This window comes from Prinia subflava, chromosome 1 (assembly GCF_021018805.1).
Source record: "Prinia subflava isolate CZ2003 ecotype Zambia chromosome 1, Cam_Psub_1.2, whole genome shotgun sequence".
Taxonomy (NCBI): Eukaryota; Metazoa; Chordata; class Aves; order Passeriformes; family Cisticolidae; genus Prinia; species Prinia subflava.
The window spans coordinates 71,223,869-71,368,047 of NC_086247.1; the positions used below are offsets into that span (position 1 = coordinate 71,223,869).

Genomic DNA, 144,179 nt, shown 5'->3' on the forward strand with positions numbered 1-144,179 from the left:
ATTAAGAGACGACTCCCATTTGAAGAACTGACAGAGGAACAGATGACTGTAGCAGGTTTGAGTGGTGGTCAGACTCCTCCCAGGCACATTTCAAAACAGGAGTCTGAGGCACACTCAGCACACCTGAAAATCTAGCTGGGTCTGTCAGCCAGTTAACCACTGAAGAAAAACCTCAGACATCAGTCTCTGGTCAAGTGCATTCTGCTCTTTTCTCCCAGGATGCTGAGCATGGTTTTCTTTTGAATAACCATTCACCAGGTTGTCAGTCAGAGATCCTGTATGTGCACTTGTATGGACACTCACACTGACCCTCTTACCCTTTTAAAGAACCTGCAGCTATCAACAGTAACCAATAGTGGTAGGTGAGGTAAACAATCATAGGAGAAAAAATGTTTTTGGAATCCATATGCTTTGAATGGAACCCCAGGTTTTTCTTCTGAAGAATTTTTGACCAGTTACACACATGCACTGCATTTGTGCACACCATTGTTCCATTAAAAATCAAGCTTTAGATTTTACTGGTCCCTGGTCTGTTGCCAGCAACAGACTCACAAACCCACCAATAAAAAGGAGTTGAAAATGGTGAAAAGAAGACACACTTGAAGAGAAATCTCTTTATAGCTTTCATTTAAAATATAAAATAGGTGAAACTTTAAAAGAGGAACATCCCATTCCAACCAAATTTTAAAATACAGTTTCATGCTAAAAGCAGGAGTCTGGATGTCAGCCTCATGGAAGCTGCCAAGCAATACAGAAAGAAACCTAATCTTTCACATTACTTGCATCCATGTCTTTGCCTTCCTGGCTTATGTGAGTGTTGACATTTTTACTAGATTGATCTAAATCTTCAATTTTATTTTCTATTTCCATAGCACTGCTTTCCACAGGACTCTGGGAAGGCTCTTCACCTATTTCTGCTTCCATTTTTGTGACTAAATCATGTCCTTTATCTTCCACATCCATTTGCTCCTCTGTTGGCACCAGTCTGTGTTGAACTTCTTCCTCAGTTTTGTTTTCCAATTCCTCCTCTTTCCTCTTTGCTTTAAACACTTCAACTCCCATCATCCTCAGGTAATGAAGTCTCTCATTCTTGGGCACAAAGGCACGGAGCGACGTCTTCCCTTGCCAACCACACAGCACTATTGGACACTGAAGATCGTGAGGTTTTCTACAAACAAGCAGTGAAGTTCAGTCAATTACGAGAAAGTTCATCTTCAAAACTTCCTTTTATAGCCATACACCAATTCCGTTCTAACACTGAATGCATTTTGTAACTATTCACAGAAGATCAAAGTACGTTGTTTTTAACTTCAACACTTACACAGGCGCTTCCTTGTCTACAAACAAGCAGGCAAGGCAAAAAACCCAAAAACTCAATGCTATCAAGTTTCTGCAACTAGCAAAATAATTTGTTTTCAAAATTAATACAACGAATAGCAAAATGAAAGTTTACATTTAGAAAACTCTCAAGAATTTTGTCGACAAAAGTTACTTTGTCCACAAAAAGAACAATAAAAAGTAACTTTTTCCACTCCAAATGCTGGACTTTACAGGGAAACAAACAAATAAATTACATGCAGTGATCTGTTGATATCTAGCACAACTACCAGCTCCTCTTTATGAAGCTAAATTCTATGCTTGTTTTGAGAATTCACAGACAAGACAGCTTCTTTCCCTGTCTTATTCTCTGTATCTTATATGGCTTTACTGTTTCCCTCTCTGCATTTCTATGCCTCTAGTTCTGTTTTTGCTGAGTGAAAATTAATTTTTGTCCTGATTTTAGAAGTGCATAAATGGGAAGCAACACATCTACTTACTCAGGGTCTGGGTCATACTTCAGAACTATACTTCCCATGGCTACAGGGAAGGGGGAACAAAAACAAAACACATGTGTTACTTGGTACAATGACACAGTGATTGTAATCTGAAAATGTTCAAGAAAACAAGTTTTTAAACAAACACAGAGCATGACATGGTCAGCACTTATCTGCATCAGTACACTGAACTATAGACAACACCATTTTATTCCCTTTTTTCAAATCCAAGTATTCATATAGTTACAGATGCAATTGCCAACATTGCCTCCTTCAAAATCCCAAACAAACAAATTAAAATACAAAATCCACACAGTGGATTAACTAACTCAGTGAATCTAGCAAGGAACTTTTACTTAATTAAAATGAATGTAAGAGTATGCCAGACCAAACTTCAGTACATTTTTTCTTCCCACTTTGTCTCATCAAACATGGAAGTACACGGATCAGCAATGGATTGGAAATAAAACAATAACAAAAGGCTGAAAACCAATTTTCGTATCTTGAAGCATCCGGTGTAGAAGAAATAACAACTTAATACGAGTAGACAACGCTCCCCATATTTAAGAAAATCAAATCTAAGTAACTATACTTGATACATAAGGTCATGACAAGCAGTTGCAGATGACAAACAGTTTCAGCTGCAGCACTAACAGGTAGATAAACCAGAAGCGTATATAAAATCTTTGTTCATCAGATATTTTAAATGCTGCCTCACAGCACTAGTTTGCAGAAGTCAAGTTTGGCAACTCTTCCATTCTCTAAAGCCCAAAAACCTTAGAGACTACAATAAGAAAGGACTACAATTTCTAGCAGCACACTGGCTTTCAGTAATGCTTACTTACCTAACAAGTATATTTAAGATAAATTTAGTCAAAATTTTTAGCAGACACAGTTTATCAGGATTTACACAACCTTCTTTGCAAAGTATAAAAATAATTCTGTGACAGCAAAATTAGCAGGCTTACCCATATCTTTGACTTTCTTCTGTGTTTCACTGCTAAATTTGCTTAAGAATGGATTTTCCTGGGTTAGCAGAATTTTGACATCTTCTATGCAGACATTTATAATCCTTGCATGAATGAATGGGTACAGAGTATAAATTCCCTGTTTAATAAATAAAGACTATTATTAAAATGTTAAAAAGAGTATATGCTTTACCTAATACCAGAAAACAATTCTCCCATTTTAAACCATATGAAAATGTAAATTACCATTGATCTGAAAAAGTTAATGCCAGCTGTCTTATAGGCTCTCAAGGAAACCACAGTACCTCCTCTGAAAACACAGTGCTATGCAATTACCTCTTGTGCTAATCTGAATGCACATCCAAACTGTTCACCATCACTGTTGCGAGACCAGACTTTGATCCCTGTGTTGATAACCTGCAAACAGCAAAGCCAATAAGCATCAGTAGGGAGTATCAGTTCTAAATTACCACTCTGAACTTGCTTTTTCCTCAATTCTTCAACTTAAAATTCACTTGCACTGGACACTGAATTAATGTGAAAATTCATTCAACGGAAAAAGGAACTCTTGCTATAAAAATCTGGTGCTGCCTCAACAGAAAAGGCCTTTTACTCCTTTCCATATTGAAAACTAAACAGTGTGAGGAAGTGACAGTTTTAAAAAGAGGGCAACAAACTACTTATATCTAATTTTAATTTGAGTAGTAAGAATTTTCTATGTGATTCTAGGAAAGTCAGTCAAGTACAGGATTTCAAAAATGTACAACTAATTACTATTTGGACACTCTATCATATTTTGTGGAACTTGAAGCCTCACAACCTAATATAATGCACAAGTTTCTTAAAATTTTGTCAATTATGTAGCCATTTCCTGCGTAGGAGATAAAAGAATAATTGTTTATCCATCTCAAAGATCTGTTGCAAAGATGTACTGAATATACTAAAAAATTTTCAAGATTTGACTGGATGAGGCCCCAGAATGTATCTGATCTAGCTTTGAAGTCAGCTCTGTTTGATGTAGGAAGAAAGCTGGACTAGATGACCTTAATCCAACCTCAATCACACAGTGACTTTTGAGACAAATCTCTAGCATTTGCAAGACATTTTCCAGAGGGAATCATTAAACAAAAATCCTTCTAATTCACAAAAAAACACTTATTATCCCATTATCACTCAGCTTACTGAACTTTCAAAATGTTTAACTGTCACAATTTGAAACAATGTCCCCATGTAACACACCCAGTAAATAATTCAGCTGAACGTATCTTTTTGGTTGGCTTTCAAAGCTCTTAATACTTTTATAATTAAGGAGGTGATAAATACAACATCGTCAATGTAAACTTGTAAAGTTACCTGAAGAGTACATAAAAATGCTGGCACACACACAGCAGTTATACACTCCCTCTCTCTACTTTTAAGTTCTCTTTCATCCACCAAAAATGTACTGATTTTAATCTCAGAGACTGTTATTTACCTCTCAGAGTCAATTTTTCATCTCTAACACAGGAGGGACAGAGAGGAAAACATTAATCCAGACTTACAAAAATAAAAGCCTGTCAGAGAGCTAATCCTCTATGTAAACAGTACACTTGGCAAGTTCAAGGAGATACACACTGATGCTTATGAACCATACCTTCATCTTCTCACTGTTATTCAGAAGCACATTCCTTATCTCCTTAGAAACCATGTACAGCTGCCTCTTTTTTCCTTCTTGAGTTCGAGTCAGTAAATTCATCTTGGGAAATGATGGGTCCAACGCGTAAAACTTCCTGTGGCCATAACACTTGTTTTGATTAACCAAGCAATAAAATCACATACTCAAAATGCATGGTTTAGCCCATTTCCTCCAGCTATCTCTACAAACACTTAGCACTTTGGCTTCAGAACACAAAGATTAGACTTTGTAAGCTGCATGACATCAGAAAAGACAAGCTGTTATAGACCCTGAGACACACTGGAAAATTTCCAGTGCAAACTCTAGTTGGCTATTTTCATTTAGTGTTGAGGAGAGGGGGCCCCGGTACAAAGTCAGGCAAAAGCCATTATGCAAGACCAATGAGACCCATCTTTTGTAATGAACTGAACTTGAACCACTAACATCCCTGAACTAATAGGAATCTAAGTGCCAAAACAGAAACATCTTTTTCCTTACTGGATAGGGAGGAACAACGGATCATCTTCAGGGAGAAACACAAAAGGGTCTTCTTTAAATCCAAACAGCTTCATTTTTTTAGATGGTGGTGGTCTAAAAAGGAAATAACATGGCATTGTCAATTGCACTGAAAGTACTTGCTTGGTTTATTGTAACAATATGCCGAACAGAATACTGGCATTTTTTTGTGCTTCACTAACACTACACACAATTTAACTTGTTAAAATAAGGAAGTGAAGCAGTGCTTTGAAACAGAGTTCACAAAAACAAGTAAACAGAGATTTCTGATGGAATGATTGTGAAGACAATACAGACCTTCCAACTTCTGAAAGTATTTTTTTCCTAAACACAGAAGAAATTATTAAAAGGCTTGACAAATGCTAATAAGAAAACTGGTTATTTTCCAAACTTGCTGAATGAAGCACAGACAAGACAGAAAACATGGAAATGAAAGACAACTGAATGAATTCATTAATTTTTCTTGATAGACTTCTAAATTACAAAAGAACTACAGAATATTCAGCAATTGTAGAGCTGTCACAGTACAAATACTTAGACGTGGTCCTTACCCACATACTCCTTCCTTTTTACTCTGCTCAGTGGCCAAATTCTGTAATTCTTGCATTTTCTTAGACTCTTCATTTTCAGCAAGTGTTGGTTCATCAAAAGTACAGTCAGAACCATTTCCTGAATTAGCTGCTGTCACTTCAGTGTCTCCTGTTCTTTGTGGTAATTTCTGATGAACCTATTTCAAATTACAGTACTTTCAAAAAAACAATAGTAGCACCCAACTTGCAACAGAAGGCACCTATGTTCTCTCCTTGTATGTGCTTAATTCTTGTCAATTTGTATGCAAGTGCTTAAACAGATCCATTCAGGGAGTTAATCTGATTACTAGATCAAGATACCACTATAAATTGCATTTACCTTTAGTACTGATCTGGACAATTTCATACCAACTGTCCAAGAAAGCTATTTTTGTACCATCTACAAAACCATGTTCAAGCACTCAGAGAAGACTAATTTAAAACAGGGTCTGCTGTTTTCCTCCTAACACTCAAAGTGACACATGCATCCTGCTGCTGCACACCTTCTGTAAGAGTGCAGAAGTGTTTAACTTCTGTAAGAGTGCAGAAGTGTTTAACTCACAACAGCAGAAGATATTAGGAAAGTGCTTGCTTTTGAATACGTCTCTTCCCTATTGCCACATTTTTATTCAAAAGTTGTTCTAATGAAGCAGATCAAACACCTAACAAGGATTTACAAAAGAAGTTCTTCTCACAGACATGACTATCTAAGAGATTGAATAAATCACATCAACTTAAAATCCTGTTGACAGGATTTTAGAGACAATTGACAACAAATGGATTAAAGTCAGATGGCTGAAGCTGCTGCTCCAAACAGTTTTACAACCACTCCCTGTGCTGCTGATCTGCTTATCTGCTAGGGAATCACTCCTGAGCAACCAGCCACACAGTAAGATAAACTAACACCACAATTAGCTTACAACACAGCAGAAAAAAGCCTTTTAGCAGGGGACCACACAGCTGAAGAAGTGACAGCTTTAGCTATCCAATATAATATGCTTCTGTAATTCTTTCAAAGCCTTAATTCAAAGCCACTTCAAAATCCCCCTTTTTTTTTTCCTATTTTAAAAGTTGGCATGGTTTTTTTAAGTACTTCATGGATTTAGGAATTTATTTTTAATTGACACACTGCACTATAACTGAAGGGCAGATATAGAACAATTATAGTATGTCTTCTACTATGTGCAAACTTTTAAAAAAATCCTGAAAGTTTATTAGGAATTAACACTTTAGATAATTTAAAAGAAGTTACCTTAGGCTGACGTTTATTCCATGGCATTTGAGACTTTTTAATTAAGACAGCCACAAAGAAGCCACCTGTGTTCTGGTGATGTGGCAATATCCTAAGACTAGAGAGAAAAAAAAAATGTTGCAGCATAGTCATAGCTGCATTCAGAATCACAAACTACTAGAAGGCCCACATTTATCTTCACTTTCAGGACAAGATAAGTATTCCCAGTAGGACTGTGCAAATTTAATTTATCAGACTAGAAACAGGATCTAAATAGAGCATTCTGGCAAAATTACTTGCATCAATGCAACATGTTCATTCACTGTTCACATTTGAGCTTTAATGACTCATTTCTAAACAATATTTTTAGAATAGCTATGGAAAGCCTTTAAAAGCAAGCAAGTCACACTGTTAATATGTTGAAGTTTTACATACTTTCTCAGTAATTTTGACTGTTTATTGGATACAAAGAATTTGACCTTTTTGTAAGAGTACTCATTCCTCTCACGCAACTTGCAATAATTTCTCCTGATTCACTGGAATTTAAATACTGTGCACTGCCATTACATATGAAACAATCAAAATAGTCTCAAACCTACACATTCCTAATCTGACCTAACGATAATTTGCCCACAACCATACGTGTTACATCAAATCCTCATAAAATCCACTCAGGCAAAACTTACCAGCGCTCCAGATGCATTGCCTTTAGCTTCTCTTCATCTTTCACTGGAAACATGGTAGGACGTATTTGTGTTTGTCTGTTTGAAGGCACATCTTTCCACTCCTCAAACCACTGCCCATCTTTCAGCATCACCTTCAAAGGGTAAATATAAATTCAGTGAAGAATATAAGTCACCATTTCACAAGTTGTAATTAAAATACTTCCAATACTTGCGAAAAATGTTCAGACACCAAATAGAGAAGTTATTTTCTGTATAGAAAATTAAGTTCTTTAAAGTGTATTGCATTGTACATGTGCACTTCAGAGTAGGAGATTCTTGCCAGCTGCAGCTCTTTGCTCCACTTCATATGCTTAAAAAAAAAAAAAAAAAAAAAAAAAAAGAAGAAAAAAAAAAGCATACAGCCAAAGTATAGATTGGAAACATGTGAACCACCAAAATCCAGTGGAAGGACAGTGGTGAAATATGGAAGATCAGTGAGCCATCAGATTCAAGATACACTACTCCATTTTTTCCATGAGACTGGCTGTGAAGCATTGTGTTATAGGGAGCTTCCAAGCAGTATACAAAGGAAAAGAGCTACTGCAGTCTAGTTAAGATCAGAACTTAGAAGAATCCCAATTTCAACACATAAGAAAAATGCAAGAGTGCAACACAGCGTCTTGGTAGGCAAAAAGTAACATGACACAGGCATATACAAGTCACTGACAGAAATGCTTTTGTGGAGAGTTGCTGAAGAACCATGTCCCCATGAATTTTGTAGCATCTGTACCTTTACTTAGAACTCAGAACACATCTACAGATCCGCTTTAAGACACTGTGTACACATAACATCACCTCAGTCTGGCTAAGGGTCCAAGCTTTTGATGGACTCTCAAGATACAAACAGAAGGTAAGAGCCACAACTCTTACAGGAAGGCATTCTGAATGCTCTTCAAGCAAGGATACCAAGGTGAGAAAAATAAGCCAGGGAAAATTTGACTTCAGAGTTCTAGATGTCTGGTTTTGTACTGGAAGCTACTGTAAGAAGGGTCCCAAATGGGGATGCACAGGGCAAATGCATAAAATTAATCACTGAAATGAAGGCCCATTTTGTTGGTAAGGAAACAAAGTAAAACAGCTGCAGTGATGGCGACTTCAGGACTGGCAAGTTTGATGAAGTGATTTCATGCATCCCACTGTGATTGTCTTCAAAGTTTAATCAAGTGCTCTAGTGGAAACAGAAATGTAACATTCATCTGGACTACAATTTCACTGAGAACTTTGGAATATGGATTACAGCACCATGAAAGTCTGGCACTTCTCAGCCACTGATCAGATCACACCTTGTGCCTTTCCATATTTCCTGAAATAGAAATTCCTGTACTTACAGAATTAGTATTTCAAGTCAAAATATGCTACATTTCATAGTGCTAGATGGAGACAAGACAGACTGTACTTCTGAACTGCTCTTCTGTGGAAATCACGACTCAAGCTTGAGAAAAACCAACAGCAGGAGTGAAAAATAACCAAAATCTAAAAAATCTAGAACTATTTTGGCTTTACCAGAAAAACTGCCTAGCAGTCCTGTGCTGTTTTAGTTTTGGTTTACCAGCCTAATTGGTAAGTTGATGTGACTGGTAGCATGGCAAAGCACCAAGGAACTCTTCTCTAGTGCACATTTTACTGACCACCTGTTAGAGCAGAAGGAAGAGTAGAAGTAGAACAGATGACCAAGAAGAGTAGAAGAAGGAACAGATGACCAAATCTGGAGTTAAAAAGGTGTCTTCCTTCAAGCCCAAAGTAATTCACTGGAGTTCACTCATCGTCTGGCTTAAGGAGGGAGTACTGAATGCTATTTCCAAGCACCCAAGTATCCCCTGAACAAAACCTTATTTCTGTTTTTGCCGTTTCCAGAGATTTACAGTTAACTGATGTTCAAAAATATTCAGTGTAGTCAGTTACAGATCTCCCAGAAAACAAATGGTGCACCAGGGAACAAAAGACTACAGCAAGTAAAAACAGCAGCAAAGTAAGCAAATATATCAGGTCTAAAGAAAGTCTGGCAAACTTTCAACACATTTTATCAGAGTAGTTTTTAAAACCTGTTAGGGAGAGTTATATTCCAACTGCAGAGAAATAAGACGCTACAGGGAATAGAATATACCCTTAGTGATCATTATATAAATACATATACAGTGGCTTTATGGAGTACCAAAATGAGGTAAAATTAAGTTCACAGAGCCACAGTTATGCATTTTACATTTATTCTTCAGGTAAAAGCATACAGTGTAAACTTTAGGAACTATAAGAAGAAAGCAATCAGCTAGTTTCTAAGCTGGATTTCCAGTGGCAGAACATAAATCTTTATTCCCTGCATCTTGTTCATTAGCCTGTACACAGGCATAAACCTGTCTGCCACTGCGAGAGACTAGTGAGATGGTAAGACAGAAAACTTAATGGCATTGCAAAGGCACACTTTCATAACTCAAATTTAATCAGTTTCTTTCCCCTCTTCCACAATGGCCTTCTACTTTTCCTGACTACACTCTTGACAAGAAGCTGAAGCAGCTTTGGTGGTTTTGCCCTTCCCTATTAGTTTGCTCCCAGAACTGAAATCATTTAAGGCCTGGAACAAAATACAGGATTCTATTAATATTCTAGGATTAGTCACATCACTGCAAGCTTAATAGCTTATCTGCAGAAACAGTTTCACAGTTTTTACTTCCAAATGAAGTAAAATGGACCAGCTGAAGAACTGTGGAATCTAACATTCACAGACCCTGAAGACAGAGATGGATGGCTAACATTAAACGTGGCTGAAATTATGTTGCCACCTACAGGCCACATACTCACAACAGAATAGGGAATTATAGCAAGACAGTATAGGAGGAAAGAAAACTAGAGGTAAGAGGAGAGCAGATGAGGAAAAAAGAACTTACCTTCAGAAAGAGCAAAGACTTTCAGCTTAGCTCTCTCCCCTAAACATCAAATCACTGCCATTAATGCAGCTCAAGCCAATGTTGTGAAATGTTACACTTTAGAATTTCCCTAATTTAACACTCTACCACAGAGCAAGAACTTTACAAAAATATCAGCTTAAGTACCTTCCATTTTGTAATTCCTGGCATCCTCTTCAAACCCGGTAACTCGGAAGAGACATCAGCAAGTTCTAAGGCACCTGAAATCCCAAGAAGATAAACATTTTGAAAACAGAATTTAAGAGTTACGTTGCCAATGAACTTCTACAAACATAGTTTTCTTTAAAGTTTTAAGCCATTTTAGGAATAGCACTTTTTAAAACTTTTAAGAAATAAAATGCTATACAACTTCTACCACTTACATTAACAAAGAGCTGTTAAATACGTAAGAGTTAAGAGCAACTCATAAATTACCCAAAACATAACGGTCAGATATTTCTGTAGCAGCTGCAGAGTAATACTTTACAACCTGTATCATTAAAACTCAGTGTTCTAAGCAAAGGAATCATTGAAGTTCTTAATCTTGTTTACTCAGTATTTGGATTTACTACACTGACTAAGTATTTTTCGGGGAATAACTTTTGGTATAACTAAGCCTTCTGAAATGCCTATGATATTCCAATTTCAAGGACTTACAATCTCAATATATTCCAATGAGAGAGGAAAGGAATTTTCCTTTCCTTTCCTTTTAAAATGGAAAGGAAAATTCCAAACTTTTTAACACTAGCATGACAAAATATTATGTGCCTAAAATAGTTCAAACTACTATAAGAAACACCAACAGGGTATAGCTTCTACTGAATAAAAGCTTCAAGCAGCCCAAAGTCCAGAAGGAATGATATAAAAATTTACTGTTTAAATAGGTGATCTCCCTAAAAAAGATTAACTTTTAACATTGCCTTTCCGTGATTCTGAATACTTTAGTTATTGAACTAAAGTATTTAACTATTTTAGTTTAGTTATTTAGTCAGGTAGGCTTTTCCTCATGTGGTACACAATTCATCAATCTGTTTTACATGACTATAACCATTTACTCTTACAGTGACAGCTTAAGTGAGTCTTTAAATAAATGAAAAGGAGATACATGAATTCATAGAAAAATTCAAAAATGACATCTCAGATGTGATTACACTTGATGTTTTGCATCCATCCTTTAAATACTCCTGCCTCCCTACAGCATGACTTCAGCTGATGTCTTGAAGACTACATCAGACTGATCAAGCACTAAAGAGTCTGTCAGAAGTGCTACAATTTCCAATAGTTCCTACATGGTACAAAAAGGCCTTCTCCCTGCTCCTTCATCCCTAAGGGAAAGTAATCTCTCATCTGCTTCACAAGCAGCAAGGTAACACTGTGCTACAGACTACCAGTAAACCTTCTGGACTGACCTGATCTGATTCTTGAGATACAATGACCCTTGCAGACCACTGCACCACCTCTTTACTATTACCTTCTTAAGCTACACCTGTGTTCAAGTTCCAAGGATAACATTCACTTGCTGGGACACATCACAGCCTCCAAGTAAGCCTCAAAATACCTCCACTGGGCAGGGACTAGATCCAAAAATCATAGCCAGTCCTTCCTTCAAAGCACTGAATTTCCCCCAGGTGCTGCAATTGCTGACCTCCACATCCTACTGCTTTTGTGTTCCTATCCCAACTAGTTCTTAATGCTTTCCAGTCTTGTCACTGTTAAAATTAATACTGGCTTACTACGACCTTCAATAAGCCAAGCATACTATAATCTACTGGAAACGTGCCTATGATTACCAAAGAAACCTTCTACATAAAAATGTCCTTTCACAGAATCACAGAATAAGCTGAGTTGGAAGGGATCCATCAAGATCACTGGGTCCAACCCTGGCCCTGTGCAGGACACCCCAAGAGTCACACCATGTGCCTGACAGCATTGTCCAAACGCTTCCTGAACTCTGTCATGCCTGGTGCTGTCACCACTTCCCTTGGAGCCTGTTCCAGTGCCCAACCACCCTCTGGACGAAAAACTTCTGCCTGATATCCAACCCAAACTACCCCTGACACAACTTCAGGCCATTCCCATGGCTCCTGTCACTGGTCACCTGCCCTTCCTTTTCCCTTCATGAGGAAGTCCCAGGCTGCAATGAGGTCTCCCCTCGATCTCCTCCAGGCTGAACAGAACAAGTTACCTCAGCCACTCGTCATCAGGCTTTTCCTCCAGACCCTTTATCATCTTTGTTGCCCTCCTTTGCATACTCTCTAATAGTTTAAAGACTTTTTTTATATTGCAGTGATCAAAACTGCACACAGGACATAAGATGAGGCTGCCCCAGTGCACAGAAGAGTGAGAGTAGAAATTACATAGTCAATTCCTAATTAACCTGTGAGCACTTTAGCTAAAGTGCTGTTTCTAAGACAATGAAATTTCATTCATAATTTGGGCCCAGAATAGTTAAAAGTCAACATTACACAAAACAGGCTACCAACTTCCTGAGTAAGTGCAGTTCCAGGAGCAACAGAGCTACTTCTGCTCTGTAAAAGGCCCAACTTGAAAAAGTCTGTAGAACTTTTCATCCCAAATCCAATTAGAGGTTTCCAAATTTCTGGTTATTGATTCAGAAAAAACAGTACACAACAGCTAATAAAAGGGAACTGAACTCTAGTATCACAAAGTGATGCAGTGCAGCTTCCCAGCTCATCTCAATTTTTCCACATTGTGTAACCTCAGCCTTCACATGCAAGTCAAAAATGCAAAAAAACCCCATGAGTTTAAACACATTAAAATTCCAAGCATGTCAAAATGTGGGGCAAAGGATGCTAAGGGTATCAGTGACTCCCACCTACTGGTGTACAATTACTTTGCTCCAATTGCTTAACTACATTCCAGGCTTTTTACTCCTGTAGTGCACAGCAGCAATGTTCCACACTGAGTTTTCCAAAGGAATTACAGATGTCAGACATGGACCCCAACCAGTGGAAGCAGTTAGTGAGAGCCAGATAACAGAGACTGAATGTCACTGATCTGTAGACGTATCTTCTGTACCACTCACACAACTCTTCAGGTTTTGTATTTGCAGCTGATTCACACTGATTTAAGAAGACTACTCATAGCAACATTAATGAAATCCTGCAGTACCAAAAAATTCCACAGTTTTGCAAAGTAGCAGCGTATTACCCACACTAAGCTCATCACTAGTACCATCACACACATATCCCTTTTTGGCCTGAGGGAAAAAAAGAATTCCCCACTCTGTTCAAGCTCACATTCTCACCTTGACTCTTTTCCAGCAGAGATGCGATCACAGCTTCATTTTCGATGGGATTCAAGGAACATGTGGAATACACCATTCTCCCGCCTTCCGCCAGCTGTTCAACACCACGGGTTGCGATTCTCAACTGCAATCTGACAGAACACTCTTGGTGTAGCCAGCTGTCATTCAGGAGCCCCAAGAAAGCCTTACTGCACACACACAGCTCCCATGGGCTAAGGCAGCACTAGGGGAGTTCCACAGCTGTCAGCAGTACACAAATTACAGCCAGTGCTAAACTGAGTGCAGTCTATACTGCAGACACACTCACACTGACACCTTTCCAATTACAGCAGCAAACATTAGGTCAAACATTAACACTGACACAGTGTAACTTTGAAAATAACTTTCTGTATTTTGATCTTTCTAGTGCCCCATCAATTTTATTATGAAGTACTCAACACTAGAAAAATAACACCCGAAAACATGACTTTCCTCTGAAATCTAGTTAAAATGAGGAGCAATCTGACTATTACAAATATTATGGACAACACAGCTTAACTAGCAGTGGCCTTCTGAGAAAGGTATCACTGAGTTTCACCATGAGTTTAGACCCTACCTCCATATTTCCACCTAAACTGAAACCTGCAATAATGAACGAGTTGCCAAAAAGTCATAGCCCAGCTGAGTCACAGTAACCAATGCATCCCCAGCTTGTTAAAAACACACGGTAAAATGTTCTGAGTTTTTTCATCTGTTTCAGTCACGATATTTTATCAAATGCCTGCACTAGGCTAAGTACTCATTCACCATCAGTTTATATAAATCCATCTTGGGTAACTGAAACCATTTGTGTATGATCTCTAGAATCCTACAGACTTTAAAATATCACTATTAAATGATACAACTTACTGTATTTTCCAACAGTATTTTACCTGCCTAAATGCTAAGAATCCCAGCCAAGTAATTTGTTCCATTTTATTAGCTATCCTGTCAAAATCAATTCAATGAATATTTCCACATCAGATATTTGTGACAATACAAGCAATTCAGATTCACATGCCTCCCTCCTCATATCTGAAACCCTACACTTCCTCTCAATAGCACTAAGCTCTTGATTTGAGAGAAAAATGACTCTTCTTAGCCTTCACTTCGTCATATATTAACATATGAATCCATGCAGATGTAAAGATATAGAAAAAGGAGAGAAAAATGAAAGAAGTGGAGATGTGCAAAAAGCGTTTTTACCCATGGAGCTGCAAACTGTTCTGTGTTGTCCACTTCTTCCACACATCAATGTTTTTCCTCATGGTTCCATCTCCACTACAACAGAGGTTGAACAGATTTGTACTTTTTGTGTGTAAAACTCATTCCATATCCAAGTCATTTATAGCAGCACAAAAATACCAGTTCCTGTCCCTTATAACTAGTTCTCCAACACTGTTCTGTTTTGTTTCCTCAGTGTCTTTGTATTTCAGTGTCCTCAACATAAGGTCAAAATTTGAAGCTCTTCAACTGATCAAATTTAAGGACCACTTGGAATGAAAAAATTCACCTTGATTCTCTATCCCCACACTTAAAAGGCATTCAGAATTTACTATAAATCCTAACTCACTAACCTGCTCAAAAGGCACAATTCAGTAACATTAAAAATTTAGCACTGCACTTAAAGCAGTAAAATCCACTTGTATTCAAGTTTACATGCAAGGTACCTGCAGGGGACATCACACAAAATCCTGTCATAGAAGAGGATCTCTTTTCTTCCATCAACATCTATTTGTAGGTTAGGAATGCTGGAGGCATCATGATTTACCACCATGATGCATGGGCTGTTTAATCTCTTAGCCTGGTGAACCAGCAAATAGCAGCGCTTGTTGTCAACATCATTGGCAATTATAAAACCGCCTGGGAACATAAAATAGAGGGAAAATACTTTACTGTTCAACAGACAAATAATTTTACAGAGTTTATTACCTTATCTTCAAAAGTTCTGTAGACCTTTCATTGGAGATTTTTACTTAATAGACTGCTCCTGAATAGGGGAGTCCTTACTGAGCAGAACATAAGTTAAAGGAATTTTAAGGTTAACTGACATGTCATAGTCTCAAGAGTTTTAGCTGCGATCCTGTGGCAGTAAGACACAGCCAAGGGTCCTTCAAGTTTTCAAAGGAAAACCTCTAAAACAGAAAAAACCCCCACTGTCACCAAAGACAATCTCCACATCAGCAAATTTTCAGTACAATGCAGAAAGAATCCACACTCTCTCTAACTTTACAGTGTCAGTAGGCAGTATTTTCTTTAAGAATCTAACCAAAAATAAAGATTCTGAAGCTTACAAAACCCATAAATATCACAATTGCTTCAAGTCTAAAGCAGCTGAATCCAATGTTTGTAGGATACCACGAAAGCCCAGAGGCTCATAGGCCACCATCTACTAAGTAAACTTGATTTATATACAGAAATTGAGCTCCAATCGCAGGTACTGTAATCTGAGCTGTAATGATACGTATAATTCATGTCTGTTTTTCATGCAAAGGAAGCCCATAAAATTTCAAATCAAATGTGGGTACCTTTACTCGCATAACAACCCCTTGGGCAATTCAATATGTAATTAAATGCAGCTACTCATCTGTGACATTAAAAACAAGAAAAAGCAGAAATTCCAAGTCACAAGTTTTTATTTTCCAAACTTACTGGGAAAAGGAACATTCATGTCTGCATGCAACATTTCAATGAGCTGTCCAGTCTTAGATCCAGGAGCAGCACACATATCTAGAATCTGCAAACATAAGAAAGTTTTAAGAAGTCCTGCCTTGTACTTTTTCAGTACTTGAGAAATTTACTACATTCTTGTTTAAATTAAGTATTTTTGAATATGCAAAATTATGATTGTTCTGAACATCAGTTTGAAAGAAACAAAGTACAATCCTGTTCTTTGCATGCTTTACCTTTGAAGGTTGAAAATATAAAAAGAAATTTAGTTTGTAGGGAATAAAAACATCAGCTGAAATAAAATTTGAAACAGGAACCTGAATACAGATTTGGGAGTATGATCCTTTTAGCAGTTCACAAACAATTCCAACTGAAGTTACCTGCAACTTTACATATATTAAGGACAAAGTTACATTCAAGAGCAGCTAGTACTCTTCTTTAAACTATTAGTAAATTAATCAGGGGCAGTAGTTTATATAGGTTTTATAAAAACTAATTGTTCTCCCTCCCCACATTTACATTTCAATGCACACAATCAGGGCAGTATGTCTCCTGCTTCTTTGTCTTGGAAGAAGCACTTGGGAAGTGTTTGAACTGCCCTAAGGCAGCTGAACACAACAGCAGAGGCACCAACACCTAAATTCTGGTGTGTTCCTCCCTCCTAATTAATCACTGACTTGGCCTGTGATGGAGTCACTGGTAGAGTCACTTTCACAGCAAAAGAACTGACACCTCACACTGTTCACTTAAGCAAGGAAGCTTAGAGTCTCCTCTTGCCTAGTTGCAGATTTTCAGAAACATATGTCTATCTCCTGGACCTTTGGCTGCAGTAAAGAACAGCTGAGATCGTGCAACAGGATAAAGCAAGGGAACGATCTGCTCAGATCCTCATGCAAGCCCCCGGCACACACCAGACTGAACCACAAGACAGCCCCCAGAGAAACACGAAGGGAGCTCCAGAGAATATGTGCTAAGGGCTGTCATGCAGCATCATGAAATATACCCTGCAAGACAGTATCAGACCTGCTGTTTAAATGAAGAGATGTCACGCTACTGTTCTCTACTTTTGCAGATAATGCAAAAGGCAATGAAAAATATATTCACTAAACACACTCTAAAACTGTCCAGCAAACTGATGGTGGGGGAAAACTAAATGGGGAAAAAAGATTAAAAATGAACACAGCTACAGGGAGGTTTGACAGCCATTCATTTCATCCTTGTGGAAGATGGAATCAGCATGTTAGACATGACATACAGAACATGCCGGTTAAGCAAAAGTAACCTGCAATTCTGGTCCTAACAAGCAGCTCCTAAGCTAAGGCACTAAGGACCATAAAAGGTCCTAAATGGCAAGTCAGGGCTTCATTGCATCATTAAACATTTGCTGTTTTGGCACAAGAGAGGATAAAGAACCTATTCTTAGTCTGATCTGTGAAATCTTGCACGCATTTCTGGAAAATGCTGCAATACTCCCCCAAATTAAACATTCAATGTAAAGCCTATATACTGCTGGTTTAGCATATACAATGTAAGGTGTGTGCAAAAATATTCCCACAATTGATGTTTTACATTAAGATGAATGTGTTCACCATCTGTTCAATTCCAGACAAAAATCAAAATACACCTGTGACACATCAGGACTGAGACTTTCAATTTACTATTCACTTGAAAGAGAAGATCTTGCCTCACATAAAACAGTCACAGCTGCCATACACTGGGTTGGGGTGAAAGTAGGAGAAAAAAGGGTGAAAAGTTCTGTTTGTTAAGTAAGGTTAATATAAAAACAACTGTGTACAAACTAGTCTTTAAAACACGTGTTAGAAGTTTGATAAACATAAAATTTTAAGATACAGCATGAAAATAGAAGAAGACGACATGGCTGCTTGAGATAGCAAGGCAACTAGCTCATTAATTTAACAGATCAAGACAGTAAGGCCACCCGACAGATTTGGTCTGCTAACACACACGGAGTATGAAAACATCACAAAGTTAGAACGGAAAGTTTGCTGCCAGATATCCTCATTCCTAGGGTGTGCCATAGGAAAATACCATGGGCATTCCTTGCACACTTCAGTTAAAGTTAGCACCCTATAGTGTTTAGACACCACCAACAGCATGTTTGAGCTCACCCAAAATATTTCATCTAACAGATTATTTAGAGAGTAGAACTTTTCAGCTTCTTCAAAAGGCATAGAGGAGTGAAATCTATGAGGCAGGGAATATCATCACTTGGATCTTGAAAACTACATCTGTTCACAGTGTGATGGAGAGAGAAAGTTAAAAACAGTCACCTTACTTTAAAAGCAGGTTATAACAAGAATACATAACTCAGATGCAGCCAAACACATTTACACTTTGAAAATAAGACAATGCAACTGCCTAAAATCAAAGTGTTATTTGCAGGGGATTACACACAGCTGAAAAAGCAGATGTTCCTCTGATAGTGCACTTGTAATCCCAACATTAGCTGAGGTTGCTGTTGATGTGCAGAAAGCATGAAATGTACCAACACGAAACAGAACCGTGCATCAGCCTTGATGCTCTCGTGACTGTCGTGCAACTGAGGTAATTTCAGGGAACAAACCTTGTACACATTATACTCTAGACTTACCTTATGATGAGGGCTAACATCAAGCAGCAGAGGTGGGATCATACTAACAGCCTCCTGACGGCTGATATTTCCCTTGAAAGGAAAAAAGAAATGGGATCTGTTTCTATTCCATGAAAGAATACATTTCTTTTGCAATAAAACTTTTAAATTGCTATGTAGTAAAATAACAAAGCAGTCAGAAAAACATTACTATAAACTTAGGATTAAATTCTGTTAGAATTTAACAAAAAGTTCACAGTATTTCACCCAACTGTCATTTCTCACAATTGTGCAATTACTCAAATTGTATTAATTCTGTAGTTTCTGCTCAAAAGGGAGGAGAAATTGGCTCAAATCAAGTGACAAACATCCATCACTTAAGTGTTGCCAGGCACATGCATGCACTTTATACCAGATTTAAACATTTGGTTTCTAACAGCAACTGATTATTTTACAGGGACTCATTTTAACACCCCCAAACAACAACAGAAAAATGCGATTAGTTTAGGCAAATATTTGTAGCTGCAGTTATGCACCAGAGTCACTGGATGCATCATTGCCAACTGCAAACCAAAATCCAGATTCTTCAGAGAGAAAAGGTCCCTACTTTTTCTCCACCTTTGATAATGCATTTCAATAAAGCATTGCTCAGGATATGCCAGAAAAAAAATCAAGATCTATCCAAAACTTACACATTCTGTCTCGCTAACCAGAAACTGATGAAACTTTTCCAGTAGTGGGGACTTGCGTAAGATTTTTCTACTCAAGTTAGTGTGCCAGGCTAACTCTTCAGGATACCTGGTGGAAAAGAGATGGGAAAAGAACAGAGGCAGAAGAAAGAGACCGATGAGCCAGGCTGGTTGCCAGGAACATGCAGAATGCCTTACCTGGCCTCCAGATCACTTACCAGCTCAGCGACTGTGGCATCTCGACTTTTTGGCCATCCACCTCCAGGTCCTGCAGCTCTCGGAAGAACTTTTCCTTCAAGCAGTGGAGAATCTCTTTGGCGTGGCTGCATGTGAGAGACACCCGGAGGGACACCGGATGAAGAATCACAGAATCATCGGATGTTTCGGGTTGGAAGGAGCCTTAAAGATCGCGTAGTTCCACCCCCCTGCCCTGGGCGGGACCGCCCCTGTGCCGGGTGGCCCCGGCGGCCGCTGTGGGGGCGCGGCCCGCGGCGGCCCAGCCCGTACCTGCGGTAGCCGGTGATGCGCAGCGTGGCGGGCAGCGGCTCCCGCAGCGCCGCCATGAACGCGTCCCACTCTCCGGCGGGCACGATGCCCAGCTCCTGGTAGTACCGCTCGAACAGCTCGTTCTCCTTCACGATCTCGGGGTAGCCGCCGGCCCAGCCCTGGAGAAAAGAGCCGCCGCCGTCAGCCCGGAGGCCCCGGCGCTCCCTGACCCCCTTCACCTCCCCCTGGCCCGGCTCTCACCGCCTGGTCCCCGCCGCCGCCGCCCCGCTCCTGCCGCTGCTGCTGCTGCTGCCACCGGCGGTCCCGGCCCCTGCGGCCCATGGCAGCCAGGCGGCGGCCGAGCCGCGCCCCCAGCCCCGCCGTGAGGGACAGCGGCCGCTCCCGCCGCGCCTCCGCTCCCGGCCGGAGGCACCGCGCGGCTGCCGCGTGCTCCCGGCGCGCACGCGCAGTCCCGCCCTCTCCCGGCGCCGCTTCCCGGCGGAACTTCCCGAGCGCCCGGCCCGGCCCGGCCCGGCCCGGCCCACAGCGGGCGGGGCGGTGGCGGGCCCGCCCCCGGCGGCCACTGGCGGTGCCAGATGAACCGAGGCGGCGGAGCGCGATGGGGTTTGCTGGCGATGGGGGCGTGTGCGCGCTGTGGCGCCGGGCCGAGGGCCCCGAGGAGCGGCGGCTGCTGGAGCTCTTCTCCTACGGGCTGATAGCGATGGGCGCCGGCTCCGCGCTGCTGCTCTGCTTCATCCCCATGCCCTACGGCCGGTACTCCTCGCGGCGCTTCGGCTGGCTGCTGCCCGCCCGCCCCGCCTGGGCGCTGCAGGAGCTGCCCTCCCTCCTCGTCCCGCTCGGGCTGGCCGCCTGCGGCGGGGCGGTCGCGGCCGCCCGGCCCAACCGCGTCCTGCTGGGCTGCTTCCTCCTGCACTACGCGCACAGGTGCGGGCTCGGGCGGGCGGCGCTGCCCGCGGGCACCGGCGGGGCTGGGGCGGAGGCGGGGGCTCCCTGCCGTGCTGGGGGCGGGAGGAGGGATCGGTCTTCACAGAGATACCTGGTTGCTGCTTCCCGACCGAAGGGGTTGGGGTTCTGCTAAGTAGCGTTTGTTACTTAATGTGATAGTCACTGGCGTCGCTTGTGCTTCGCTCCGTGAAGATGCGCTCTGTGCTGTTAGGGTGCCTGGGTGAGCAGCGGCGGCGATGCGGTGCTGGCCGCCCTGAGCGCGCCGTGCTGTGCGCTGCGATGCTCCGGGTGCGAACCGAGCGCTCGGCGCTCCTCTGCCGCCGCTCCATCCCGGTGCTGCTGTGCCTCGTGGTGACTCCCGCCTCAGCAATGGATCGAGCAGACTGTCGTAAGGTCACAGTGTTACAGAAAGGACAGTTCAGCACCGTGTGCTGATACAATCTTGATGCTATGAAACAACAGCTATTTTCCAATTATATTGTTCAACGTTGTCTTTCAACATAGCGTTCATTGCAGCAGTTGGACTGGTTGAGCTTTGTGTGTTTCCTCCAGCTCAGCATGTTCAACGATTTTTTAAAAAAAATACTGGCAAAGCTGAGGCTGAGTGCCCTGTGTTGCCAGGCAGTCAAGAGAATTCAGGCATTTTCTAAAAATACTTGGAGAAGGCAGCTTAGCTGGAGCCCAGGTGCGATCTTGCTGTTTCCCTTAGGTTACGGATAGTAGCTTGTATGTATGGATAGTAGCTTGACTTGTGGTCATACTCCACAAGTAATTGTGCCACCAAGACAGGAGGGATAGATTTGTTAGGTTCATTTTAAGCCACTCGTTGGCTGATATCTTCCTTTCTGGTGCTTATTGCATAAAGCTCTTGTTTTTGACCAAGTGTATTCCACATCCACAGCCTTGTGGTGGGGAGGTATATGACATGAAGCTGCCTTTGAATATCTGGAATTGTGTATTTGCTCCCCCTTTTTCTATTCTTAAGCGTAAAGATAGCAGCTTTTACATGGGGTCTTAACTCATCCTTGGTGTCTGAGAATAGCTAGGACTGTGAGGCAATGGTTTGTACAAGAAGCTGAGCTGTGCTACGGTTTCATTTTTTTGTAGTTGCTCATTGCTATTGCCAAACTTGAGAGACTCTTCTGTGGATGGACGTAGACTGGAAGAGACCTCTCTTATCTAGTTCTGTTGGTTGTTTCATTGCATGCTTTAAATAATCCTGTAATTTATTTATTACTCTTCTTGAAAGCTGTTAGGGTTGGACTTCCTGTGGAAAGGTTATTTTGAAGCAGTCACCCTTGGATAGATGGAAAACACGTGGAGAATGCTCAGGCTTCAGTGATCCTGCTTCTGTGCCATTATAGATCATAATTAAATCAATAGACAATTGGGAGTTGGCTAGTTTCACAAGAAAGAACACAAAATATTCACCTGCCCTTCTTGTTTGGAGCTAGTTTGTTTACTTGCATAATCCCTCAGGAAAAGCAATCAAGATTCCTTTCCCAAATGAGATGGTGATTGTGGGTTTGTCACGTCTTTGGAGGTGTCATAGAGTCGACCAAAATTGTCAAGGTGAAGCAATTAATGTTTGGCTTGCAGGCTAGGGGGGGAACTGAGGTTAATTAAGTTAATTTCAAGGGGATTGACTTTCCCCCTGGAAGTGCTGGGGGAATTTGGTGGAGGGATCTTGAGTCCTAACTCATCTCAGAAAGTTTGATGATACAACTGAGGATTTATGAACAAAAATGGACTGTGCTTAATATCAGTTGTCTTTATTCCTCTCACCAAAGTAATTGCTTTGGCTACAAAGTTCAAAATTTCTAAAAAGAAGATTTTAAAGCAAGTACAGCTGTCCTTTCAAACAGACACCAAGGGCTGGTGCTAAGAATTTGAGAGAATTTGAATAGTAGGGTAGTGTGGACAGTGTTTGGACTTCAAAACTATCTTTTTTTACAGTTAATACAATAAATTTCCTTTTCTTTGTTTGCTGTAGGGCACTCATCTTTCCACTTCTGATCCGTGAAGGAAAACCAACACCGTTTTTCACTTTTGTGCTGGCGCTTCTGTTCTGTGTTTTCAACGGATACTTGCAGGGCCGGAGCTTAACCACCTATGCAACTTACCCTCCAGGCTGGCTGGGTGATCCACGCCTCATTACAGGTGAGTTAAATCATGTTATGAGAACAGCAGGTGTCATTTTCCTCTGTCTTTGTAGCTATTAATTTTTTATTGTGATTTTATAGTATCTTCAACGCTATTTTATAAGACTTCTCATAATTTTCTCATTGGTGTAGCTGGTCTCTTAACCTTGTTTACTTTAGAACTGTGAACTGTCACTTCTTTCTGCAGTGCTAGATGATCTGATTGTCATTTTTACTCTTTAACAGACAAGTAAACCCAGGTCATGTAGTTTTGTTGGGTTTTTTTTCCACATAGAACCATGAAGCCCTACATAGAACCAGCAGCATGCATGTTTAGAAGAAGCAAAGATTTTCTGTGTAACATGTAGATTAAACTAAAGTAAATGAATTCATAGAGTAAAAAATCTAGCAAGGATAACTGCTAACTAGCGACATACCATGGCAAATGCTGCAAGTCTTTGGTGTCAGGTTATCCACACTGTGCACACACAGAGGCACCAATCCAGCTACCCTTGTAATTGGGGAGTGGCTTTGTCAAATGACAAAACTGGCCCCACAAGGAAGGGGTGGAGGGGTTGATCATTCACTCCCAATTGGGAAGTGAGGTTACATTTATACTTGAAGCCATGGGTATGATAAAAAGACTAAGGTGTTTAGTGAAAAAGTGTTTTATATACTCTACTTTTTGTTTCCTAGGCATCTACTTTTGCCTACAGTAAAAATGATAATATCATTTCCTAATGAAATCTTTACAGAAAGATCGTTTTCATCTGAGGATAAACCAGAATATTTTGCCTCTTCAGTCAAAGGCAGAGTACTGAACTGTGTAGATCCTTGATCAGTACCCTCCTTTTTGTTATGCTGTAGCCAGAGCAAGTTAGTGTTTCTCCTATATTTCTCAAGCCTTTTACAACAACAGCAACAAATTTTTGTCTTTATTCCAGCGTTATTGTGGATGACAATAGAGGACAACTGTTCTAAATGCTGTCATGAATATAAGGTTGAAGAAATTCCAACCTAAGTAGATTCTCTTGCCAAGATTAGGAGGCAGTTCTGTTTGTGCGCTAAAAATAGAGAAATTGAAGTACAAGGGAATGACTTCAGAGGGCACTAGAATACATTTGAAATGTTCTTGATTGTTTCAAATGTCCACTCTTCTTAAATCAGAATCTAGAAAAAAAGAATTAAAAGATTTGTTGATCAAAACTGTTGAAGACTGAAGCCAGGCAGGCTTTGTTTTCAGTACCTTAGTTGAAAAATATCTCATTACAGTGCTGTGAATAAATCATGATTAAGGAACCATAATTCAGTTCCTCCTTACTCAAATATCTTTTTAAAAAATCATCTTAATAAGACATGTTGCTCAAGTTTTCTGGGGTTGTTTAGGGTGGGTTTTTTTTTAAGTTTCAAGGCTTTCTGAAAGATGCAAATGTATAAATGACAATAGGTTAATCTGCCTTCAACTATGAATACTTCCGTATATGTATTCGTTTGGTTTGTATTTGTGGGTTTGTTTGCTTTTTTCCCCCAAATAATACCACTTTGAAATATATGCTTATAGATATTTCTAGTACTACTAAACATAAATGAAGTGCTGCTCTGTTGACTATTGTTAGTCAATACAGTGCTTTAAAAAGTTATCCAGAAGACTAAAATGTGAAGATTCCTGGCATATGCATCAACTACTTCAATAGCGTGACCCTTGCCGATTTTTTGAGACTGTAATTTTAACAAATCTCAAGATAAAATTTGGCATGCCCATTAAACAACTAAACTGAAGACTTTCCTTTTTTTTTCTTTCTTTTTTATTCTTGTAATTAGAATATCTTTTGGAATATTTTTGTTTTGTAGCACATATCAACATAATTGTATCTTAGGAACTTATAATTGCTATTTGGTATGCATCCCAGCTGGGTGCCTCCTAATTTATGCTTATGGCTTTGGTCAAAGCAAATGCCAAGATGAAGTATTGTATACTGGATACTCCCTGAACAACTGGACTATTATGTTCTAAATATAAAAATATTTAATTTTTAATGTAAAAATATCTAATATTAAAATACTAACATATTTATATCAAAAAATCTGACAGTGTCTTTAAGCTTCTGTTTAAAATTACTAAAAAATTACTAGGATATTGGAAAATAATGACAGCAAGAAAGTGCATTTCCTGGTAGCTAATACGGTATTTTTTTAAGATGTATGAAGTTACATGTGGAAGATAAATGAGAGGGTGTCTACAAGTAGAAGCCAACCAAAATTCAATATCTGAATTGAGAAGCTGAAGCTGAAATGAGATAAATTTCCAGTGAAGACAGAAATTTGGAGAAGTCAGGCTGATTAACTATTGTGAGAAGTTGCAAACAACTGATGTGTTCTCTGACTGTGGAAGCTTATTATATAGTTTGTCTGTTTTGGGGAACACAAAAATAACTTATATCTACACCAGCAATGGATTTGGAGTAGGAATATGGGTTTTGATGTGATTTCCTCGTGGTTTCTCTGGACTGCATGTTGGTTTAGTTCAGAGCAGTGAGCCTGTCTGTTTTCAGAGGAAATGGGAATGTTCTGCTTCAAATGCAGAACCATGAGCTTGCAAACCAAGAGCAAAGTCATAATCTTTCAGCATGAACCTTACACCTGTATGCCAATAAGGAGCTTGGGAATTTACCAAGAGAGCTGGTGATACCCTGAAGTGATGACTGCTACAAACAGGACACCAACACCTCTGTGCCTCCCCCTTGTGTCCTTTCCTAATCTGTCTGCACTTTTAGTTGGAAACTCTTTTATTCCTTTGCTTGCTTTAGCTTCTTCAAACCCTTTGTAGTATGTCATGTCTTTTCTTACTCCTTTAAGTCGCTATTCAACTACTCCCTTTGAATGTTGATGGCTAACTCTTTTGTGCATCAAAACACTTTTTTAGTAGCAGCTCTGCAAAGCAAAACAGCACCTGTAACTCACAAGGTGCAGGTTACAGAACATCAGCACCTCAACTGTTGCATGAAGCTTTTTATCTGGCAATCAGTTAAACACGAGTCACCTCTGCTCTCTTCACACATCAGACCTGCAGAGCGCATATGCATTGCCCATACCTGGATATAACCTTGTAGGCAAGGGATGTGAATTACCGGTGTCTCTCCTAATATCAATAGGTGTCTGGATGCTCCAGATGATTGTTTCTTGTTGGAAAAACTAATCAAAGAATCTGAGATGAGGCTCTGATTAAACTCAAAACACAGACCTTATCAGTTCCTTATTGGCAGGGAATGTGGCCTTCAAGGGAAGATAACATAGGTAACATGTTGTCAATAGATAAAAATAATGAATTTCAATCCTAAACTCCTTCTGATTTATCCCATCCTCATGGCACCATAAGGATGCAGAATGTGACAACGATCTCAGTTTCTGTGAAAGGCTGTAATAAATGGCTAAACCAATTTGCTGAATGGCATGAGTAAATGGTACGTTAATTCCATCACAGTTGTATTCCTTTTATTGTACAAAAATCTGTTGGGGAAATTTTGATATGCTACCAGTAAAATAGTAAAAGGAGAGTGGGGCTAAGATGTGTCCCTCTGGGAAGATTAATAAGGGCTGTTTCTTTCAGTGTGTAAAATTTTAGCATATTTGGTTTTCTGTGTGGAAGTTAGGGAAACATACACATTGCATCTGCATATATGGACATACATACATTTATATAAGTCTAGCAACATAAGAATAAACTTCATTTTTACAGTGCTATTCCCATCTAGGGAGCTGTTGATACTGTGAGCTCTGCTGACTGAAGAGCACAGTGTGGGACTGGGACTGTGCAGGATGTCACCAGAACTGTTTATGCTGCTGACATTACTACTGCTTTGAGACTATATGCCTAATGTGATCTCTGACTGTAATTTGTTTTCTGAACAAACACAGTGCATTAAATATAGTATTTTCAACATTTCTCCTCAGGTTTTTTAGGGTGGTTGATTGGCATGGCCATTAATATTCATTCTGATCATATCCTCAGAAATCTGAGAAAACCAGGAGAAACTGGTTACAAGATACCGAGAGGTAAGTAAAATGGTACAGAAATTAAGACAACAAAAAGAAGTATCTCTCATATAAGAAGAGGTGGAGAGAGCTTGGACTGGTCAGGCTGGAGAAGAGAAGGCTCAGGGAGATCTTACCAAAGTTTATATATATGTGATGGGAGAGAACGAAGAAGATGCCTTCCAACCTAAAGTGACTCTGTGTGAAAATGACCTTCTAAAGCTTGGTGTATTTTAGAGGAGATAGCAATTTATGATATAGTAGGCAACTGGAAATAGCATTTTGTTTTCTACCACAGGAAGTGATTTTATAGTTTGGGAAACATCTCATTTTTTTTCCCTCTTAAGCCAAGTGTTGTAAGGAACCTGTTTCATGATATCACTTGGCTTGTGCAAATCTTTGGGTTTCTTGACCAATGTTGGCTATATTTTTAAAAAGGTGTAAAAATGTAACAGCATTGCCCAACTTTTCAGAGAACCAACAGATAGACAGAGAAGAAAGACCTAAATTATCAGCTCAGTGTGGTGGCAGGAGGGGAATGAAGAATGTACTCAGCATGTGACTCATCTCATGTTCCATATATGAGGAGGGAGGTACCTAAAGTAATTGGAGAGCAGCAACAATTTTGGAAAGGGAGACACAGGGAAAGAGGACAGAAATCCAAATTAATTTGACATCATAAATTATGGCCTTCATGGGAAAACAGAGAATATGAAAGGCTTTCTTATGGAGCCTATGCTGAAGTGTTAAGGTTTATTGACACTTTTGGAAACAGGCACTCTTCTGGGTACATTCACTGAGAGCAGAAAGATAGTACTACCTCTGAATTCTGTTGTCTCACTACATTTTTTTTCTCTTAGTTGTTGCTTTTTCTTGGTTGTTAATTTCTTTTAATAAAACTGTAAGAACTAAGTTAGATAAGGTAGAGTGTTATTTTTCACCAAGAAGGTGAAAATAATTCTAATGTTAATAGATATAAATTGAAGTGCTCCTGTAAAAAATGAATATGAACATACTGTATGTGTTCAGTGTACAGGAAGGTTCTGAAGGAAATATGTTATGTGCTGTAAGATCAGGAGGAGCTGGTCTTTTTGATGCTGGTTATCCAGTTTATCTGCTAGAATTTCACTTTTGTCACAAAAGTAGTGTAATTAGAGCAAGGTCAAAACATGTCCTTTTTTACATTTGCCAAATAGTTGTTTGTTTAGTCCCACTGGTAAAGCACATACTGAGATGTTATCAATTTGTACACCACCTTTGGAATTAGGGTGAAATTCTTAATTTATAAAATTCCCAGCAGCTGAGTACCAATTGCTTATAAACAATTGCCTGTACAATAGATTTAACACAGACTGCCAAACCTTCACTGAGTGTAAGGGTTGAAACAGCAGATCTGATGAGGAATGGGAACAAAAGTGCAACAACTTCGTAAGCTAGAGAATAAATTTGCAACTTTACTTCATAATAATAGTATTGTTCATAATTAATTTCTAAAATACTTAAAGAAATGAAAAACTGTAGGCTAACTAACCCTATGAGTTTTTTTCTGGGACTCAAGAGGAGTAGGTCTTCTATTTCTACATATTTTAAAAAAGGTTTAGTGTATGATCAAAGAAGGTGTCATTAAGTAATTATTTGCAAAGGCACTTGCTTCTTGCGAATAATTTGTACTTGCTTCTGATGCTAATAAATCTGCTTTTCTTTCTTTATTTAAAGAGGAAAAGTGGAGCTACAGAAGGTCTGTCTTAGAGTGAGGTCTGAAGTGATCCTTCATAGTACAGCTTGAACTGAAAAACGCTGTCTCCACTGCCCTTAAAGATCAAATAGAGACATTGGTGATATAGGTCCTATTTGGTGTACAGGAAAGATAACATTGGACATCTTGATTAAGGCATTTTGAAGTCACTCTGTCCTGCTTTCAGGAGGAATGTTTGAGTATGTCAGTGGAGCCAACTTTTTTGGAGAGATCCTGGAGTGGTTTGGGTTTGCCCTTGCCTGCTGCACCATTGAAAGCCTTGCATTTGCGTTGTGTACTCTTTTCATCCTGGGTTCAAGGGCAAGACAACATCACAAGTAAGTGTTCCTGCCTTGTCATTTCTGTTGTCTCTATGCCACACTGCATTTCCATTTCACAAATAATGCCTCATCCTATAGGGATGTTGCAGAGCAAGTCTTGTGAAAGAGACTGTTGCTGTAGGGCAGAATATGATAGAGAATACTCTGAGAAGATTTAAGTACTGCAGAATTTCAGCAGAATAATACAGAGCATAAACACAGTACAACAAGGTGGTAAAACAATGTTTAAATGAAGATAGCTCATCCTGTATGTCTAAAGAGTAGAGTCAAGTTTAGCAATATTGTCTTAATCAAATACTATACTTTCACTTCTCAAACTTGTTTCTGTAATATTAAAATTCTTAAGATCACCCCAGCTGTCTTTAACAGGCACACTTTATAGTCATGTCTGTATCATACTGTCTATAAACAATTGTATGGACATTATGAAAACACTTCTGGTAGATGATATTTAATGAAGTCTCTGCTCTTAACATTCTGTCTGCTTATGTACTGTATTTATAATGTGGCTTTCCTGCTAACAAGGAGGACCATAGCTTGGGGAGACTTGTTTCCTGAAAGGATTCTCATTGAGGAATAGCATGTTAAAAAGATTTTGAACTTGTTAATTTTATTTTGGTTATTTTCAGCTTCCTGCTTTGGTTCTCATGTTGAAACTTAGTGGCATAAGAGGAAATAAACAAGAATTTAAGGAGAAAATGGGTTGGGGAAAAAATATTGACCATCTCTGAGGGCAGCCATGCCTATGTCTAATGGAGGCCTGAAAACCTCCAGAAATAGAGGTGTTCCTGTCCCTTGTTTGTAGGATGTTCTGGGTCTGTAGTACCCTCTCAGCAAACAAGTTTCTTCCACTATCCAACCTGAGCCTTCCAAACCTGTTGCCTATGACCATCTCTTCCTGTTTTATCACCTGCTGTTAGTGAGCAGAGTTGCAGGGTATCTTGGGTTGGGAGGAGCATTTGAAGGTTGTCCAGTCAACTGGTGGGGTTGCTCCAGCCAGGGCAAGCCACAAGGCTCTGCCCGCTTGCCCAGGGCTCCTCCAATTGAGTTCTGAGTGTCTCCTCCTTGCCAGATGAAGCAAGGTAGGTTCTCCTGCCTCTCCCTGTATATTCCGTTCCTCAGGCTCAAATTCCGTCGTTGGTTTCCATCAATCTTAAGCCTTGATGGCACTCTTTCAGTGTAAATAGGGTAATAATAGTAAATAGTAAATAGTAAATAGGGTAATAATTGTATTCCCTAGATGCAGGTTACTGTGCATTGCATATTTTGTTCTGTTTATTCCAGCTTTGATCGTGCAGTTAGCTGTTGATATTATGAATATCTGCACCTTTAAGGAGCCCAGGTGAACTTAGTTCTTTCATTTCAGAGAAGCAGAAGAATAAATATTCAAAAATGAGAGTAAACGTGCTTGTTATGGAAGATGAAAACACAAATATCTGATAATACTCTGCATTTTTTTTATCATCTGGATTTGAAAATAGTGATGGTCTTTGAGGGGTGTTAGCAATAAGACCAGTGCAATGTTTGTCATGTTCAGTTTGATTACCCACATTCTAACTGCAGCCAATGATGTTTCTGTGCAGAATGGGACTCTCATTCCAGTGTGTGAAGTCTCTCTTGCTTCCATGTGAAGTCATTATACAATGACATGGTTTTGATTTAATTTTTTCTCCCTCTAACTCTAAAATTAGTAAATACTCAGGATGTGTAATATGCATTTTGAAAGAATGTGTTATTCCTTCCCTGACATATCTCACATCTGTTGGCTTGATTTCCCATTGCTAGCAGCTGTAACTTAGTTTTGTTATATTTGGTAATTAGATGTCATTAGGGTGAGTGCACTAAATGCCATTTTTCAATTCAGGTATGTTCTAAAGGCATTTTTTTTGTTTGTAGACAAAAACATATGTGGATTAAATTAAACATATTGTACAGTTATTTAATTTCCTCAGTAGTGCTTTGAAGACTCAATACTCATCAGATTTCTTTCTTTGTTTTTCAGATGGTACCTTGAGAAATTTGAAGACTATCCAAAGGACAGAAAAATTGTCATCCCATTTTTGTACTGAGTTGTGCTTTTAGCACTTTGAAATGGATGGCTTTTAGTAACAGCCAACATTTTACAGATGCTGGCAGGTTAGCAACACCCTCGGATCACCACTGTGACAAAGCCTTTCCATCAGTGCTGCTATTACTTACTGCTTTTTCCTCTTAATGGTAACCCAGAAATCTGATGGACAGGGTGAATAGGAACAGAAATGCTTTTCCAGCAGTGAAGCACCTTCATAAATACATTAGGCAATGAGTCTGAATTGGCATCGTGGGAAGTACTGTGCACGACTTCTGATGCTTCCTTTTCTGCCTGTGAGGGCTTCTACTGTTTCCACTCAATGTAGCCAAGCTGTCCTGACAATTGTGCTGTGAGCTCAGCCACCCTCATTGCAGTCTGGATGGTGTGTTCTGCCTACATACACAAACAGGATTGATTTTATCTTCTTTCCCTGCCTTTCTAATCCTTTCATTTCCCCCTACCCGCATCTCCAGAAGAGCTGGTGATTTAGACCAAGGAATTAGATTAATACAGTTGCTTTTAGATGAGAGACAGTGTTTTTCCTTCTGTTTGCACTCTTAAAAATACAGGGACACTGTATAGACAATATTTAATGATATTTACATAAAAGTTGTAGATTAATATTGTCATCTACCTCTTGAAATTGATAGGTATCTCAGGATGCAATATGTGTCTTCTCACTCTAAACTGGTTTTGGAAGTCTACTTAGGCTACTTAGGCCAATCTAGCATTGTTAGCAATTGTGTAATGTTTTCTAGCTTACTTTATAAAGAAACTTTGAGTTTTAAAAAAAAACCTCTTTCTATGCTGTTTTTAAAAAATCAAGTGTCTTCCTTCTTCTGTTGCTAACATTCTAGATGATTTTATATTCCAAAATTCTGGATCCTTGTATCAGTTCTCACACCCCAACCTTTTACTCAGGAAGGATTCCAGAGTGGTTTCAAGAACATGATGGGATCCCAACCCTACAGATTTTCAAGTTAACTATCTTTTTGCATGATTGTAATAATAAAGAATCTTTTAGAATTCCTGACACCAAAAAAACCTCCAAAACAACTCAAAGGAAAATGGAAAAAAAAAATTCAACAAAGCCCTCAAGTAAACAACCAAATTCTAATAATTAAAAAAAAATTTTAAAACCTCAAACAAATGAACACTAACTAAAAACAACTTTCCACAAAACCCCAAAACTCTGCTGCTAATATAATTTGAAAATAAATAGAATTCAAACTTTTGCCAAGTCTTGTCTGCTCTGTTTGCACTTCTATGTTGGGTTACGTTCCTCAAAACAAATTAGTAACATAATTTTGCCAGATGCTAAGTTTTCCAGTAGAGTATTGCAGTAAGATTTGTTTTGATGAACAGTCATGATACTCACTGGAGAGAGAGGAGGGTGAAGAGTTTGATTTAGTCCTCAGTGCTAAAATTGAGTTATCGGACAATAAAAGTTCAATAGGATCACTTAAAGCATATTCTGAAGATTTTAGAATCTTAGTCTTAAATATTAGGATTTTTTCTAAATCCTGTCATCTCTCCAGCATTTTTTTAATTCTTCTTGTCTAAATCATACACCAATCAAAATCTCTTTTACTAGAAAAAAAAATAGGATTCAAAAACCTCTGTCTACCCAAGGTGTTTAAACACTTACATAGTTTATGGTGAGTTAATATCTTTACTGGGTTTGTGTGGCCAAATTTTGTTGGGGGAGGCTATAGGGGTGGCTTCTGTAAGAAGCTGCTAGAAGCTTCCCCCGTGTCTGGCAGAGCCAATGCCAGCTTGTCCCAGGGCAACCTGCTCGTGACCAAGGCCAAGCCCATTGGGAAGGACAGTAGTGTCTTTGTAATGACATATTTTAAAAAGAAAGATAAATAAACATTATTGGACAGAGCAACATCTATGCAGACAGCAAGTGGAGGAGGGGGGAGGAGGTGCTTCAGGTGCTGGAGCTGTGCCCATGGAGGACCATGGGGATGCAGAGCTGCCCCTGCAGCCTGTGGAGGATCCTCATGCTAGAGCAGGTGGCTGTCTGAGATGAGGCTGTGAACGCACAGGGAACCTGTGCTGGAGCAGGGTTGTGACAGGGACATTTGGAAAGAGGAGCCCCTGCTTGGGCAGGTTACATGGTGGGACTTGTGACCCTGTGGGGGACCCAAACTGGAGCAGGCTCTGCCTGAAGAGCTGCACCTTGTGGAAGAGAAATCCACCTTGGAGCAGTTCATGGAGATCTGCTGCCCACGGGATGGACTCAGATTGGAGTTCATGGAGAACTGTCACTCAGGGGAGGGACCATGTTGGAGCAGGGGAAGGCCTCCTCTCCTTGAGCAGCAGGAGAAACCACAGGTGATGAACTGACCATAGCCTTCATTCCCTGTCTCCCTGCGCCTCCCTGGGGGAGGAGGTAGAGCTTGGGAAGAAGAGAAAGGTGGAGGGAAGGTGTTTGAAGATGTATTTTATTTTCATTATCCTGCTCTGATTTTGTTAGTAATATATTCAGTTAATATCCCCAATTTGATTCTGTTTTGTCTGTGGTGATATTTGATGAGTGATCTCTCCTGGTCCTTATCTAAACCCATGAAGCTTAGGCTTTGTTTTTGTCCCCCTGTCCAGTCGTGGAGAGGAGTGACAGAGTGGCTTTGGTGGATATCTGGCATTTGGCCAGGATCAACCCACCAAAATATGTCTTCAGGCATATTTGTTTAAAAATCATGAATGGGACAACTTACCTGCTAAAAACATCTTTCTACAGCACTTTAAATGCTAATGTATTAAACAATTTTTCTTTTTTCTTTTTTTTTTCTTTGCCTTTTTTTGAAAAGGCAGATGTTCTTTTAATACTAACCAGTGAAAGAAAGGTCAGTGTTTATTACATCACTATATTCAAGAGTTGTTCTTGAAACGATCTCTAGTCAGTAGTCTTTTATCACAATTTCCAGAAAATTTGAATAGATGCCTTGATTTTGCTCTGCTACTATGCTATTAAATATTTATCTTGCCTAGAGGTTCAGTTGCTTTGCCCACATAGTGTTAATTTATGGTCTGCCTACAGTGGGATGAGATCTGAAGTGTGATGATCTGACAACTTATCCCTGTTCTCTCTTTTGTTACAGAAAAGGAAAAGCTAAGGTCTGTGGGCTGTGAATGTCAGCATGTTTAGAAATTTTAGTTAATTGGATTAATAAAAAAAACCCCAAACGCAAGCCAGAAGGTTGTGTTCTTTGTGTGATTATATTTTATATTCTCATTTATATTCTTTATATTCTTCTAGAGCCTTCCCTAAGTAAAAAATAGATTTTGTTTAAGGCAGTTCTTGGACTGCAGCTCTGATGAGGAGCAGCTGAAAGAGCTGAGACTCTTTAGCCTGGAGAAAAAGAGGCCCAGGGGGAATCTTACTGCTCTCTACAACTGCCTGACAGGAGGCTGTAGCCAGGTGGGAGTTCATCTCTTCTCCTAGGTAACACGTAATAGTATGAGAGCAAATGGCCTTATGTTGTGCCAGGGGAGTTTCAGATTGGCTATTGTGAAAAATTTCTTCACTGAAAGGGTTGTCAAGCCCTGGAATGGGCTGCCTGGGGAAGTGGTGTAGTCACCATCCTTGGAGGTATTAAAAGATATGTAGTTGTGGCACTGAGGGAGATGGTTTCGTGGTGGACTTGGTAGTGCTGGGTTAAAGGTTGGACTCAATGAACTTTGAGGTCTTTTCCAACCTAAACAACTGTATGATTCTAACATTTCAAGACCCAGGTACATTGGTAAAAGGGTATGATCAACTTGGTCAAATGCTAGAAATACCTTTTGTTTAAACAATATCCTACTTATTTGTCATAATTCACTTGTGATCCCTTCCCTTTTCAGCAGCTCTGGCAGATTTTTATGTGGGAAAATATCTAATACTGAGCCATTTTTCTCGAGAATATGTAATGTGAGCATGAACTCTTGGGAGAAAACATGCATACTTGCTATTTGGTATAATATCTGTAGCTATTTTTAGTAGAGACAGTTCTAGTCAGATTGATACATCTTTCCCTCAAATCCCTTACTAATAAAACATGATTTGTGGTGTCTTGCTTGAATAATTTTTTTCCCTGTTAGTAATTCCTGCTCTAACTTGTGGAGATGGTCCAAGGCTTTTGTACCAGCAATTTCATTATCCCAGCTGAGATCTCAGGGAGTGTGAAAACAAGATTGGATTAGACTGACCTAGATGCATGTGTGAACTTGATGAGATGCACTCAAAGCAGTTATTAAAAGTTACAAGGTAAATTTGTCTAGCGATACATTCTTAGTTACATAAAGTATGTAGCTGAGATATTCCACACTTGCAGTTAGTGCAAAGATTAACAGAAGTAGAGGCTGCTTGTTTGGGTTCCTCTCCTGCTGCTAGGGCACTTTTCACTTGAAAAAACTGTAGCACCTGCTGTTTCAATTATTTTTATTGAGCTTCCTCACAATACTATCTTTTGGGGGAACGAAGACAGTGTACAAATGACTTGAATTCTTCCAGCAGGCAGGAAATCCTGAATGCCCACCACAGTTTTTATATCCTGTTTGTGATTGAAATATATTAATAACTTTAGTATGAGATTGTCCTAGTCTGTTCTATGCTCCTCAGTTTTACCAATAACAGTTGCAGTTGTCAGGGCAGCCTTTCATACACACATCCATTTCGTAAGGAAAGCAGATCTCAGGGTAAAATTGCACCACTTTTTATACTGATGCAACATATCTATCACTGTCTATGTACTCATGTGCCCACACAAAAATATGTGTAAACAAGCAATTAAATTTCTGTTGCAGGACAACTGAAGGGCAAAGCCTTAACCAAGGTTTGCATTTGAAAGAATTGCACAACTGAAGCTTGCTCCTGGACTTCTTAGAACAACATGTTTTCTACATCCCTTGCTTGGTTTACCATGTCTGCTTAAAAATCAAAGCCAATACATGATGCATTGCTGGGTACAAGTGGCTGGGGGAAGCAATAGGTTATTCACTCACAGAGATGAAAGAAAACCTGACACTTGGTACAACCTTTGGTGCAATCCTTCCCTGGAGATGATGCCTAACCAATGTGCTAGCAGGAGTGCCTCACTGGTGTTGTTTGCCCCTGCTCCCTCTTGATTTGAAAAATATCTGTCCCGTTTCTAAAAGGACATGGGTGGCTGGATCCAAAGAGATAGCACTGGCAAACCACATGTTCCAGCTGCTCTGGAAGGGGGCACTCCATTTCTCTTGGGCTATTGGAAGGGAAAACCACCGCAAACTTAGCTATAAACTTCTGCCAGAAAAGAAAAAGCTGTGTGATCTGTGAATGGGGACTCAAACATTAAGCAGCGCTGTCCAGACTAAAGGCCATCCAATGTAAGCAGGCAAAATCTGCTTCAGGTACCTATCTTTGTGTCCTGCTGGCTGCTTCATGGGTTGGAATGTAATCTTTTTAATCCACATGAGACTGCTGGTGAACAAAGAGGCTTCCAGCTATGCCCTTGTTCCACATGTTGTTTTTGCTGCAGAAGACCAAGAGATACCTGCTGTGCAGAGCTAATGTGCAAGGAAGCACTGTGACAAAGCAGCCCAGTGCAATAGTGCAGATTTGTAAGATTTTAATGTTTTGCAAAGGCAAGTATGTTTCCTCTTTCATTCTCTGCCTGTCTCTTTGAAAAACGGTGATGGTATTGGAACAGGAGAATTGACTTGAAAATCCCAAATAGTACTGTGAAAGTATTCAAGTGTTAAAGAAGAGTCATCAGGATATACTAAAATCAGTAACCAAAGATGAAAACAGTCATTTTTACACTTCAAATAATCCTTGCAGATTTTACTAGCCCTCAGAAATAAAGAGTATTAGATTAAACATAATATTTAGTCTGAAATAGTGCAGTATATGAAAATTACTGATAGAATAAAGAAATACTAGGAAGAGTAGTTTAGAAAATATGAGTAGCTATGCAGACAGCATACAGCAGTATAGTCTTATGAACAGAAAGCCAAATGGCCAAGTAAAAATGAACTATTTTCATAAGCAAAAAGAGAACACTGCTCTACTGTGGAGTACTCCTTGGGCTGCAGGTGGATCTCTCTCCATTACGGACTTCCATGGGCTGCAGGGGCACAGCTACCTCACCATGGCCTTCATCACAGACTGCAAGGGAATCTCAGCTCTGGCACCTGGAGCACCTCCTCGCCCCTCCTTCCTCACACATCTTGGTGTCTCTGCATAGCTGCTCCTCTCACATATTCTCACTCCTCTCTCCACTTGCAGTTGCAGGGTTTTTTTGCCCTTTTTTAACTGTTATCCCAGCGATGTCACCATCATCACTGCTGGGTTTAGCCTTGACCAGTGATAGGTCAGTATTGGAGCTGGCTAGCATTGGTTCTGTTGGACATGGGAGAAGCCTGACAGCTTCTCACAAAAGCCACCTCTGTAGTCCCCCTATTAACAAAACCTTGCCCTGCAAGCCCAATAAAATGTTTGAATTTATAAAAGTTCAAAATAAAACACTAACATGGCACTTGTAGGAAAAGTCTTTTGTCAATTGCTTAAATGGTTCTCCTAAACTGAAATTGCCATGCAATGTAGACATTCCAGACTTCAATGAACAATATGCTATAATTACTACTCTTTAAATGGTTACTAATAAAAGTAAAAAACCCCAAAGTAATTGTACTTGGTTTCCTAATTCTTCATACTAGATGAATTGTCATTACAACAGCTTTTAATTTCAATTCAAAGCAGACAAAACAATCTCTTTTGCAGATGCAATCCCATCTGCTACTGTGGTTAAACCTCAGAGATCTTCTTGAATATTCTTGTTTCTGCATCAGATCAAAAAAAGATAAATTGCAAGTCACACTGCAGATGACAAACCATGCCTTATTTTTCATTGAGTAATACTGTCATCTTCTGCCACTTCGTGTCTTCATTAACACTAGGCTAATTAGAAACATGAAATGATTATCTAACATCTTCTTACATATGAAATCTAGTCTAGCACTGTTCTCAATTGTCTTATTGTGGCACTGCACAGATGTGGGCTTACTGGGTACCCATTGCATCATAGCTTCCAGTCCCCTCTAAGCACTGCCTAGAGCAGAAACTCTTACTCACAGCAGCAATTCAAAGACAGTCCTCTCTTCTAGCTCAGGGACCCTGGAAGCAGACAAGAATGCACCCCCAAACAGGCATGAATAAATTACCAGCAGAGGTCTGCACCAGCCATCTGTGTCTGTGTTGCACAACATGTAGAACAACAAGGAGTGCTAACCTTCCTGCTCATGATCCTCTTTCCCCTCCAGCCCCCAACATGGTAAGGAGCACCATCCTCTACAGAGTGACTGATAGCTGGACCAGTTCTTTGCTAGCACCTAGCGCATAGACCCTCAGCTGGTGTCACAGCATTCAGCCAAGCAGGCCAGGAAAGATGGAAACCCGCACAGAGAACTTTTAAATTCAGCCTTTCAGAGGCTTATAACTTTTGTTTGGGCTTGGAAGTTTTTTGTCTGTTTCTGGGAAACAGGTCAATACAAATGCACAAAGTGGATGCCTCCAGCAGCTGGGCTCAGGCACCCAGAGTGCCCAGCAGCTGTCCCTGGATCTGTGCCTCCCCAGTCACTGGCACTTGGATGCACCAGCCCATGCATGCATGGAGACACAGTTTGAATCCACCATTAACCATGCTCAGACATGGAGGGCATCCAGCAAGAGGCCCTGGGTCCTCAGCCTCCACAGCTGACACCACCTGGAAATGCAAAATTCTGAGAAGCCCGCAGATCCATCCCAGCTGCTGGTATATTTAATCTGTTCTTGCCTCAGATTTTCACTAAACACCTTCAGTTAAAACAAACAAACAAAAAACAACACCCAGGAAAAAAAAATCCATTCAATGATTTATTCATGTAATGTTTTACACACAGTGAATTTATGGACTATATCATGAACTGATAATAAGAGGAGTTCCTGAAGAGTTTCCTGTGGAGAAAAGATTGCTTACCCAGAGCAAAGTTTTACTTTGGGGTGGGGTTTTTTTGTGTTTTGGGTTTTTTAAAATTTAGTTTGGTTTGGATTTGTGGGGTTTTTTGTTTTTCTTTTAATAATATTGAAACCCTTTGTCATAGAATTGTTTGTGTTTGTGCTGGTGAATTTTTGCAAAGCACTGTTTACAGGAGAAGCAGAAAGAGAAATGCTGGTACTGACCCGAAAAGTTGGGTTCTGCATTTATTAGTTATTTGCAACTTAATTATGGTCTAAAGTAGATGACTGTAGCATAAGATGTAGGGGAAAATACAAAATACAAAACACAGGTCTATTGTTTATAGAGATTGCTTTCCATAACACCATATTTTTCAACCTAGGAACATATGTCTCAAAAGGCATTTTAGACAACAGCCTTTGAATGGGCTTTTAATTTAAGTAAATCAGTTTCCTGAAAGGCTCTCTAGTAAGGATTTGGAATGGATGGTTGTGAAGTCTACAGGTAATTTTTGTTTCCAGGGACAAGGCCCCTTATCTTTGTTAGCCTCTGTACAGATTCTTCCAGAGAAACATACTGCCTTTTCCTACTCTTTGTCCAACAGCAAGGCCAGCTGTTTGGCAGCAAGACTGGGCATTCAGCCAGAGCTCTACTTGATCTAGAAAAGGTTTTATCTTTCCAAATGTATGCTGTAAATATTTTGTTCTAGCAGATCCAATTCAAAACTTTCCAGGATGATAGATGAGATCCACACTGAGACATCACAGACCATTTCTTCTTCCTTGTGGGTAACTGCAGACGTAATTCCTGTGAGATCAAAACATTTTGTCTGTAATTCTTGCTGGCTTCCATGTGGCCCAAATGAGTGAGTTCAAACTGAATGAGAGAGTTTAAAGCAGACCCAGCAAAGAATTATGCCATGCAGTAAAAATGTCAAGAAATTGTTCTTTGCAGAAAGCTGAGGCAGAGTCTATGTTATAAATGATATAATCAAGGTGAAACCACTTCCACCCTATCTCCTAGCCCTATGCCAGAGCCATTGCTAGTAGTAACAGATGGTTTCCAGGCCAGCACCTGGCAACAGAATCTTTCTGGCAAAGCCAAGTAGTGCATTGTTAACCGTAACATGTCCTCAACAAGAAACACACCACACTCAGGGCAGGGAAAGGATTTCACTTGTCACAAAGATACTGAAAGCAGAAAACAGCAGAGCAGGAAGAAATACAGGGCAAAAGGTGAAAAAGGCAGCTTCCACATCTTCAGGACAGATCTGTGTATGTTCCCCTGTCTACCCATAACAGATTCAGTTCAAGGAAAGACTCTGAAGTGGTCTGTACTTCACAGGCAAGAGTCAGCCATAGATTTATGTGATGGAACTCCTGAAGCATCTCACTGGGTAGTCTGGGGTACAGACTGACACTGTGTGTGGTTCTCAAAGGTAAGCTATGGAAGAGAAGGACCAAGAGAGGGTCCCCACTAGAGGGCAGAGGGGCTGATCAGTCTACACAGACAAGGAACTGTAAGAGGATGACTGTATCATGTAAGAATTGGCTGAGGCCCTGACACAACATCCTGTGAAAACACTACCCCCAGAAAGGATCACCTCAGGACTGAATGACCTACACCATCAACAAGGGAAGGAATCAACAGAAGTATTTAAAGTAGAATGGCAACAAAGTTGTCAGAGAAACATTTTTCAACCACTAAGTAATAAAGCATGCAGTTGGAAAGAAGAGTAAGCATGGCTTTATGCTCAGAATCACCGCTCTGGATCTGTCTGCATGGCCAGTCTGATTAACTGATGGTACATGAACTGAGCAAATAACATGCAGAAATTGCAAAAGAGATTCGTTCAAAGCATTTTGTTTCTCCCACCATGCAAGGCTTGTTGGCAGTACTGATCTTAACTTCCTGCACCTATAGGCACATGGCTTCACCAGGTTCTGAGATAATCCTAAAGACTGGTGTTTAGGATGTGTTAATTACTGTCACCTTCTGAGTACATGATCAAGAGATTATTTCCACCCAACAAGAATAAGTCTTATGGACCATGTCTGTCACTGCCTCATGAGGAACCATCAGGGATAAACTTCACAGCTATCACCAGGCAACCCTGAATGAGAAAACAGCTGCAGCCTGGTGATGAAAAGTGCTCTTCCAGGTCCCACCAGGCAGGCGTGGAGCCACAGCACATCTGTCTTGTGTCCAAATTAACTTGTTCCCCATGAGAAGGAGGTCTATGCATCCTTGCTACCATATTGAAAGAAAAAAACTGAATTTTATGTTTCTATGTGCAGAATGAATACCTATCTGCTTGATGGCATCAGTCAATACCACATCATGAGCTCTGCAGGAGACTCTGCAAGTAAAGCCTATCCCATTGCAAGTGTCAGCTCAGCAGCTATGGCAAAGACCTTCAATTTGAGCTGTAGTACTGCATGGAGACTCCAAGGCAGGCTCCTGGCTGCAGGGCTGTCAGACCTCTCACTCAGCTGAGCACTGGAATCATCAGTGAACTGCCTGGACACCAGGATTCAGTGGAGTGGATCACCAGCCTACGAAGACTCACTGCAGGAACCTGGAGATGCTTCCAGGCTTCTGGATGCTTTGGGCCAGTGGTGAATTTAGGCATGGGTAAAAGCAAAGCTGCCCCATCACAAAGCTTTAAGGCAGCTTCAGCTTGGCACATGGCAGCAGGAATGGCAGCCTGTCCTTGCTCTGGCCCATGACCTGCCTGGAGGGAGCAACAGATATTTTGCTATCTTAAACTAAGCACAGAAACCTTGGGCAATCGGAAATGCTAATCTGTTTCAATGCTGACATTTCACTCTTCCTTCCTCATGCCTTTTCTGCTCTCACCACAATAAATGAATGTTGTTTCTTCAATGTTACCTGCATGTCCATACAGCTCATGAGCCCAGGAGCTCAGAGACACAGACTTACCGTGAAGCCCATGTTTGCTGAGATTAGAGACTGATATGAACAGACTCCTTAACTCAGTCTGCATGGCTGTGGAATGGAAACTGCCATTGCAGGTAGCTATCATGTTCTTTATGCTGGGTTCTGCCCTTGGATCACAACAATCCCCTGCAGTACCAGAGGCTGGGGCAGGAGTGGCTGGAAAGCTGTCCATTGGAAAAGGCCCTGGGAGTGATGGTTAAGAGCCAGCTGAACATGAGCCAGCTGTTTTCAGGTGGCCAAGAAGGCCAATGGTATCCTGGCCTGTACCAGCAGTAGTGCCAGGGCAGTGATCCTCCCCCTCTGCTTGGCACTGGTGGGTACTCAAATCCTGTGCTCAGTTCTGGGCACCTCACTACAACAAGGACATTGAGATGCTGGAGCAAGTCCAGAGAAGGGCAAAGGCCTGGAGAAGGGTCTGGAGCACAATTTCGATGAGGAGCACCTGAGAGAGCTGGAATTACTTAGCCTGAAGAAAAGGACGCTCAGGGGTGACCTTATCACTCTCTACAAGTGCCTGAAAGGAGGGTGTAGCCAAGTGGGACTTGGTCTGTCCTCCCAGGTAATAAGTTACAGGACAAGAAGAAATGGTCTTGATCTGCACCAGGGCAGGTTTAGATTAGCTATTAGGAAAAAAATTCTTCACTGAAAGGGTTGTCAAGCATTGGCACAGACTGCCTGCGGAACTGGTAGAGCCACCAAGGGTTGACTCCCTGAAGAGATCCTGGAAGTATTTAAAAGATGTGTAGATGTAGCACTTGGGGACACAGTTTAGTGGTGGACCTGGCAGTGCTGAGTTAAAGGTCAGACTCAATGTTCTACCAGGTCTTTTCCAGTCTAAACAATTCTGTGATTCACTGCTGATACCCATGGACAGGAAATACTGGCACTGCTATCACAAGTGGCACTTGGAATGCCCAGGCATGTTCTGCTCATTTACAGCCTTCAGGATCCCAAAGGCATGTCTGTCAGACTCCATGTGTCTAATGTCCCAAGGTGAAATGCTATTGACAAGCTGAAGAAGTCCAAGAGAAGTCCCAGCTGATGCCTGTCCACAGTCTGTCCATGCACTGGAAAGAACTGATGATGAGGCTGGTTTTTATTCTCAAGGAAGGCAGAGAAAGTCGTAAAGTGCTATACAATTCCAGTATTGAACCACAGGACAGGACTCATTGGAGGATTTGGTGCAAGAAAGTTGGAGGGCTGGTAGAAAGTCTGGAGGAGAGGTGCCTGAACACTCTTCCGGTTCCTGGCCTTGATTTTAGGCCAGGAAGGCCTTGATCCTGGCCTTCAAAGAACAAATGGACATGTGTGTGCTGATTAATGAGCCTTCACTCTGACAACTTTCCCAGTCCCCTGGCTAACACCTGCATCTGTCCACTCCACCTCTGTTGCTCCCCTTATTCCTAGTCCAGCTATTTCTCTACATCAGATAAAACTGTCAGCCATGTTCTCTTACCGATGCATGCTTTTCCTATCTTTGTTCCTATCCTCATTCTAAAGGACCAGCTAAACCATATTATTCTTTCTTATCAGTCCCTACCTAATCTATCCTACAGCTGCTGCACATCAACTTTAGCTAAAAACTCTGCCAAAAAATCTTACTCTCCTTTGATCTTCTGTACTTCTCTGCTAACTTATCCATGGCCCAATGCAAATACCGCTCAGGTCAGCACTTTTATATTGGCAAAAAGCTGTTTCTCTTCTGGAAATCTCCTTCCTGAGATGTCCAAGTGATGTAGTTGTGGCCCAAGAACAGTTGAAAATAATAGCTTTGAAGGAGGAGATGCAGGACATAGATATATTTAAGAAGAGGGAGCTGCATTGCAATAGAGTAGTTTCTATTTAAAGAATGAATGCATGTAGGTATGTGCCTGTGCTGCCTATAGCTGAGGACCAGTGGGCAGGATGAACCAATGATAAATACTTAGGCAGCTAACCATGCAAGATAAATTATCTCAAAATCTGTGCAAGATCAAATATGGCTTTGATCTAGCCTGGAATCTAATAAAAATGGGCTACATCTTTCAGTATGATAGTTTTTGCTGACACCTGACGTAACCTTAATTCTAAGCACAGTCATTCTGCTATGCATAAATGACCCTTCCAGGTTAGTACAGAAGCAGCTGGTGGCCTGTCTGATTGCCACATTAACATGGCAGATGAGGGTTCCAGGGCACATCCTCACTAAGCAACTTTTACATCAGCTTTCTCACAGCTTGTCCCCTTGTGCTCTCACAAGCAGAAAGCTTACACCCATCAGATATGAAGAAAGAATTTTTATCCTAATGTTTTCCTAGGAGGCACAATGCCTAGGAGGCACATATAGATTCTTTTCCTGGTAGACAGTCAAGCCAGGTCTACTTTTTCCTTCCATATTAGTGCACATGCAACCATACTGTGAGTTGGGTTCCCTCCCCTCTGCCAGGATTCACACAGCACGTTCTGCATGCCCTCAGCTGTCCTCCACAGCAGCCTGCAGAGTGACAACTTAAAGATGATCCTGGGACCACCTAGACTGCACACACAAACAAGGCAGGAATCCTGACCAGTTTATTCCTATGAACTTTCATGAGAGTCGCCTTAGTTCTCAACCTGTCATTCAACGGCAAGCAACCCTTCTGACAAAAGCAACTCTTTGCAAGGTTCTGTGTTAACCGGGACAGGAAGACAGAGCATCCGATTTCATACAACTCTTTAGATCCCACTTAGAAAAGTACTTCCAAAAGAGAAAAGTACTTCCAAAAGCTTTATAGATATTTAGCATAAACTTCATTTGTTTATGCTCTCTCTCACAGAGTATTTTCTACAGATAAAATTATTCTTAAAACCCTCCTTATGCTTGTTATCACAATTTAATTTCATGTTTAAATAAAGCTTTGAAGAAAAGTCTGTGAAATTTGTCTTCAATTAAGTGTTACTGCTGGCAGAGCGTCCTCTCATGAAAAGTGACAGGTTTCAAAGGCTGAATTCCTAATGCCTTAGTTAAAAAACGAACCTTCCAAAACCTGTATGCTCCCAAACCTTCTCTAAATTATTAAAGGAAACAAAACAGAACACAAGAACAACTTTAAAACTTTCACAGAACATGTATCCTTGATACAGAAGAATGAAATACATCACTGTAAACTGTAAAAATATGCTGTGTTAAGTAGTTAATTACTGTGTAACAGGCTAAGATAAACATTCATAATAAAGCAGACTTTTGAGAGTGATCCCTATCGGAGCCCCAAATACAGCAATGGAAATAGCCTGTGGGAGTGTCAAGGCAGCACCTTTACCTTGCTCCTGTTGTAGCACTGCACATGCATAGCAAGCACAGAGTGATGAAAGCTCTCCACGGCAGCATTCCCGCCAGCAGCGTTGACACACATCCAGCACTGTGAGGCAAGAATCGCACCCGCCTGGCTGGGCACCCTCTCCCACTATGATGCCACCCTGAACGCAAAGAGAACGGAATGGCTTGTGAACCGCCTCCCACGCTTTCTCCATTTACCACACAGCTATTTCATGTGGGCAGCTAGAAAAGGATTTTCATGTGCATGAACATGCCTGGCTGGAAGCTGCAGCTGTTCAGCTGCTGATTTATGATGTGTTCAGCTTCTGTGGCACAGGGCTGGCAGCCCTTGTAAGAGCAAGGAAGGCAGGGTGGGAAGAGGAGATGGCTGGTGGTTGACAGCTGTTTCAGGCTCTGTACTTTATTTGGCTCTGAATATACCTCAACAACCTAAATTTGGCTGATGCTTACTGTTCATCAGAAGAGGACATAGAGCCTTGAAGGACTGAGCCAAGTAGAAGATTTAAGGGAGAAAATATATCATGATTTAAGCCTGTTCAGGGTTATTCATGCCTGGCTTTCTTTAATGGGAGACACAAGCCATGTTAAAGAAGGTGAAAGCCCATATTTCCAGACAATAGATTAAAGATTGCCCCAAATCATACCTTGTAAGAACCAGAAACTGGTGTTCTGGGTTTCTACTTGTCTCCCTACTGTGATCAGCTACATTTGAGACACAAAAATTGTATCTCCACTCTCCCATTCAGGAATGTATTTACTGAGAAAAAAAGTGATGATAGTGCAGCTAAGGAAATGGTCTCTGTTATCTCCTCCCCAGCACTATCTCCTGGTGACTAGCACACTCTGAAGGTCACTTGTTAGAGATGCACCTCCTTTGGTGAGACAGCCTTTCTCTCACACCCCCATCTAGCCTGAGACCTTGATTTGTTCAGTTCTTTCCTCTTCCTGCCTTCATCAGGTACGAGTGTGGTCAGATATACTGCCGAGCCCTTGTCTCTGTGCCTTCTCCAGCCATCCTACCACAGAAACAGAATATTCTGAGCTGGAAGGGACCCTCAAGGATCCTTGAGTCCAGCTCTTAAGTGGATGGTTATGGGCCACAAGGGCTACAAAGGAGATCAGAGCTGGTGAGCGTGAAAGAGGTGATTCATCAGAGGCTTGCAGTGTTTGTGGATGGCCAGAATCAAGGTCATATGGGCCAAAATCCAAATTTCATGTCCAGTCTTTCCTTATACATCTCCAGGGATGGTGACTCCACCACCTTCCTGGGCAGCCCATTGCAATGTGCAATCATTCCCTCTGTGAAGTAATTCCTCATTCATCCATTCCTCCTTCAGTTTTGCTGTCCTTTTCTGGACTCGCTCCAGCACCTCAGTGTCCTTCCTGATTTAAGGGGCTCAGAACTGGACACAGGATTCAAGGTGCAGCCTCACCAGTGCCAAGTATAGGGGGAGACTTTTCATTATCTGCATCCACATAAATTCAAAGGGGGAAGGAAGCTTTATTGAAAATAAAGGATATTTTTCTTATGATCCAGCGCTGTATTTGACTTTCAAACATTCTGAGAATTTTACCTTCAGTGTGGAGTTTCACTCAGTAAAGGACGGCTGAATTAAAATCAACCAGACTTTTAAAAAAATTAATCCTTGCAAAGGAAGCTCTCACTTGCTACTTTTAGAGGGAAATTCTCACTTTAAGGAGACAAGATTAGAAACATGCTTTATTTAGGTTTCTCACTGGAGAGGCTAGAAACAGGGGAGAAAAAAAGCTGATGTTAGAAGATGATAATTTTTCTTGTCATTGTGCCACAACAGACCACCGGATATTATTTCTCCATGTTGTACCTATTTATGTAGGAAACAGGTAATACTTCCTTTTTTGCAGAGATATTTCAGTGATGTGCCACAAGCTTTGAAAAATCATCATGAGATAAATGAAATGGTGTACTGTCAAACCATTGCTTATCGACTTCTCAGAGATTTCCTTCTTCTCCAAGTACTTAAAATGTGGACCTTCAAGCATATTGTGCCTACCCATCCCTCCCATGTCCTCTGTTACACTTACATTATCTGCTGCCTTGAACCCACACAAGGAATTGACAAAGCACTATTGTAACTTCAGAAATTCTGTCTAACATAGCTTAATCCAGTGAGAGACAACTCTCTCTGTAACTACTTCACGAAACAACCTAGCCTATTCCCAGACAGTCCTGGGATTCCCAGACAGTCTCTCCTCATTCAAAAGCTGTTTCTGAGTTACTGCCTCTTACAAAGCAGTGGTCTCTACCACTCAGACCTGAACATTAAGTTGGAGATAATTTTAGCAAAGCGGGAAATCAGGCCCTCTTGAAAGTGCCAACTTTTAAAAGATGGCAGCAGGGCAGGGAAGGAAATAAAGAAAACAGATCATGAATCTGCTGAGCTTGGAAAGGTCTCCATAAGATTGGCCACTGAGTCTTTTTGGTTCCCCCCCTCCACCTCTTCAAGCAACCTGGTCTTGTGGAAGGTGCCCCTGCCTATGGCAGGAGGGTTGGAACTGATGATCTTTAAGGTTCCTTCCAATACAAACCACTCTGTGATTCTGTGATCCTATGAAAACACTGATTGGTATTCCTTTATTTTAAGTTTCAACTCAGCAGGTTGAAGATGTCATCTTTATTGGATGTATGAAAAGTCAAAACACGGAAATAAAAGCGCTGAGATGTGGGCTCTGTAGCTGCCTCAGCCTTCTCAGTATTTCACAGTCGATCTACAAAGTAACTCTTCCAACCATTGGCATACCCCAGCAGCTACTATTTCTGGCAGAAATACTGTCAATCCTCACCTCTGCTTTTTGTACTCAGGCCACCATAGAGGAAAGAATGCTAAAAGAAGAGACAGTGTAATTCTCTGGTTTATTTCTTACAGCATTTATATAAAAACAACAGAGTTGAGGGGCCTGTTTATTTGTCTTCTTTCAAGTTCAATTAAAACCAAATCAAAACAATCCAAAATCCTTTGGAAGATGAACCATAAAACCAAGAACTGCTCTCAGAGGCTCAAACTGAAATCTCTGCTGAAGATCTGAACACTTCATTGAGCATGCAAGAAATTGTGGTGAATGTATGTTCTCCCATATGAGACATAATTAATAGCTCTTTCATGTGGTTTGGGTTTGGTTAGTTTATTGCGTACTTTTATGTGCACTTCGGCTGTTAGTCCTGAAAATGGGCCTATTCCTTAACAAAAACAAATTAATGACCTGCCTTTTCTAAATAACTTCTGGAAATAAACATTAGGCTGTCACCCTCATATCAGTTTCCCTTGCTCTGAAGTCTAAGGGTATAGTTCGAGAATACACCTGCATCAAGCACAGCCATCCTTTGCTAACAAATGACAGTCTTGTTCTCTCATCCTCTCTTCTCCACCCGCCCCCCCCTTAGTGCCTGCTCTGATCACAAAGTAAGCTAATTCAAAATGAACTGCTGAAAACTATTACTTTTCTTCCAAGTGCAGTCTCCTCTGAATTAACAAGTTAAATTGGCTCACTGATCAATATCAGAGATTGTGCAAAGGCAGCAGGGAAAGGAATTATCAGGATTATGGAGAGCAGGACCTCTCCTTTTCTCACTTCTGTGGCAGCTAGTTCATTCAAGAAGTACAACGCAACTGCACTGGAGGGCTGTTCTAACTAAGATTCCCTGATAGTATTTGGCTTTATGCACGTACAACTCTTCTCTGTGCTGTTCTGCAGCCAGGTTAAGGGCTCTATTGAACGGTCTGGGGAGTCCTAGACTGCTGGAGTTTCTGAGGGTACCTCAGGAGAGGACACTTTATCCATATGCATGCTGAAGCTGCTCAAGGAAATAGGCAAATCACTGGATTAGAAAGAGAACTGTTAGGGCCATCATTCTGGGGGGCTGGCTGTTAAGGCCCATCTTCAGGTCATGGTGCGTCTGTGTCTGATCCCATTCCAATAGTAGTATGCATCTTACTTAGTGATCTCTGCACCCAAAACCCATCTGTTATGAACGCCAGTCCAATTTTAATTAATAAAATTTAATTCTATTTATTAAAGAATTAATAAACAGACTTTTAGGCAAAATCCCACAATCGGAAGTACAGCGCCGATTACCCAGGATCGTCGCTGGGTGAACCAGTCACAGCCCCTATCGTGCTGCAACCCCCTCGTTCACGAATTGGCACCTTTTGGGGTTCGTGTTTTATACAGTTTATTTAGCCCGCCGCAGAGGATTTCCCCACAGTTCTTTGTTGTTTGGGGTGCTTATTCGAATGCATTTCGGTCGTCGGCTGAATGGGGCTTCCTCCTGGAGGGAGGAGTGTTAATTTCTGTCCTCCGGTGTGTGAATGGAAAACGAAGTTCTGAATGAACGGGCATTCTCCTCTGATGATATCTATGATGGCAGGGCGTTCACAGCTCTGCTGTTCCGGGAGCAGGACTGATTTCCAGCTTGATGTGTCTTCTATTCTGATGCCAATGGCAAAGCCCCCGATTCCCGGCCTTGCATTGTCCTTCTCTAAATGGCGGTTCCTGGGTATTGCCTGTCTTGTGATTAGTCAGTTTCGTGCCCGACCTCAGCCTCTTTCATTTTACAGAGCATATTTACAGGTTACATACACTGAAACACGAATTAATATACCATATTTATTACACCATCCATAAGAGATACCCCCTGGAACAAGCACTGTCTCCCTGTCCTGTCCAGAGTCCTGGACTCAAGCCCAATAAAAACTGAAGTACCCAGTGGGAATGTGGGGCTTTGCAGTGCTGTCTTGGTGCTACCAGCCCAAGGAAAGCTTTCCTTGGTTATGAGCTGCACGGTGCTGCCTGGACACATCAGGCAGGCCTCCCCTTTCCCCCAGGGAGTGAGCAGCTCTGCTCAGCCCTGCACTCTCTGCTGCTCAGCCTCCCCAAAGGACGTCTGCCTGCACTTGCTTCTCCTCTGAATTGGTCCTCAAAATCCACCCTTTTATTTTTGTGGGAACTGGGCTGCACTTCTCCAGAGGGGATGAGGTTTGGCATGGAGGGGTCAGACTCTGCAGGATTTGTGAGAAACCAACACAGAGGCAGGGCTGCGCCTGCACCGGCCAGTCACGGACATTAAGGGAAGACAAGTGAGAGGGAACCTCAAGAATGTAAGTATCTGAAGGAAAAGTGTCAAGAGGGGAGTCAGGCTCTTCTCGGTGGTGCCAAGCAATAGGACAAGAAGCCAAGTGCAGCAACTGATGTAAAGGAAGTTCTACCTGAACATGAGGAAGAACCTCTTTTCTGTGTGAGTGACTACACTGGAACAGGTTGCTCAGGGAGCTTGTCAAGTCTCCCTCACTGGAGACACTCAAGAACTGTCTGGGATGCAATCGCCTGCCCGGTGCTCTGGGATGTGTCTGCTCGAGCAGGCAGGCTGCACCGCTTGCAGCCTGGCCCATTCCGTGACTCTGGGAGTCGGGGAGCGGCGGCTCCCGCGCCGGGCCCGAGGCACGGCCGCCCCGCTCCGCGCCGGCGCGGGCGGGCGAGCGCCGGGCGGGGGAGCATTCCCAGCTCCCGTCTCCTCCCGCTTCCCGCGCATGTGCGGTTGCCAGGGCGGCCGTCTCCGGTGAAGGTTTAAAATCTGCGGGACATGCGCAGTGCCGCTTCTGGCCCTGGCGAGGGGGACACGCCACATTGGAACGGCGAGCGGAGAGCTCCGGGCAGCGCCGGGTACAGTTTGCGCCGCATTCGCTTCCTCCCGAGCCGCGCTCGCCTCGCCCGGCTCTGCCTCCGGCCGCCCTGCCGCCCTCCCTGGCTCTCTCCTCCCCGCGACACATGCCGCTGCTGCCGGGCCGCTCCTAGCGCCGCTGCCGGGCCGAGCGAGCGAGGGAGCGGGCGGTGAGCGGGCGGCGGCGCGGAGCTCTGGCCGGGCGGTGAGGGACGGCGGCGGCGGCGGGCGGGCGTGGATGGATCCCCGCGTGGCCTGGATCCAGCCCGAGCAGAAAGGACCCGCGAATGCGCTGTGGATGCAGATCTGGGAGACCTCGCAGGGCGTGGGGGGCCGGGGCGGCGCCAGCTTCCCGCACTACCTCTGCCTCAACTCCCCGGCGCTGGACTCTGCCGCCTCTCCGCCCCGCGGGCACGGCTGCGTGCGGCTCGGGGCGCCCGGCGCCTGCTGCTCCTCTTCCTCGCCGCCTTCGCCTTCGCCTTCCCCGCCGGCCCTGCTGACCGGACTGGTGCCCGCTGTCCCCGGCGGCCCCGCGGCGGTGAACGGCGGCGGCGAGGGAGGGCGGCGGCTGCAGAAGTCGCCTTCCGTGTCTTCCTCGTCCTCCTGCTCGTCGGTGGAGTCCGGCACCGAGAGCCCCGGCTTCTCCTCCTCGGGATCGTGCAGCGGTGGCGGAGGCGGCGGCTCCTCCTCTTCCTCCGGCGGCCCCCGGGCGGTGGCGGTGGCTCCTCCCGGGCTGCTGGGCAGCGGGGCCGGACCCGGCGAGTTTTTTAACTTCCACGAGAACAAAGTGAACGCTGTGAATGGGCACCACCAGCCGCCGCACCCGGCGCGCAGCCCGCACCCGCCCCCGGCGTCTCCCCAGCAGCACCAGTACCACCCGGGCCGCAGGAAACGGGAGAATAAAGCCAGCACCTATGGCATGAATTACCTGCTCTCCGGCAGCCGCGGCGTCGCCGTCAACAACTCCCCCCACCAGCAGCGGCAGCCGCCTCAGCCAGCGCTGCAGAGCCCCGGCACCCCCTGGAAGACCAGGAAATACAGCCCGGGCGTGCAGGGGTGAGCAGCCGGGGCCCCGGCGGCTGCTGCAGCCCCGGAGGGAAGGGGGGCCTCGGCCGCCTCCTGCGGCCCCGCCGGGAAGGGGGGCGGTGGGTTGGATCACACAAACTCCTTTGGAGCCGGCCGTGGCAGAGGGAGGCCGATGGTTGGGGGTGGCGGAGCACAAACCCTTTGGTAAATCACCTTGGTCCGTGCCGGCTGTGTGGCTCCTGGCCTAACAGCGATTCACGCAATGTCGGGGAACTTGTAGGGTACAGGAGGTTAGGCCTTACCTTGTAATAGGTTAAGAGGTGAAGGTGTCAGGCCATTGTCAGAGGTCACCTACAATAATTAAAGCAAGGATGTGTGCAGGATGCTTGTCAGAGCTACCAGGTATCAATTCAGATGGTAAGGGGGAAGTGGAAGGTTCCCGTTCAGAGGAACTCACAGCCCTTGTGTTAATTTTTAAGTGCTTCTGCTTAGGCTGCAGCAGGCTGCTTAGCTTGGGGAGTGTTAGTAACATCACTTGAAAGGGAGGTGCCGAGTTCTGTCTGAGATAGGCGTGAAAGTCAGTGTGGTCTTAGAACATTTCTCTCAAGTGTGTTTTATCTCTAGGATAGGTTGAGCCAGCCAATACCTGTACAGAAATCTTGTCTTTTTGAAGAGCATGCTTTTATGAAGCTTACCCTGTCTTGTAATCCATACCTTTCTGGTATAAATGGGTAGTTTAGAAAGGCCGAGTATTCAGTTTGATCTGATTGGCATGGAGAAGGGACTAAAATTGAACGAAGCACGTCTGGGATGCTCTATCAGATTGCTGTGTTTCACCTGTCAGATTTCACTCAATCAAGGGGAAATGTTACTTTCTAAAGTTTAAGGTTATTTTATTCTTGGAAAAAGTGCTAGCTGCATTGACTGACTGTGGCAGATTTCTGATGTCACTTCAAAAATAGTTTGTTGGAACACCCTAACCCTTGAATGCCTGTGGAATAAAGGCACTGCATATTTGTAGAGGGGAAATAGCTAAAGATAACAGGGTATCAGCTGGGGATTTTTAAGTGAGAGATTCAACTTAAGGACAGTGTCTTCATTTTCTCTTTTGTGTAGTATTGTCAGGTACTGAGTATATTAAAAGTTATGAAGAAGTATTAAAATATATTTTTAAAGTTCTATTTTTGCAAACCATAACCTCAAGAGGAGGAGGACAAGACTTGTGACTACTGCTTTTTAATTCTGGATTGACACTGAAAATTCAAATTTCTTACAGGAAGCTAGAATTTGAATCTTTTACAGGTGTCTTGTGCTGGGAGCTTTGAGTTCTGTACTAACAATTTTGTATGTATCAAGTTCCAGTAGTATCTTTAAAATAGCATGAAATTTTTGTTTCATTTTCATAGAGATGCGGTAGAGCCCTGAGTTAACTTTTTAATTTAACTCAGCTCAGTGTGAGTGAGGTAGATCTCCAGGCAGGTGGAGGAAGGAGCAGCCTGAATTCACCCAGCAGGTCTATGGCAAATGGCAAACCTGTCAATGAAATCCAAGCGTTTCAAGTCCTGTCCTGAAGCTGTTAGGCAGCACCACCTATGCCATTCACATATCTTTATTTTTCATCTTCAGTCCTTCGGTTTTCTTTTAGTTTTCCTGTAATAGTGGCTATGCCAGTTTTCAAGTATGAGTTTGTGGAGAATCCATATGCAAGAGTAGCTGAGATTCAATTGCACTATTCAGTTCTGTAATGTAGCTAGTTCTTTTGCTGATGTGTTAATGGCAAGTTTTTTGCTAAATATCTTTGAAAGTGGAAGCTGTGTTTTCTGATGATCTGTCAAGGATCTCTATTACAAAAGTGGGACCTGATTCTGGCAGTGGGATGCCAGTAACTGCAGCATGTGTGACCCTGTAGTTCCAGAGCATTCCTTAAAGTAGCAGGGAAACTAACTAGTGCTGAAGGAGAGCATGAATCTTGAAACCATGGACCTAAATATGACAAGCAGTTTCTGCCTTAAAGTTCGAGTTGTTACCCAAGGTGAATCTCGGACAAGTGTATATTCTTAAGCAATTTTCTGTTTAGTGTTAGTAATTTTTTATTAAGTGCTTACATGATTGCAGTAAGAATGCTGTCACTGATGGAGTGGATTTCTTCTCTTCTGCAGTAATTCCTGTTTAGTGGTGAGCTTAACTTTTTCCTGAAGCCAGCCTGGTGTTTTATTTGGCAATTTAAATAAAAATGCACTGAAAAAGCTGGGATGGGGACAGAACCCTACAGGAGTTTCTTGTGGATCCCTTATGTTCTTTAGTTGCCTGCTGTTCCATGGAACTGTCAGCGTGGTCCTGAAGTATCACTTTGATAACTCATCATTTGCTGACAGAGCATCTTCACTGTTGCCGTACTGGTGTATGCAACTGTTGAAAATTGTGATCCTGAAAATCTTCAGCTGCAGTCTGCTTTGGGCGTTGATTATAGGATGTAGGACTTGATCACAGGTGCTCTTCTGCTCCCCCTGTACCATGAATGGTGGAGCTTACTCAGCTGTGAATATTGTTGATAAAAGAATGCTTTTCTACAACATGCTGAAATTTCCAAGTGATACGCAGTGGCTCCCAGTGTTACTGTATTGTCTTTTGGTAACAGAGTAAGCAGGGTAATCTGTTAGCCCTCTCCAGGCTGCAGTTGCACTTGTGATGAATTGCCTGCGTGCTTTGAAGCAGCACTGTGCTCTCCTGCTTTCTCATTCAGAGCTGAGCATGGTCTGTAGCGCTGCAAGTCATTGTTTTATTCACTGCTTGTAGTCAGTGGCTTTGTCATGGTAGGTATGGTGATGTTTAGGAGTAGTGAATACTGTATAAACACTGTGTTTTCCTCTATTTTGTATACAGCATTCCTTTTTTTCCAGTGGCCTCGTGCTTCCACCACTTTGATGCATGAAAATCCTCATAAAGGAGATCTTTCCCATAAAACACAAGTGTGAAAAGCTGTGTTTGATTAGATTTCATCCTAAAGCTGTTCTTTTGGATGCTGTAGATTGTCCTGTGTTATGCTTTTACAGAATTTTGGAAGGTAAGGAGTGAGGAGATTGAAGCCATATTTATTCCAGTGCTTTTACAGAGTGATTAATATAGCACCAGTGTAAACTCCTGTGTGCCTAGGTTTAGTTTAGGACTACAGATGACAAAACGATTGCTTTCAGATGCAAGGCAGAGAAGCGTGCTTTGATATTACGAAGTTAATTCAAACTGTTGTGACTGATGTTCAGAACTGCATGTTATTTCTTGGTATTGTAAAGTGTGTGGTTTAAAACTACATCTAGCCTCTTAGGGCATGCATTCTTTGTTCAGCAAATACCTTCTGTTTCTGTAAGGTCAGTAGCTTAAATATATCTGAGTAATTTAAGCATCCAGAGAGTTTAAAAGTACTCAAATATTACTTCAAAAGACCATATCAAGCTATTCTAAACTTTTTACTAAGGCCTCTACTGCTTTTGTTTAGATGCACAGCTAATGGAGTGCTTTCTCTGAAGATGCAGCTAATAGCTTGTGAATAGTGTAAAATCACATCAGATTTAATTATTTTGCTTCTTAATATTAATTTAACAAAGTAAGTAAAGAATTAAAGCATTTTTAACAATATGAATCTGTTCTGCTTAATATTTCCAGCTAAGTGTTCAGTCTAATTGTAGATGTTGAATGAGATTAGTGCTGAAATACCTGGCATATCTGCTTGGCACATTACGGTGCTGCGCAGAAACAACAGAACTGGCTTGTTGAGGATTAGTTTGGGTACCAGAACTGTTATATACATTGGAATGGTGCTCTGCCTGGACTAATTAGTGTTGCATAGTGTCTGATGACTTCCTGCATTCGTTTCCCCTTGTATTGCTGTTGTCTTTAGCTCACTCTTGATAATGACACACAAGTTCTGCCATAGAGCACAAGAGCACCAAGACCTCCACATTTCTTTATGCTGAAGAAGGATTCAGGGCAGCATTCCCTGATGATTACAGCAGGTACCTGGGGAGAGTTCTCATAAGCAAGGTAAGCTTATGGCAGTGCTTCCACAGAAGTCTTGCTTCAGTGTTCACCAGTTTGCAGCTGAATGATACTGTGCACAAAAAGGGATGTCCAGAGATATGGTGGTGCACCTGTATGCTAAGCCTATATTAGGTCATCTTTATTTCTTCACCTGTATGCAGTGTTTCTAATTCCAGTCTTAGGTGTTTTTTTTTTTAATTTTTGATATATTCCAGAACTTTAATTAAGATAAATTTAGTTACAGTTCAGTGCAATGCACTATTAGAAATCTGTTGCATTCAGGACTGTGCATAGCTCCAGTTGTATGTTGGTCAACCCTTGGTGCTTGCCTTGCTGTCAGATATTAATGCGTGGACATGCCACATTGTCAGCCCCTTACACAGATTTGTTTTCTTGTACTTTGAGCTGAAAGGATGTAGACTTAGGAAATGCTCTGAAGCCTTTACTGTCTGCAGTGAGATGTCCAGCTCTTGCAAGGGTTTAGGGGCCTTAACTCCTCCCTGTGTCCAACAGTGCTGTCTTGCTCCAACACCTTCTAGTGAAGAATCAGCACAGTGGGCTATGCTCTACCCACAGTGCTGACCAATCCTTGGTGTCTGTCTCTGGTGCTGGGTGGACACCTGTAGTGGAGGTGTCATGTAGGAGGCATGGTACACTCAGTTCTTGTTTTGCTTAATTGTAGGGCAGGGTAGCACTAGGCAGTATGTGCAAGAAGTGTGGAATAGTTGCCTGTTAGTCATAGTCCGTTTGTGGAGAGAGCATCAGGATGTAGCTAAATGGATTGTTCTCATGCCTGAAGGTTGGTATGAGGGAAAGTTCCAGGGTAGCTGCTGGATGAATTGTCAGAACAGAACATCTCTTTTTCTCTGTGGTCAAGTAAGTTGCCATGGTAAAGCACTAAGTTTCCATGTGAGGTGGATGCCTAGTGTAGAGTTAGAGACTGCTGCTTTGGGGAGTGGAATGAAGGGAATGTTTTGGCAGCAGTAGGCTCCAGAGTCACCAGAGGTACTAGAGTTCAGAAAGGCTGAGCTACAGTAGTAAAACATGAGAAGGCCTTACATGACAGGTGCTCACATCTGTGTGTAAAGGAGAATGAGGCATGTTTGGAGCAGTTTAATCCTGGCATCAGCTTCATGGTGTTTTTGCCAGTTGTTAGGCTTTGGCAGTAGGGACAGCTGGCACTTAGAACATCAACAGCTGTACTGGGTGAGACCCTGAGAGGCCAATGCCAAGTATTGGGAAAAGAATATATCAACATGAGCTTGTGGTGATATTTCCTGGAAGTATCTCCCAGCTTTAAATTATCTGTGGTTCTTGGACTACCTGGGCATAGGCGGTGCATTGTTATGCTTAGTGTAGATTTTGTGTCTTGCCTTGATCTTTTATGATCTGAGATTAGCAATGACCTGTGGGAAGATGTTCCTCAGTAAAGCTGTGCATTATGTAATTTTTTTTTTTATCCTGATGCTGTCACTAGGGTTGTAGTTGCTGCCAGTTGCAGGTCTGTGCATTACAGAGGCAGACCATGAGCGCTTTTTGCAGAGGACTTGAAAAAGGAGGAGGGGGGAGGTTGAATCACCTGGCAGTTGCTTGTTTTCTAGTCTGTTAAATAATTTCTTCTATTGAAACTGTTTCCTGCCACTAGATGTTTATCTCCTCCCTACGCTTTTCAGTCCCTGTTTCGTCTTTGGGACTCACATGAACCACAGCTGTGTGTGGTAGTGTCACAGTATTCCTGCATCTTGGGCTATTTTGTACTTTGTCTCCTAATTACTAACATGGGACTTGCCTGATGTTTTTGTGCTTTGAGGCTTCCTCTGTGATCTTTCTTTAATATGGAAACTTAAGAGTTAATATGGAAAAGAAGAGTTCCAGCTGCTTGTTTTCTGTATAAAACAATTCTTTATCTCTGAAGGGTCTTTCCCCTCATCCCATTTCAGCTTAGTTTCTTCATAAGCCTGTGTAAGTGTGTATGGGGCCGTTGTCAAATGCCATTTGGAAATCCAAAAACATAATAGATTTACCTGTATGGTTCTCTGATTCTTCCAAGTAGCTGTGAATGGGTTATTTTTTAAAACACTACTGCAATTTATGATAGTTATGTTAGCATCTTGATATAGTCATAGCTATTCATTCATTTATTGAATTGATTCTACTTGAGGCTACTTTGACTGTTTTGAATGTCAAAGCTAATCCTTTTAAATTTAAAAAAGATAATTGCTTATTGTTCTGGTGCCAATGCACTATCGAGTGAGTGTGACTTTTGGTGAATACTGAATTCCCAGGGACAGGTGTGAAGTATTGCTGTGAAATATTTTCTATAAAAAAGTTTGGGACAAGTTCTCCCTTCATAGTTGTGGATCAGAGAAGTCTCTGAGGAATTAAAAAAAAAATACTAGCTTCTCTACATATCATACATTGAGATCACTTAACTTTCTCTGCACTGATCACTTAATTCACTTAACAGAAGCAGGTTTTTGGGCCCTTGAACTAGTTTAGCCTTTCTCAATCATAGCTTTGCATCTTGTTAAGTTGTTCCTCATAATCGTTTTTGATATCCTTAATCTTCCAATCCTCTTTTCCTGCATTGTACATGACTTAAGGATTTCTGAAGACATCTTCTGATGGAATCCTATAACAAAGTAGTAAAAGCTCTTTTTTTTCCCCTGAAATCTGATTAGTGATGTACACTAGGCAACCAGTGTGATATCTTTACACACAGAACCACTAGGTTGGAAGAGACCTCCAAGGTCATTAGATTTAGAAGTCTCTGAAACACATTGTTCTTTTGGTTATTATTTTAAAGGACCTTCCTCTATTATATGGCAAACTGCAGCAGTAGTTAAATCCAGAAAAGACTTTTCTTGCTTTTTTTGCCTTGCAGAGATGCTGACTTTGAATATGAAGGGTTTGTTGCCAGTAGTGCTTTGATGGGTGGGTGTCTTTTGAGTTAGAGTCTGCTGGTCAGAATTATGTCCAGAGTTGCTTCTCTTTAATGTTTTGGTGGCTAACCTGATGTAATGAATACCTGATCTACATGGGCATAATTAGTCTCTCATCACTAATATGTTTCTTCTGTTGCAATCTGACTTCTTTGGGATGTTAATCCCTTGCTATCTTTGAGCATTTTGAAAAGAATGGTATTAAGACAGGAATTTCAGGCTTTAGTGGTTCTATTTATTGGCATAGGAAGCTTGTCCCAAGGTTTAACGTATGGCATTTCTCCTTCACTGGTGCAACAAAATAGTTCTGATGTTTTCTTGGTGGTGTAGGGAAGTCCATCAGTCCAAGTCAGGAGTAATGCACTTCAGAAGCTTGCGTAGTAGATCTACACTGTGTGTATTAGATCGGAGACGTACATCTGCTTATTCTTCATTTTTTTTATGATGCAGCTTTTTCAAAGTCCATCCAGCCGTTAATAAGGTAATTGGTTGAGTTTTATTGGATGGGCATAGTTTGCAAAAATAGATTAGTTTCTGATTTTCTTCAAAATGCAGACAAATTCTGTTTACTTAGGTCTGGAAATTTGCAGTGTAAATCAATCCAACAAACATAGTTTCTTGAGTGCATCAACTGTCATGGTGTTCCTAAGAGGTAAAATCTAACTGGCAAGAAACTTGGTCTAAAGTTAGGATGGGCTCTGACTTGCATGATTGTGGAGCAAAGAGAAAGCTTAGAAAGGAAATGAGAACAATATGATCTCTTGTGGAAAAAGTACAATATATTTTATAAACTACTCTTTGTTCTGTAGATGAGAATAAAGTACTTTTTTCTTCAAATCTCTCCTTTATAGCTAACTTGCAAAGTGAGCTCAATTCCTGCTTGAGTTTGGTATTTAGGGTACCTGTCTGTAAAACGTTTCACAGCTCTGATTCATGGGTTCTATATAGTTGAGATTTTTTATTAATTCAGTCACTGTAGTTTGCTGCCTTCCATACAATTACAGTGACAAAGATAATTGCTGTCTGAATAATGTAGTAGTATGATACTAGTTTGGTGCAGCAGTACAGTCTGTGCATGTAGCACTGCGTTTTCATAGTTTCTCTTATCTGTAAGCTTAGAACGTTGCATGGGGCATAGAGTAGTACTGCCTGAGCCTTACTGCTGTTGAGGAGGACTAGTATGCAAGGGTAAAGGCATCTGATGGGTGTTGTGAGTGGGAATGTGAAGAATTGTAGTTCATCTCTTCTTGGTCTTAGTTGTATTTTAGCCCCTTTTGCAGATGTCTTAATCTTAGATCATACTGGGAGAAGTCTGTCTCAGAATGCATTACTGCTGTCATACACTCTCTTTCTTTCTGTGTGTAGCTATATATATAGATATATATCTCCTCCTTTATTTCCCTGAACTCTGTTCCTTAGTTTTAAACTGTAAGACTGATGGACTGATTTCAACTGTTGGTTGCATCTGATTGTTGTAGTGTGAGATTTCACCTGCATTTCTGTGATAGTGCAATTGTGCTTTGCCCCAGTCGTAGGTGAAGGGACAGTTCAACAGATTTCCAAAATATGTGCAGTGTCCGATGTGCACTTCATCCTTTAGTCTCAAGACAGTGAAGTCATGCTTCACTGAAGGGATGCATTCTATGATTTTTAACCTTTATTTCCACAGAGATTCTTTAGAGATGCTGCCTATACCTCCCCATTTCTTTACCTCCATTTTCTACACAACCCTAGTGTTAGACCCCCATGCTTTAACTGGCATCTTTTCTTTCCTTTTATAAGGATTCTTGGATGATGTGTTTTCTAGCCTTCAGCTAGAAAAATACTTGTTCTAGTAAGTAAAGAATATGTTTTGAAAAAGCACTAGTTGTTCCACATAAAAGATGCAATCATGTTTTTGTCTGTTCCTTTGGAATAAATTAATGTGCTTCATAGCATAGTCATGTTAAAAAGGATCCAGATGCTTACTTGAGGGAACAAAGTTTCTGCAGCTTTTCATTTACCTTCTAGTTTGTTGATGATGTTTAAGAATTTCATTTCACTGCACTGAAGTTAGCCCTTGAAGTAATAAGTCAAGCTGATGTATAATAATGTTTGCAGTAAATAAGTAAAAGGGATGATCTCCTTTCTTAGAAACCTGCCTTTGAGGAAAAGCTTTGCACGAGTCTGAAAATGTCACCTGAGTGTTATTTTAACCTAGAGACTGGAAGATTGGCTGCCTTTCCTTGAACAGTAGAAGGGGTAATTTTTTGATAAACAGAAGATGCTAATTCTGTTGCAGCCTGTAAGCAGCAATGCTTGCTGTGCTTAGCAGTAATGACATCAGTAAATGGTAGATAGCTCCGGGCTGTTAAAACTAGCAATCTGAATATTGCAGCAAGTAGCCACTCTTCTGCATCCCTTTGTTCTAATCTTTGCCATCTTATATTAGGTAAGAGTACAGTTACAGCTTATCAACAAGTTTCTTTCCCACTATTTCTGTAAATACAATAAAACCGTCTTGTGAAGAAGTTGATTAAAAGGTCTAGATTTGCTGGTAAAGTAATGCAATAAGCATCTTAAAATGTTGCAGGAGATTGCTAAGTGCTGTGATGCTGTTGGGAATCCAAATTCTTAAGGAAGCCAGAAGAAAATTGAGAAGACTGACTTGTCTATATGTTGAAGGAAGTTCTATAAAAAAAAGTTAGGATGTTGCTTGTATCTGCATGTATATCACGTGCTGCAGATGGAAATTGTGTTCCTAATGGTTTAAATACTGTCACAGTCCCGACTTAAGAAGTGCTTATGAAAATCATAGAGGCTACGTGGACAAAATACTTAAATAAAAACTGTCCCTGTATTGGCTGGCTGAATATTCCACTGTTATCTGTTTTTTTCAGACAGCATTATTCTTCCAGCTAGTAAGAAGTTATGCTGGGATTAGTCCTGAACAGCATACAGGATCTCGTTTTATATATGGGAGAGCTGGGGGTTTTTTGTGACAATGTTCCAGTAACCTTATCTGAGCGAAGATGTTTACAAAAATGCAAACTATTGTAACTTTAGATTTTAAAAAAGCATCTCTGTTTTGAGAAGCTTCTTCAGGTGTAAACCAGAAGGTAAAGTGCTACAGTGGTTGTGCTGCCACATGCTGACTGTAAGCATAGCATTGATTCTTATCTGGAAGGATATAGACCAAGAAGATGATATCTAAGAAGCAGAAACTTGAATTAAGGCAAACTGGAAATAGCAAACAAAATAGAAGTCTATTAGGACAGAAAGTTGAGAACTGGTTTGCCAAATGCATTAAGACCTGAAAGTCTTGCACATCGAAAGCAAGAAACTTGCCAGAGCTCAGAGAGTGGGACGTGAAAAGGCACTGGGGGAACACAGACCATGCAGTAAGAACTAAGTGAACTAATTGCTTTCTATCAAAGAATACTCAAAAGACTTCTCAGCAGAACTTTTTGACCCCAGGCAACTGCAATTTTAAATTTCAGTAAGATTTTAAATTGAGTCAGCAGAATGATACCTGTTATGCACCCATGTCTTGTGGTATATGCCAAAGAATTTCAGAGGAGTTAGCCATCAGTGTGGCTTGACCTTTAAGTGAGCCTTGCTATCTAGACCTTTGCTGTTGTCCCTTGCAGATTGAAGCATTAAACCAGGTAGTGCCTTGCCAGTGCAAAGTAGAAAATACGAACCTGACTTTAATATTAAAAAGCAGATGAGGGAAGGAAATGTAGACAAGTGATGAGTGATACTCTTCTGAGTCTTTCATAACTTGGTTAACAGTTGTGACAGTGGTAATCATCAAAAGAGAGGCTCAGTGGGGCATCAAAGTGAGAGTACTTGTGTGTTGGCTGTTTTTCTGAGCCTGCTAATGCACTGGGGCCACTTTTGAAAGGCTGTGCTGTGTGTGGTGGAGGTTGTGATGGGGACAGAGAACCCTTTTATTCTCTTCCCTAGTACAGGATGGCTGCTGTAAATGTATTTTTTCCCAGAAATGTCTAGATCTCCTGGAGTGGTTGGATGGGGCTGATACCATTAAAACTTCTTGCATGACCAAACATAGAGAAGGGTCTAGTGCATGTTTTGATACGAGTAGTTATGTCTCACGGGTCTCATTTTCTTGAAGGATTCATTGTTAATCCATATTCCTGTGTTCAGTTTGATAACACAACTGCTGACTTTTTTTTTTTCAGAAGAGTGTTTGAGATCCTTTTTGAAGACTTTGTAAAAACCAAACAGGTTTGCTGGGTTAGCTGCTTAGAAATAACCAAAGGAAATAATAAATTATTTACTTTATAATAAGGGAAAGTTACAAATAGAATTACTCAAGACTCTTGCTCGATATGCTCATAAATACCTGGAGGGACGAAATGAGTGAGAAAAGGATAGAAAGGATAATAGAAAGCTAGAGCTGACTGCAGACAGACACAGTGGGAGCTTATTGTTCATTAGATTATAAAATTGGTGGTAAAATTAAATTCTAGTAAATATAGATTCATGACTGAAGAAAAATAATTCAGGCTGAATGCACCCAGTGAGTGGGCTTTATGTTGGTGGTTTTGTTCAGAGAACACCTTGAAGCTCCTTCATTATGGTCTCTTTTAAAGAGCAACTGTGTGCTCAGGTACCCTCAAGCAGCAATAATATTCCCAAGTGTAGGGACAATAAAATGAAGCCAGCTGTGTGTCCTGGACTGAATGGCAGAATTACGTGTTTACTCTGTGTGTGTTTCTGCCCACCTGTCAGAAAACGTGGTGCAAATTGAAAACAAGCCAAAGAAGGTTAGCAGTGATCAAACTTTGGACTTGCTCTTTTAGAAGGAGACAGAAACCCATGAGGGTTAGTAGCTTGGAAAACTGCTGGTGGATAGAGATAAATGGATTGAGAGCCTGAGAATTCCTGTGTTTTGAGATGAACTGCCAGTAACAACTGTTTTTTTTGTCCCAGGAGAAAACATCTGATAAAATCATTACCAGGCAGCGGTTTAAAATAAGGCGTTGTTATTCTGATGCATACTTAAATTTTCATTGGAGGCTTGGAAGGATGCCTGTCCCTTTGCTTTTCTTGCTTTCACCCTGTTTCTGCCTACTGCAGAGTATTAAAGGCAGGAAAATAAGATGAATTTTGGTTCTCATTGCTGTTAGATGTAATTAAGTATTTTATTCATTGGTCTTGTTGTCTTGGAAAGAAAGAAAAAAGCATACTTTCTATAAAGAAAATAAGACCATTTTAGTTTGTATGTTCTGTCTTGCTCTAAAATTTTGGAATCAAGTGGATTCATCAGCAAATTGAAATAGTTAAATCTGCTGTGTAGTTAAATGTTCAGTTGTGGGTCCAGGCTCAGTTTAAGATAAGAGAAAGAGCAAACAGTAATTCAAAATATTTATGCTTTTTGGAAGGATCTTTGAGCTTTGCTGTGAAAATCTCTGTGTGTGCAATAGAATACTGACACTTAAAAATTAGGCATGTGGTCTGTTGGAAGTTACCTGTTAGCAGGGGAGTTCCCTAGTAAAATGAATTGCAAAACTCTCCAATGAAGAGTTGAGAGGTATTAAATTTTGTTTTTGGAAAGCTAAGTATATAAACTATAGATTGATTTTTGGGTTCAGGACAGCATTTGGATTTCACTACAAAGTTGACTAGATATATTTTGTGAGTTAGACAGAAATCTTAGAAATATGTCAACATCAAAAAGATGTTCTGGAAAAGTGTTACAGCAGTAGTTATTTGCATTTTTGGTTTGGCATGGATTGATGCTTTTCCATTGAAGGCAAACATGACATTCACCTGAAAACTCAAATTTGGCAGCAAGAGTTCTGTAGTACTGATAGATGTGAAACAAAAGGGCTTAATAGGTGTATAAGGTTCTAGTGTCAGGACTCCTCATGTAACATTGGTATAAAAATACTTCACACTTGAGAATATATTTAACATTTCTCACTTGGAGTTCAGTTGGAAGGTCACTTTCTATATGAATGAATGCCTTGAGTGTCAAAGTGGATGTTTTTACGTCAAGAAATGTGCAAATGTCCTTTTTATTGTCCTCTGCAAAAACTCGCTAATGCCAGTGGCCTGTTTGCAGTCTGTAAACTGCCACGTACACACAAGTGAGAACTGCTGGAAGAATAAACCTGCTGGAAGACTTCGGTTGGTCTCGTGCTGCTTCACATTTGGATCATTATGTAGTTTTTAAGATTCAGCTTTGTTTTTTAAAGAAAATAATCATTAAGAATCAGGAATTGAATTTGGCCTTCACTGTTAAGCCAGTAAGAAATTTAGTAAATGTCTACTAGAGTTAGTGTTCTGAGCTCTTTGGTTAAAGGATGATATTAAACAAAAGCCTATGGTCTGTTTCTTGTCAAATTTGTTGTCATAGTTAAATAGTTCAATTACCACTTTAACTGATCCTTTTTTCTCCATTAGACTACATGAAGAAATCATTGACTTCTATGACTTCATGTCCCCTCGTCCTGAAGAAGCAGCTATGAGAAGAGAAGTGGTAAAAAGGATAGAAACAGTCATCAAGGATCTTTGGCCTACCGCTGATGTGAGTGTAGCTTCAGTTGTGATTTGCTTCTCTAGTAAATTGTAGACCTTGGTTCACTTAACCTTGCTGTTATTTTTCTTTCTTTTAGAAATGAATAGGTAACTTTTGAAGTTTAAGGCAATTGACTTAATATCACGGTTCTTGCAGTATTTGGAAAATTATTTTAAAAAGTGGGGAAATGTCAAATCTAGATTTTGAGTTAATGAGTTCTACTGAATGTTTTTTTCCATTTTGAGAACTGGGAATGTGAAGAGTTATCAGTTTTTAGTTGTACATTTCTTAAAGTAGAAGCTTATTAAATTTATTGTCTCCATATAATTTAATTTTGAATATTAAAGTGAGACTGTCTACCTGTGTGTCCATTTCTGTAAGGAGTTTTGAATGTGTGGATATTTAAAAATAAAAATATATTACAAAAGAGCAATTAAATGCAGATTTTTTTTTTTGTGCTCTTCATAAATTTGACATTCAAGGGATTACTTTAGCCCTGCTGTAGTGGGAAAATTGCACCCCGAGACAAGTTGCAATCTAAGCTGGTGTAATTTCAAACACTTTGTTAGCCATTGAATAAGTCTGCTTATTCAAAACGAATGTGTTCTAAACTTTATTCCTAGCATCACCTTTGTGATTGCCAGTTTGAAGCCTTGTCATTAACAACCAGAAAAATGTTTCAGACCGTGGTGATTTCATAGCATTACATGGCAGACAGTGAGGGCTCAGGCCACAGCCCTGAGCTAAAAATAGTGTAAAGCTCATCTGCTTCATCCTCACTCACGTTTTTCCTTCATAATGAGATTTTTCTACCTTGTGGAAATCAATATAAACACTGGAAAGGGCCTGTGTTGCCCAGGAAAAAACTAAGTGAGCTTGTAAATTTGTCTTCTGTATCAGAGAGGGAAGAACATTTCAGTTCTTTAAAAGTATTTGATGTGGTCTGTGGATGTATCTTCATTGTGCTTGCTTCCACATACAAACACCTGCTGCTACTTCATAGTTGTTCTTAACAGTAAAATCTGGAGTATTTATATTTGTCTGAATGCTATGTTTAGATGTACCTGCTGGTTTTTAAAACCTAAACATTTAGAAATTTTTTCCCTTAAACTCTTCCAGTTTCCGTAAAGTTGTCCTGTAAGGAAAGGAAGGAGCAGGAGGGAAGGAAATTGATAAAAGTTTGTATGTCTGTCAAACTGGAAATAAATAATGAAAACAACTTGCTTAAATTTCTCAGGATTGGTTATTTCATGTTAAAGAAGCCAAATTTCCTCTGAAGTTGCATCTGTAAGAAAAAGTGTGTTTGTACAGAGTATATAGTAAAGTAACTTTTTTACTTGGCTATATCCCTAACAACTGGAGAAAAGTATGAAGTTTTGTGACAGTAAAAGGAAGTGAGCATTCATAATTGCAAGATGTTTTCTTGCTGTGTTCTTTTCAGGTCCAGATATTTGGCAGCTTTAGTACAGGGCTTTATCTTCCAACTAGGTAAGTAATAGTTTACTCTGTCTTCTTTTAGAAAAATGGTAAATTTCAAAGAAGAGTTTAGAATGGAATGTGCAAATGTGTTAAACTTTCAGTAAAACTTTTATGTAATATTTCATGTGACAAAGGGAAGAGCTTTTGAACTTCAAAATTTGTGATAAGGATTTGATGTATAATCTTACTGCTCTGCAATGCTTATTGACCCTTTGGTGAGTTACCTTTTCTTCCTTGTGTCTGGGGTTAGTCTTTGTTGTTGTTGTTTTTAATTAAAGAGACAGTAAAACTGAATGTTTAGTATCTCCCTTGTAAAGATTGTGTTTTGTTGAATAAGGTGAATTCCTGAGAATGTGTCACTTATCACAGAGTTACTGTGTAAAGTCAAAAGAACCATCACAGTGCTGTGTTCCCATCTTTTTGGAGAGCAAAACGTCTGACTTAATTTGGCATTTTATATCACTTAATGATTCAATTGGATGTGGAAACCTGTGTAGCTCTGCCTTAAAGATGGTGCTGTCTTTACATCAATTAAATTTTCAGAAGGAAAGCACTGGAAAATTTGTTTCTATGAATATCAATCACTGATAAAAATTTTTTGTATTATTAAAATGCCTGTCAACATGAGTAGATAGATGAGGGATGGAATTGGACTGTGGAAGTCAGAGGGGAAGGAGCATGAAAGGTAAACGGAAAAGGAACGCGAAGAAGAACTCATCAGAGTAATGGGAGCAAGAAACTAGAATAGTGCTTTGGGTCCTAAAACACCATGGACTCTCTTGCTGAACGTTCCTGGAAGAAGCTTATGGGGAACCTACATTGCAAATTGCAAAATGATCACCCCGTATGACTTGCAATATGTAGAATGCCAATCTCGCCATATTTTTTGGTAGTGTATTGCTCTTTAAACTTAATGGATTTCATGCTATGTTCTTTTTGTCTAGTGATATTGATCTAGTTGTTTTTGGGAAATGGGAACGACCCCCTTTACAGCTGTTGGAGCAGGCACTGAGAAAACACAATGTGGCTGAGCCATATTCCATTAAAGTACTTGACAAAGCTACGGTAAGTAGTTGCTTTGGAATACTGAACTGAAAAACTTCCAGACCCCTTTCAGATGTTGGTGATAAAGAGTATTCTTAATTCCTGAAGCAAGGTATATTGTCTTAAGCTCTCTGAAGGATTTCAGTAGAACCTGTATGTGCTTAGCAATAGCATGGAGTCTTTTATGTGGACATTGGTAATTCTGTGTAATGTGTTTGCTGAAGGCAAACATACTATACTTACATTGTCAGTAAAGACCTGAAAGTTAGTATTTGCAAAATATTCAGTAAAATAAGTTAACTACTTGCATAATATTTTTCCACTGACCTTTGAGGGGAATCTGTTAAACTAGTAACTAGAGCTGTCTAGCTTTCAACATGGTTTTCAGGTTGTCTTGTTTCTGATGGCATAGTGAAGTGCTCCAAACCTCACATTGGATTTGCCCATCCAAAATATACTACTTAAGAGCTTTATGCCATATGTGAGACTGATGTGTGTTATCTCCTGCATCTTTCTTATAAACCTGAATCATGTTGAATATGTTAAAAACTTAATGCATGAGAATTTTGTTACTAAGCAAGTGATGTTTTCTTCAGGGGGCTAAGGTGAGTATTCCAAACTTCTGTTAGCAAGCTTCTGTTTTGTGGTCTCTAAAACAGTCTTTCTCTTTCAGGTTTGCAATATTCCTGTGGCTTTCATTAGAGTAGCAGTACATAACAGTACCTTTGGTAGTCTTTGGTTTACCTGAGAACTAATGGGGTTTTCAGAATCTGTGTTACCAGTTAATGATGGAAAATAGCCCTAGGCTAGGTTTACAATTCTACTATCCCTCCTTATTTTTTTTCTTCTGATGTTGGTATAAAATTATGCTATACTTCTGATCTTTTTTGTTTTCCATTTCAGATAAAAATAGGAGGAGTTCAGTTTAAAAGAAAGAAGAAATTTCAGCTATCATCTGAAATTTAAATTATGATTGTAAGATGATTTTGTAGGGCACTGCCTTCCAGGTGGTGGTGTGAAGCTAGACTTACATATTCAGTCATTTTATATTAATTTATTCCTGCCATATTGCTATGGCTGCTTTGCTTTATCTCTTCTGGCTTTCATTTGACTCTGCATTAAACCAGTTCATCTTGATAAACCAACAGGCATTACTTTGTGAGGTTGTTTTTCTGTCAGTTCAGTAAGTGAATGGTGCAATGCTGGGTCAGAGGAATGCAGTTCCCACAGGTTATAAGATTAGAAGATCTGTTAACTGGAAGGAGTAATTAAATTAAGTAAATTAGGTTGTCATATGAAACACTGCTATTGCAGCTATGAAGGCAGATAGCTAATGGCTATGGGAGAGTAGCACAGTGATGGTAAGTTCATGTGGTTGTACATTAATCACCTCCCTAGAAAGCATTCACCTGTCACATTGTCAGTCAGGTTAGAGTTGTTACCTCCTCTCACACAGACTTGAAAATTGAATTCATTTGGACTGCTAGTATCCACGTGTCTTGAGTAAACTAGGGAACAGCACCAGTGCTGTATTTCTGGGAATTCACATTCTTGTCTTAATCTTTTCAGGTACCAATAATAAAACTCACTGACCAGGAGACAGAAGTGAAAGTTGACATCAGTTTTAATGTAGAGACTGGTGTGAAGGCAGCTCGATTTATCAAGGAATACATGAAGGTATCAGCTATGTATTGAATGTTATGCTACTTATCAAGGATGTGCTAGATGGCTTGACAATTTATTGGTGAAGGCTATTCTCATTAATACTAATTAAACACAGATATTTTAATTTATTATCTGTTGGTGTCCATTCAGTGTTCCCTTTGATAGCTAAGTGTTTGAGTGAATAAACCTGTACATTGTGAAAGGACTTCTACAGTCACGCCTCGATTTGCAGATAGACACTAAGCTTTGCTTCTGAAGCAAATCTCTTTTCAGGTTTTACTTAGCTTGAATTTAAGTGATGCTGCATTATGAATACTGTCTTGCTAAACTGTCAAAAAACAATTCTTGTGTAGCTACACACTTAAAAGTTTCCTTTTGTGCTCTGTAGTAAAAGTACTATTTAGAGTGAAAGCTTTAGCTCTGGTAAGTGACACTGGCATTCAAAGAAGCATATAAAACTCTTACTGTTTAGGTGGGAAATATGATATGTAAAGTCTTCAATCAAATAAGAGTTGAAGTCTGTTCATCCATTTCTAGAGTAAAAAAAGCATGTTTCAGTTCTTCCCATGGGAACGCTGTATAGTGCAGCACTGGAAATATTTTTGAATGAGATGAATCGTTGTTTGCTGAGATTGTGAACTACTTTATCTGTTTTGGAATGTTGACGTTGTCATTGATAAGACTTATTTTTCTTTGCAGAAATATTCTTTGCTACCTTACTTGATTTTAGTATTAAAACAGTTCCTCCTTCAGAGGGATTTGAATGAAGTTTTTACTGGTGGAATTAGCTCTTACAGCCTAATTTTAATGGCAATTAGTTTCCTGCAGGTAAGTCTGTTCCTTATTTGTTTCTATGTTCTTTAAAATATTTTGGGCTCTGCCTTTTTATTGTTCTGTTTCTTCAGATGCCCGTTGCAATGTGCAGCATCACTGTTACGACTCTGAGTGTTGGACTCTTGAAAGATCCTGTGGACTACCTCTCAAACATCCAGGGTGTCTCCTGTGTGAGCTGAACAGCAGCAGGAGCTTTGTGAAAGGCACAGAGGCTGTGCATTGCTCTCTGCACCAGGGCCTGTACCTGAATCACCTTAATGGTGCTTTACAAATCTGCAGGATGCATTTTGTCTTTTGCTTCCCTGACTACTGGTACTGAATATGCAGAGTAGTTATTTCAGTGTTTATTAAAATGATGACATCCAGCAGTCAAGTTTTTTTTACTTATGTGTTGGTTGGGTTTTGACGTGCCTAAGACTGGCAGATGCTGTACTTGGCTGCTGAAATAGCCCAGTTACAATGTTACAAACAAGTTACAGCTTCTCTTAATATGTCTTTGTGATAGTGAGCCTCATACAGGTATGACGAGGTATGGGGTTTAGCATCTCCTGGCAGCTGTGTTAATAGAAAACTTACATATTCTGCTGCTGGTGGTGCTGACTGAAATATTACTGTGGATTTTGTGTACCAAGTATAATAAATGGAGATACAGACACAAACTGTATTTTAGTTGGGGCAGCTAGATTGCCCCCTACTTTCTGAAAATACTGAGGGGTGGATTTGCTGTGGAAAATCGGGTACTACTTTATTACTAACTAGGCAATAAATTAGTATGTGGTACTTTTTTCTTGCTGTTGACTTAAGGATAATAATTCCCTAATTCTTGAAAAGCTACATGAGGAAAGATGAAAATTCTTTGGCTTCCAGATACTGCTGAAGTGCTGCCCCCTCTCGGTTATGTGAGAATGGTTTAAGTACATGAGGAGTGAATGACTCAGTTGACTTCTTATGTGAAAAAATACTCAGCTGTTTAAATGAGAGCTTTTTGTTGCCCTGTGTTATGGTCTGAAAAATACTAATTTTTAATAAGTAAAAACTGGTTTCTGTTACAGCTACATCCAAGAATTGATGCCAGAAGAGCTGATGAAAACCTTGGAATGCTTCTAATAGAATTTTTTGAACTCTATGGAAGGAATTTTAACTACTTGAAAACTGGTATTAGAATAAAAAATGGAGGTGCCTATATTGCCAAAGAAGAAATCATGAAAGTCATGACTAATGGATACAGACCATCCATGCTCTGTATTGAAGATCCTCTCCTGCCTGGTAAGACTGTACACTTCTTGCAGTATTCCAGAGCTGTGTCTCAGCTTGTGCTCTCCGCTTGCGTTAGTCTGTCAGACGAGTTCAGAAGCTGCAGTGGGAAGAGGCTGGTGCTGCCATTGAGGTACAGTCAGGTAGGAGGTCTGAGGGATATGGACCTGAGGTCTCCCAAGGTTCTTAGCCTGAGTAAGTTGGATTACATGCAAACAGTGCAGTTGCATAATGCTTTGGAGATCCAGAACTGTGTTGAGTACATAATAAGATTCTCTGACAGCCCTGAGAGGTAGTGAAAGAAAGAATTCCAGGAAATCCTGGAAGGGGGGTTGTTAGTAGAATAGCTCTCCATTATTTGCTGTGAGAATGAGATTGGAAGGTGCAGCTTTTCCTGCCACAGTCTGTGGTGCTGTACGTCAGATAAATCACACCATGTGGGAAAGAAATGCCCCAGAAGCAGAACCTGTCCTGCAGGGCAATGCCACACAGACTGCACAGGAGCAGGGGTTGGTTATCTGTAAAAACCAGCTGCATTGTGGTGGTGGTGGTGTGGAGAGTGCTTTGCAGAACTGGCTTCTGTGCTGCACAGGGATCTTTAGGGAATGCCAGTTAAAAGTTTTAGAGTTACATGTTCTTTGAAAGTACTCAACATAAAATTATTTTTTTTTTAGATTTGGTTTTGATTCAGTAACCCTCAAAGTAATTGAGCTTAGTTTTGGCTAAGTGCCTCAGGAAAATTTCCAGCTTTATAGTACTCAGTTTGCATTCTATTTAGACCATCACAAGTAGCTGAAATTCCAAACCAGCTTTTTAACAAAGTCAATCTTCAGTTAATTTGGGCTTCAACACAAGTACTTCTAGAATGTAATTGGCAGTCAAAGTCCATACTGTCACATCTTGTGTGTAGACTGCTTATTTACAGCACTTTTAAAGCAAATACCATGGATCAGGAGCTGAAGTCTGGCACCCTTCTAAATACTCAATATGCTGAATGTTCATAGCTCCCTAGAATAGGTTGCAGGCTGTGATACTCATTTGTCTAATCATGTCTCTGATCCGTTTGTAACTCTGAGTTTGTGTCCGTCATGACTCTTGTACTCGGCCAGGCATAGGTTAGGGTGTGATTGTGCATAACTGTCACTGTCAATGAGATTTCCTTTAGGAGCTCTGTACTTGCCTGAAGACCCATTTGAATAGCAGCATGAGCCACAATTGTTTAGAATCAAAACTCTTTACTGCCCTCCAGTTCTGTTCCTTTCAATCTGCTGAGGACTGAAGGAGAACAAATTGGGCGCACTACGCAATGTTTTAATCACTGCTGGTAGTGCTCTGGAGAACAAAAAAACCCTTACAAGTCTAATAGGGGCTCTGAACTGTTCCTCCTTGAATTAATCATGTAGAAACAAAGAACTGTAGTTTAGAAGAAAGAATAGCTGTATGCTGTCAAAGAGTTTATAAGAATTCAAGAAGAGTTTGTATGGTGCAAGATAATTTAATTCTTACAGGAGATAGTGTTTTGGCAATGGAAATGAAAGCTGACAATATTTTGAAGTTATCTGACCACTACGTCTCTCATAAGGATATTTTTTAGCAGCTACCACAGACCTTCAGAACTTTCCAGATGAAGCTAGGAAGAAAATTACATTGAGCCTGTAGGATGGCTCTTTGAATCAGATCTGATGAGTACAGCCTCCTTAGATCCAGACTGAATCATGTATTCCTACAGTATCTAAAATTGCCTGTCAAGTGTTCATTAGTAACGTCTAGAATTCTGTTAATTAGTTTAGTTCTGTTAGTCCTTCTGTCCTAGTATAAAAATCTTTCCCAAGAGTTCAGATCCTTGCCCACTTTACAAGTCATCGCTGATCTGTAAAGTTTTAGTTTGTATTCAGATCCTCTCAGTGTCTGACAGTGAGGGTTGGTGGCAGTACTGTAAAGGAGATGGGAATAAGTTATTTTGATAATGAGTGGACACAGATGTCTTGACTTAAAGTAGCATAAGCTGCTGCAGTGTTTTACCCCTGCAAACCTATGTTTGCGCTGTATGCACAAGTTTTTAATTTTGTTTTTCAATTCTTTTTTTTAAGCCTGATCACAACTGTCTCTAAAGTTCTTGTTAAGCCTTGGAAGAATACTTGAAAGATGGGTTCTTAATCCCAAAACAAGACAAAATACAGGGGTTAAAAAAACTTCTCCCTTTCAATTTCTCAAACATTATCAAAGTAGTGTAAAAGTTGCTCCTGTGAGTGTGTGCACTAGTTCAGCAATGGGATACTGAAGGGTATAACTGAAAAGAATAGCTGTCAAGCAGTCTTGTAGGGAACAGGAATGTGTTTAGTGGGATTAATTTCTTTAAGTTCAGAGGAACTATTTTTTATTCAGTGTGGAATGGTGGGTGATGTCTGGCTAAGAGATGAAAGGTGTCACCAGAAGGATGTGATACATCATTCTACATTACCTCATTACCTCCTGTTAGTTCCTGGATGTGAGAGGAACAGGCATGAGACTATGGTGGTGGTGGTGTTCTGGTTGTAGTGGATTTTCTTAGGTTCCTTTAGGTACTGCAGGGTTTCCTCAGAGATTCTCAGAGACTGATCATTGTGTGCCAGAAGATGATAATTTCTGTTATTTAAGAACCAGGATACCAAAAAATGTCAGAAGTCTACACTTCAGGTAGGAGGCTCGTTGAGGTCTGGATTTGAGATATTAGACTAATAGAACGGTGATGCATTTTGAAGTAATAATTTATACTTGATCTTTGTACATAGTCTAAGATCTTTCATCTTGAGTTAGTGTCCTAGGACAGGGTAATGAGATGAAAGTCATTCCCTGAGCATTGTCTAAAGGAGGGAGTTTCCATAAACATCTTGTAGCTGCACGGTTTCAATTTCTGGAAGCACTTGTCCTTTTTGTAACATATGTCAAAAGTAAAAGCGTTTATGAACGAGAAGTGCAAAGCCAGACACTCACAAGTTTGTTCAGAGGAAAATGTTGGAGTAGGGTAGATGGTGTCATCTTAGAAGAGGTTTGTTTGGAGTTGGTTTAGCAGCATCCTCTTTTGGAAGACATGACTGTTTGCACTTGACAGATCTTTTATTCTATGGTTGTAAAACAAACTTGGCACTTATCCAGCAGACTGTTGAGAGGCTTGTTATGTTATATCTTTGTGAATCAGGTGATTATCAAGGTCCTCCAGTCATTTTTTGATGCTCAGAACAGGAATAATTTTGATCTAGTTTCAGACTGGCAGTGACTAGAGTAGTTAAATTGCTACTCTTTAACACCAAGTTTAAAACTTGAGTTCCACCTGTGCCACTCCATACATGAGCAAGTATGTTCTTCATTCTATTTGCTTCATTCTAATTGCTGTGGGCAGTAATGGAAGGTCTAAACCTTAAATTCAATGTGTTTTCATTGAAAAGAGAGTCTTTAACTTGTAGGGTTTATAATGCTTCGTGTTGCTTGCTTCTGCATCTTGATAGGTCACAAGTACTGGAAGTAAATAGATTTGAGATTGGCAACATCTATGAGATTCTCTTCCAGCCTCAGTGGCTGCCCAAAATTATTCCTTGCAGCTTTTCAGGATCAGCTATTTGTCACTGGGACGTGCAAATATGTATGTTTGTGTGTGTGTATAAAGCGTGTTTCTAAAAATACACAGGTTCACTGAAGTTAGCATTTGAAAGAACCTCTTTAATTCTGAATGTTGCAAAAAGCTGTTTACTAGCTAATAGCTTAACATAAATGGGTCTGCTTCAGTCCTAGCTCATGGTCTTACCTTTACCTTTTCAGGCCGTGTTCTTAAAACTGCTTCAGGTAAAGGAAGGCTACCTGATGGAGTGGTAATACTGATAGCAAGTGATGGAAATTTTGGACATGCTCCTTTAGGGATGAAGGCTTTGTAAGAAAGAATAAGGATTGAATTATACATGAAATCACACACCATTGTTATCTGCTAATGTACATCTGAGGATTGAAGTATGTATAATTTTTTTAAAGAGTGACAACATTTGCATTGCGTACTTTAACTGATCAGTCTAGATTGTGACAAAAGAAGAATGCTCAGTTATGTATGACATGGTTCTCTAATGAGAGTAATCTCTCAGAAGAAAATCTATTCATGGCAGAAAATGCAAATGTGTGATCTTCTGGCTTCTTTAATATGTTGCTTTCTGGATTGGCTAGGGTCATCCTCATACAGACTTGGCAGGTGGAGTTTGCTGTAGCTCCAGCTGCAGCCCAAGTAGAAAGCTCTGCAGACTGTATAATTGATTAGGACCTGTTAATTCAGACATTTTTATTAACTACTTACAGGTGCAGAGTGAGGCAATCCAGGAACTGAAGCATGCTATGGCATGACCTATTCTGCCTCTGTTCTCAAATGTGCTTCAGCCAAAACTCAAACACAACTTCATTGATTTAAACTAAACTGCCCAAGTTTACTGTAAGTGGTTTAGGGAAGGCTTATGATTTCTTTAGCTGGCACAACAGAGGAGGTAATGAAAACTGATGAAAGGAATAGCCAATATTTTGTGGCAGCCCTGTCTTCATTTTGGTATAACTTTATGCAGGATACATGTCAAATGTTCCTACCTAGCATTAGGTTAGACTAAACTAATATGGATTCTTTGAGTGTGCATTGAGTGTGTATTCTTAATTTATGTTATGTGAATTTATAGGATCACTTAGGTTAGAAAAGGGCCCTAACATCAAGTCCAACCATAGATGGACTTGAACTTAGTGGTAGGTGCGATTATGTGTATTCAGCCACTTGTATGTATTCCATTTCCATATTGCTTCTCAATTTAATTCTTATATATCTAGGATTACAGTATCATTATGTGGCTGGATACAAGTGTCTTGCCTCTGAAAAGCCCATACTGAATTAATCATTACTTTTCTAGTAGAATTAACATTGTGTTTTGATTTTGTGACCACTAAAATATTTTGGCCACTTTTCAGCCACCTTTGGACTAAGTCCTTCATGAAGTCCTCTGTGAAGAGCATTACTGTGTGTTTCCTCCTACATTTACTGTCTTAGGCCCACACTGATGACTGCTTTTACTTCAGAATGATGTCCAATAGTAAAGAAATCATTTGGAGAGGCTTCTGGAACTTTGAGCCCAGTGGCTGCTGGGTACCGTAGTGGTGCATTCAGAGCGAAATACTCAGTTATGTCAGTAAACGGAAAGTGTTTCTTGATCAGTTTTTATTTGACCATGTGAATTACTGGAAAAATTCTGTTTTCCCAAAATGCATTTATGTTTTCAGTTAGTTTTCATTGATTATGCTTTTCTGTTAGCGTGGCATTATGCTTGGAGAATTTTGAGAGGCATCTGTGTTTTTTTCCCCTGGATGGCAGATCTCAGCATGTTTGTCTATAGCGGCTTGCTGGACAAAACACTCAGAGGAGTGAAGTGTTCCTCTGAAGTCCAATTCAGCCTTGTTGGATTCAGTCCTCCAAAGGATTTTGTCCTTAACCCATCAACTTTTGAAAGCAGAATTTTCATTGATTTCTTTTATTCATGGGCCGTGAACTGATTTTCATATTTGGTGGTTCATTGTTTTCCAGTGTTCTCACAGCATTTCACACATCATTCTGAAGGAGGGAACCTTTCACTGTATGCAGTTTTCTACCCACTCAAGACCTAGTCTGTATTTTATGCAATTTGAAAGCAGTTTTAGTTGTTTCTTAAATTGAGTGCTGACAGTGAATTTTGATGTCTGGTTCCAAATACACCCACAGAAAGCCCCCAAATGCTTTCTGCTAGTAACAGCAAGATTGTTCTGGGTAGGAGATGGGAGATCTGTTCTTGTAAATTGTCACTGATACAGAAGGTGTCAGAAGGTTAAGAATGTTCTTAACTTCTGCAGTTCCTCACATGGCAATAGACTTGGGAAGAGTACCAGTTAAAATGTCACACATACCTAAAGTGGGCCAGTTGAGAGTGCCACAAACTTTCTCAGAAAACAGTATTATGAAAGCTTCTGGAATCTTCTATGATACATTTTTGAAAAACTGGCTTATCCTGTGGAGATCAATATCTGTATGTGCTGGTTTATTAATCTGCAGTTTTGGTAAGGTTAAATAGGGTTTGATGTGAGTCTGTCTTACCTAATGAAGGTCATGTGGTTTCACAAGTGAAATTTTAAACTGAATTTGGCCTGCAGGAACTCTACGGGTAAGTGAGATATGATGCTTTAAGCTTGGTAGGTTCCCTCTTGAAGACAGCTGTAAGAGCTTTAAGCTGATCTCTATGCTTTGTTTCTTTCAAGCACTGTATTTTAGTGAGTATTTTAGAAGTGGTAAATTGAATACATAATGTTAAGTGTCATTCCTAAGGTCAACTTCTTTTGTTGAAATAGGCACACTTAGGTGTTCCTGATGTGGCTAGGATGGGATAACCAGTTTAAACAGAGTTAAGCTATATTGTTAAGGCTTCTGAGCTTTAAGTATGAGTAATGTTTTGGTAACTGATATTAAAAAAGGATGATCTGATGACTGTCACATTATTTCAGGAAACGACGTTGGCAGAAGTTCTTACGGTGCCATGCAAGTGAAACAAGTTTTTGATTATGCCTACATTGTTCTTAGCCATGCAGTATCACCACTTGCAAGATCATATCCAAATAGAGATTCTGAGAGGTAATTAGTTCATTTTTTCAATATCCATTTGTCTCTGTAATCAGTTAGGAATATCTGGGTCTAGATTCATAAACGAAATGTTGCTATTTATTGTTTAACTGTGGTTGTATTGAAATCTGCACAGAAATTTAAGCTGCCCAGGGATATGAGAGTGCAATACTTCAGTGTGCAGCATTGAAATGAAGAGAGTATGATAAAACCCAAATGAGTCCAATGTGAGATTCTGATAGTGTGGAAGAGAGCCAGAAGATAATTGGTCTTTCCTCAAACATTCTGCTTGAAGTATTTCAAAGGAGAGTTTGCTGATGTAATGTTTAATATGATGTATGTCTGTGTTGTGACAGAAAGAAATATGTGTGATCAAATTGCTTGTTTAGACAATTAGAAGACTAGACAGGGCTAAGATTTTCCCTGGTTCTTTAACACATGCCCCCATAAACTGTTTTAAAATACTTGATATGTATTTTAGAATTTAAAAAAGAATTAAAAGTACTGTATAAAAAATACCCTGATAGAATCAGTCCCATTTGATTATAATGCTAGAACTGCCATTAAAAGTGGCATACTTCTAGACCTGCCATTTTAATGCAACTCTTAGTCTCTTTCATAGAAATACAGCCAGTACTTGGAGCTCTCACCTTTGCAATTTCTGCTTTTTGAAAGAGAGAGAAAGGCAAGGAAGGCATGGCAGCCATGTGGTATTTCCATTCATGTATCCGCTCTAGCACCTTTTGTTCTAACCCTCAGTGTGAATTTGGGCTAGATCAGAGGATGTCTCTTCCCCAAGACTTCCCTAAAATCCCAATGGCTTTGAGCTCCCCAGCTAATCACAGGGAAGGATGGCTGTAAGATGTCACATAAACCATCTCAGTACAACTGCAAACTCCAGTCATGATGTAAACTCCCAGCATTAGTGTCACTGGAAGGTGAAATAATTTCTTCTAGTAAGTTTACATCAAAGTGGATGCAGTGTTTCACTTTGAGTTTAAAACTGACAGTACTTTAGAGTGCCTGTAAGTCCTTTAGGTTTTCAGTGGTACTAAATTCACAAAGATTGAGACTGCACTGTGATGGAGGTACAGAAGAAGTGGAACAGAGTGTTGCACAGACATTTGGGACTGCTGTTGTAAGATGTTAAAGGTCACTGTTAAATGTGTATTGGCTGAAAATTCTTGGTACTGATGAAACTTTGTTCTTACCTAAGTACAGATAGAGTAACCTAGGGATTGCTGAAGTTTTGCTTGTCTTGGGTCCTGGCCTCCAGTAACTTCTGCGTTTCTCTGAAGGATATAGTCAATCTCTTATGAGGTGTCTGTATTTGCTATAGGCATCAAAAAGAATATTTGTACAGCATCTAATGGGAGCCTCAGGTGTCATCAGTATGTGCACTTTGCATGGACTTGCACTTGTTACTGTAACTAGGAAATGTTTGAATTTTTTTTAACAACTGCAGACCTGTGGAGCAGTTCCAGCAGCAATGTTCAGGTGTCATGTCTGACCTGTCATGAGTTCTGATCTGTGAGTTCTGGGCTGTCTGTGCCAGTGACATCTGAATGTCAGACCCCATCATGCCACTGGCTTGCAAGAGGAACAGCATTCAGCAAAGTTCTGTATACAAACGGTTCCCCTAGCACCAGTCTTGTCAGTGCCAAAGGACTTGTAAGTGGACGATGAGCTGTTTGGTAACAAGTTTATTGCAGAAATCATCAGTCTATGTTTGGTCTCAGTTAAACCTGATGTGCTTGGGTAATCCAGGTATGTTTGTGGATCCCTCTTCTTGCTGTAAGGCAGAGTGGTCCATGCTCTGCATGAAGATCTTTCTGGGGGCCTGACCTAAAGCCTGACCATCTGGAAGCCCTTTGTCCTGAACCATTTTTTCTTTTACTAGACTTGTTAGTAGGTAGGTTAAACTGTAGCATAACTGTAGCTATAAACAGTGGGCTCCATTTAAGACCAGGGACTGGCTTCTAGTAGAACATGACGTTCTACTAGAGGTATCAAGATTAAATGAAGAGTACATGAAAGGATAGGAAGTTACAGGAGGCTGAATTCCCCAGGCTGAGTTTATTCAGTTTTGTCTTAACTGGGGCTAGCTTTTTCCTAAGTGGGATGGTTCTTGAACTGTCTAATGGGTTTGAATTCATATTTGCTCTTGCCAGGGAAGGTTTCTGTATGCAGAGTCCTATTTCATACATGATACTCAATAGATTTCACATCTTTCTTGGTGATTGTTGCAGTTCTTTTTCAGGGTCAGTCCAACACAAAAATATGTCTATAATAATTTAAGGGTTTCTAGAGAGCTGCTGCTTCTGATAGTCCCAATGGGGAAAAAGTCAGGTTGTAGTCCTTCAGCACCATAGGCGTTTTTCTTCATGTTCTGTAGTAGCAAGTCCCACAGGATAGTAAGGGACAGATTCACATCACTCTTGCCACCATTGTCATTAAGGCTTCGAAATAGAACATCTGAGATATGGTGGGAATTAAAACCTTTCTCCTGTCATGGCAAAACTTTCCTCTCAGTGGAAACAGTAATGAGCTGAATCTTGAAGGTAGTTCTTAGAGCAACAGAAATCACTTTAACCCTATTTCGTCCTCAGTCAAGGTCACCTATCCCCTTCCAAGTCCCCAGTGAATCTCACCTATCCTCTTCTAAGAACAGCTTAGGAGAGCTTGCTTGACAGTTTGGTTGATTGTATTAGAGCAAACAGCTGCCTGTCATCTTGGAAAAAGGAGGTTCCTCTTAGGAAAATAAGAGACTGATCCATTTTAAACTTGTACAACTTGTATGCAAGGTGAAGTTTGGTGTTGTGTCTGCAGCCAAGATGATGGAAAATCCTGATTGATTTCTTAATATTTAGGGCCACAGAGACATGAGTCTAGCTGTGAAATACAGTAGATATCTCCTGCTTAAGGGTGGTGTCAGTGTGTGCATTGAACAGCTTTTGTATGATCTTTGCCCCTAGCCTGCCTCTGGGAAAGAGTGTGCCATCTCAAGTGAGCTCATTTCTTTAGTCTGTGAGGAATGATAGTTTCATAGAATCATTTAGGTTGGAAAAGACCCCTGAGATCATTGGGTTCATCTGTTAACCCAGCCACTACTGTGTTGACCACTAAACCACGTCCCTCAGCGCTACATTTGCATGGCTTTTAAGGACCCCTAGGGACAGTAACTTCATCTCTTCCCTGGACACCCTGTTCCAGTGCTTGATAACCTGTTTGTTGATGAAATTCTTCCTAATATCTAATCTGAACCTTCTGTGGTGAGGCTTAAGTTATTTCCTCTTACGCTTTCACTTATCCGAGAGAAGATATCAATGTCCACCTGTACAACCTCCTTTGAGGTGGTTGTAGAGAATAATATCCACCCTGAGCTTCCTTTTTTCCCAGACTAAACAACCTGAATCTGCACAGGACTTGTGCTCCAGACCCTTCACCAGCTTCATTGTCCTTCTTTGGACTCAGTTTTGAGTCAGTGACTGTTGCAGCAGCTCTCTTGTTAGAGGGTAGAAATGAGCTGAGCCAAGACACAGACTTCTTGTTTATCCCAGCATAAGAAGGGTCCTGGTTTATTCCTCTTTACAGCCCAGGCATCTTGACTCCAACTATTCACTGACTCTGGCTGCAGCAAGCTTCTGCTGTAGGTTTCCCTTGCAGCCTCTGACTGCTGGTTATTTCCTGCTAAACTCTGACTGCAAGTATTGGTTTACAGACTCTGACTGCAGGCTTTTACCTGGCTAGATTGTGACTGCAGGTTCCAACAGGCTCTAACTGCAGACCCAGACTGACCTCACAGCAGTGGTTCTCTCTCCCCAGGATCTTTCTTCATGATTCCCCCTTTCCAGCTAACCCACTCCTTTTTATCACACTTGTCTTTATTGGATATAGCTTTGACTCATCGGGGGCAAGGCTGTATTGGGTAATTAACACAGCTTTACCTACCAGCAGCAAATCACCTGTATTCCCTTCTCCTACAAGTGACCATTTTTCCAGTTTTGTTTCTTGATGAACCACAGGAAACCTCAGCTGATATTTGACAAAAAGCTCTTGCTTATTGATTTGTATTCATTTAAGTAGTGGATTGTCTGTTACCACCCTGTTCCATGGCCTTTATATTAAGGTGTAATTTCATATTATACCTTACCCAGGCTAAGTACCTATGTACTGTCTTCTGTCAGCTGTGCTGTTCCTTCCTTCTCAGTCTGAATCTTGCCTTGTATGAGATCTAGCAATCCTGCAGTCAGAAGGTGAGTCAGATGGACTTTCTGGTCTGACTGGAAACAAGAATCTCAACACTTCTGTCACGTCAAGAAGTTGATCCAGCTTTTGGCTGATGACGGGCAGATCAGAAGCAAGAGAGGCAGCAGGGGTTCACATTTGGGGCAATAGGGAGAGAGTGGTATTGTACCATTTCACAGCCTTAAGTTATGCTGGTCTGGATGTGATAAAAATGCATCCTCAGGTTAATATTTATGTTTTGCAGATTGGGATGTTGGCTCACACGCTGATCTGTCACATAGTTCAGCTATGAACGTGTGTTCAGACTGCATCTCTAAACAGCTCTGTAGCCACATTTGGGAAGCTGAGGGGGTCATAGGGAATGAGGAATGGAAGATTTGGTTTTGCTGTCACATGCCCTTCAGTATAAATTAGACCTGGGAAATCTTGTAATATTGTGCTAGATGTGGTGCACCTGGGTAAGAGAAAGAGACTGTCATGCCAACAGATCAGAGTTTGAGAAAGCCTAGGCAGTTTCATACTGCATGTCTGGAGTTGTCATTTACAGGTGATAGTCTTCAAAACAACCATAGCCAGATAGAAAGTGATCTTTGCATCACTGTGCTTGGAAAGTTGTTGGGTCTCTTCCTAATGTTCATCTCAACTGATCTAACTACTGGCAGGTCTATAAGTTAGCTTTGGGCTGCCACTGTTTGGCCAAAATAGTTCTGGGAGCTCTGGGAACTGTTAGTAGAATGCCTTCTGTCCCTTAAAAGGTGTCAGTAATACCAGTTTTTCCTGCACAGTGTATTTGTTAGGGTACAGGTTTTATGTTTAGGGTATTTTTAATCCTCATGCTCAAGAAGATCATTCTCAGGTGCACCTTAGTGTGCTTTTAGGTTATATTGCACTTTTAATACCTAGGGGATATTTCAGTTATTTTGACCATTATTTCAGAGATTTGATGTTTTTCAGGCTCTGCTACTCACTTGTTCATGGGGGGCTTGGCTGGAGCTTTCCATATTTTGATTTTGCTGAATGTGATGTCATTTCTCTGCTCCTTTTAAGAGTGGTCTAAAGACTGATTTGTCCAGTAGTTGTGCTGTAATAAGAGTTAAAAAGTGTCCCTGTGAACCAAGGTCTGGCAGCATATAAAAGAAGAAGAACCTGAGTTCTCACTATAAAATAAAGTAGATCTGTAAATAGCTTATTCCTGGTCTTACTATATGATAATATTAAGGGAAAAAACTTGAAGGGCCATCTTTTTCAGGAGACCTGTCTGATTTTACTAACCAGTTAACAGTATTTTTTCATGTCTTTCAAACAAGCATCTTTGAAGAATTGTTTGTCTCAGATATCTGTAGAAATTCTGGCCTCAGTCAAAATAAAAGCCCCGAAAGCATGACATTTTTTCACAGTAAAGGCAGGGTAGATTAATAGGGGTTTTTTTTGTTCCTAGGCATTTTCGATGTTGAAAACCGATTTAAACACAGTTTTCAAATGCTGATTTTAAAAAACTGTTCTTTGAACCCATGGATATGCTTGAGTCCCATACATAGGAAATGGTGTTCTTTTGAGATCAATACCTGGTTTGATCACACTTGCTTCCTTTTTCTTTGCTGCTTTATTAGTTATATGTCAGTATAACCTTAATCACCTCTCAGTTTCTGATGTCCCATAATGAATCTTTTTAATTTTGCTGCACAAGCAGTGTGGCATGGATCTGCCTTTGGGCTCCTGACCTTCCTGAACTTAGTGAATTTCCTTTTTTCCCACCTTTATACCAAAAAGGAGAGTTCATAGCTTTGATCTCTGTGCCCTTTGAAAGGACCTAGTGAGAGAACATATTCCCCCATTCTGTGCATTCAACTCTTGCCACAATTGTTGGTGTAGCAGTCGCTTCACCCATTTTGCCCATTCGATAGCAGGCATTTTTGGTATGTCAGTCACACAGACTGATAAAAATACCAACCTCAATTGTTCTTTTTGCTTCTGCTATATGAAATAGTGACTCTTGCTTTTTGTGACTCTGTACTTCCAGGAAAGTACTCCAAGAAGCATAAGGCTTGACAAACTCCTTTTATTACGTAATAAGCTTGTGTTGCTCAGCCCGTGTTCACTTTCTGGTTCCAAGACCACAGCTGCTGGTAGCTGTGAAATGTGTGTAATCCTAGAGTAAAAGCTCAGCTCTTTCTGAAATCTTTCTCAGATGAAACTTTTTAACTGCAAGATTTCCTTTCCTGTCCCGGTGCTGACGAGACCCAGCTGGTGCATGTTTGAGTCCCATGGCATTGCTCTCTTGGGAGCTGCCACTTTAGGGCCACAGCTGAACCTCAGCAGTTTTGGTCACCCCTGTCTTCATTCTGTCTCCTCTTGCTCAACTTACTCTTTGAGATTGAGAAACCAGAAGTGCATTGAGTATTTAAAATGTTGTTACATCATGGGAGTATACATTAGCAAAATGAGATCCTCTGATTTATTTGTTCTTTTCTTAGTGTGCTCTGCTTAGCTATTGAACTAAACTTTGGTTGCCAAAGTATGATCAGTTATAACCCAGATCTTTAATTTCTGAGTGGTGACAACCACACCTTTTAATTGTGTGTAAAATTCAAGATTTTATTATCCAGCATGTGTTACTTTATCCACGTTATGTAGATAGAATGGTGAATGACATGCATTCTGTCCTGATGCCCATCTGCAGCTATTAGACTTGTAATTTAGATGATACTATTTGGTTCAATGTTTGCTGGACGGACTTTTTCAGTGTTAACATGTCTTTAAAGTTGGAAATTAACATGGAACGTGTTAATCTTCCAACATGTGGTATTTGGTCATGCATGAGATAGTAGTCATTAGGATAGTAGGAGAATTATTGCTACCAAAAGTGTTAACATGAAACCCACTAAAAGTAGCCTGCCTTCACATTGAACACATAAACCAAAACAAAATTCCTGTACTGGTACAAGGTACCTTTATGAAGTGAAATACAAAATAAACTTCAATTTAACCATTGAAGATTAAAAGAAATAACATTACCTGCTCCTCAGTGGTAACTTTACATCTCATCTTTGTACAGTAGTCATTTCTTCGTGTATCTTGAGCATGGAGTTTATAGTTAATGTTTCAGTGACTAGTCTAGTGAAAAGAAAGCCTGAAAATTTATCTCTCAAACAAGAAGACAGATCACTCCTGCTCAAGAAGTACGATTCAAATAGCTGAATGTTGGGAAAATGTGTTGGAAAAACAGTACTTTGTTGATAACTAGTCACTGTTCAGCCGGGTAAGCTTTTTCTCTGAGCCTCTTACTGTTACGAATCGATTGAAATTCTTGTTTTGGAGCCAGTCTGTTTCTTATTTCACCACCTCACGATCCATGGTACTTCCTTTATAATTGTGGGGGCCTTAACACCTTTTAAGTCATTTTGTAAACCAGAAGCAAGGATTAGTGAAGGTCTCTGTCTCCAGTCAGTCAGTTGTGGTGCTGGGATGTCTTTTGTCTTCTGTGCATCCCATACCTGTTATAATCCAGATTTTGTGGAAAAACTTTCTGTATGGAGAAATGCAAGAACCATAAATTGATTTTATCAAATGTACTGTTACCAGCATGTGCATTCTTTATAGTTAATATGCACTTCATCTAGAAATACAGAATAAAAATCTTGCCTATGTGTCAGTGCTTGCATGTTAGTATGGTAGAAGAAAAATAATATGACTATAAGTGGTGGTTCAGTGAATTAAATGGTGTACTAAAAAAAAAGAAGGTTCAAAAAGATTCTTTGGCTAGGGATATCTTAAACTGACTTGAAGTGTAATTTGGTAGCTTGTTAAAATGCTTGCAAATATGTAACCAACAGTCTTTGTTTAATACTTAATTGAAAAATTTTTTTAGCACATTAGGTAGAATCATCAAAGTGACCCAAGAAGTGATTGACTACAGGGCCTGGATTAAAAAGAAGTGGGGGAGCAAAATTAATTTATCACCTGAACTTGGTAGGTATAGCAGGAAACCAACTTAAAATTTTTTCTTGAATTTGATGTAATTCCAAATACTTATGCCTTGAAATTAATCATTCAGATATATAGGAAAAAATAAAAGGAACTTGTAACTTTCTAACCCAAAATTAGTTTTCTCTGAGCTTGTTTTTCAATTAGCTTGTTAAACTGCAGCTCTTCTTAGACTTCAAGGCCCATGTGTTTGTATTCTGTGCTCTTAAATGATACTTATGTTTTCTGTTAACAGATAATAGGTTGAAAATAAGAGACCAGATAGCTCTCTGCAATGGAGAACAGCAGCAGAACAGAGACTCTGAACCATCTTACAATCAACACTTGGCATTGTCATTGGCCAGTACACAACAGTTATCCTCTGGTTCATCTGCCTCTTCTGTGTCATCGCTCTCCAGCAGTGACATTGTAAGCGTTTTCTTTTAATTGGTTCAACTAGTAAGTAGCAGAGATTATCTTCGAAGCCTCAATTGATACAATAGCAGTTTATGTGATACTATCCCTAAAGTGCTACAGCAAATCAGTAATGTCCAATGCTCAGAAAAATTACTGAAATCAAGGTTTTTTCTTTTATTAAACTAAATGGGTCTTATTTCCATACTAAATCTTCAGTATCCTTTGTTGTAATAGTTAGATTTAATGAAATATAACAACCCAATTTAACAGTAGCTAATTACCTAGAAGAGTAGAAATGTCTTCATATATCCTTCCATTAAGCAAAATCTTCCGTTGTCAAATTCTGCTCCTTGTCCCCCATACCTGAAATTGAACATGAACATTACATTGTGCTGTGAAGGTGAATAATACTCATCATTTTCAGCCAAGCAGTCAGTTCATGTTTTAATATAACAGGGCACTTGCATAAAGTCTTGTTATCAGCTTCCTTATTTTAAAGTAATTGCTGGGCTTTATTATAACTTCCTGGAAGAGGAGGCTGCAGTCTCTTGAGCTATGTTCCCAGACTCTTTAAGGTTCTGCCGGGTGATTTTGTTTTGGTGTACAGTTAAATCAGTGCGGAATTGGGCAGTGCAGATTATAAAGCACAGCACTGCAAGGCCTGAGCAGCTCATTGTAAATCTTCTGACATGTTTTGTCATAGGCAGAGGTATTGATGGAACAAGCTGTAATATGCAGTCAGGTATGACAGTAAATAATGGAATGATGCCAAGAGAGGTCCAAATACCTGTTTCTTGACTGCTTTCAAAAACTAGTCAAATAGTGAATTAAAAATTGGGAATTATATTCAATAAAAATTTAGTAACTTTTGAGGGCCAAGCTTTGCCTATATATATTGTTACTTTCTGTAATTACTTTACGCTACTGTTTTTTTGGTGTTGAATTGCCTTTTTATGCCACCTTCAGTAAACAGGACAAGTGTTTTAGTTGTACCATCTGGCTAATGAACAAAGAACAGCGTGATACTTGCCAGTGAGACTATTAGCCATGCTCCTGGGTTTAAGTATAACAGTGGAAAAGATTTTACTGTAATAAATTTTATGAAAAAGGCAAGTATTTGCTTATTACATTTGGAGTGCACAATATTGGGTTATGAGTTGTTATGAACTCCCCTTAGTCCTGTTTAGCCTGATGTTGAAGGTGAAACTTCATTGCTGCTGCCAGAGAAATTAATGAAAATGAAAAGGAAGCTCTCAACAAGATAGAATTGAAATCAACTTGGGCATTCACATAGTAAAAGGAAATGCTATGTTTTTTCTAACAAAAAGCCATGTCCTTGTGGGAAAGGCTAGGTCATATATTGGCTTTGTCCATAGCAGACTGGATAGCATGTTATCTTAATTTGGAGTGGAATGGCAGGTTTCTGACAAATGGCTGATGAGTTCATGCTACTCTTACTTGGGTGTGTGAGGAGGAGAAAGTTCTGGCTGAGCAGTCCTGAGCTGCACCTGATTTAGGAGGAGGCGCCTGTTCTGCCATACTTGGCTGATCCGTGCCATGATCTGATATAGTGCTGTGCCCAGGTTGCAGCAGAAGAACAACTGGCACGTATGACAACTTGGTATTTGTGCCAGAGCTTTTGATGCATTGTTAATAGGCATGATATGGTGAGCTTTTCTGTCAGCTTTGGACAAAGGTAGTTATGAATATGGTGCATCTCATCACTTTAGAGTTAGATGCAATGTTACCTCTGATCCTGTGGAAGGATTGTTATTTGGGAAGGATTCTGTATTTATTTAAAGTGAAATCATTTGAAATTTTCTGGTACTGGAAAGGAAGGTATAGATTGTGAAGAAAAAGCAGGAGACAAGGAGACCCTAGAGTTACAGCTGACCTCTTCCCAATAATTAATGTTTACTTTAAATAGCAAGATATTACTCCCTATGTCACTATTAACCTTAAGCACAAACTCTGCATTAAGATACTGCTTCAGAAGGTGTGTTTTTCATGATTGCAGAATATCTTTTGCTGTTTATGAGGTGCAGGATGCTATCTGTTAAATTGTAGGGACTAGATAGTGTGTTTGCTTTTCTATTTACTGCTGAAGTTTCACTAATAATAGTGATCAACTGCATCTGGTCCTTTCTGATTTCTACCTACCAGTATAATAAAGTCAGCTACTTGTGTTGAGGGAGAGGAAATGGAAATAGACATGAAAACCTGTGATGTTACTTTTTCACATTGCCCCTTTCCAGCCATCCACTGAGGTAGTTGTATTTTGAAGTCACCACATCACTGTTCACTGGTGATAAGTGTGGAGGCCTTGCATATACTTGTCAACATGTCCTGGAAATATTATTGCAGTATTGCTCGCAGGGATCCTAGAATTTTTATTAAACCCTATAGTTTAATAGTTGGTTGCAATGCAGCGTGCTATATGGTTTTTAAAGATTTGCTTCCTTGGAGTTCTGACAGCATTACAGGTTTTGCATTAATAATCTGTAAATATGACTCAGCAGCTGAATAGATGATTGTTCTGGTGTCTTGGACTTAGGGTCTGTCGGCATAAGCAGTGGTTATAGATATATTCCAGCAGCAGGAGAACAGAACAATAACAAGGAGCATGTTTTTCTCAAGGCTGGCTTGGCATAAACCAGAGCTAACGTTTAGAAGCCAGCCTCTCAGTGTCTGTATATGCTCAGAAAAATGGAAGAAAATAAGAGCTTACAGTTACTGCCCTGAGTTCTCCATACTGATGGCAGCCTTTTAAAGTGGAGAACTTAAGTACCACTGAGGAACAAGAGAAGTGTCTCCTTACAGGACAGTCTTCTCTTTTCCCATATATTTTAGGTTTATGTGCTTTTTCTCAGCGTACAGTCTGAAACTCAGGAGGATGTTTGCATTCATCTTTGCACATCTAGGACCAACTTGCAGGAGAAGACACTTCTGAGCCACTGTCTTCACAGCCCAAAATCAGGAATTGTATCTAATGAGACCAGATCATTATTTGAACAAAAGCTATGCTTGTATGGATTTCCCCAAGTAGCAAAGTTATTTAACAAAATGTCTTAGTCTAGCACTTTCTGGCCAATGAAATTCTAGCCATGCTGTCTTTAGTAGGTGTTCTAGCCAACTGCAAAATCTTAATCACAAAGGACAGCTTTTCAAAGGCCCAGTAAATTTTGGATCCAAGTTCTTGTGCAAGAGAAGTCTGTCTTCAGGTATCTCTGTAACTATTAGTGGGAGAGCTGTTCAGTTTATGAGATTGTCCTACTGTACATGTCAATACAGAGCTCTGACTCACTCAGCAATACTTCTAATATAGTTCTGTGCAAAATACTGAGTATTAAAATTATCTTGGCTCAGTGAAGGATGTAAATATTAGTGATCGGGAGCAAACTAAAGAATACATAATAAAAACATTATGGATACAAGGAATCTGGTTATCAGAACACAGGACTGCTCATATATTTTTCTCAATTATGTTAATTGTCAAACTGATCTATGTAGTAAGTCTTCTGTCAGTGAAGCTTTCTGCTGATTTCAAGTACCCTATGCTGCCCTGAAAAAAAGCAGGCATATTCTTCACTCCTGCAAACAGGTAAGTTGTACAATACCATGCATTCCTACATGATCCCACAAATGTTGAAGGGAATAATGGAAGATGCTTTACCAATGTCTTTGCCATCAAGGCCAGTGGAAAGTGTGTGAATTTTTACTGTATGTAAGCCAAACTGTTCCACAAGAGAAAACGAGCTTCTGGCATTAAAAAAATCTCACCTTCATACTGATTTAAGTGATTGCTGCTCTGAAACCAGATGGAATGAGCTGTGTTCACCCTCAGCTCTCTGCTTGTTTTGGGTAGTTGCAGATGTCAGTCTCACAATTGAAGCAGTGACCAAATTCCTCTTGAAAATATTATTTTGGTTGTGGGTGGTCTTTTGGTTTTTTTTTTTTCCCCCCTCTGGGTGCATTTTTTTTCATTCTGGACCTGCACTCTTTAACTGGTGACCAGGATTTCTTGTTGCTTAAGCACTGTGGCAAAATGCTTTTCATTAGCTCAGAAAGTCCTAGAGTAATGCTAGAGGATATCTACAGCCTGATCAACAGTCTCTACTATGTAAGAAGTAATCCTAGGTATGTTTTTGCAGTCTCATTTTGGTCTAGTTTGATTTCTGGTGCTAAGTATGCTCTGCAGTTCTGATGATGTTATGCCAAATAAGGCATAACACTGTGTGACAGTGATGCATGCATATCAGTAGCAGATAAAATGGCTCATAGGAAATTCTTAAAGCTCTTTTTAGTTACCTTATGGATATATAATGTCATATCAGTTCCCATCACAGAAACTCCAAGTTGTCTGTTAGAAGTTGGATTCTAACAAATTTCATACACCTTACCTCAGTATTTCTGGTGGTCATGTTGTGTAGGCTTCTATGATGAGACAATTTTGTGAAGACCTCTGAGTTCTCAAGACCATGCAGTCATGCCAAGGCGGTTGAAGTTTTCCTGAGCAAGATAACCCTGTAGTCTAGCTTTGGAGATGACACAGTCCTTGCCTCTTTTTAACATTTATAATACCTTCTTTCAGACTGTTCTTGAAATTCTAACTGTAATCCTTGCAGGGTTATAAAACTTTTCATCAGAATGTCAATGCTTGATCTGCCCATGGTTCAGCCCCATCAGCTACAGAATATGCTGAGCAGAACCTTCAGTGTTTTGTGAATCTGTCTTTTCACTGTAGTGAAGTATTATGTATTCAACACCTTGATTGGATGCTTACATTCTGAGACTAATATATAAATTTGAGTGATAAGAATAGGACTCATTATTCTTACAGTTCTGCTCAATGCACACAAGAACCCACACTGATTTTTGGAGCTGTTACTTGCTTTGCAGTAATTGTGGCTTTGTACTTGAACTCAACATGTTTGATGAAGTTATTAACCATCTCACCTTCCTTCCTATAAGCCAGACTAAATTTCAGCTTATTAGCAGGAGCTACTGTGCTTCCATATTCACAGAGAGAGCTGATAGAGTATATGACATATCTTGTCTGGATAAATGCTGTGCTTTTTTAAAGTGATTGAATTTGCAGGAATGAGGCGTGCTTATCTGTAGTAGAGGGACAGACACTTCAGAATATGTAACATCTCTTCTTGTAAAATCTTTTAAGTCTTGTTGAATCCATCTTAATGACTGATTAATTTGTAGAGTTGCAGTTGAAATTGTATGTATAAGGAATGGGGGCAAAAGGAGGTTGACTAAAAGAATTCTCTGCCCGAGAGCAAGAGCTACACACAGTTTTCTCTCTTCCTTCTACATGCCTGAATATTCTCATGTCCTAGTCAAAGTAACTGTTCAGATGTGTGTGAATAGTTGATCAGCTTTGTGTAGAATAATGCAGGTTTTTTCTTAAGCTTCTCCCCTTCCTGAACAAATAAGAATCAAGTTCTTTAAGAAGTGTCTTGATGTTTAGCCTTCAGAGAGATGCAAGTGCTGACCTGCAGACAGTTTGTCTTCAGATAAAGCAGTGGGCAACCCTGAGTTCAGAGACAGGGACAACCTGGTGTTACTGGGGAAAAGCATTTAATTGACATTTCATTTGGGGCATTTAAGAATTTAAACCCCCAAATCCTTTAAAACTCTATTTTTTTCCTTATTTCTAGCTATGCAGATTCTAACACTTCCTGTGGATTAGAGGAGAACAAATTTTTCCAGTGCTGCTTTTGCCTATTTTCCTCTTTCACTGTATAGCCCCACGTTTGTTTTTGAGGTTTTTAACCCGCATCTCTGACATTGCAAAGTTTTGCACTCATGCTGTTCTTCAGTTCTTCTGCATCAGTTCCTTGAATAGTCTCTTCTGTATAGCCACTTGAAGTAAGAGTAAATTTCTGCAAAGCTGCAGGAGGCACAATTTTGAATACAAAATTCTAAAGTAATTTTATTTAAGAAGTTATTCTAAGCAGCAGAGGATACAGAGGGAATCTGTAATTCGGCAAGTAAAGTGGGATTTTACTGCTGTGAGGTTAGTGAAGTAAGGAGAGAAGCACATAATTTTTTAAGAGTTAACTTCAGACTAGTTTCTGATGCCAAAGTCTAAGCTGTAATCTTGCTGTATTTTAACATTCCCTCCCATGAAAAAAATATCACAGAGATACCTAAGCCATTTTAAGATGGAAGAAAATCTAAATTCAGTATTTATAGTCCAGTACAGTGTGTGTTCAGCTTTCACAATGAGCCCTGTAATTTACTGCATAACTTGAAAATTGAAGTGGAAATATTTCTATATTGTTAGCAATACAGACCAGTTGAATGCCTGTGAAATAAAAGTGCAACAAAGGAAGTGTTAAATTCCACACTTTTGGGACCTTTTTTATTTAAGATGACTTATCTGAAATAACGTGAGTATTGGTAAAACATGGAATAAGCTTGCAATCAGGCCTCTCATGGTATAATGAGGTGTGGCTGAAAGCGTACTTACTGGACTTATATTTTATCTGGTAGATACTAATTAGATAATGTTCTCAGTCGTCTTCCTGTAAAAAAACCACTAATGCTTTTGGAGGATGTGTATTTTTCACTTTGCTTGTGTATTCTATACTATTTAATTATTCCCCTTCTGTAATCACAATGACCAAGATATTTGCCTTTTGCAATGAAAGGCAGAAAAATCAACCAATTTGACCTTAACTCAAGATTTGTATTGCTTATTGGCTGGTCACTGGGAGTGGAGCAACTGTATTGATGCAAATTATCTTGTGACCTTCCATAGAAGTAGAAATTCTGTTTATCTCAGTTCTACTTTATTTACACCATAGTTGAAGTTCTGGCTCCAACCACCAAGAAAGGAAATGGCACACAATGTGGAAGAAATGGGATGAGTGCAGGGGGTGATCCTACAGTCACCTTTGGAAGCATGGTGGTTTATTGAGCACAGTTAACTATGCTGGGGCTAAAGCCATGCAAGTGAGAGCAGGCATTGAAGTTCTTCTCTGCATGGCCCCAAACTATGAAATGTCCTCTGGTGTTGCTTTCTGTTCAAAGGAGTGTGGTTTTGCACTTTCCTAAGCCAATTCAGTAATAGGATGTATTTTCTAGCCAAATTTCCTTTCAATTAGCTGCTCCTGCCTTTCTGCACTCTTATTCACCTAATCCTGTGGTGAGCTGATTCAGAAAGTGAAACTAGTAAGAAGGGGATTACTGTTTCTGTGGTTCACCTTTGTGAATTAGCACATAACAATGTCAGATGCTAATCCAGGTGTAATGGAGAAGGCTGGAATGGGAAAAGAGACAGAAGGAGTAAGACTGGCAGCAATCATCTGTTAAATCACTGTAATTGTAGGTAAGGAAAGGAACACTTGAAAAAGTACAGTGTAAAATGTTAATTATAAACAACAATTTTCAGTTCTTTTCTTTCAAAGATGGAACAGAGTTTTTACTGAAATGTTCATTGTTCTCTCACAGCTTCCAGCTCCTGAATGTTGTGGGAAAGAGAAAAAAAATTGTTTAATTAGTGGAAGAAATTTTGAGGGTGGAAACAATAAGGATCTTTTTGCCATGATTTTGTAGTTCATTCTTGGAAATGGGGGTGAAAACCCAAATCCATCACATTATCAGGAAACTTGCATTCTGTTGTTTTAAGTACTGACTTTAGGATAGTTAGACTCCTTTAGCATTGAGCCAAACTTAAACACACTGGGGTCAGGAATCAATCTTAGGCAACTTCAGTTCTTAAGAAAGCATACTGTCTTGGAAATGGAAAGTTCTGAAATGGTGGCTGTTGTTAACTTAGAAGTTACGAAGTATCTAAAGCCTTGAGTTGTTAATGGAATTGAAATAAATTCTTATGGCCAAACCTAGTTAGTAATTTGGCAAATAAATATTCTCTTGGTGGTGGGGTCTTGGGTCTTTTTTTAACAGGAGATGGCATTTTGCAGAAGAGTAAATGATTTTACTTTGTTTTCATCCTATGTCAGGAAGAGAAGTCTGGATTTCAGTTCTTCATCTTTCATATGACTGCAGGGTTTCACTGTTTCTATCTAGGCAGAAGTTTATCAGTAACACTTGAGTTTCTAGGTAGCTTCCATACTTTCTTTTTTCTGGCATTAAAGTAGAGTCCTCAGTAATCAGAGCAATGAGTAGTAGATATGTTCCTTCTGCATACTAAGTTCTTAATCAGGAAGTTGAAACTGGTTAAAGAACAGGTTTTAAAATGGAAATGTCCCAGGAGGATAAATCTGGATCTGTTACTCTTTCTTGGTTTCCAAAGGCATATCTTTAGAAGATACTTTCCTTGCAGGATGAGGTATTGGTACTGCTACAAGGTGCAGTCTTGTAGCTTTATCCTTACATGATCTGCTATAATCAATGGAGGGATCTTGCCCCTTCAGTGAATGTTTATCTTTTTTAATGTGACCTCTGTAGCCCTCACCCTAGTAGTGGCGAGAGCTTTAGTCTTCCAGATGCATGCCTGACGTGTTGAAAGCATTACCTCCATATATTTACTTGCAGATCATCTGAACTTCTGTAGTGCTTGAAGTTTGCATGTTTCACTCAAGAATCTGGACCAGAAGACCAAGAAGGATTTAATCCTTCCATGTAGGCCATGCTTATGGACAATCAATTTTGGTCACATTGGGCTCAATTTTCTGATCAGAGTTTAATCTTTCTGTTTAAGAAGGATAATGCTGTTCTGTACAGAAGGATTTTGATGCTCTTGAGAAGTCACAATATCAGCTCCATACAGTAATGCCGTTGGCAATCCAGGATTGCCTTAGAAAAAAGATACAATCTGCCTTTATGAGATATATTTTAGTAAATAACACTTGTGGCAGAAGAAGGTACCTATCACAAAATTAAAATTAAGCACATTCTTTCTTTGTGGTGAAACCTAATCTTAGTTAAATGATTTTCTCTTCCATCTGCTACTCTTTTGAGCAACTTTTTGTTGCTCTGAACCCCCTTAGAAATCTCATTAATGAGAAGTGTCCCATCTGAGTTATGCATGTGAACCTTCAGGGATATAATTGTATCTAAGCAGAAGAGAAAGGGGAGATCCTTTAAATGGAGACACTAAAATTGTTCTTTGGTCAGGTTTGTGAAGGCTGTGTTGCGGTAGATTTGCACATTGGTTTGGCTAGACAATAAGATCCTTTTTTCCATCCGGTCTACTAGTTCATGGGTACTTGTGAGCATGCTTAGAACTTGTCTGTTCATTTGCCCCTCTCCTCATTAGCTTTTTAATAATTCCATAACCAAAAGTGTCCAAGGAAACTCATCTTTGTGGAGACCTTAGCCTGTTCCCACTGTGTTGATGCTCTTGATTGGGCAGAGGAGAAAAGTGCCATCTAATCCAGCCATCAACTAAGCTTAATTTTTGGTCAGTGCTATAACATGTAGTTTCCCTCTATGATGAACATATTTATTAAAGAATAAATATCCAGTCTCATAAATACGAATTTTCTGCAGAGATTCTTTTTACGAGTATGATGTGTCTTTAGTGAATTCATGATGCAGTTATGTGCTTCAGTGAGGCATACTGTAACTTTTATCACTAGTTGAACTAATAGGAGAGCAGCTCCTTTCTTTCTAGATCTTATTTTTTAGTAAGCACAAATTTATACAGACCAATAAAAGACTGGTTGTTCTAACAAATTGGTTTTATTGAGGACTCTTTCTACTGTGAGTATTTAATTCAGCTGGGATGCAAGTTTTGCTTTGTAGTAGCTCATTGCTTAGGCTGCTCAGTATTCTCAGTTGTCAGTCTCACTTATATAATCTTCCCAAAGAAAAGCTTTTAAACATTTTCTTGTTTCTGTTGTTGAGCAGCCTATTCTCTGACTGAAGAATCTAATTTAGAAAACAAGGGCATTTAAGGGCAAATAGTAGTGCTGGAGATCTGTTTAAAGTTTGTGATTTAAGTGAAGAGTCTTTTCTTCCAGGCAATTAATCTTTAGAGACAGAGCAATAGCATACTTCAGTAATTACTTCAGCAGTAAAAATCTGCATTGACCTGAGCCAATAATGCCTTTTAATGTGGTAACTTCTAAACTACTAATTGGCTGACCTCCATCTCTTGCCATATTCTGAACCTAACAGCTGGAAGTGGAAAAAACACTATTGGTTTGGGATAAAGAATAGGTTTTTCCATTGTTTTAAGTTTAGAATGCTTTGGAGTTAAGAACGTGGTAAAAAACAGCAGTGAAATGTAGGGGAAGCTATTTCTGCCATTATGTTATGGTTGAAAAATAAGTTTTACAAAAGTTTTTGTCTTCATAGTTGTTTTAAAAGGCTGTGGCTTGCTTTCCACCTTTCTCAACTTAGAAAATAATTGATCTTTAAGAACTGAGGTAGTTGAATGTTTTCAGACTTCAGTAATTCCTGTAAACCCCTGGATCTGTGCTTGCCTCCTTGCTGTTAGGTGCTCCAGACACACAATACTTCATCATCACTGGTACCTCTGCTTAAGATGCATCTGAGATTGCAGGTGATCAGGCAGGAAGGAGGAAGAATATAGGAATCAGTGATATCAGTTCCATTGCAGTATCTTTTCTGTTATCCTGCATCCATCTTGCTTTCCCTGAAGAACTATCCCTCAGATTTGAGATAAAAAGGGAGGGGAGGAGAACTCCTGAGAGCAGTGGCGTGTGTGACTGGTGTGTATATACTGGTCCTGACTGGCAGAGTATCAACCTGTTTCTTGGTGGGTGGAGCCCTAACTTGGCTATTGCTGTGTAGAGTGGGAGAAGATTGTAACAAATGCAGTGAGTAACTTTGCCATATAAATCAGTACACTTCAGAACACTGTTCTGAGGATCAAATCTGTCATGACAACCAAAATTCCTGCCCTTCTGTCACCCAGAGTGTTGCTGTTCTTGTTCTGTTTTTTCTCAGGTTTAGTTTTTCTAGTTTGAATTTGCTAGAGACATAACTTTGGCCTTAGATTTGTGCTGACTGGAACTGACCTGTGATTGCCATAGACCTGTTGACGTTGTCTTCTTAATGGAAGTTCAGTTAAACTTTTGCTAGATGTATAAAATAAATACAGTGCTGGCTTTTATTATTTTTTTTACTATTGAAAAAAGATCATTATGTTTTACAGTATTCACTTGAGTTGATATTTGGGTTCAATTTCACGTACATAGTCTGTATATACTGTACTTTCTGTAAAGTTGCTTTTCTTTTCCCCTTTTTCTCTGCCAAAAGGAATCAGATACAGCACCTTGCACAGCTCCTAATGTTTACCAGTTCAGTCTTCAAGCACCGACTCAGCTTATGGCCAGTTTAGCACCCGCATTGCCCCTGCCAAGTGGTAAACCCCAATCTGCGCCTCCGAGAGCCCTGATAATGGCCGCCAGTAACCAGGTATGAGCCAGCAACTCTGTCACGGGCAGCCGTCACACCAGCTGTAGGTCATGTGCTGTGCTGTCAGTCCCAGAGCCTCTGAGGAGAACCTTCACAGAGCATGTGCTGAGCTTCATGGGGTCATTCAAGTACTCACCTGCTGTGTCAGAGGTGCGGGGAGAGCAAAGGGGGGAAAGGCTATAGAGTGGATAAGCCCCTCCACAACACAGACTTACTCCTTACCTAGGAGCAAGTTAAAGAAGGAGTGTCAGGTCTCTGACTCCTTATGTTGTATTTGAGAGTCCTGCTTCCCAACTAGTGGAGTGTTTGTAGATCTTTAGGCTGTTTAATTTCCACTGCCATATAGGTGGTGGAGCTGTAAGATAGTTGTTGAATTTTAAGGAGTAGTACTGACCTTTCTAGGCATACTTAGTTGTCTTGATTTTGAATTATTAGAACAGATTTGGTTATACTTGTAGTATTACACTTGTAATATTAAAATACATTTTTAATGTATATTATATCCATAATTATGGATATGTGCACAAGATTTTTTACTAAAAAATTAAATGCATATATAAATGTGCTGGGATCTGAACGTATTTTGGCTAATGGATCCATTCTGGTAAAACCTCAGTGCATCTTTCTGCAGGAAAACACTCCCTCAGTCTTAATAATTAAAGCAACAGTCAAACATGCCTCACACCAGGCTTAATGCAAATTGTGGGTTGTAGCTTGCCTATGGTAACAAAACAAACCAGAGCTGGTTTCTTTGAAACTTAGTTTCGATCAGGTTCTCTTCCTGCTTCTTCAAGTCCTTCTATCAGAGTTCTTGGGAATCAAGGACTAGGAGATTTTCAGCTTAAAGACTTTGCCTTTTTAAAATTTGATTCAGCACTTACTTCATGGATCTTCACTGGATACTCTCCCATTTGTCCATATCGCTGTTCCTGGGGAACCCAGACCTGGGCCCAGCACTCCATGTGTGATCTCACCTATTCTGAGTAGAGGTGAAATGATCACTTTCCTTGGCTTGCCTTTGGTTTTAAACTTCTAACTGATTACAGAGATTCTTCCCTCCTTTCTTTCCCTACTGCTCAGTCCCACTGAGGCAATACCAGTTTACCTGCACAGGAAATGTATTATTGAGAAGCTAATAGAATAATACATTTCTATTATAGTGTCTGCAACTGAGTATTCACTGGGCAGTGAACACAGTCCAATCTGAAACTTCAGAAGTTTTTTAAGAATAAAACTGGAGACTTATTTTAAGTTAAACTTCCATCTAAAATACAAGCTTAGTGTAGATTATTCTTTCCTTAACAGCTCTGCTTTTCTGACAAAGTACCCTGGAGCTAGTTAGGAGGCATGCAGTTGTTAGTACAAAACAAGTTGGCATTCAGAGTGTTTGCCACGGTTGTGAAAAGGCAATGTGTTATGTGAATTTTGGATCTCTGCTAGAATTTTCAATCTTAGGAAACAACTGCTTTGTAGCACTTTTTCTAGCTTTCTGTTCCTTGGCTGTCCTTTCAAGTGACTATTAACTGTTCTGTTAGTAGTTTTATAATACTTATATGTTTAAAAGCAGGAACTCTCCTGTGGCTTTGCTTAACAGAGATGTGCCTTTAAAAATCACATGAAGTCAGAAGACTTTTTTGCTACCTGTAGTTTAGAAATGGGATAATAGGCTATTTTCATTGAATTTACCAAAAGCTTATGTTTTGTGAAGAAGTGGGCTATTTTGATAAAGTTTGATTGAGTCAGAAGTGGAAAATGAAGTCAATTTACTCATTTCCACCTCCAACTTTCTGGAGCATGACTGTGCTGGATTAGGCTGATGGCTTTTCTTTTCAGTTGATGATACTCAGCTAGCTTATAATTCTTAATAGGTGCATTCTTCCATCTTAGAGGACTCGTATCCTGATAGATTTGAACATGTGTAACACTTTCTTAAAAGCAAGTCTTCTTTCATATTCAAAAATTTTTGAAAGGGACTCATTTGTCTGCATGGTTTCTTCAGCTTTCTCCCTGGCAACTTTTTCTACCTCAGTAGAAATCTGTACCTACGTGTCAAGTGCAACTCTGAAAAGCAGCATTTAACTGTATTTTGAACAAATCACTGCCTTCTAGGCAAGTTTGCTGCTGTTAAAGCTTCCTGGTATTTTCATTCCTGACACATGTTTGGTGTGATTACCAATTCTATTTATGTACTGCATAATTAATTGGAGAATTTCCAGATAGTTCAGAGTCTGATTAAGCTCCTGGCACAGATCTGTGTGCTTTTCAGGATCATCATCATCCATCACTTTTCCAAGGTAATCATTCTTCTACTCTGCTGACAGCAGTTTGAAAGTTTATTTGAGGGAGCCAAGCAGTTCATGGAGCAGTGCTGCCCAATAGAAATAAGCAGAAAAACCAATGTTGACACTCATGTCCAGATGAGTAGAGAAGGCAGAAATTGCTTGGTAACTTCCCAAGGAGATGAGGGGACTACATTCCTGGTTGCTATTTTGAGATAAGTTTAAGTCATGCTGGATTGCTGTATGCTAGGTTGCCAAAATGAAGAGAGAAGAAACTTACTTTTTCTTAGGTCGTAAGAACTCTTTCATTTAAGATTCTTTCTTTTTTTCCCCCCAAAGGGTTATGTTTTGATTCCAAACTATCTAAAGCCAGTAAGCACCAGTCCCTCTGCTGCACTGGCTGGCTTCTAGTGTGTCTGAGAAAGTCTCCAGTAAAGATGATGGTGTGTGATTGGGAATATGTTTGTTGCTATGGAGACAACTAGGAAAGGAAACCTTAATATCAGTGCTGAAATACCACGGTCCAAATCGTAAAAGGACTTGCAGAAGAAGATTCGTTTTTTCAAATTCTTTTGAGTTTGGCCAAATAAGGCAGAACATTTAAACTTATAAACCACTTTTTTATCTTGTGTCACAGGCACTTCTGTGGCTAGCGTACTTTGTTTCAGTTTGCTTTTATCCAGAACAATTGTTAGTGGTGTTGCTTTGTCTCATTAGTACTGCTGATACTGCTAGTATCTCTGAGATGCTTGCTGGAAGATTAGCAGCGTTGCAAACAGTATTGGTCAGGGACTTGAGTTAAAATTTCTTTTAGATGAGTGCAAACAGTTAAGTGTAGCTCACTTGAATGAAGGATAAGTTTGTAAAGGCACATTTTAATTCATGTCAGTGCAGAAGTGTGCTGAATTCCCTTTGTATATTGAGATATTTCGGTGTTTTCAGTATGTCAACTTCAATTTAGAAATGACCTGATTTGTTCAATGGCATTTTTAAGCTGTTTAGGTATTCAAGGCTTCTTCACTCAACCAAATGACATTTTTGTTATTTTTTTATTGAGAATGCTCTCATCTGGGGTGGAATAATTTTTCAGTGTCCATGCATTTTCATAAGAAATAGGCTGTGGTTATCTTCTTTGGAAACAGTTTGATTCTAAATGTCAGACTCTCATCTTCTGTGTGTGACAGAACATTGTTTGGTTTTTGACACATGTGAAACTTAAGACAAGATGATGTTTTATTTCCTAAGGAAAGAAGAGAAGGAAAAACTAGATCTGAGTTTCAGAGGTTGCTCTGAAAACAGTACCGGAGATTTTTCATCTAGGTTGCCCTATACTTATATGGATAGTTGCCCTATACTTATATGGGCGGTCTTTATGTGGTGCTAGCCTTCCATGGAAGGAGTATGGAAACTGTCTTAGCCTGACCAGACCGTGGATAACCTAATGTGACAACAGAATGTTGGATTAAGTGATCTCCAGAGGTCTCCATATAAACATCCAGTCTGGATGTTTATAGGACTGTATGAGATCCTCTGGCTGCATTGGTGGTTGCTTCCTAAGTGCTTTTTGAGTTGTGGGAAAGACAAAGTCTAAATAGTAGTTTCTTAGAAACATAAACAAACCCACAATAAATAAAAGACTTATGGAAATGTAGAAATCATACCTTCATTTTGTTAACATAGTACTCCTTCATCTTCCAGTGTCACTGTAATCAGATTTTGGCTCACAAACTGAGACTGATTTGAAGAATCACATATGTATTTCCTCTGCAGACTTTTTCACATGTCCTATGTTGGTATCACCTCATCATTTGGAAAGGGTTTTTTGTACTGTAGTAATAGTTTTTCTGTTCCAAATCAGAAGTGAGAATTCTCAGTGAGGTAAGATTTCTCTTTAAGGTCTGAAACTGTCAGTTTTGTGCTAAAAAAGCTATTGTCTCCTTTCTCTGTAGTGACAAGTATGCAGATACACTTCATGGCCTATGTCACAACAGCAGCGAAGTGGCAGTATGAGTTCTGTCTTCTGGTAGCGTTGTTTTGACTCTTGCCCCTCAGTTTTGAAACTTGATCAAACAAGATCAAAAAGGGTATTTATTTTGGATGTCATTCAACTTCCTTTACCACAATGTAGTTCAGTATTTTCTGCGATGCTGACAGCACTGTCTACTGTCAGTCCCTTATTCTGGGACTTCTGCTCTCTCAAATACTGGTTTATCTTGGAGCTGCTCATACTAGTATTGCCTAACCTGTTGTGAAAGGTGAAGAGAATCTTGACATTTGTAGGCTCTGCCAGTACTCTATAATGAAGTGAAATAGGATACAGAATATTTAAATTTTCTGCTCCCTTGCAGCTTTAATTTTATCAGTTTTCTTGTCTGGAAGATAAGAAACATCTAAAATATTTCTTGCTTTTGAACTCTTTTTAGTCCCCATGTAGGTTTATCTTTTCTTTGCTGTGCTTATGGTTGATTCCATAAATTTCCCCTTTTAATAACAGCAGAAGAGTTTGGGCTCATTTTATAAAATCTATTCAGGACTCAAGATTTTATCAGTTGTAGCTGAAAGTGGCCTGTAGGTCCCAAAAAGAGAGAAGTCTCTTTGTTTGCTGTGCTTTGAGCTTTATTTCCTTAGACTGCCAGTTCTAAACAACTTTTGGAAGAACTTATTTTGGTTTGTCTCTACTTCAGCTTAGAATTCTAAACCACATAGAAATCTTACCAGGTTAAGAGTACACCCAGTTAGCATGTGCAAATATTTTGCAGAATCCTGTTAACTGATCTAAAGTAATGAGGCTAGGGTGCCTAATAATTTGCTTATTGCTTATGCAGCTGTGACTAAAATGTTGGTTAGGTCATTGTCCATTATTTCTCTGCAAAACAATGAGTCTACTTCATAAAGAAGTTAAATTTTTTATTGTATTTACAGATTTTTTTATGCTCAGAAAGTCAGCAAGTGCTACAAGCCTAAAATAGAGAATTTGGAAACATTGCAAACTTTGTGGAATATTTTAACAATGCATGATAGGTTATTTAAGGGATACTTAAAATGTTAATGCCACAGTAAGGTAGCACTGAATACTGCTCTGGTATTTCCCATGAAATGGTTTTGAAGTGTGAGTTTGATTACAAGTCTGATCAACTGCAGACTAGATTCAGCCATGGCCTTTAATCCTGTGCTCTAAACAACAAAATAGTAGATATGTGATCTTTCAAAACTGTCTTATGCCTTTTCTAGGCTTTTCCTTTACCTCTGTAAGTACTTACCAATCTGTAACTACTTACCAGTGGAGCACTGTATGTATAATTTCTTTTTAAATTGAGCACAGATACTTTATTACCAACATTTTTCTGCCTTTTTTTCCTCCTTACTTTGGAAATGCTGTTAGGCAAAAAAAACCAAACTAACAAAAGACCAGAACAATTCAGAAGCCTGTTTATGTTTAGACTTCAGCTCTGTTATGTTACTGATGTTATTTCAAATTGTAGGGGATTGATTTTTGGTGATAAATTTTCGTTTTGAATAATGGCAGTCTTTAAATGTCAGCAGTTTTGTACAGTAAATTTGCCAGTATTTAAGAATAGAAATTTGGTTTCCTTAGCAAGTAATTACTTGGTATTTCTATTACAACCAGATTTGTTTTCTTGAGTTTTTTTCTGGGGCCTTTTCATTTTTTCCTCCTGTTTTTTTATGTTAAGTTCTGGGGAGTTGGTTTGTTTGCTTTTCTATTTTCTGTTGTTGTTTTTTTTCCTGGAAACTTTTTTAATCTGGTATGTGATGCAGAATTTCACTTTGCCCCCATCCCCAGCCTTGTCTTAAATGTGAATTCTTTAGTTTACCACCCAGATCTAGCAGATTATTCAACACAGATAAAAACCAAACCAATTCCAACTTTCATTTCTTGAATCCATAGCCTTAAGATGGAAGAGATTGTCCAATCTAGAGAACTAAATCCAAAGAAGTTGAAACTTCTAAATCAAAGCTCTCTGTTGTATCACAGATGAAGGGTTTTCTTTTTGGATTGTCTGATCTCTCCAGGCATCATCTGCTTACAGATGTCATCTCTCAGTGATGGTGGGAGTCTTCAGTGTGGGAATGTCCAGAAGTTTGTGCACAGGAGAAAGATGTTTGGTACAGCCTCTTGAAATTTCTAAAAACATGAAGTAAATTAAGGCATAAAAGACAAGGTCTATAAAGACGTAAGTCTTGAAAGAAGTTAAGTGAATGATATGTGTCCCATGTTAAACAATTAACTGATTGGAAAATTAGGAACAAAAACCTCAGTTTTGTAGAAGATGGAGTTCACCAGGGAAGCCCTGCAGGAGTTTGTGCTGCCTAATATCTAAAAGGCAGTGGATGAAGCCTGGTGGAGTTTGCTAGTGGTGTGAAGCACACCTTAAGGGCTACCTGAGAAAGGATGCAGAAGGACCTTTCAAGGTGATACACCAGGAGGGAGAGAAATTAAACTTTGTAGAGAGTGGTAGGCCCTGAGCAGCAGCAGCAAACACCAACAGTAAGTATAATTTTGCCATTTCTTTCCTCATCAGAGGAAAGTCAAAACACAAATGAAAGCAGAATAGGGAAAAATGTTACTAGTGATGAAACACATGGAATTGCTTCTGTGTCAAGAAAGAATGTTTGTTTAACCTTGACAAGGTGGCGTATATCATCTAGGTCTGTGTCATCATCAGCAGTATACGAAAAAGAGAACAGAAGGACAGGAAATTATTTACTCTAAGAACTGATAGATCATTCTGTAGGAGGCTCAAATTAAATGTGGTGGTCATATAAGCTGTGACATGCCATAGTACAGGATGCAGGATGCTAAAAGCTGTTCAAAGAAATGAACAAACTAGGGGACCAAATGTAGTTGAGAAAATACAGAGGCATCATCTCTGACTGACGGGGTGGGGTCCCTGAGTCAACTTCCTTAAGCACCTCTCTCAAGTGATGAGTTATAAGACTGATAGATTCAGATCCCTCCAATAGATTGACAGTGTTTATCTTGATGGCCTAAAAACAATGCAGAATGCTTCATCACAAGCTTGAGTTCACATTCTGGCTAGGTTATTAATCATCCCTTGAAAGTTTACCTTTTGAGCAAACAAAGGGGGGATGACATCTTTTAGGATTCAGGTAGATGCGCTTGTCGTACTTGCTGTGCTGCTTGTCTGATCTTGGAGTCACCTGCTGACCTGCTCCTGGTAGTTTGGGGTGTTTTTTGTGTGTGTGTGAATCCTCATTCATATTGAGGAAGAAATTCCCAGATTTTCCACATTTTCAACTGAAGTAGATGGATTGGCTTCCTGGAAGTTTGTATGCTCCTTGATCAGTTTTATTTTAGTTGTTCAGTAGCAATACTAAAGTTTCCTTTTGCCTTTCTTCAGCACATAGTTGAGGGTCACTGTGATTACTGGCTACTTTTAGTATTTTACTATTATAGGATAACTTCTAGTATTTTGATGTAATTTCAAGTAAATGCTTATATATAATTGAGTCAGAGATATACCTACTGAACTAGAAAACCTTGTGCGAGAATGTGACATGGTGTGTTTGCTTGAAGGACCACCTGCCAAAAATATAAAACATTCTAATTTTTTTTAGTTTCACGTTGTTTACTTGCTAAAACATCTACTAGAAATGATTTATGAAACATACATCAATAAATAATGTTTGGAAAGCAGGGCTTCTTAAGAATGAAAAATTCTCAGCTTGCGTTTCCTTTTTCTGTTTGTCCTGGAATTGTTTTGCTATGTAGTCTAATGCTAGGTGTGTCTGTCTTTAGAGTTTAATAGTTGCATGTTGAAGGTTGATTAGGTTACTGTAGGACACTGTATAAATCAAAAATCATTTTAAGGTTTCTTTTGCCTGCAGTTAACTGGGGTTGTTCCTCAACACTGGTCTTCCCCAGTTTGTCTTTCTGGATGCTCAGTGTCTCTTCTAGTAAGAGTTTGACAGTAAAATGTTGCTTATGGAATTATGCTTTCAGTAGCTATTTTTGTTTTGTGCACACAATTGTAGAAACAATTGTTTCTACTTCACACTTGTTTGGAAATACAGAATACGAAATACCTGAAGCTACTTCAGTGTTCTAAGCCATTGTCTCAAATGTTAGCTCTGTGTTCATGTTCAACCACTTAAGGTTAGAATTAGCTCTTGTTACAGGCAATCAGTTGTCTGTTGAGTTATTGCTGTCAGACATCAGGAAAAGTTGCTTGCATTGGTGTTACCATGATTTAGGAAGTCTTTCAGTTTCATCTTCTGAAACTCTTGTACCTAATGTAGGTACATACACATTAAGCCAACTTACTGTATGCCATTAAGTGATAGAGATACCTGTAGTGCCTTATCCTGGGGTAGGTTTACTCAGGCAACTACTAAACCTTATGGGCAGTTTTTGTTTCAAGGTTTGGAGATCCCCAAAAAAAAGCGGGATGCTGTATTTCTGATCACTTAATTGTTTCGCCTGGGTCTGCATGTGAGGTACAGTCTAGGAGCTGTGTAACCTGATGATCAGACCAGTAGGATTTACAAGCTCCTCACAAGACCTACTTAGTTTGCCTGTCACTGACTTGAGATTATGGAGAGAGCAGACTTGTACTCCCGATGCATCTGCTCACGTGATCATGCCCTTACATTTCTCCATGATGTTTCTGAAAGACTGAAGTATCTCACTTGGTCATGCTCTTGTTGAGGTACCAAAATAGACACATCTGTCACAATTAGTATTTAATGTGGAAGTTCTCTGGTTTTATAAGGGAGTTGTACAGTGAGTACATTTCATACTGAGATCAAAGAGTTTTAAGGGTGCTTTACTGCACCATTTCAGTTGCAGGACATTTTCTTCAGAAAACACTTAGTAAGCTGTTAGTGCCTTGGGACTTGCACAGCTACAAATAAACAAGCATGAAAAGACCAGTTGCTTCAAGCAGTGTTTTGTGGAAGTGACTTATATGTTGAGGAAATACAGCTGGTAATACATGTTTTGCTTGCTGTTTTTATGCCTGAATTAATGCTTATCTTTTTTTATTTCTTTTTAGCAGCACAGTGGAATGAAGTTTTCCATGAAAGGAACTCATAACCAAGGCAACAGCTACAGCCCTGTCAGCAGTGGAGGCATGAGGCAACCAGTTGGTAACCGGGGACACCACCAGTACAATCGTAATATATGGAGAAGGAAAAAACACAGAGACAGCTTGCCCATTAGTCTGAGCAGATAATGGCAGGTGCCAAAATGACCTTCCCAGTTCACACAAACTGAGTGCGTGCCACTCGACTTGAGGGATGGAGACCAGCGTCCAGCACATCGTTTTATTGGTGTTGCCAAATATCTGCAGCTGACTTCTTTGCATGTTTCTTTGTGTGGTGGTTCAGTCCATCTTCAAGAAGTAGTTGTGCTTATCTGTGAAGCCTTATTAAATGTGGAAGTTTGTTTTCTGCCTTCCCACAATGGTTCATTCAGTGCCGAAGCAGCTCTGACAATAGAACTGCAAGGACATTTACAAATGCTGTAGCTTTTTTGCTGTGGCTATATCTGTTCCTTTTCTTTTATTTTAGAAGTGAAGGAAACTTCAGCCCCTTGGAATTATTTTTTTTTCTTCATTGCAGCAAATCAAGTTGGGAATTCATCAGATTAAATTTGCTGCTCTCCTGGTTTATTTTTTTTTTCAAAGCTCATTTTTTTTCTCTGTAAATATTGGAAGTATGATTTGTGCAATAACTTGGATTTTTTTAATTTAATTTCATATTATCGCATAAGTTATATTTAAGGGGAAGAGGTTTTTTTAATTTACAGATCCTTTCCCAGGTTGCATTATCTAAGTTGGGGTCATAGTTTTGGCAGGTTGTCTGAGCAGTGTTATAAACATGACATTTGGTAATATTTGAGGCTTCTTGATTCACAATGAAAGTGCGATTTGGCTTACAGTTTTAAGAATTTACTAAGCTCCAAAGCATTTTGACCCTGTGTTTTTTAGCTCATTGTCTGGCCTCTATCAGTCGTCTTGCTCTGACCAATGAGTTTTAATTTTCTTTAACTAGACAACAAATTGAACATTTGTAGTACCAGAAGTAAAACTTTTGAGAGGAACGGGGAAAAGGTTGGTTCAAGTCCTGATACGAAATTAAAAAGCTGTGAACTACATGCTTTGATGCATTTTAGTAACGTAACCTGTTAATGTTTGAATTGAAACAACACTATTAAACAGAGGTACCCGGCTTAAGGAATGTGGAGAAAGGAAATATGTTGATTCCATTAAGGAATCTGTATAGTAGTATGCATTAGTTCTGTTAAGAGCAAATATATAAAAAGTACTTCAGCTGCTCTAAGCATTACAAGAAGTATCTTTTAATGTGTTGCAGGAGAGCACAGCCCAGTGTTGTACACAGTATGAGTGGCTGGCACTTAATTTACAGATGCATACAGGTATACTATGCAAGTGTGTATTGCCATGACAAACACTGTCTTTAACTTTTTGAAAAATGTACATCCTGCCTAACCCTGAGTTTTTAAAGCACCACAATTGTCCTGGGAGTAGGTCACATCTCATGCCCTCTGGCTTCCCTTTTTTTAAGTGAGAGTTCTTAAGCTATACAGAAAACTACAGGTGAGTTATGTAAGTCCACTAGCAGAGAAAGCTGAAGAATCTTGTTAACAGGACATCTATACTGTGTACAGATATAGAAGGTTTTAAAACTGGTATCTGAATATTGAAGGTGTCAAGCATGAAGCTTTTTAATATGCTGTATGCCTTTGAAGCAGAAGTAGTTCATGTTATTACTGAATCTGCCAAACACAAACAGGTCTTTTAGGGGAGAGAGGGCAACATTCCAAACTAGAGTAGTGCATATCTGTTTGCAGAAAGTTTGTCTTAATGCTCCAGACTCATCACAATAAAAAAAGTTCTAAAAATTGTGAGCTGATTCATAAATAATATCTAAGGGCTGTTACATGAGCCTGTACTGCTTAGTCTTCACACACTAGCAATATTGAGCATAACTACATTAAAGAGCCTTCAGAGGCTTTAATTGGTGTCTTATACTAGCGTCCATTTTAAAGCAAAACTCATTTGAAAAGTGGTATCATGTAACACTTCAGTCATGGTGAACCAAATGAATTGGCCTGGCTATCACTGTGGTTATGTGCTACAGGTTTAAAAAATGTTTAAATTTTTTTGTGTGGACAACTATGTGGAAGCTAAAATTGACATATTTTTATGTAAAGTTTTCTATTCTTTGATTTTTAATAAACTTTGGAGACCAGTCACTCTTCTGTACTTTTTTATGGGAAACTTAATGGATGAAGTGACACTCGACCTTGTCGTAATCTTTGATGTACATACAGTTAGAATATCTGCTTTGAACTGGTCATGCTGAGCACCTTGAGAATAAGTTTGGAAGGTGAGTGGGTGCCCTCAAATGATGATGTTGTTTTTCTAAAGTGAATAATGAGCATGGATGTTGCTTTTGTAGTTGTAGATTTGATCCCTCGATAATGAGAATGCAGAGGAGCTGGAGGTAGTGCCCACAGTGTTCTCAAGAGGAGATCAACTGACTAATTCCTTGGGATCCCTTAACTTTTCATTAAGTATTTTTTCTCTTGTCTCTCCCTGTAGTTTTTAAATTCCTTTCAAAATCTTCATCTAGGTTTCAGCTTCTTCAAAGACTTGATGTATCATGTCTTTTTTTGTTGAGTTCTGTTAACCCTTTGGAAGGACTTTAGTCAGCAACTGACTAAAAATTCTAAAAAATGTGTATTTGGAAGGAACTTGTGTGTGTGTGTGTGTGTGTGTATATATCCATGAATGCTGAGAAAAGGAACTCGAGTGTTTTTAATAGCAATGCAGGGCTAGGGATTGACAATGAGAGAGGTCTGTGATATGTGGTCAATCTTAATGAGTAGCTGCTGGAGAAAAGCAGAGAAGTAGTGGGAAGAGAAAAGAATAACCACGTAGTAGTAGCTGGGATAATAACGATTATTTTTCTGTCAAGTCAGTTAGCCAGTGGGACATGGCTGACAGAGGGATATATAATCTCTGCAGACACAAAGACTAAGTGCAGCAGCATTGGTTTTGTAACTTCTGTTGCCCTAGACTCCACCTTTTCCCTTTTTCTATCCCAGATGATGATTTTTGCTTTATTCTTCCCACAGATTCTGCTCAACTATCTATCCTTGTTAGTAGTCTGCATTTAATGCCTTTGGATCTCTGTTGAACCCTTGTTTTCTGATAAAAATCTGAGCTGTCCCCTTAATCCCAGCCGTAGTGACTTTTGTACACTATTCATAGGCAAACTGGTCATGGACTTAAGAAGTGGAAGGAAGAGGCTGCAAATTGAATGGAGAGGTGGGACTCTGGGTGTTGTGATCTATTCCTGTACAAGAGATGTCAATGCTGGTGTTGCATTGGTCTTTCCCTGTAACTCCACCCCAATGCACTGAGGCAGGGTAAGAGAGAGAAATGTGGGCTGCTGGTACCGTGCTCCTGGTTCAGCACTGTTTCTTTCCATGGAAACAGGCTCTTGAGAATGGGCACAGCAATAGTCAGGGCAGCACTGGAATACAGCACGCCTTCAAGCAATCTGAGCTCTTCATCATTTGTGTGTAAAAAGAAAAGCCTGAATTGTCAGCTGACAGGCAACTGATCACTCATTGTGTACATGTGGGGGAGTAAATGTGTCAACTTCTGTGCTCTCAAGGACAAGAAGTTGCCTGCTTGCTGACTGCTGTCAGTGTAGTCTGGTTATAAATTTAATAATACCTGGATAAACCAAAGTTATGACCTGAATTCTTCAATTATAAGACATGACAGAGCCTTTGGTTAGGTGGCTGCTGTTGTGCACTTACACTGTTTTGATTGGGGCTTCAAGTGTTGTGGGAAGCAGATGTGCCAAAAAAGGAGGATTTGGGAGGTAGCCTCAGAAGGGAAGCCTGAGCAGAAGCATCTTTGATATCAGGAAAATGTGTGAAGAAAAGTACACAGAGGCAGATGCCTCAGAATCTTAACTTATAGTGCCTGTCTAAAGCTCTGCTTGTTCTTAGTGTTATGCTACTGCAAAAGTTTTGGCTTAGAGCTGCCTGTGGCACAGTAGCCTTTTGGTTTCAAATCAGTCAAAGATTCCCCAAGCATTTGCTTTTTTTCATAATCCTTTTCTACTGACAGATTGTTGCCTGAGTATAGAAAGAAATTTTGAATGGCCCATGTGCAGCACATACTGATAATATACACGTCTGTGTGTCCTGTGAGGTCAGGAAATAAAAAGGGCATCTCATCCAACACCAGCTATTTTCCCCTTATCCACTAAAATGTGACATGTTCTTCTGATGTGAATTCTTAGGAAGCAGCAAGCTGCTTCCTACTTCAGTAACTTAGGAGAGTTCAACAGTAGGTTTATGGATTTATTTACATGGCTTCCAAATAAATGCTTCACTGAATGAAAATGAAATGGTTCATTTTCAAATTTAAACCAAACCAGGATTTAGGAGCTCCTATTACAGGATTTTCTGTGTGAGAGGATGAAACTGATATTTAGACTGGAAGTCCGTAACATCTGTGCTAAAATTGCCACTTTTTATTAGTGAAAACTCTGGTGCTGATCCTCGATGGATGTTCTGTTGAGAAAATCTTTGTAAGAACATTCCTTGCCTCATTCTCCTCCTTTCCAGAGAAGAAAAGTTGAATCTTGGGATGGGGTACATCCACTCCTTCAGAATTGCCATTGGACCCCTCTGGCTAATTTCAGGAGCCAAAATGAGTAGGTGCAGTTTCACCCTTGTTAAGGCTTGCATGTCCTGGTCGTAGGAGTCACTTGGGCATCACTTACTGTGTAATTGTGGGGGAGATCAACAAATCATCTCTCTTCTTTTGGGGAAATTTGTAGGAGACTTAGGAACAGAAAATAAGATCGTTCTATTAGTCATTCATACATGTGTGTGCAGTCTCCTGTAGATGAGCAGAGCAGTGTTGAGGTTCCCAGCTGCAAGCACAGGATTTGTTGTGTCCTCATAAGGCCCTTGAGGGGGAAGCAAGGCAGCCCAGCAGATGTATTTGCTCCTCAGATTAGGGGGTAACAGAGCGAGTCTGGGCAAGAGTTTTCTGACCTGTTCCTCATACAAAGGAATGGTTTGAACAAACCACAAAAATGTGGTTGAACAAAATGATTTGCCGTTTTCCTCCCATTCCTGTTAAAAAGGAATCATCAGGGAATGGAAGGTTATGGGACATGTGTGCTGTGTGGGTGTGAAGGCTGGGAATTATGAGTGGTTAAGCACTGGGATACAAGTGCTCTAGTCTGGTAGTAAGATTGCCATCCTTTGAAGTTGTAAAAACCTGGCTGGACAAGGCCCCAGGTAGCCCATTCTAATTTCAGTCAGTCCTGCTAGACCACTTAACCTCTGTACAGCTTCTCCTCATTACATTTTTCTATGGTAGCACAAAAAAGTAACTTCAAAAAGAATTTGTACCTTATCTCTGCTGGGTTTATGAAGTTTTTTAATGGGGACATGAGTCAGGTAGGTGTTGTGTGGCTTTCTTCTCTCTCCTGCACTTTGGAAAATATATCTGCAAATTCTAGGACAAATAGACTGACACATGTAAAAACCTAGTGATTTCTGAAGTTAATAATCCGTGGAAATAGTCCCCAGTCATAAATTACTGATCAAGAAATACAATTTTTTGTATCTTCTCTGTATGGTGGTGATTACTATTGGTAGCAATCTCTTCTGAGTTCAGTCAACTTCAATTTGCAATGCTAACAAAACGAAGGTGTGTGGGAGTAGTGGTTGGTGTAGGACATAGCAAAATACTCCAAATTGCCAGGTTCTTCACCTTTTTTTCCAGTGACTTGCATAGATTCATCAATGAAACTTTTGATCATTAAAATAGCTTGTTTGCCTTTGCAATTCAGGAATAGGTAGATTACTTACACTCCCTGAAAAATTGTAAAATAGTACTGATGGAGCTGAAAGCATCATGAAAAGGCTTTTTTAGAGGTAAGCTTTGGAAGCTGCTATTAACCTAAGTTTTACCTAAATAACCAAAGGTTGTGTCTGTCTAGAGTTGTTCCTTACAATGCATCATAGAAGTCTGAGACTGAACAATGTTTATCAAGGGTGGAGATGTAGAAAAGAAAATTTCCACCAAGAAAAAGGAAGCAGAATCCAAGACCTTAATGATCTTAACTTGAAATACAAATTAACCATTCCAGCAGAATGGGAATTGTGACATGCCAGGCTGCAGATCTATTAGTAAGGACTTAATCACCCCCTACTACTGTTGCTGCTACTACTAGTAGTGTGAAGTATGGAGCACAGCTCCAGGGTGTCTAAGATACTAATAAGGCAAAGACATGCCAAAAGTCCTTATCTGGAAAACTCATACCAGTATTTAATTTCTATTTCTGTCATGTAACAAAATAGGGCTAACTGGAAACAGAGGCAAATTTTAACACTAATTTATCAAGTGTTTTTAATGCCTAACCCACCATTGCAGCTATTGATACCTATATATTTAAATTATTCAGTTAATCCTGTGGTGTGTTTCAGTGCTAGGTGGTGAGTGAGCCAGGGTGTTCTGAACTCAGATAACGTCGATAGATGGCGCTGAGTGCAAATTTTTGGGCCAAAGTGGTGCAGTTAGTTGAAGATTAACTTTGGAAACAGATCGTTTTATCTGTGTTTGCTAATGATTGTGACACAGGAACTGCCATGCATGCGCTGAGTGTCCTAATGTGACAAATATTGGAAACGTGGCCTGTACACAGTGTTGGAGTTTTGTAGTACTGAGTAAATAGATATGGGATGAAATATAAAGCACAGGGCTGAAAAATGAGGATTTATAACTACTTCCAAACAGTGAAAGCTGATGGGTTAGAAATTACGAAGAGGAGAGACACCTGGGCACATTTATTAGCAGTGTGATTAAATTCACCAGCTTGTCTCACAGAGTTGATAAGTGAACCAAACAGATGAAGTGTTTCCATTAGCGTTAGTGATTTCCTTTTATTGCAAGTCCAGAGTTTTATTGGTTAAATTACCTGTGGCTTTCCTCATTTCGGGGAGGAAAACAGAAATAGACCAAAAAAAAAAAAAAAAAAAAAAAAAAAAAAAAAGCAAAGAAGCATAATCCTCTTCTTCTCTTTATTCAATCATGGCAGCAGCTACAGACTCAGGTTTAAAGAATTTTCTGACACCTGAGAATCTACTTCAGCTGGAGATTCATCAAAGCACAAGCTAGCTTTTATGATACCATGTCAAAATGCTGTGAAGTACTAGGGATGACAGATCCCATCACCCAGCTTTTTGCACCCATTTGCACTGTTCTTGTATTGAGAAACTTTTGATCTTGGGCTTTGATGTAGGAGTGACTTACCTCCCTGGGGATGCTGAATGTGCTAGCTGGCTGTCACTTCAGATCTTTGGGTGACAAGTACAAGATCAGACTGCATGTAATCTGTCTAGGGATTGTGGACTGACTGGGGTAGTCAGCCCTCCTTTCTCAATCTTGGTGGAGAAACACATGTGGTTTTATTCTGGGTTTCCTGTTAGATGCTTTTGTGGTATCTGGAATAAAAAGGAATGCAACATTTCAGATGGCTCCAATAACCATGACCACTTCAGTGGATAAAATTGGATGTGAATTTTATGACACAATTTGACCTAGCTTAATATCCTAGCTTGGTCCCTTGTGGCTCTCGCTTCCCATTCCTGATCATTGATCTACTGGCACAGATAGGTGCAAACTCAAAAGTAAAGTAGAGGAGGGGTGGGTTGAGGAATATAATCCTGTAGGCATGACAGCAACTTAAATTCTCATTGTGTAGCACCTGACTGTCTGCAATGGCTTGAAAGTGGCTGATTGTTCATTGCTGAGAAGGGTCCTCCCACAGGGAGGAAGATGTCTACTCCAGGACTGCTGTGTCTAAATGGAATAAATGTTGCTGTCACTCCCATCTACTTGTTCAGTTTGGTCTTCATGATGTGAAAGAATTTTCATCTCCACTGTTTTAGTGGAATTGCTTTCACTTGGAATTTATAGTCCTAAAATAGTCCATACTGTCCCAAAGGGGACAATGACTCTGTTAGGCTGACTTTACTTGTTACTTAGTCTTCAGCATTCTCATATTTATGCAGGATACGGTTGAGGTGTTTTTTTTCCCCTCTGCACATTCCCTGCAGTTCTAAATTTGATGCTTAAAAGAAAAATCTGTGATCAGTGTGCCCTTAGACTGTAGCATGGTCTTACAGCTTTATGAAGCAGAATTTTTTTGTCAGTTCTTACCACCAGTGTCTCTACCTCCAGTGGGCTCAAAACAGCCAGATGGGTTGTCCACGTGTGTCTTCATCAAACATTATGGAAATGCTGAGACATCCAAGTGTACAGCAGCATTCTGCAGGGCAGTGCTACGATAGCTATTTAATTGGAAGACTTGGAAATGCCTGGGCAGACCCCAAGGCTCAGGATGCTGCCCGGAGCATCCGAGGCTGTAAACAGTCAGGGCAGCCAAACTTTAAAGACAGAAAATGTTTATAAACACTTCTCAAAATGACCCACCTGTTCATCCACTTCAGAGTTTCCTTCTCCTTTTCCCTACAGCCTTTATGTTCTGTAGGAAGTAAAAACCTGTGCTTTCTGGCTCTGGTGAGCCCCTGAGAGGAGAGAGGACTGTGGGGGAAGAGAGGTGGGGAGGCATCTGATTGTGAGGACTGTAATACTCTGAGCAGGAATCCTATTTAAATTACCAAGGCAAAATGCACTATTCATTCATTATGCATTTAAATTTCAGAGGCCCTTTTAATGCAGGAGGTAAAAAGAGGCTCAGCAGGATCTTTCTAAAGATGTTTTATGAAAAGGATTCATGGTGAACATGAATTAATTTTCCAGCATTGTTTGAGCAGATTGCTGTCGGTAGTTACTTCACAATTAGTTTGTCCTTGTGTCTCTCTAGGTGAGTATTGAATCTGGAGGGAAAAAAAGCTTTGTTTCCTGTGCATTTGTAGAGAGTTTGGGTTTTTTTAATACTATTATTTTATGTTTAAGTAAAAGCCCCTGTGGAGTCCTGGAATTGAATGTTGCTCATCTAGCAGTAAGACTTTAAATTGACTTAGGGTTAGGATTTTTTAAAAAATTTATCTCCTTACAGAGTATTACAAGATTTTACTGCTGTTAATCAGAAAAATGGGATTTGCTAAATTCAATTTGCTCCAGTGACAGGGAGGGTGCGCTCTTGCATCACTCTTATTTCCCAATGCAAAAGCAACAGCTCGACTGTGTCTGGTTTGGAGGTGGTTCTACCATGAGGGCAAAACCTTTCCTGAGGCACAGGGTAGCTTTAAAGGTAATTTTGTTTTGCTTCATACGGGTAAGACTCAAAACACTTTACTTATAGTCAGTAATGGATGTCTGAGCAAGGTAGTTATTTTTCTGTCCATCAAAATTCTACTTGGGAAGCCCACGTTTGATTTGTGCTGTGCAGCTGTACCAATAGAAAAATGTTTAATCCTTCTAGAGGTTAAATTGTTTCCTTCTTAGGGTTCTCTTGGTCCCTTAACGATGCATATCCAGCTCAGGTGCATGAGCTCCTCATTGTTTTAGCATGCAGAAAAGGTTTTTTCCTCAGTGCTCTTGGAAATGGAACTGGGACACTGACAGGTTTGCTCCAGATAGCCTGAAATGCCTGTTGCATTCTCCCTGAAATGCCTTCTCCCTTCAACTTTAAGATGTCAGCTGAAAATAGAATATGCTCAGCATGCATATAAAAGACACTCTTGAAAATAGCTCCAGGCATCATCCAGTTTGGGGGTTCTTTGATTTGTGCAAATCGGTACTTGTGTTATCCAGCTGTAGTTCAATGGTCAATTTACCATTAATAATGTTTTCTAAAGGCTAGAGTTGGTAGAGTAAAAACTTTATTCAGTAACATAATATTCAGCAATCCCCATGGCAAACAAGTTTGTGTTCACTAACTGTGCATGGGAAAGAATAAATAGGAATAAGACTTCTAACACAGAGCAAAGACCTGCAACCCAGAACTTTATTCAGTTCTTCTATACAGTTCAGGCTGAATGCAGGGAGTCTGTGTTAGCATCAGTTTAAGAGTGAAATTCATGCTTTTAAAGAATTGGAATTGCAAGTGAAACAGGCTGCATCAGTAGGCATTGTGTTCAAATAGGCTCTTGTGTTTAGTTCAAGAACTTCTAAACACAACTGTATTTGTTAACAAGGTTGTCCGTTCTTGCAGATTAGAATCAGAATGATTTCAATCAAGGTTTGGTTTTTGGCTTTATGTTTGAGCTTCCCCCCCTGCAAAAGCTTCCATCCCATTGTCCCTGGAAGTTACTAGAGATGAGAGTACTGATATCTGTTTCTCTCTTGTACCCTTTGCTGGGGTTTTGCCTCCATTTAGACTCACATTCAGAATAAGTATCTAAGACTTTCATTTCCTTGTATTTATATTAACACCATGAGGAATGGAAGGGGGGTTTGCAGAGCTTGGCTTTCCCTGTCAGAAGTAAGCATTTGTTTTGCCATAGCAGAAGGACTTGAGCTTTCCTAGAGCCTGTTTCTCTCTCCAGCTGCTTCATATGCTGTATAATGAGTAGTCCTTTAGAAAAAATCATGGTTTGTCAGTCCTGTGTATCAAACCTTCTGTGTTTTACCAGACTTTTGTATGTTGAATGTTCATAAAATATTTTAGATTTCTGAATTTGGTTACTGTATTTCTTAATTTGAATTCAACATATGTTTAAAAAAAGCTTTCAGCAGCGCAGCCTGGAACAGATATCTTTTTTTCTTTTCCCACATAATTCTACATAGTTCTCAGTCATTACATGTATGCTTCAATTCAGATGAATTTAAGAATTTAAGTCATCTATTCAAACATGGTCAGATTTGGATATGCCAAAAGTAATACCCTGTTTAGTTTCTGTGTAAACTGTATTGTTTCTCCATAAGACTACACAGGATATAGAGGCAGGACTTTTCCCCTGTGACAAAAGATAAATGAAGATGGATTTGACAAAGGTCTGAACTATCAGGTGAGCTAATAGTTGCCAGTCTCTTCTGACAGCAGTTGATCATCATCTGATAAATCATGTAGGTGCAGGTTGAAAGAGAGCAAAAGGAACAATATTTGTAACTCCTAGTTTAGTTGCAGAATGTTTTCCTAAAAGATTTTTGCATGTGAAATCTTGAGTTTGAAGATCAGTTGGACAGATCCCCAGAAAAGACACCCATTCAGGGCTATTAAATGTGAGATAACGCCTCTGGATGCAGCAACCAGAGCTGCAAAGGAGTTGATTTGGAAAAGGAGCTGTGTGGTGCAGATGGAAGCATCTCTTTTCACCCCCCTTCAGAGGCAGGCAACAGTTTCCAGAGCTTTGGCTGGCTTCAGGTTGAGGTAAACTGTCTCCAGATAAACTTAAACTGAAAGTAGTTTGTGTGGAGAAGGAAAGGGACAGAAGAGAAAAGCAGTTTGTACAGTGAAAATGATCCAGGAAAAAGCATAGTAAGATTAAATTAAAGAAAATTGCATTAAAAGAATCTGGTGATACTGTCTTCTTCAACTGTACGGGAGAGTGGGGAACAGTAAAGGGCTTTAGAGAGAAGAGAAAAATTAAGGATAAGATAATTGCACAGAGGTGCTGGAGAGGGGAAGTGGAGGTGGGGGGGACTTAAGTGGAACATGTGAGGAAAAAGTGGAAGAATAAAAAGAGAGAAAATTGGCAGCTGTCCATGGGGCTCAGATGCTTTGTTTGTTCATTGTGCCCCAGTTGCCCACCTAGCACAAAATGCCGTGTGGTTCTATGGCTCCAGCTGCTGTTTTCTCTGCCATCTGTCTCTTCTCAGGTTTCTCTGTTGCCACCACTCTGCTGGGTGGCCGAGGCTTTTTTTAGCTCTTCTCCTGGCCGCCTGTGGGATTCACACCAGCAGCCTGGAGTGAGTATTAGTAAGGCTAATGCACTTTTCTATATAAAAACAAGCTCTCTCTAGTGTGCAGAAGCCACTTCAGTATGCATCTGTGCCTTAGTCTTTCAATGTACCATGATTATTTTAACTGTACCAAATTTTGGAGTGTTGTTTACTGGGTCTGCCCTCTGGCTTAGGCTAATGTCTGTTTTGATTTGGTGCAGGCTTGGGCAGCCTGAGAGCTGCAGTAACCTCTGTGGTAATCCCTTGGTCATACTTTTAAAGAGTTTTTTGATTTTAAGAATAAATGTGTCTCCTCTTTCTATGTATTTACTCAATACTGCACAACGTTTACCAGAGGTATGCAGCAGTACTCTTATTCCTTGTGCTTAACAATGTCTGACACTAAACCAGTTTCCTTCCAATGATTTCAACATGCAGGGAACAACTCCATTTTTACTCCCTGAGTACTCTGTCTATGCATGGACTTCTAGGGATGAAATCTAGATGAGTTATTACTTCATTATAAAAACATTTAGCATACCCCCATATAGAAAGAATAATTATATCAGGTAGACTATTTAATGCATCAGGGTAATTCTTTTCTCCTTAGCTGCAGTATTTATTTTTTGTGGGGATTCTTCTTCTGTTGGTGCATACCAGAATGCCACTGTTGAATTTGCTGATTTACAGCAGCTAAGAAAGGACTCTTGAGAATTTGAATGTAGGATTTAATGTTTGTAAAATACTGAAATAATTAGTGAGCCCTTATAAAAATCTGAAAGGGTGATAGCAGGATTTAAACATCAGCATCTCGTCAGTGGTTGATAAATGGAGTGTGTTGGAAGCTGAGTTCTGCACTTCCCAAGTAGGCTGCTGTGGTCAGGTGTGCCTGCTCACACTCCTGTGGATTTGAGTAACACGATCATCTTCTTGATATTCAGCCCTTTTGGGCCTGTCTGAAGTTGGCCAGCTGAATCAAATCTTCTAACAGAAGATATGTAGGTGTGGCAACTACCAAGTGGAATTGCATAAGCCTTGTTTTCCTAGGAAACTCCCCTAAAAATATGGCCTTTTAGACCTATTCATGGCTCTTGCATCCCACTGAATTGCAGTTTTTCCTGTGTGACAGACTCCAAGATTTGGAAGCAGAGAACAATTTGATTAAATTTGTCTCCCTTGTTGCCTCAGGTACATTCTGTGTATTCTTAGAATGTAAATCCTGCTGCTAATTAAGTTGTTCTCTATTTGATATGATATTCTTAAAAAATATATAGCTCACCTCAGGGAGTCTCTGAAAGTAAAATGTCCATACACAGGACTGTAATTTACCAGGAATAACTACTATATATTCTTTCACTGGAAACAATTGGAGCTATTTTCATTTTCTTATAAATTCTTTTCAGTTTGCAGAAGTTACTTTTATTCTCAAAGCTGGAAAACAATCATAATTCTGAGAAAGTCGCATATTGATTATTTGAATTGAACAATGGAGAATAAAATTGTTCAAGCTGATCTGTGCTCCATGCTCCATTTTAACTGGGGAGAGGTGAACAGTGATTAAATATAACATTTATGCAGTAGCAACATGCTCAAAGGGTAGCAGCAAATACAAATCTTACATAATGAGTTTGAATTAATTTTGTATCTGAAGAAAACAAAATGTGATAGAAGCAGGTTGTTTTATGAGCAGCAGAACTAATCCATTCCAGTCTGAATTTTTTTCTGTTCTAAAGACCAGGTTGGAGAATACCTTAGGCATCATTGTGCTGATCCTGTGTTGATCAGAGGTTGTATAAGATGACCTTCAGACACTGAAGTCCCTCCCAGTCTGTGTTATTCTGTGACCTTATTTTTCTCTCCAATTTGGTTGACTTTGTGAGATGGCTGCATGGAATATATAGGAACTTGCATAAACAGGAGTGTTTCTCCTCTTAAAAAGACCCCTTTATTTTGCTTGTGCTAAAAGTAGGTATAAATTTTGTTTTTCTAATTCTCATCAAGCTCATAATATTTGGAGGGGAAGCCCTTCCTTCACCACATCCTACACCCTCAGCAGGTCAAGGGAAGTGAGGAAAACTATCCTGTTAAAACGGGACTGTGCAGGGTGAACTGAAGAAAGCTGTTTTCTATGCTTTGATATTTCAGTTTCTCTGCCAAGGAATTTCAATGGGTGTAAGCATCTCTGTTCCCACCTACTTAACAGTTCAAATACATATTTATATAATTTGTCTTTAAACCAATAGCTATTTTATCCATAGTAGGAATAAGAAACTAAAGTTTAATCCTCTTATGAAGATTCTTTCTCTTAATAAGAGTGTTTACTGCTTTCTATACTGATATCCTACAGAGCCTTTTTACTTCTGCAGCCACTGTTGCAAGTGTGTCCCAAATCATGAAACAAAGGAGTCATCTTAGCTAGTTAGGAACATTCCCCATATTCTTGTCTGTTTGCTTCATTTAAATATGGAAAAAGTCTCAGAGGCTGACTGTGGCTTTCTCTTTGAGGTTATCTTTTTTTTTGTATGAACCTGCTACACCTGTCTTGAGCATTCCTGAGGTGTGATGAGCACTGTTCTTTTTCATATCCTCTTTTATATACCCATTCCCTGCTCCTCTGGATCTGTGGTTTTATCCTGGTGGATATGCTGGGTGCTGTGATGAGTTGTCAGCACCTGATGTCCCTTGCCAGGAGGAATATGAGGTTCACATTGATAATTTTGTCTTCCTCCTTCTAGGAACTACTTGGGTCATTCCTGTTTGCTGTCTAACACACTTTTACACCTTTGCTCTTTCTTAGTTTTTCTCCAGCTCAAGTGTTACATCAACATTTGCTGCATCTTGTGTCTTTTATGTACTGCCCTTAATAAATGTATTATAGTTCTACTATCTTATGAGGCATATATTTCTCTATACTTCATCATTATGTTACAGGCATAAATATCACTTTCTGCTTAAAATAACTTACTACTTCTGCTAGCTACAAAAAGCTGTGGTTGTACAATGCAAAGATAAATAAAAATAAAACAAATTAGCCATGTACACGTGGTAACCATGTAAACTAATTTAGAACAACCAAGTAAAACAGATTTACAGGCATATCAGGAAAACTGAGCCAGAACACATCTGAGAAACTTAAGGTCTAATGCCTTTTAAACTCATTACAAAGCTTGTGGCCTGTCAGTGACCATGGCTAAACTGTACAACAGGTTACATGGTCAAACTATCAAAAATTTTATTCCAGATTTTCTGCCTTTGTATCAGTAAGCTGAGATTCGGTTCAGTGTCTTCAGATCTGTTGTTCTTCCCACATGAATTATGCATAAGAAACAAGAGTTCCTAAGTATAGAAACTTGCTGGCTTCTAACATCATCACATTTGGATGCTGCACTACTTCTGTCGTAATGAACTAGCCTGTTTGGTTTAATGGCCATGATGTCAGGCTCCAGGAAAAGCCTATTATATAGCATTAGATCTTTAAGATGCAAATTATGTCACAGTCATTTGTTCTCATGCATAATAGTTCTTGAGTTGTAGCAGTACTTTCTGTACTTGGACTGTATAAACACCCTGAAGTGCTTTTCATTCAGCCTTTTCTTTACTACAGGCTGGAGAACATCTCAGCTCTATATATCAAGAGAAGCTTCTTGCACTACTACTTTTGAGGTCAAGGTTTCATAGTGCTCTTCATGCCAGAATTAAAACTGTCTATGTTTTCTTTCGTCTTCTTGCCCTTGTTAAACACCAGGTTAAGAAGAGTGCAGGTGAGCTACTTAGTGTTTGCATTTTCAGATTATCTGTACATTCTAGTCACTGTATATTTACTCTTTGTCTTGTCTAGGGGAAGAACCATTCCCATGGGTATTCTCTGGTAGGCTTTGAGTGTTTCAATATCTTGTCAGTCAATTAACATTCATTAAAGACGTAGCCTTTGGGAGAGTCTGCTGGGAGATGTCTGGTACTGCCTGCTGCGTCTAGTTGTGGACCTGAATAGAAATCTGTCACTTAAGAGCAAGGATGAAGCTGGATAGGAATAGCAAATTGTCTCTAGATGTTGTTTAAGATGCAGTTTTAATCTGAGTTCAGATGCAGATATCTATAAATAGAATAAAACTTTAAATTTAGAGGTAGTTAAACTGATTTTAAAATGCAAATGGAAAACTCAATTTTCTGAGAGTTTTCTTTAGCTTGGCTCTTTCATTTCCTGCTTCACAAAGTCCATTCTCGAGAGTTTAAATTATTTCATTTTCAGTTTCAAAGCAATTTACAGACAGGGAAACATCCATGAAATGTGCTTATAGTCATACCCAAAGTAAGATTGCCCCTGTTCAATGGAACTTTGTGAGCAGCCCCTGGATGGCCATATCAGTCCATATGTATTGCAAAAATCAACTTACTAAGACCAATTTTTAAACTCTTTGAGGTTTTTGATCCTGCTCTTATAAGAATCTGTTTTCAGAACATGATTGCATCTATAATGTAGGTATCCTACCCTTGTTACAAATGGGGTTTTATTTGCAGCCCATTAAGAGTCGTTTGTTCTCATGTGTAATAGTTCATTTCCTTCCCTGGTGTTAACTATCTGCCATTGTGTGTATAGGTATAAATGCTAGAATAACTTTTTGCCTTTTAGGGGAGGATTGCTTGGAACCCAACAGCAGATACTTTATCACAGTTTCTCTTGAAACAACGTCCCACACTTTTCATCTCTCAGGCAGGCCTTCTTCACATGCCTTTTAAGATTTGTCTTTGTTGAGTATAGGTCACCAGTCTCATCACAATTGAGAGCAATTTTCCATCTATTGGGAAAACCTCTGCTGACAGACTTTAAGGTTTTATTCTTGGTTGTTTTGAGGTTTTATAAGTGCTGTATTATAGCAGCCATTGATGTGGGCATACCTAAGCAATGTGTCCCAGTACCAAGTATAGAAAGAAAAGCCAGTGTGTGGCTGGGTCTGCCTATAAAACCAGAGCAGCTGTGCCTGTTCTGTGATATGCACTGACCATGTTCAAAGCAAAGCTTTGCACTGTTCATCTTCAAAGCAAGACTTTATCTACTGCTTCTTGACAGTGTTGGTACTGACAACAAAGTTCTTCCAAAATCATCTGTCTTTCATAAATGTGAGAGGAAGTGAAATGAAAACTCTTACATAAAGCATTTTGCCAGCAAAAGCTCTTCTTTCTTGCAACAATATATTTCAGGAGACGAGATTCTGCATCTGGGAGGATTCTTTATGATAATGATATTTCCTTGTTCATATATTCAGAATTCTATTTTAAATCTTGCTTGAAAAGTTTCTGTACAGTTTGTCAGTTTTATGCACTTACTTGTGCCAATATGAATTGCTATACTCTAGCACAGCAGATCTGAAATGTAGTTTGCAAAATTCTAGTTAGCGGAAAATTTGCCTCTAAATTCTTAGGTTGGAGAAAATAATCATCTGACTTGAACAACACCATTAAATCAGTTTCTTTCAAGTAATTGTTTTTTCCAATAAATATGATTTTATTATAATATAAATAAGGATCTGAGTAACTTCCCTGACCAAATGTCTCTTTTCTGATATCATATCTATCGCAGTAGTACCTATGATTGCTCAGAATTCAAAAATCCATGACCTTTGGAAGCACATGGATTTCAAGGGGTAACAAAAGAAATTAATCTCTTCGATTGTATCTGAAAAGCAGCTCTCTGGTTCTGGATTTTTCTTCTACATTGCCACCTGTAAAATTCATGTGGTATTTGGATTCTTGACAGTGCCTGTAAGGGGTAAAAGTTACACACAAAGGAGTATGGAAGGTCCTGACAGAGAATTCTAATATTATTTTTAAAACGAATAATTTTAAAGAAATATGTAACTACTTAACAGTCACTTCTTATTATTCAACAACTACCGATTCAATTAATAAGAAACAATTTAATATTATTCAATACTAGAATATTAAAAGAATTCTTAAAATGCACATTGTTTTTATCGACTTCTATACTGTTTTAATTTTGCATGCATGCATACATACATGATTGTATGCATAGTCATTGTCATATCGTTGTAGTGATCCTTTGTCAGAAGCTGGCTTTTGTCAAAATTATTTGGATCTCTCCCCTGTGAATGACTGACCTTGTTCATGGGGGGTGGTGCTTAGAGACGCCCATGCCTCAGAGAGTGCCCTGTAGATTTTGTAGGTTTTTATACTGGTCTGCAGTGCTTGTTGTGCTCAGTGTTCCTGTGCCACACTTTGCAGCAGCCAGCAGCTCATCACTGTGTTTGTTGCTGATATCAGCTGCTGCTGCTGGCCTTCCTCAGCTGCTGTGTTTGCTCCTGTGCTCGAGTAGCCTTCTCCCTACACGACACAAGCAGGGTCATCCATCCCAGGGCACCTGCTCCGTCAGGGCTCCCAAGGTTTGGGCAAATAAGTGGAACAGATCAGTGTCTTTGGAGGAAGTCCCTTGCCAGAGCTTCAGAGGACCTCGGTAGCTGTGGCATGGGACAGCAGGTCTGTTCACCAGCCCATGGCTGGGTACAGGGTAACAGCCAGTGCTTGATAGGTCTGGCTAAAGGGAGATCACCAGCCTGCCTGCAAGTGCTGCCCACCAGGAAGGGACATGCACAATGGGTTAAGAAAACTGCAAACAGGGCGCAGTTACTTGTATCAATAAGGTTTAGAGAGGGCTGTGAGGAGTTGAAGGACATTTCCAAACCACTCAGTCTTGTAATAAGCTTACCCAGATGTAATTCAACAGAGGCAGGCGTGAAGCAATGGGCTTCAGGGGGAGATAGATGTGTCAATTGGGAACTGGCAGGCTCAGAGCTGATCTGCACAACTCAGGGGCAAGATGGTGGGGTTGTGCTAAAAGGTTCCATGAAGGCATTGGCTCACGACCCAGTAATGGTCCAAATAGAAACCAAATCTTTTAGGAAAACAATTGTGCCATTCTTCCATTGTATATTTTTAGTCACTAACCATGTAACTCAGCAGCTTAGCAAAGACAGGGGGATAAAATAGGGGGCTACAAATCTGTTCAGTGCTCTACAATACAAAAACTAGAGGCTTAAACTTCCAAAGTGTCTCGGTTTGAGGGGGAGGTGAATTTTTTCAGGGAGTTGTGGGCAAACCAATCAATGGTCAGGTTTTGAATGCTGGCATTTTTAGTGGCCACTGAGGGGTTGGACATGCCTCCGAGGACACAAGGAGTTAAAAGCAAAGACTCTTAGAAAGTCTGCCTCTTTTGGGTTCCGGTTTCAGCAGGAAAACATCTCCTCTCCTCTGCCCAGTTACTAGGGCTCCCACGCGGCCGGGCTGAGGTGAGCTGGGGCCCCGGGGGGAAAGAGTGGACAGGACTGGAGCTGAGCTGGCCCCATCCAGGATGGAGGGGTGGAAAACTGTGGAGGTGCCTTCTGTGCCTTCCTCCCCCCCAACCCCCTCCGGGAGAAGGTGCCCAGCCGCGTGGGAGCTGCTGAGGCAGGGAGTGCCTGAGCCTGCAGCCCTGCCGGGAGCCAGGAAATGTTAACCCTTTCTGAGGCAGAAATAAAGTTTTCCCAGACATTGATTCTCATGACTAGTAGCTTCAGAGGAGAGAGAAACAGCCTGGGACCGTGTCCTGGGGTGACAGGACATTTTCATGCTTTGTATCCCAAATCGTGTTTTTTTTCTGTTCCCGTGTTCTCAGTCTGTTTTGTCTATAGCTGAACCCTCCCCCGGCTGCTTGCTTTTGGCTTGCTTGCAGCTAGCTTTAGGCTGCTTTGCTGGCTTTGCTCTCTTGCTTTCTACTTTTTGCCATTTTTCTGCTTTTGTGTTTCCCCTTCTTTCCTCCCTCCCTTCCCTGAAGACATCGGACCTGCTTCGGGCCCTGATTCGGGAACATCAAGGGAAAACCCCCTGAGTCTGCACCTGAAAGAAGCTTTGGCACCCTCCCCAGCAGAGACTGCTCACCCTCTCTTGGACTGGTGAAAACATTTCTTGTCATCTCAGACTGTTTTTCTTGTGTTGGGGAATGTTTTTTTCGTTGTTTCTCAATAAACAAGTTTTTTCCACTTTTCCTCTGAGGAAATTCCTCCCGAACCCGGTGGTGGGGGAGGGAGTTGTGGGGATTTTCCCCTAAATTTGTCCTAAACTAGGACAGACCGAGATGATGAAAGAAGATGAAAAGAATCCTGAATGGGCAAGGAATGAGAAGAGTGGCTTTCTGAGCTAGACTTTTCTTGCATAATGTCAGCCATAGACTGAACTTGAGTCTCTTTTGAACGTAAACTGCATTTTGGGGTGGATGTGGCCAGCTCGACTTGCTGCAGTAGAGCAAACAGAGAAGAGAGGAAGAGGGTGCGGTGGTGCCCTCAGCCCTCAGAGAAGAAATCCTCAGCCCCAGGGGAAAAATGGGGAGAGCCCGGCATGCAAGCATCCTTATAAAGAGCCCTGTGTGCAGTTTTGGCCCATGGACAGTGGTGGGAGCACTGGACATGGAGAAGAGAGTGTCACCACGGCAGCCAGGTGGTGCCACGAGTGACACAAACACACATAAAGGGTGGACCTGTGTTTTTCTGAGGAGCAGTCTGTGGTGTGAGAAAGACTCCTCTCTCCCTTGCTGAATTGAAGATTAGTTTTTTTGAGTAGTGATTGTTTGATTTAAAACCCAAGGTTTTGGTCTGTGGAGGGTAATGTGTAGGGGGTGGAAATTGGGAGAGGAGAAGAAATATTCTGAGGTTTCATTTCTGTTTTGTGTGTGTGTGTTTAGAGTTTTCCTTTCTATTTCTGTTCCTATGTAATGTAATAAAGCTTTTGTCTTCTGTTTTCAAGTTTTGAGCCTGCTCTGCTCTGCTCCTGATCACATCCCACAGTAGTTGCTAAGAAAAACATATACTCATGGGTGCATTAACATCTAGCCAGTGAAAACCCATGACACAAAGCTAGCAGAAAACCAGTTTAAGAGCAGCAAAGCCTGTTGAGAGAGTGTTGGAAAGGACCATTCCTACCATTCTTTGCCCTGCCTGGGCAGAGCAGACCATTGGGTTGGACCTTTTCTCCCAACCTCACAATTTCTCTGGGGAAATAGTGCCCAGGCACTGGAACAGGCTGCCCAGGGAGGTGGTGGAATCACCATCACCCAAAACATTTTAAGGATAAGCAGATGTGGCTCTTGGGATGTGTATCAGAGGTGGACATGGTAACGCTGTGTTAATGGTTGGGTTTGGTGATGTTAGAGGTCTTTTCCATCTGTAATTGTTCTGTGTTTCTGTGACTTTGAAGCAGAGGATTTACCTTCCCACGTCTCTCCTGTGTCCTGCCTAACCCGCCCCTGGTGTCACATGGGGCCTCTCGGTGAAGCACTGTGGGTGACAAACACCTTGCAAAAATACAAACTCCAACAGCAGGGAGGCTTCAGCAATGGTTTGTGTGTGCATTGGTGGTTTTGGCAATCTGTTTCTGGAATAAGCTATTACCAACTGTTTGTCTATTTAGACATTATCAGTTTGACAAATGGTGGTTATAAAATGAAGGCTCTTAAATTGCTGACCTTAGGAAGCCCAAGGAGGAGGTAGCTTTAGAAGCTATGAAGACTGAAGACATCTTAAAATAGACACAAATCATATTTGCCATCATGAAGGTTATCCATCAAAAAACAGAATAGAAATTAACTTCTTTTTCCTTTTGAAATTCAATGCATATGGAGAATTTGCAGTTATATTTAGGAAAATAAGAAAGGAAATTACAACATCATGAATATATCTCTATGGATTTTATGTCAAATGACTGCAAACCTGATAAAAATACATCTACTGAATTGGAACCAGACCTCAGACAAAGCTTGAAGTTTTATATAAATGTAAAATAGACATGAACTTCTTGTGCATTTATCACAGTTGAGGAGAAACCACAACTGAGGAGTTTGAATTTAGAATATGTTTCTATTCACTATTCAATTTGCTGTTTTGTGTATCTCCCAAATAATTTAGTATAGCTGGTATGATTTTGTTAAACCGTGACTTTATCAAGTTGGTGTGGTCCAACTGTTCAGCTCACAAACAGAAAATGCCCAGAAGTTGACTTTGCCAGACTTTGCCCATCTTCCTTTATTATTTATCCACAAGGGACAAATTATTCCTTAGGTCTGATGAAAGAGCTGTGGTTCATTTTGAGGACAATGTTTAACAGTGTCTACTCTGACACTCTCTGTAAATTTCCTGAGGGAGTCCAAATGTATGCTATTAGTTATGAAGATGACATAAATGGCTGAGATTATATATAATAAGCTGGCAGTAAAGTAACATTTTAATGGACAGCTGAGAGATTGTACATGATTGTACAGATGGAGATGAAAAACTGTATAGTAATAAACATTTAAAATAGCAGGGAAATGAAAAACTATACTATTCAATCTTAAAACGAAACATTCTGCTTCTTATTAACAACCTTTTGGTTTTGCTCTGCAGTGAGAGAAGATGAGAGAAACACAAAATATAACTACTGATTTACTTCAGTAACTCTCCAGTGTACCTGCCAGGTACCCGTATCCACAAAAAAATTTCCAGCTTCCACAACTGCAGGTGTCATTTGTCATGAAAAGCTACAGATTAATAATAACCAGAGTTAAGATTGTCTAATTTCATGCTGTATTTTGATCCCTGTATGCATTCTGAGATAAAGCTTTATACAAATTGAGAATATACTGAACCAGCATCCTGTAAAACCTTACTAGCTACACATCCTGAAGTACATCTATTCCAAGAAGCAAGAACTCAGTAACGAGGCATTTTTATGTGTTTCATTGTGTCCTACTGCTGAATTCCAGATTTATTGCACATAAGAAAAGTTGTATTGCCCAAATCAAAGTGACAAATTTTTAACATTGCATTCTTCCTATGAAGGTTTTTGCCCTCAAGAAATAACTACAGTGATCACATCCTTTTCCTTACAGGATGAGGAGAAAGAAAACCTGCAAATGAACTCTAATGAGCTTACAAAGGGTAAATATCTAGTGATCTTTCCAGCTGGTACAAGTAGAAAGAAAAGCTGAGTTCAGTTGTTGAGGACTTATTCCCCTTAAAAATAAATAGCAAGAAAAACTGCAAACCAGAGAAACTGAATTCCGTCATGACAATCCCATTGTGACTAACATCTCTTGTACAGTTTCACAGGTGCTGTGCAGAACCAGTGCTTGGGTCAGGATTGTATCTGCTGTGGGGCACAGTGGATAGACATTAAAATGGATTCACTGGTATTGTACAGTGACTGGGGGGAAGCCACCCAGAAAGTAGGGAGAAATCTCTTCTCTTTTAACTGGGGCGAATAAGGTAGCCAATGGTTCCCAAAATCCAGCCAAACGCTGGTGAACTGGAAGATACAGAACTCTGAATCTCAAGTCTCTAGTTGCCCAAGTAACATTCAGAGCTTTGCATGGAAAAAACTCATCATCAGGTACATTGAGGCTTAAAACTGAAGAAAAATTATTATGCATTTAGTAATTTGATGTGTAGATTTTGCACGAATGTCTTGGTTTTCAAGCTTTATACTGCAGTTCCTTGTTCCTCCTCTGGATGTCTGAGTGGTATCACCTGGAAATCTTCCTCTGTTTGTAAAAATAGTGCAGCAGGTCTGAGGCTTAAGCATCAAGGCAGGCCCATAGAATTTGGGATTGTGGAGCTTGGTATTAGACACAGAGGTAATATAGGTGGAAGAAGAAATAAAAGGGATCAAACGCAAAATCAGTTGTATATCCAAGCTCAGGTTGCTCTTTGCATCCAGTTTCTGTAGTGAAAGTCCAGATAGCATGGCATGTAGTCTCATTGCTTGTGGCCTTTGATGCCACTTAGAGGGTCTGTGCATGGCTGGATTGACTGGGAGCAGCCTTTGGGGCAAGAATTAACTTTGTAGGTCCAGATTCTCAGGTGCCTTTGCTTCTCTGGTACCACCTTCTCATGGAAAAAGACTGGGAGGAGAGTTTATTTGATCAACATGTCAGCTAGAGTGTGCTAGAAAAGGAAAAATAGATTTTTAAAAGGATAAAAATCACTAAATTTACTGGGCAAAGAGAGTGTATTCTAAAGGCAAGCATGCTGGGATGATTTTGGGTATAGGAAGACAGGAAAGTTGAACAAGGAATAAGCCATAAAACAATATTTTTTGCAAGCATTGCCCAGGGCTTGTGAATTTTTCAAAGTATACATCTATAGAGGAAAGAAATTAGGATAATAAAGATGAAAAATGTGAATAGACATGAAATACCTAAAGGAAGTACTCATAGTATATTGGCAGTGAAGAACTAGTAAAAACATCATCCAATGCAGTTCAGTATTCTGGTTTTGAAAAAGTAAACATTTTTTTGACTAAAATTGGGATTGCTCAACAGAACAGAATTAATTGAAAAATCTAGATTATAATAATTAGAACACAAACTTATTTCTTTGCTGGTTTTTGTATAGTTCACTCTGAAAAACTTTCTGTGAATAAAAGGAAAATATACTTGGATTTTTCAACTGTACTGAATAACAAATTGCCTTTACATCATGTATTCAATTTTGATAGACTATTTGTATTATTCACCTATTGGTGCATTGCTCCTGCACTTGTTAGTACCTCTTCAATGGATATTCTCTATCTATTTCATTTAATTTGTCAGTAGTAATAAATCACAGTGGGTTTGTTGTGTGTCCCTGAAGTAAGACAAATAACTTTGCCTTACTGCACTTAGCCCCAGGCTTCCTTGTGGGTGATATGTATGCCTGGAAATTTAAGTCAGAACCAATACTTGTTTTTTCATTATCTAGTTGCTGTCTGTACAGCCCTAGAGAATGGAAAATGAATACTTCCATTTTCAAGTATTTGGGACTGAGCTGCAAAAAAACACCTCCAACTTCCAATCTGGAACCTCATTGAAAAGATTCCACAAATGAGTAGATAAGACCTCTTCCAAAAAGAAGTAAGCTTGAAGTATGAGGGAAGTAGAGCCACGTACTAACAGCTGTCAGCGTCTAAAGAGCCATGGTCAAAATTCATTGAATTTAAACAAGCTAATTTTGTGGTAATCCTATCATCATCCAAGCTGTCTGTCTGTATTTAGGGCAGAACTGAGTAGTTTTGAAGATGATTTTAAATAGCTGACTTGCTAAAATATGCATGTTTAAGAGACCTCAACACAGCCAAAAATTTGTGTAGAATAGTTTTTTCTGAAAATGTTGCCTAAACCTGAAGAGGAAACAGTTCTCTCTTTGCTACAGGAAGACCTGATACTTTGGATGTTCAAGACCCTAAGAGCACCAGTAGGCTTTAATGGCCCCTGCCAGCCTGACCCAAATACTCCACTCACTCTTTGACCAGGGCACCGAGGCCCTCATTTAAGCTGAAGCTTAGGCCCTCAGTTCTTGCTTGAGCTATGCCATGGACACGGTGGTCTCCAGCTCCTCCTCAGAGCAGACCTTGGACAGATGCACCAGGTAATGTTCTTTCCACTCCTGCCTGTGGCCCTGCCATTCCTAAGTGGATCCCCAAACCTTGGGGATGGCTTTCCTTTCCCTGGAGCTGCTGATAGAGCCCATTACCAGCATCCTGCCCTGTCCATGTGTGCGAGTCCTGTGGGACTGTGCCCTGCTGGTGGGGACACTGCCTGGCCTGTGCACACCCTCACTTTTTGTACTGTTTCTGGTTTGTCTCTCTGAGCAGTACCACTCATCCTGCTCCCTGACACTGCTTTGGGATAACCAAAGTACAAATCATTCTTTGCCTCTTTCAGAGATGGACCTTCACAAAGCCCTTTTGTTTTCCAGGATAAGCTCCTGTCTCACAGACTCATGGCATGATGTCAAGAGGAGGATGGTACAGGATGCTCTGGCATGCAGTGTTTTGAGCATTTTCTCTAAAAGACATTTAATTGTGCTGACTCCAATGTGGTCACAGGTGTAAAGAGCAGTCAGTCCTGCTGTACCTCATTAAGTGCTTATTTAATTGTCAATTCATGTGGAACTCTGTTCTCTGTCCCTCACTGAGGGCAATCTACTACACTTGAATGCTGCTTGGAACAGAGCAGGGCACTGCTCCTTACGTGCACTACATCCATGAGATTTCAGAGTCCTGCTCACTGCCTTCTTCACAGAGCCAGAACCAGCAGAGCACTCTGTGACCTTTTGGTCGGCACTTTTGGCAAAGCAAGCACTTGGGACTGGGTGCTCTGTCACTGATGGTGACTGCTCTGGCTCTGGAGGGTAAAGAAGGGATACAGCACTCCATCCTCACTGTCCCTCTGAACGCTGCCTAAAACTAACGCTGCTCTCATGTTTTGCTTTAACATTGTTTCTTTGTCACTCTGTAGGGGATAAATGGAGTATGAGATACCCATACAGACAGAAATGACGATGGTGCAGGTTTGCCAAGAAGGCCATCTTATGGTTTGAAACCTCTTCTAAGGTAAAGGCCAGGTTTATGGTCATTTTCCAGGATAGAAAAGTATCAGCAGTGGCATCCCAGGGGTTGCTATTAGATCAAGATCTGATATTTGTCCATCATCTTCATCGCTTTCATTAAAAATGGTGGTGAACAGTGAAAGTTTGCAAGTGATGTATTTTAGTATTCAAAGACTGTTTAAATTGCAAGGAACTCCGAGGCAACTTCATAAAACAGAGTATGTGAATATCCATGCTATTTTGACTGGGAAATGTGAAGAGGACATGGACAAAACTCTCCAAGTAATTTGGAATTCCATGAACAGCATCAATCTGTGATTGTCCCTGTCGAGATCGAATCTGCAGAGGATCAGTCTTGGTGCCAAGTGGGCCAGCCCTACGGTTGCAGAAGATAGCTCCCAGAGAGCTTGGGATGAACAGCAGTGAGTGCAGGGCTCTGGGATGTGAAGTCCCTCCCATCCAGTACACGACCACTGCTGGTGGCTGTTTTGGGACAATCACAAGCAACACAAACACCTAAATCAGACCTAAGTCTCTGAACTTCCAAAGAGTTTAGTATTATTCAAAAACTCAGTGATTTCATAGTGAATTTCTTTCTTTAAATTGGTTATAAACATATTGAATAGAATAAGTCCCCCTACAGATTCCTGCTGGGAATATAAATATAATTTTGGGAGGACAGACTCTCAGACTGAGACTATACTAGTGAATTAAACTGTGACTAAAAATATACTCAGACCTGGTTTGGGCCAGGAAATGTGCCTAGCTCCCAGGATTAATGACATCATGCCATCTTGGCAAAAATCCCTCTGTTTCACTCATCCGTCTCTTTCCCATTAGGTCTTCTGTTTCCATGTAGCTCTGCATGTCATGAAAAAAATACCCTTGGCATTGTGCTGTGAAAACCCAATTCTCAGAGGCCGTTTTTTTAAGCCTTTGACAAGAGAAACAACTTAGAGCTATGTGGGATCCTGAAGAAGTGAAGATCCTCATTCTGAGGACCCTGTGTGGGAAGATGGACCAGGAGGGAGTGTGTGTATATGGGGGGGGTGAAGGTGTGTGTAGCATCAAATGAATCTTCCCAAGTATATGTGAACTGCCAGTATGAAGTCTAGAGATAGAGATTATCAGTGATTTGCCACCTGCTATTGCATCTCCAACCTGAATTGGGTTACATGCCAGAAGAGAGCTCCAGTAAGTATTAAATGGGGTTCCTACAGTCCCTTTTGGGGTAGAACCTGGAGCCTTTCTAACGACAGATGCTTGGTCACAGTGGACAACATATGCAGAAACTTGGCACATGCTTCTGTGGGTGGTGGAGAGCTACCATCTCCTCAAATGACAGTCTCCCATGGCAACCACAGCAGTCATAGCAGCAGCTGCTGGGGATTATGGATAAACCAAAACAAGCTACCTCACAGACCAGAGCATTGCCTCCTGAGAAATGATAATGCAGCGTCTGTAAAGATGCTCAGATGCTTGTATTCCTAACCAGACTGACATGGTTGTCCCTGCCCAGAGACTTCAACCAACTCCTTTACTGCTGGAGCACTCAGGACACTGCTAAACCACCAAAACTGGTGTTTTGTATCTTGGCCACACAACTGAAGTTCATCTCTGCCCTCTGGAAGCAACTTTTGTGGCTAATCTGTGGAGGTACTTCCACCCCGAGGAGGGACTCCCCTGGCAAATACCCTCCCTCTCCCTCTTCTCACACCCCGAGAGGACCCAACTTCCAGAACTGACATAGTCCCAAGGCAGCCTTGGGCAGCATCCTCAGCTGGTTTTGCCTGCTCTTTCCACATGCAGGTCCTTCAAATCCCTGCTGCCCTCCCCTGCTTTACTTTTCAGCCAGGCTTCTCTGGGCTCCAAAGTGTCTCCTCTCACATGCTGTGTGAGGAGGTTTGAGTCAGAAGTGTGAGATGGACACTTGCAGTTCCTCATGCAGGATAGGGCAAAATAGGGAGGTGCAACACCCTTATCAGAGGCTTGATTTGATCTACTCCCATAGATGAAGCAGAGAAGCTTTTCTTTTTCATGCTGACCCTCTATCAGCACAGGTTGTTACTCCTTCCCATCTGTTGTTCCACTCAAGGTGTTGTTAGAGACAAACACAAGCTCACTTTTATTTGTTACTAATTAAAAATCTAATGAAAACACCACAGGCTGGTTATTATTAGTCCAGTTACAATTGCTTACAATCACAATAATGCTTACACTTGAAAACAGGAAAGCTTCATTAAAATTGTACCCCTAAAAGGGGAGAGCTGGATAGAAGGAAAAGCTTTTTCACCGTGAAGACAAAAAAAAATCAGTGGAACAGGTAGCCCAGAAAGACTCTGCTGCTTCCATCCTTGAAGGTTTATCCTTGAAGCCTTGTTGAAGGTCAGACCAAACCCTTGGTGATGCAGCCTGGTTTTATGGCTGTTCTTTGAGCAGGAGGTTTGACTGCCTGAACCTCTGCCTCCTCCTCCAACCTGGATCATCCTCTGATGATGAGGCAGATGGCACTCAGAGGAAGCTGCTGGGTGCTACCCAGTGAGAGCTCAGGTGCTGTGCTGCAGGGTGGGTAGCCCTGATGCTAGGGGACTGGGTCAACAGGAACCCCATCAACTGCACAGGTACAGGATGGTCACTGCCCCAGGAACAGCACTATGCCATGGAACGAGGGATTTTGGGCTCCCACCAGCTGGGCAGCAGATTTGCAAAACTGGTAACCCAAGTACAACATCAGTCAGTGGTGGGCTGCTGTGGCAAAGAGTCTGTGGCCTCTGGAAGAGGAGAGGAGCTCCTCTGGAGACAGGTTGGTAGGCTGAAGAAAATAATTCTTCCACTCTATCTGACAATCTTTAGACATCAGCAGAAGGACCAGGCTCACTTGGAGGCTTTAGTGAGCAAAAAAAACCATCTACAGGCAGAAGAAGCAGCTACAGGGTACAAAAGATGGCTTTTGAAATATTGCCCAGGAATGCAGGGATGGTTTAGAAAAATCAAAGCTCAGCTGTAGTTGAAACTACTGAAGGACATCAAGGCTACCATGAACTTCTAATCCTACTTTCATAACAAAACATTGCTCAGTGGGTCAGTTGTTTTAATAAAATAAACAACTGAGGTACTCAAAGCCTCACTCTTCTTCAGCAATGTCTCCCAGTCCTCTTTGCTTAGTGAAAGTGTTCAAGGAGGCGGGGAACTTCCAAGAGTATGTGATGATTGAGTCAGGGACTGTATGAGAGAGCTCAGCTGCCACAAGTCCAAGATACCCAAACAAGCTCTGTCTGAGGATACCAAGACAACTGGCCAATGTCTTTGCAGGAACATGATCCACAGTTTTGAAGGCTTGGGATATTCCTGATATAACTGAAGAAAAGATGCACTCAACTCAAAAAGTCAACACAGAGAAACAGGACTTCACTTTGGTTCTGTAAAAGCCATGGAGTGAGTCACCATGGAACTTCTCCAAACAAGCAGAAGATCACTGGAAACAGTGAGTATGGAATTAGTTTCCAAGGGTAGGCTATACTTTACCCACAGCTTGCTTGCTGTGATTGAATGACTGCATGTGTGGAACTGGTGAGGGAAAACCAGCGAATGTCATCTCTCACAACTTCAGTAAAGCTCTCAACACTCTCTCCCACAGTCTTGAAAGGTAAAGAACAGGTTGGAAGTTAGAGCCCAGGGGGTAGTAGTTAATGGATTCCTACAACCCACCACATTTCTCTTTTGGATCTAATTTTTCTTATGATCCTGTCACACTCTGGTGGTTACTTAAGGACCCATCAGATACACTCCAACTTCACTGCTCACATAAAATGCAAGAGAGAAGAAGGAGGGAGTACAGCTCATGGTTGGTATGGAATATGTGTGTCAACGGGAATTAGCAGTTCAGAATTTTAGGGCTAGGGAACAATAAGAACAGTTAAAAGAATATAGATTTGGTCAGACACTGTTTCACTGCTTATAAAGTGTTTGGGGTAGGGGGAATACATCAAATCTTAGCTCATGGTCTCTGTGATCGGTTCTGAAGTTACCAGCATACACAATTTTTTATCATGCCCCCTAATAAATCTAAGCACTATGAATGTGGAGACATTTTAAAAAAGGGTCACTAATCTGCATATTGATTGGGGTTTTTTTAATTCACTTTGTGTTTGACTTCTACTGTAAAAGCATTCAAGATACTGTATGCAGTCTATCCTCAATTCTAAGCTTATTGACAAGTAACAGGAACACTGAAATCAGTTTTCCTGCCAGTCTCACTACAGTGAAAGATCTGCAGAACTCTCTGAGTGGAACAGAAGTTCTATCTGACTGGTGGGGTGGTCCATGAACTTGAAAAGCACACAAAGTGGTATTCCTCTGTTGTAATATCTGCTGTGTGTTAATGAGTGGCATCACCTTGTGTGACAGAAAAAATGGTAGCGGGCTGTCCTCATGTCTAATGATCCTGGACTGTTTTCCTCCTTTTACACAGTGATCATCAGGGCTGAGGTGTCAGGAAGGATTTTGGGCCAAGATACTGCTGTGAGGTTTGTCATTCACTGTACAAACCTGTCTAAGACTGTCAATATTACAGCTAGCTCTACCTGCCAAGTGCCTGTAAGGATAAGATGGGCACAAGAGTAAGTCCTAACCCATGTGCATGGAAACCCCAGCATCCATTTCCTGGAACCTTTAGATATTTTTATTTCACAAAACTAAACAGCCATTCCCAAGCACTGCGGTCCTAGACCTTTGAGTGTCACTCCTCCTCCCACCCTTCTTTTAACACTGTTCAAAACCAAAACTATACAATCCATTCCTCAACATGAATAATATTATGAGTGCCAGGGAACAGTGATGACAGGCTTCTTTCTCAGGGAGGATGAGCTGAGCAAGACAATGGAGTCAGCAGGGCTGGTGCCTCACTGTCCGGATCACAGCCCTTCACTGTCTGGGCAAGATGAGCAAGGCAAGCCCCACAGGTGGAAACCAGGTAGAACTGTGAGTCCAGATCAGGAGGTAAGTCAGGTCCAAGGGTCAAGTCAGATGAGTCAGGTCCAGGTGGAGACAGGAACCCAATCTGCAGGCCAGGGTCTGATTTGGTGAGAGTAATCAGGATCAGATACAACTCAGTGATTGTTGTCTGATGAGAAGTAGTTCTTAGAACAGTCTGTAGCAATGAAGGAGAAAATTTTTTATGTGCAAGGACTGCCTTGACTCCTACAACAGGTGAAACTTTTGAGAGGCTATAAGAGTGAGAAAATGGTGAGGATCATCTCCCATGCTATGAGAGAGATGGTGATGAAAATGTAAGAGTAGAACACTGGATAAAAAGCAATGCTGCATCTGCATGTTCCTGTTTGTATTTCTCATGCCTAAGACTGTAGTGCTAGTAGGCAAAATTATAAAGGCACATTTCAAAACAAAATTTGAGTAGAAAAATGTTCAGTGAGGTTACGGTGACCTTCCTCATTTCAAGTGGCTCATCTACATTTTTTACCAAAAACTCTGTAAAAAATGAACTTTGTCTCACACAGTCCTTGAGTACCATATTGGTTCCATTTGCCCTCAACATGAATTATATCTTATCAGTTAATAGGTTCCCCTATTCCCAGTCTTTTCCTAAATTACTATACCAAATGCATTTAATGCAAATTATGACAGCCTCTAAGGCTGTTTTTGTAGGGCATCAACCATCTCACTGCGGCTGGCCAGTATGAAATAGCATCTTGTTTTGATTTTAATGGAAATCCCCTGCAAGCACAATGTTCCAGCATCCACAAACTGCATTTGCACCACAAACTGTTTCATTGCAGATCAGCTAAAAATACTGGTGCACTTTCCTGCACTTTGTGCTTGCTGCCTCCAAACAACTCCACCTCCAAACAACAACCACCATATGTAAATACTGAAATAAACAGAGCGGGGTTTTGGTTGGTAACTGGACTTAAACATTTTTTATATTTCTTTTGTGTTTTGTAGCAGACCTAGTCAGAAGACTATTGTCCATCAAGAAAGTGGTGATCCACAGAACAATCGACCTGAGCAGGGACAAGTCTGTGTCCTGAGCAACAGGCACAGGCAAGGTGAACAAGACAGGTCCAAGGTCCAGCCAGGAGAGACAAACAGCACTACAGAAACAAGGCTAGGGACAGGCACACAATACAGAGCTAAGGAAGGGGCTGAGGGCCCAGAACTGAGCTTAAAGGGAGCCCCCGGGCTGTGGACAGGAGTGGAGGCTGTGGATGTGCTTGGAGGAATTAGGGACTACTAGTGCCTTCACACATTAGTCCTTGAAAAATTCTTGGCATGTCACACAGCTAGTAAGGAAGAGATGTGTGACCTTCAAAAAGAGCTGAGTTGACACTGCTGCTCATCCCTGGGGTGAGCTTCTGGGCAGAGGGTCATTTGCCTTTTCTCTGGATGGTGAGCAGATACATTATCTAGATTTTACTAATCATCATCAATTCATCAACAGAACAATACTGTTTTGGACATCCTAAAGTTATTTCTGAGAGTTCTAATACCTTGATGGCCTTTTGGACTGGTGAAAGCAAACACTATTGCTGCCAGTGGGGAAAGAACCAGATGAGTTCTTATGGTTTAAGAATGGTATTCTCCAATTTAGTATTCTTGCTGAAAGCTCTCTAAACCATATGCTGCTCCCTCCCTCCATCCTCTCCCCTGTGGAGGGCTGGAAAGGAGAACTGGAGGCACAAAAAGTGAAGATCACGGGTTGAGATAAGAACAGTTTACTGGAAACAGCCATGAGATAAGAAAATGAACAGTAACAGCCACAATATGAATGACAGAGGGTACAAGAAAGAGGTGAACAATTCACATGAAAACCTAAAATACCTGACCATTCCCTCTGACACCCTGCACAGACCCAGAAGAGATCCCTTCCCCCTACCCAGGAAATGATGTGAGGTAGTACAGAATAACTTCTGTGTCCCTGTCATGGCCCCTCCTGGCTACTGCAAAATCAACCCTATCCTGTCTGGAACCAAGAAAATGATGTGACTGCCTCTTTTCTCTCACTTTCACTGTGTTCACTTGTGGTTTTGTTAATGGGGATGTGCTTGGCAAAGTGTCTAAAAAGGTGCGACCCTAGATCACAGCACAAACATCTTGCTTTGCCCTGGCACACACAGGCTTGGAGCTTTATGACATCTTAGGTGCCCTCCAGTGGCACCAATTTTATCATGACACAGCCTCTGAAGATTTTCATGAATAGTTTAGGGTACCAGAAACCCCAAACTTGGTGACTGATTAGGTGCCCTGATGAGTGAGCCACTGCTAGACAAGCACTTTATTGTAGAGTTTGCAGCATCATCACACAAATCCTATGGCTCTCTGTGATGTGTATGAAAGTTAAAGGCATCACTCTAAATGAAACAGAGGGAAAACATTAATTTTGAGTTGCTGAGGGATTGCATCTTGGACTATGGCACAAATAGACAGTGATGCACCACAAAAGATCATGAGAACAGCAGTGCTGTGTTGTCAGGAACAAAAAGTGTATCATAGGAGCAAAGGACCTTCAGAATTTGCAGAGATGATATATGTTAAGAAGGTAGTAATTGACTAAAAATATTGACAGCCTTCCCAACTGTTCTGGATCACTTCTCATTTGGTTACTGTTAGGACCATTCTTTTACTGCTATTCTGACAAGGCACAGCAGCCGTGGAAAAAATTGCTTTGTAAAAAGTCCTAGAGAATCCCAACTGTTTGCTTTGTGCTCTGCCTGACAGCCTCATGTTTAGTTAAAGTTGCTGGCAACTGTTGTAGCTGAACAGGAAAAAGGAAAAGGAAAAGGAAAAGGAAAAGGAAAAGGAAAAGGAAAAAATCCCAGAAGAGCTCTGCAAATATTTTTGTAATTAAATTTGTGGATGATTTAGATGAAGATATTAGCGACTCTTGGTATGAGGAGAGGCTGAGAGGGTTGGGATTGCTCAGCCAGGAGAGGATTAGGCTTAAGAGTACTAAAGCATGTAAAAACACCCACAGGAGAATGTAAGGAAGACGGGGCCAGACTCTTCTTGGTGCTATACCATGGATAAACAAGAGACAAGAGTCACACACAGAAATAAGAGGCTTTTAGTACAAAAACTGATATTTTTTCTGTCAGTGCATCTATGTACATACTGTAAAAAGCACTGTCATTCAGTGCTAAAGAGGAAAGACTAAGGCCAGCATCCTGCCTTTTTGTCAGGGCAGGCTTAGGAGCCTGACATCCCACCATCTGACGAGTGACCTGTACCTTCTGGACCAGTGCCTGTTAGTGTGCTCAGGGATGTACCATCTTGGGTGTATGCCCAGAAAGGGTTCTCTGGCAAAGGGGGTTGTCAAAAAAAACCCCAATAAACCCCAAAACAGCAAGAGCTCTTTGGTGTCCATCTCATATTTAGTCAAAAGGCTTGCATCTCCTCTGGTTTGTCTCTATCATCTTGCCAAATATTGCTGTACAACATCACATTAACAGTGATCGTCCAAGCCCTTGCAAAACATATTTCTGCTGTAATTTTTTCTCTTTCATTCAAGGAATAGGGATCAACACAATACTGATTGGAAGACAGTCTGAAGGTAAACAGGTTATAGCCAAGGGTGAACTATTCCCTCTTGGCTGAGAATACATGTGCTAATCGTCTGTATGAGCTGCAGGTATTTTCTTACTCTACAGCCATTACTAAAGTCAAGCTGCAGTGCTTTTCACTGGGGTTTGTTCATCATCCACATATAGAACCACAAAATTTATATCTTACCATTTGAAGTTGAAAGGGTTCTAAGCATAATTACTGCTAAAAGCCTTGCTATCTGTCATCATGATTACAAGAAACTCAAGCAGCTCTATCAGAAACAAATTTTCCTGTTTGCTGACATGGGTGCCTGCCTGTTTTGTTGAATCCTTTCATGTCCACCTGGTCAACCAGGTATTTAATGCTGGCTCTGTGTAAAGACTCAGAAGGTCCCGAACGCACCCTGTGTGCCACCTACGCTCTCTTCACACACAGCAGGCCATGGATAATAACTGCCTTGCAGGTTCCTGTTGCAAAGAAAACCTAGTTTTTACATGTGTTCAGATCTCTCTAATCTTCCATAGTCCTGGTTATGGAGAAGCCCAGAGGTACAGACTGCCATGGTGGAAAGTGGAGTCACCTCCACAGTCTTCTCAATGCTTCAAAGAAATCCAGCTTTGATTTGCTGTATTACTGTTCCTGAGGACCCTTAAATGTAACTCATCCCTTTTTAAATTATCTATCTCCTTTACTTGTTGTAGACCAGATATTTTTTCTTCCCTAGGCTTTCAATTTCTTTTGTACCATTTGCCCTGGGTTGCTCTTTTTCTTCTTCAAAGCCAGACTGTTGTCTGGTGCCTCATGTCCTCATCTTTTTAAAGGAGAGACACAGGCTGCCCCGTGCCAGAAGACATTACAAGTCTCTCTTTCTTTTAAAGTTTTCCTGTGTATGTGAATAAGTTGCAAACCCTCCTTGATTTTCTACTACTTCCAGCTTCCCCAGGCTTGGAACACAGGCTTGGAAATTCATCCAAACATATTTTCTGCAGTACCTTGGGTGAGACTTTCAACATGTGACTTTATAATTCCCAAAGCCTTTTAAAATGTCTGGCCCTTCTCCAGCTGAAGTGTATAGAATTCCTCATGGTATATGGAATATACCTCCTTCCAACACAGAATACATGGCAGGCTGCAGAGCATACACATGTGACACACATAGCAGGAATGCATGGAATACCAGGTATACCATGGCTAGCCTGGCCAATATAGTTCATTTACAAGGCTGGACCTCTGTAACAAATTGCTTCTATAATGTTGGTGTGGTTTATTAAAATATCAGAGACTTACAGGGCTGCAGATTCTACTTTACAGTCAACTTC

General features: G+C 40.3%; 3 protein-coding genes across 5 annotated transcripts; 2 read left to right on the forward strand and 1 right to left on the reverse strand.

Annotated features, from left to right (window-relative positions):
• Positions 1-599: 599 nt before the first annotated feature.
• On the reverse strand, positions 600-20,488 carry NSUN2 (NOP2/Sun RNA methyltransferase 2). The gene is made up of 19 exons (XM_063399602.1): positions 20,357-20,488; positions 20,117-20,274; positions 19,828-19,932; positions 19,613-19,718; positions 18,942-19,013; positions 16,313-16,397; positions 15,331-15,523; positions 14,867-14,941; positions 13,643-13,773; positions 10,522-10,595; positions 7,439-7,569; positions 6,774-6,870; positions 5,504-5,679; positions 4,935-5,027; positions 4,416-4,551; positions 3,119-3,199; positions 2,783-2,921; positions 1,818-1,857; positions 600-1,168 (listed from the first exon to the last, which is right to left on the reverse strand). Exons 1-19 carry the CDS (start codon positions 20,435-20,437, stop codon positions 763-765), a joined length of 2,379 nt encoding a protein of 792 aa, XP_063255672.1. The 5' UTR covers positions 20,438-20,488; the 3' UTR covers positions 600-762.
• Positions 20,436-32,616, forward strand: SRD5A1 (steroid 5 alpha-reductase 1). The gene is made up of 5 exons (XM_063399615.1): positions 20,436-21,040; positions 23,055-23,221; positions 27,154-27,255; positions 29,157-29,307; positions 31,313-32,616. Exons 1-5 carry the CDS (start codon positions 20,436-20,438, stop codon positions 31,377-31,379), a joined length of 1,092 nt encoding a protein of 363 aa, XP_063255685.1. The 3' UTR covers positions 31,380-32,616.
• Positions 32,617-50,490: 17,874 nt separating this feature from the next.
• On the forward strand, positions 50,491-110,274 carry TENT4A (terminal nucleotidyltransferase 4A). Of its 3 annotated transcripts, XM_063399628.1 has the most exons (12): positions 50,491-52,352; positions 65,714-65,837; positions 67,270-67,316; positions 68,252-68,372; positions 69,921-70,028; positions 70,716-70,844; positions 71,903-72,116; positions 78,627-78,753; positions 86,858-86,958; positions 87,209-87,381; positions 98,578-98,736; positions 108,050-110,274. In XM_063399628.1, the coding sequence occupies exons 1-12, from the start codon at positions 51,535-51,537 to the stop codon at positions 108,227-108,229; spliced, it is 2,301 nt and encodes a 766-aa protein (XP_063255698.1). In that variant the 5' UTR covers positions 50,491-51,534; the 3' UTR covers positions 108,230-110,274. The 3 variants fall into 3 exon arrangements, with proteins under 3 accessions (XP_063255698.1, XP_063255708.1, XP_063255719.1); XM_063399638.1 differs by lacking the exon at positions 98,578-98,736; XM_063399649.1 differs by lacking the exon at positions 98,578-98,736 and having other exon boundaries at positions 108,053-110,274.
• The last annotated feature ends 33,905 nt before the right edge of the window (positions 110,275-144,179 follow it).

Coding starts and splice junctions, on each gene's coding strand:
- SRD5A1 (XM_063399615.1), top strand. CDS start 20,436: ATGGCAGCCAGGCGGCGGCCGAGCCGCGCCCCCAGCCCCGCCGTGAGG. Junction 23,222..27,153: donor TGATCCACGCCTCATTACAG/GTGAGTTAAATC, acceptor ATTTCTCCTCAG/GTTTTTTAGGGTGGTTGATT. Junction 29,308..31,312: donor AGGGCAAGACAACATCACAA/GTAAGTGTTCCT, acceptor TTTGTTTTTCAG/ATGGTACCTTGAGAAATTTG.
- NSUN2 (XM_063399602.1), bottom strand. CDS start 20,437: ATGGGCCGCAGGGGCCGGGACCGCCGGTGGCAGCAGCAGCAGCAGCGG. Junction 10,596..13,642: donor TCTGCTGGAAAAGAGTCAAG/GTGAGAATGTGA, acceptor TTGGGATTTCAG/GTGCCTTAGAACTTGCTGAT. Junction 4,552..4,934: donor CCGTTGTTCCTCCCTATCCA/GTAAGGAAAAAG, acceptor TTATGGCCACAG/GAAGTTTTACGCGTTGGACC.
- TENT4A (XM_063399628.1), top strand. CDS start 51,535: ATGGATCCCCGCGTGGCCTGGATCCAGCCCGAGCAGAAAGGACCCGCG. Junction 70,845..71,902: donor TGGCAATTAGTTTCCTGCAG/GTAAGTCTGTTC, acceptor TTTCTGTTACAG/CTACATCCAAGAATTGATGC. Junction 87,382..98,577: donor CGCTCTCCAGCAGTGACATT/GTAAGCGTTTTC, acceptor CTCTGCCAAAAG/GAATCAGATACAGCACCTTG.